Source organism: Hippocampus bargibanti, linkage group LG05, assembly GCF_051943395.1.
Source record: "Hippocampus bargibanti isolate YZ-2025 linkage group LG05, ASM5194339v1, whole genome shotgun sequence".
Taxonomy (NCBI): domain Eukaryota; kingdom Metazoa; phylum Chordata; class Actinopteri; order Syngnathiformes; family Syngnathidae; genus Hippocampus; species Hippocampus bargibanti.
In genome coordinates, this window is record NC_142738.1 from 29,087,310 (window position 1) to 29,222,080 (window position 134,771).

At 43.3% G+C, this 134,771-nt stretch overlaps 6 protein-coding genes across 21 annotated transcripts in view; 3 read left to right on the plus strand and 3 right to left on the minus strand.

The window, feature by feature from the left end:
- Positions 1 to 495: 495 nt before the first annotated feature.
- On the minus strand, positions 496 to 17,174 carry herpud1 (homocysteine-inducible, endoplasmic reticulum stress-inducible, ubiquitin-like domain member 1). Of its 2 annotated transcripts, XM_088997629.1 has the most exons (8): positions 16,806 to 17,172; positions 14,577 to 14,654; positions 11,710 to 11,787; positions 8,630 to 8,805; positions 8,002 to 8,112; positions 5,869 to 6,243; positions 1,989 to 2,103; positions 496 to 1,906 (listed from the first exon to the last, which is right to left on the minus strand). In XM_088997629.1, the coding sequence occupies exons 1-8, from the start codon at positions 16,956 to 16,958 to the stop codon at positions 1,721 to 1,723; spliced, it is 1,272 nt and encodes a 423-aa protein (XP_088853755.1). In that variant the 5' UTR covers positions 16,959 to 17,172; the 3' UTR covers positions 496 to 1,720. The 2 variants fall into 2 exon arrangements, with proteins under 2 accessions (XP_088853755.1, XP_088853756.1); XM_088997630.1 differs by lacking the exon at positions 8,002 to 8,112 and having other exon boundaries at positions 16,806 to 17,174.
- A 4,249-nt stretch (positions 17,175 to 21,423) lies between these two features.
- Positions 21,424 to 42,443, minus strand: kiaa0513 (KIAA0513 ortholog). Of its 3 annotated transcripts, XM_088997639.1 has the most exons (14): positions 42,331 to 42,407; positions 41,609 to 41,687; positions 34,999 to 35,522; positions 34,062 to 34,161; positions 33,803 to 33,876; positions 32,455 to 32,525; positions 32,087 to 32,294; positions 31,959 to 31,999; positions 30,463 to 30,529; positions 30,025 to 30,102; positions 29,782 to 29,811; positions 25,971 to 26,051; positions 25,165 to 25,259; positions 21,424 to 24,639 (listed from the first exon to the last, which is right to left on the minus strand). In XM_088997639.1, the coding sequence occupies exons 3-14, from the start codon at positions 35,352 to 35,354 to the stop codon at positions 24,590 to 24,592; spliced, it is 1,251 nt and encodes a 416-aa protein (XP_088853765.1). In that variant the 5' UTR covers positions 35,355 to 35,522; positions 41,609 to 41,687; positions 42,331 to 42,407; the 3' UTR covers positions 21,424 to 24,589. The 3 variants fall into 3 exon arrangements, with proteins under 3 accessions (XP_088853765.1, XP_088853764.1, XP_088853766.1); XM_088997638.1 differs by lacking the exon at positions 41,609 to 41,687 and having other exon boundaries at positions 42,331 to 42,443; XM_088997640.1 differs by lacking the exons at positions 29,782 to 29,811; positions 41,609 to 41,687 and having other exon boundaries at positions 21,425 to 24,639; positions 42,331 to 42,443.
- On the plus strand, positions 41,958 to 73,830 carry LOC148898426 (5-hydroxyisourate hydrolase-like). 2 transcript variants are annotated; one of them, XM_088997643.1, is made up of 4 exons: positions 41,958 to 42,063; positions 64,335 to 64,492; positions 73,166 to 73,301; positions 73,563 to 73,830. In XM_088997643.1, the coding sequence occupies exons 2-4, from the start codon at positions 64,362 to 64,364 to the stop codon at positions 73,650 to 73,652; spliced, it is 357 nt and encodes a 118-aa protein (XP_088853769.1). In that variant the 5' UTR covers positions 41,958 to 42,063; positions 64,335 to 64,361; the 3' UTR covers positions 73,653 to 73,830. The 2 variants fall into 2 exon arrangements, with proteins under 2 accessions (XP_088853769.1, XP_088853767.1); XM_088997641.1 differs by lacking the exon at positions 41,958 to 42,063 and adding an exon at positions 63,019 to 63,088 and having other exon boundaries at positions 73,563 to 73,829.
- A 7,076-nt stretch (positions 73,831 to 80,906) lies between these two features.
- On the plus strand, positions 80,907 to 93,597 carry LOC148898427 (mitochondrial inner membrane m-AAA protease component AFG3L2-like). Of its 6 annotated transcripts, XM_088997633.1 has the most exons (16): positions 80,907 to 81,150; positions 82,857 to 82,941; positions 83,033 to 83,124; positions 86,568 to 86,717; positions 87,875 to 87,946; positions 88,046 to 88,170; positions 88,237 to 88,507; positions 88,569 to 88,706; positions 88,775 to 88,928; positions 88,992 to 89,099; positions 89,924 to 90,049; positions 90,136 to 90,246; positions 90,362 to 90,477; positions 90,541 to 90,741; positions 92,272 to 92,466; positions 92,538 to 93,597. In XM_088997633.1, exons 1-16 carry the CDS (start codon positions 81,022 to 81,024, stop codon positions 92,775 to 92,777), a joined length of 2,313 nt encoding a protein of 770 aa, XP_088853759.1. In that variant the 5' UTR covers positions 80,907 to 81,021; the 3' UTR covers positions 92,778 to 93,597. The 6 variants fall into 6 exon arrangements, with proteins under 6 accessions (XP_088853759.1, XP_088853757.1, XP_088853758.1 ...); XM_088997631.1 differs by having other exon boundaries at positions 88,046 to 88,507; XM_088997632.1 differs by having other exon boundaries at positions 80,907 to 81,144; positions 88,046 to 88,507.
- Positions 93,598 to 106,093: 12,496 nt separating this feature from the next.
- The window catches only part of LOC148898428 (voltage-dependent calcium channel subunit alpha-2/delta-4-like), a 60,859-nt gene continuing 32,181 nt past the window's right edge, over positions 106,094 to 134,771 (minus strand). The window contains exons 17-27 of the mRNA XM_088995967.1: positions 132,547 to 132,608; positions 127,682 to 127,779; positions 127,514 to 127,604; positions 127,347 to 127,439; positions 127,155 to 127,276; positions 126,953 to 127,058; positions 121,405 to 121,417; positions 121,256 to 121,318; positions 119,037 to 119,107; positions 115,277 to 115,332; positions 106,094 to 106,257 (exon numbers count right to left, since the gene is read on the minus strand). Coding sequence (XP_088852093.1) covers positions 106,094 to 106,257; positions 115,277 to 115,332; positions 119,037 to 119,107; positions 121,256 to 121,318; positions 121,405 to 121,417; positions 126,953 to 127,058; positions 127,155 to 127,276; positions 127,347 to 127,439; positions 127,514 to 127,604; positions 127,682 to 127,779; positions 132,547 to 132,608 — 939 coding nt within the window. The remainder of the gene's footprint in view (positions 106,258 to 115,276; positions 115,333 to 119,036; positions 119,108 to 121,255; positions 121,319 to 121,404; positions 121,418 to 126,952; positions 127,059 to 127,154; positions 127,277 to 127,346; positions 127,440 to 127,513; positions 127,605 to 127,681; positions 127,780 to 132,546; positions 132,609 to 134,771) is intronic.
- On the plus strand, positions 120,527 to 126,060 carry LOC148898429 (uncharacterized). 7 transcript variants are annotated; one of them, XM_088997653.1, is made up of 6 exons: positions 121,560 to 121,995; positions 122,832 to 123,057; positions 123,762 to 123,907; positions 123,978 to 124,050; positions 124,138 to 124,791; positions 124,986 to 126,060. In XM_088997653.1, the coding sequence occupies exons 4-6, from the start codon at positions 124,011 to 124,013 to the stop codon at positions 125,462 to 125,464; spliced, it is 1,173 nt and encodes a 390-aa protein (XP_088853779.1). In that variant the 5' UTR covers positions 121,560 to 121,995; positions 122,832 to 123,057; positions 123,762 to 123,907; positions 123,978 to 124,010; the 3' UTR covers positions 125,465 to 126,060. The 7 variants fall into 7 exon arrangements, with proteins under 7 accessions (XP_088853774.1, XP_088853775.1, XP_088853779.1 ...); XM_088997648.1 differs by adding an exon at positions 120,527 to 121,150 and having other exon boundaries at positions 121,844 to 121,995; positions 123,762 to 124,791; XM_088997649.1 differs by adding an exon at positions 120,527 to 121,113 and having other exon boundaries at positions 121,844 to 121,995; positions 123,762 to 124,791.

The window sequence follows — 134,771 nt, forward strand, 5'->3', positions numbered from 1 at the left end:
ATGCACAAGATGGCGCACAAGCGGCATTTTGTCCAGTATATGAAGCCGCTTATAAGAGCCGTAAAGCCGCCCGTGATTGGTTAAAATCCGTGGTAGAAGACAGAGGGGTAGGTTTTACGCACACACACACAAAAGGAGGGTGAGCGACAGCGGCATAATTTGAACAAGCACACGAACATCAGAGATGTGGTGACGAGAGAGAGCTCCGACAGCGCTACAGAGTAAAAAATGACACGGTGGAAAGTGGATGTTTGTCCAATAGGTTTAATCCACTAATATGGCGATTGCTCTCTTTCACCAGGTGAGGTGAAAGTTAGCATGCAGTGTGACTAAATGAGTAAACATGCATCAAACTTCCGCTATCCAAGCACTGAATCGCTAACGCCGGTTAGCTTCCTCATATGCCTCCGCTGGTGCTCGACTGCTCTGCTCCGTTGGAAATGGGGAAATCAAAAGTGTAATCACACTGTGGCGCTAAGAAAGAACAACCACAAATAAGTTAAGAAGTTTATTGCATCTTGTTGCAAGTATTCCCAACATACAAATTCAACTCAATCTAACATCATTGAGTAAATGTTCATTGATACTGTACATGGTGACCAAGGCCACAAAATTTTCTCCCTCACCAGGGTTATAAAGCCAGAGAATGGGGCTCACTGCCCCACATAGAAATCAATTACCGGGGACAAAAAGCACATTTCATCTGTAGACTAGTGAAAATGAACATTGGCGAGTGAACTATCAATTCTTGGAGCACTGATAGCACAACATCAACAATGATCACACATGATTAGCAACAATATCTGATGAGGAAATGTTGGAAAGAGTTGCAAGTCAATATGTAGGCCTTTAAAGTCATTTGAAAAGTAAAGAACATATAGTATTTCCTCCACCCCATATTCACAAGCATTGAAACAGATTTCAATCGACCTGCCGAATCTCAGTCTCGACCATTTCTATTATAAATAATTGTTTGAATAACAACTATGCAAATAAACCCCCTTGTGTGAAGATGCCTGCATATCATATTAAAGTGCGTTCTAAAGGTATATACACAGTATTCTCATCATGCCAACTGAGAATTTACACAGGGCAAAAAGAAGCAGTCTTCTGTACAACGTGATCTTCTGTGAATCTTACTGGATTAAAATTACACTTTTTCTTCTTGTTGTGTAAAATTAATTTATGCATAGCAATGTATATTGTATGTATCTAGTCAGGATTTTTAACTGTCACTTTACAGTTCTTGGTACTCATTGATGAACCTTATTTTTCTGCTTTACACACAGAACACAGTGTAGTCCCATCCACTTATTTTAACATGCAACAGAAGTACATGAAATAAAAAGTGACGCTTGGTTTTCAAAACCATCTCATTTTGACACATTGGGTCGATTTTTGGGATGAAGAGGCTACCAGGCTATAATCTCTGCACAGGCCGAGTTATTCATCAGCTTGGAGCTTCACAAGTGCCCAATCAGTCACACAATCAGTTGACAGACTCCCCAACCTCATATTCATCGCGGCATTTGTTTAGCAACATAAATGTCATTTTGTACGGCAAGATTTTGGTTAGAATTTAAATGACAATTTATGTCCTTACCTGTGCAGATGATGACTGTTTTTTGGTCAACTTGGAAGTTATGCTTCCATTGTGAATGAGAATAACTTAATGGCAAACTGCACCTCAAGTAGGTTGGGATGATCTTGTCTGAGCAGATCAGTTGGCCATACCCCGAGGAACCTCAGGTATCAGCGAGGCGAAGAAGGTTTTGAAAAAGACCCAGGCTGTCCACATGACTGATACCCTGTGCGGAGGCACCAGCACAGCCGGTATTGGTTCACGTTCATCTGGATCTTCAGCTTCAGCGGAAACTTCCCTCTGTTCTTCGGCAGGCTCAGCGTCCTGAGAACACATGATGGTTTTAAGAAGAAATGATTGAGTGAATTTATCATCAAGTCAACATGAACAGGAGAACTCTACATACGGGATTTGGGATTCTGTTCTCATTCTCCTGGTTGTGCTGGACTTCGGGCGGTTGCAGGTGGTTAGGGACTTGGAACGGCTGTCGTCTTCTAAGGATGAACCATCCTGTGGTATGGCTACACATCCAAGAAACAAAAAAATTCAAATGACTCCACTATGTGACATTCTTAAATTGAAGGTTGAACACCTGTTTAGAACTCTATGAAAGACTGAAAACCCATAAATTATATACAGGTAACATCTGAGTTACGACCGGGTTCCGTTCCGATAAAACGGTCGCCAGTCGAAATCTATTCAAAATGGCCGACGTAATGTTTACACGACGAGATAGTATACGATGTCAATCTGCTGTTTCTCAGCAATGTTTTCTATTGAATACTATTACATACCAAACTGTTAACAGTTCATTTATAAATTTTAGAACGTTTAGTGTAATTTTTAGAATTTTATACTTCGCATTATCAATTTTTATTACTGTACCTGTAATGTATACAAAACTGCTTACTGTACAGTTCATTTATAAATGTTATTCTTACCTTTTAGTGTTGTTTCATCATTTTATATTTCACATTATCGATTTTTATTACTGTATAACCATCCATGTAATGTATACAAAACTGTTTACTGTACAGTTCATTTATAAATGTTATCCTTACCTTTTAGTGTCGTTTTTATCATTTTATAATTCATATTATTGAATTTGTATTACTGTATAACTATCTGCTGACGGCCGGAAGAGGTTATCCGGCACACACGCTCGGACTCAGGCGGATGCCGAAGGAAAAAAAAGCTGTGTACAGTATGACAGGAGCTGTTGCCCAGATGGTACTGGCTGTGTACAGTACGACAGGAGATGTTGCCCAGATGGTATTGGCACTGTATAACCATTGTGTTGAGTGTAGTCATGCAGTAGATTGCTGTGCCTGTGTGTGACATGCTGGCTGGTCAAAATTGTAGTATGCGTTGCATACCGGCTGCTTGCGCGTTGCGATGCCAGGCGTAGAATTTAAAAAAAAAAAGGGTCTGGCGGTCGTGGTCGCAAGTACGGGTGATTGTAACTGGCGTCGGTCGCAACTCGGATGTTATCTGTATACTGTATATGAGCGACATGTGGGCATCCACGCTGTGGCCATGTTCTGCCTGCGTGGGTTTTCTGCTGGTACTCTGTTTTCCTTCCATTTCCCAAAAACATGCATGGCAGGCTGATTGAACACTAAATTGTCCCTAAGTGAGAGTGTATGCGCGGATGGTTGTTCGTCTCTTTGCGCTGTGATTGCCTGGAAATCTGTTCAGTGTGAGTCCCACCTACTGCCCGAAGACAGCTAGTATAGGCTCCTGCCGCCCCTGGGACCCTTGTGAGGATAGAGTAGATTGGAAAATGAAATACAAAATGAGCAAAATGTCTCATGATGTGATTTGTCCTTGAGAATTTGCGTGTATGCGGACACAAGTGGGTGTGGGTTACATAATACAAAACAAATGTTTGCAGGACATGGTCAAGCTGTTAAGAAGTGATGATAACCTTGGCAAAGCCAGATAAAGACACCTGGCCACACTGACTTTTTCCCAACTCAAACTCAATTACCATGGCAATGATAAGGTTGTTATTATCAGCCACCAATGACATGGCTCAAGCCTAAATGGAGCATGGGATAAAAGCATTCATTTCAGGGTCGTTTTATGCCAAGGTATTTTTTTTTTCAATCATGTGCATGCAGTTCAAACTGTATTTTTATATTTGTAAATGCATTTAAAAAGAGGAAAACTTAAATGTATGATAAAACCCTTTGTGTGATACTTGGATTTAAAGCAGCCATTTTTTTATTTGGTTCGTCGAGAGTCCATTATTTAATTAACTAGACAATATTAAAGCCTTCAATTGAAATGAGTGTGCCTTTTTAACTGATTTTTAACAAAGTATGTGATTTTTCTGTACATAAGCATCCTTTAAGCACATTCTAATTAGAGTCAAATTCAACACACATTTCAACACAATTCAATTGTGCATTTCAGCATTGCAACACAATTGTGCATTTCAACACAAAACGTACTTTGCTTTTAAAAAGCTCATGAGAGCTAATGCTAAACTCAACGAAGTATCCCATTCAAATGCTGATAGGACATAATCGACTTTTTCACACTCAAACGCTGTGGCAACACCTACGCACGGGTAAGATAACGGCACTCAAAGGCACACATTTTTCCCAATCTGCCCAAAAACCAATCACTTTAACTCATTCGCTGCCATTCCTAAATTTATTCGGGAATTGAAAAGTATGACGTAGAGCACCATTCCCGAATGTGTTCAGGTTTTGGTTTTTCTTGCGGGGGTGACGATAAAGCGTTGGTCAGACCTCTGGCAATGTTTTATCCCTTCCACGATGGGGCAGCATTTGCCTATTGTCCACGTTAGTGCTTTGTTACAGCTTCAGCTGTTCAAATGCAATATAAATCAGTATGTATCTATTGTATTTTGGACAGCCGCCGCCATTTATAGCTCAGATAATTTCAGACCCATATAACTTCGGAATTGACTCTTTCTTTCTGATGAAAGAAGAGTCTAAGGTTTCTTACACTGCATTGAATGTTTATGTAGTCCTAAAACTCAATGTTCTGTGGGACCTGCAATTTGAGTAAAAATGACAAAAACCCTGGTAGTGAACATATATTTGCACATCGCCTGGCAGTGAATGAGTTTAAATTGAACGAAATTGCAACTTTCTTCTGTTCTCATTGGAAACCTGGACTTCATTCATTCATAGCACCACACAGACCCCAAGAGGCCAAAAGGGTATTTGTTTTTCTTTTCCAATTGCTAATACAGTACTGTACTTAGGGGTAGGTTTATTTTTGTCTAATTCATTTGTTTGTCGGTCCGCTTGATCCTCATTTGGGTCACGGGGGTGTTGCTGGAGCCTATTCCAGTCGTCTTTCGGCAGTAGGCAGGGGACACCCTGAACCAGTTGCCAGCAGGGCACACAGAGACAAACAACGATTCGCTCTGACTCACACCGAGGGACAATTTAGAGTGTTCAGTCAGGCTGCCAGGCGTGTTTTTGGAATGTGGGATGAAACCAGAGTACCCGGAGAAACCCCACGTGTGCCCGAGGAGACCATGCAAACTTAACACAGTAGCTGAAACGAACCCACGGTGAAGTTGACGTGCTCACCACTCGACTACCGGGCCGTGTTACTTCGGTATGTTTTTGTCCAAATTTCTGACTTCATTATTCTCTCATAGTCTATTCAGGTTACACTTAAAATTGAACTTTCAAGGATTCAAGACATTTCCTTTGCACTAAATTCAACGATACAAAGAACCTTTGTTGTCCTCCTAACACACGTTTATTCATTACTTTACGTGAAAAGCAATCCCTGGTATCCCATACTAGCCCATTGATAAATATGATAAATTGATAACGGTGGTGCTTAATCAAAGCACCAATGTATTATTTTATTCTCAAATAAATCATGATCATGATTTTTTTCTAACATTGAAGCCTACTGAAATGCATTCAACACTTTTACTTATCTTGACTCGGTAAAAAAAAATGCAATCATTTATATTGATATCAACTGTTCACTCTTCAGTCCCAGAGCTCCAACACTTATCTGTTAAGATTAATTGCAAAGAAATGACCTGTGGAAAGACAACACAAAGCTTGGACACACCTGACATGATTGTTTGGCGCATTTTCAGCACTGAGTGCGACATTCAGGCATGGTACACTACTGAAAAGGAGTTTTTTTAAGCATGAGTAGACTTCCTTTACTCTCACATTACATGATGAAATTTAACGGACGTCACACAATTTGGGATTGCTGGAACATAATGTGTGTGTTGTGTCCCCGCAGAGGTAAGGTGATCAAAGTTCACTTACAGGTACATGAGGAAGAGGGTGCCCATCACCAGTAGGAAGCGACTCAGGTTGGAGTTGAAGTACACAATCATCAGCAGAACACCAAGCCTCGCCGCAGAGTATAACCAGTCCAACCAGTCGCGCTCGATGGCTTCCTCATCCTCCATTACGGGTCCCCCCTGAGCGTTCATTTGCATGTTCTGATTGGCGACGCCTGGGTCAATAAACGCACCATCCTGCGCTGGGTTCGGGTTTGCTGGTTGCAGGTTGTCGATGGGGTTCTGATTGGCGATGGGTGCCGGTACGGGTACCTGGTGGGCAGGTACGGGTGGGTGGTGGCCAACAGTTGCAGGGGCTATGGAGGGGCCGCTGCCGGCTGCTACCATGGCTGCTTGACTGTTGAGATTACACACAAATATCACTAAAACTTGACAGTTACCAAAAGTACTTTTACAATACAGTGATACCTCGGTTTACAAATGCTTTAGCTAACGAACGAACATTAAATTCGGCAATCTAATCTTGGCGTACGAACGAGTTTTTGGGAAACACACGGAGCGCCACAATGGCTGGTGGACTAGTTTTTGACGGAAGAACACCAAACCACACGGCCGAACAGCGCCACCATGGTAGCCGGACTACTTTTCCACACCCTCCTTCTCTGAGTGCATTGTGGTTTGCTATCAAGTGGATACTTTTGCTTTTTTGGGACCAAAAAAGACCCCACCACAGGCGAGTGTTCAGCCGACGAGGATAAAAAACAAAATTACGGTTGAGCAGAAGAAGGAGATCATCGAAAAACCCGAACGAGGTGTGCGTTTGTGTGACTTAACGTCCCAGTACCTGTATGCTAAGTCGACCATTGCTACATGTGGCTAAGGGTGTTTCTGTGTTGTCTAAGCAACGGTCTTAGGCAATAGAAGAGGTTGAAAAACTTCTGCTGATTTGGATTAATGAAAATCAGCTAGCAGGGGGCCGTGTGAGGAGGGTCTTATCACCGAGAAAGCACGGCAACTTCACTCGGATATCATCCAGAGGCAACTACATCAACAACCATCACAAAGGTAAATAAAACGACTTTATTATATAGTACAGTTTATTTCTTTAATTACAATACAATAGCACATTTATTATACATACAATAAGGTATATTTTGTGTAGTTTTAAGGCTTATTTAGTAGAAAATTATGGGAACCTGGTAATTTATTCTCATTTTTAATGATTTCCTATGGGAAATTAATGTTTGGCAGACAAACTTTTCGCCTCACACACACTTTCTGGGAACCAATTGAGTTTGTAAACTGTTGTAAACTTTTTAAGTAAAATTCCTAGAGAGTTATGAGGAAAAAAACACACTCAATTTAATTTAAATAAAAGGTAAATGTCTAAAAAAACAAGAGAAATATTATCGAAGGCTCTAGCAGACATTTTAATCATAAAGCCTTCTACTTCATTATTGCTTTAGTTTTCCTCCATTTTGCCATTGTGCATAGTTGAGGGCCAATAAATGCAATTGTGGTTTTGAGAACAAGAACATCATGTATGATTAATAAAACTTTTTACTCATTGCATTCTAAAAATCAAATTTAAGAGATATAAAATTGGAGAAAAAAAATTACATTTAAATGTTGCTTAGTTCATAAACAAACTTCATAGTCCTTATCGAGTGAAAAGGTGTAAAATGATTAAAAAAGGGGATGTCTTTGTTGTTGGGTTAAATATTGGAATGATGCAGCAAAATCAAAAATTAGTGATTCACTTTTGATTTTTAAAATACTAGTTTGCAAACATTTTTGAAGGTTGTCATTTTTAGTGATGTCTGTATATTTTTTTCTCATGTCTTTGGAGTTGTTTCCTTTTTGATTTTTTTCCCCGAGCTTACATTTTAAAGTATGATCTCGAGCAAATCTGTCAAGTAAGAGAACACAAAAATTGGCCAAATTTATTCATTTTCTTCTGTCGGTGCGACTGCGTCATCAATCAGCTTGACTGGATGTATTGTGAAATCAATGTTGACAGACACAAGAGACACCAGAGTAAGGCAGTGGTGAACTTCTCAAGGTTTTATCCCACTGAATTTAGAGAAGTAAACTGCTGGGATTGTACCACAAATATCTGAAAAGTCCCTTTCAAGTAATGAGGAAATAAACTCACTATTGCATGTAATATTGTCGAGCATAGACATGTTGAAGCCACAGAAGTTGTTGGGGGCTGTACAGAGAATAGCCCGGAAATGCCGGTCGAGCCATTTGGGGTGTTCCACTCCTGCATTGACGAAATGAGGGGGTCAATTACATTATCAAGTCAAAACCATCTGGCCAACACCGCCACATATGTGTTTAGCTTTAACCACACAGGCAGAAGTATTCGAAGCTACATGAATTGAGCGTTGTGTAATACACACAAGACTCAAGGCATCAAGTGTTGTAAAGATGATGGTGGCACACCTTCCAGAATGCAAATTGGGTCAGCAGTATGTTTCAACACCTGCTTTCCTTTCCGGCTTCTAAATATAGACTCTTGATCTCAATTTTCAAAAAGATCTTGCTGCAAGTCGCATGATCGTCTTTAAAAAAATCCTTTAATTATTTGGTAAAAACTATAATATTGGTCAACAAAGGCAAGATGAAGATGTTCAATGGCTCAATATTAAAATAATGAAGGGAAACTTTCAAATCCACTCAGACAATGTAAACAATTGAAAGCCTGGACATTTAACTCAAAGGTGCATCTAAAAATACTGACCGGCGCAATAGCGTTTGTATTACAATTTTTTTCTTACGCGTTAGCATCCGACCATGCGGCAACTCCTGCGGGTGAAGACGGCATGTGTGTGTTGACTGGAGTGGCGGATGAACTTGAAGATGTCGGCCTCCTCTGTCTCAGCTCGGCAGTGTTACTTGAAGAGACAGAGGATGGCTCTGGCCTGGGACTAGAGAGATGGCCTTGTTCCTGAACCTAAAGAACGCGAACAAAAAAGGCATCTTCTAACAAAAGGACAATCATCTGATATCAAACGGTTTATCAAATGCACTGTGGCGATGAAATACTGGATTTGCACACTTCCTGAATGACGTGTTTGAATATTTACAGCATTTATATTTCAGGTCAGGTTTTGTTTTCACATCATGTTGAGTGATTTATTATTATTGTTTTTTAATCTGGAGAAAATGTTGCCTGGGTGTGGCCATCACCTAACTTGATTAAAAGAAAAATAAAAAAGGACGGCAATTACTTTTTTGGATGAAAAATACTTTTCGCCCCATTGCCGAAAGGCTTTTCAGAATTTTTTGTGTTGCCTTGAAATAACTACTAAAGACACCTAAATGAAAGAATGACAAATATGCATTATCCATCCATCCCACCCATTATTATTATTTGTTATTTAGGTTTTTTTTTTGTTCTTTTGACTTCAAGACGGCGCCGCGAGAGTGGCTGCCTTTCCAGCAGTTCATGTATTTTGTTTTTCTACTTTCATTCGTTTCATCACTTTGCTGCTGTGAAATGTAAATTTCTCCACTGTGAGACTAATAAAGGCATATCCAATCCAATCCACCCACCCATTTATCTACGTATCTATCTACGTGTAAAATACGCTCAGTAGAACTCATTCGAAGCCATTTTATAAATTATGAACACAACTTGTCCAGAGACGTCGGTTGTCCTTTAACCTTCCAGTCTACACTCTGCTTTTGAACTATCAAAGTTGAAATGTGTCCAAATTTCACTCTTTTCTATCCATTTCCTCACCATTTTACTTGGTTTTATCCCCCTTTTCTTTTTTTTGTTTCAAGCTCTGTACTCTCCCTTTCGTGTGTGTGTGTGTGTGTGTTTTCTCTCTCTCTCTCTGTCTGCCTGTCTCTTTAATGTTTGGGGTTAAACTGCTGGGTTCTTGACCAATCACATGGCTTTAACCGACGACTGGGGGCGGGCGAGGACAAAAAAAAAGTCCGCTGCCATTTCCTAGTTTGGAGAATGGGCTCGTTCACGAACGACACATCACTCATTGTGGCAGCTCCGTGTGTATCCCGAAAAAAAGTTCGTAAACCGAAAAGTACGTAAGCCAAGGGTTTCGTAAACCGAGGTCCCACTGTAGCTACCTATCTATGTACATATCTAGCTACCGACCTATCTACGTATCAGAATACCTTTATTCGTCCCGCAATGGGGAATACGACCTATCTACGTATATACTAACCTATCTACGTATCTACCTACGTGTCTATCTACGTATCTACGTACGTATCTACCTACGGATCTACCTACGTATCTACCTACGGATCTACGTGTCTACCTACGTATCTACCTACTGAAGGAAATAGATACATTTATTTAGCTATATTAAACATTGCTCAAGATATAACATTAAAATAGTAAGTTTGATCAGTATAAATATAGCTTTGCTTGTAATCGGTAGATAACAGAACAAAGAGGTGGTGTTTGGTTGGAGACATATGTTTCAGGTGACAGAAGATCTAAGGGGAGCCGGCTGGCAGACACAAAGGAAGTGTGAAATGACTACATAACCAAATGCTGGACAAAGCAGATGAAAGGAACTGACCAAACACTAATTCGGCAGGACACAACTTTTGATCTACCTTGCCCGCCGCCTCGAAGTCGGGGAACTACCTTGGGAGCAGACACGTGAACAAGATCCCAGAAGGACCAAATGGGAACTTGATTTCTTTGTGTGGGCCAAATTTGAATATGCATGTGGTACACCTTTAAATATGGGCTCCTCAGTCTCAGTCTTTTGTCTCTCTTACTGATTTGGGGCGCAATAATATTTTCTGTGTCAGGGAGCTGAGACCCAGAATTCTGTATTAGATCAAATTGCTAGAATTAAATTATCTGTGAGTAACTTGGCGGTTTTTCAACGAATGCGGCAATTGTTAGGTTAAAACGTTGCACAATAAGTGCAACGTTTTGCAGAATATTTAATTCTGTTCAAAATTATTAAAAGATTAAATGTAACTGTTAACGCTAAGATTAGCTTGTAATATTCTAACCTAACACTATATATCTACCTACGTATCTACGTACCTACCTACGTATCTACGTACCAGTGACGTGCGGTGAGGTTCATGGCTGGTGAGGCACTGACGTCATCAATGACGTCACCGCTCGTCTCTACTTAGTATTTGAACGGTAAATTCAGCGATTTTGAAAAAAAATATAAAACGGTGAAGTTAAATGGACAAGAACTTTAAAGTACAAATCACTAAATACATATAACTGTTTAATTTATTTTTTCATTTGATATTTCCATGACAGCTTTCCATGATGACAGGTGAGGCACTGCCTCACCTGCCTCCACTGACTGCACGTCACTGCTACGTACCTACCTACGTATCTACGTACCTATGTATCTACGTACCCACCTACGTACCTATGTATCTACGTACCCACCTACGTACCTATGTATCTACGTACCCACCTACGTATCTACATACCTACCTATGCATCTATTTACCCATCTACCTACCGAGGTGTGTGTGTGTGTGTGTGTGTGTGTGTGTGTGTGTGTGTGTGTGTATATATATATATATATATATATATATATATATATATATATATATATATATATGAGAGAGAGAGAGAGAGAAAGAGGGAGAGAGGGGGGGAGAGAGAGAGAGAGAGAGAGAGTGAGCGAGAGAGTGAGAGTGATAGGCAGAGAGAGTGAGAGACAGACAGAGACAGATATAGAGAAAAAGAGTGAGAGTGAGAGAGAAAGAGACAGATATAGAGAAAAAGAGAGAGAGTGAGAGTGAGACTGAGAGAGACAGACACAGAGCGAGAGATATATACCTGTGCCACATTAGCTTAGCAATTCAATACCATGTGCAATGATTCTCTTCTCACCTTTGGTCTTGCTCCTAGATGTGCGTTTTGTTGCATCTTAACGGCAAAGACAAGATGCAGTGTGGGAATTGTATCTGTCTGAGAAAGCAAAGAGAGGCATTAGATAATTCCGCCCCCTCAAAATAGTCTCAGTTTTTCATCACAATATGTTGACCCGAGTTCTAAAATACAATGGGGTACCTGAACAAAAGCAAATCATCTCAGTTATCTTCCCACTTTCTCTCAACGTCTCAATTTCTCGTGACGTGCCTTTGAGCATAGATTAAGTTCTGACAAAGACGTTCTCACAAGTCAATTTATTGTCTGCTGAAGCATGGCATCCCACTCTTCTTGAAGGGTAGCTTTCGGGTCATTGAGGTTGCACGGTGCAGAGTTTCAAGCCTCTACGCCAGGGGTGCTCATTACGTCGATTGTGATCTACTGGTCGATCGCAGCGTGACAGTAAAAAAACATTTGTCAGCCTATCAAACGTCCCGTCACTTGATTGACATACAGGGCAACCATTCAGATGACAACTGAATTTTTACCTTTAGGTCGCCATGCATGCGTAAACAACGGCGCACATATGGTGACCAAGTAAGGGGGCAAAACATATTACTTTCATACGGAATGGGAAAATGTGGAGGGCCATTTTCGGACTGTTCATCGAAAATACGACATTGCCTTCACGCCGAAAAGCTATCTGAGAAAGAGAACGGTGGACGAACTAAGATCCCAGTTGTCCAGACAGCAGTCGTTTTTCACTCAACATACTTCAAAAGCGAAAGTCGCCACCGAAGCATGTTGCGGGTGAGTCACGCCATTGTTAAAAACAGTAAGTCCTTCCAAGACGGAGAGATGGTAAAAGAAGCATTCGTTGAAGAAGCTGACTCCTTGTTCAGAGTTGGACAGTTCTGTAACTTACTCACACAGGAAAAGTACCCCAACTTGACTGCATTATTCGGCTCCACTGATTTATGTGACTCAGCCTTTTCCAACATGAAGATCATTAAGTCCAAATACCGTTCCACCATGAATGATGAACATTTGGAAATGTGCTTGAGGCTGGCTGTCAGCAGCTACGGTCCGGACTATGCATCCCTGGCTGATTCAATTCAGTGCAAGTCATCAAAGTAAACTCAGGCAATTACAAAAAAATGTTAATAGTTATTTATTATGTTATTTATATGTAGTTATTATCTGTGTTGTGCAATATTGGCTTATTCAGTTATGCAAGTTACATCAACATATACATCAACAACACATTTCTACGTGTGGCTAAGGGTGTTTCTGTGTTGTCTAAGCAACGGTCTCAGGCAATAGAAGAGGTTGACAAACTTCTGTTGATTTGGTAAAGCAGCAAGCAGGGGACCGTGTTAATGAAGATACAGTAAAGTCTCGTTATATCGATATTCTCGGGAGTTAGAAAAATATGTTGATACTACTGTCGATATATCCGTCCTGCGCCGAACTGCATTAACAAAAGCCGCCAAAAGAGGGCATCCAAGCGCCATATAAGAAACGGAGCTGGCCATATGAGCTCGCCATTTTGTGCCTCTTTTTTTTGGGAGGGCGAGAGATGTTCCCCCAATGTTGCCTCAAAATGGCACATATAATTCTTTAATCGATTGCAAACATGTATGCTTTCCTCTTCAGAACTACAGTGTATTTGAATCATATTCATAACTGGATGTGTAACAAGAAAGCATATTATCCGAATCTGAAGCCATTGTTTGGATTCACAAGCAATGCAAGACGTCTTGGCGTTAAGTCATTTTTATTGGTGTTTTGCATTTGAATAAAAAGTGACATTGGTTGTCCTTTTATACACAGTGTGGAATGTACAGTAATTTTCAAAATCACCACGCTTCAGCAGACAAAACGATAAACATTGTTGCAAAAAACGATTGTATTCATATACACAACAGGGAAACTGCAACGCTTACATCTTACTGTATTATGTATGTAATTTAAAAAAAGTCATCAATCTTCTTCTGCTTCCCATTTTTACCTTTTAACACAAACACTTCAATCTCGTCTGCTACACACGAGCTGGCGTCTGAAAATGACAATGGCGTCTGCTACACGGGAGCTGGTCACATAACAAACTCAAGTGAACACGTCACGTGACCAAGTCGACCAATGGCGCGACCGATGGCGCGACCGATACAGATTTCGATAATGGTGGTACTGTATAGAAACCCCTAAGCAAATATCAAATTATCTTAAATATCTTTTGTATCGATACAAACATAGCAAAATGGACGGCGGGAGATGAAAAAGAGCACAGTAGTAACCGGATTATCGTAAAAACCACGAATCGTACTAAACGGAACTAATTATACATAAGAAGACTAGAAATGTACACGGGAAATGAAAATAGTGTCGTAATAAGCAGTATTATCAATATAAACGATATCGATATAACGAGACTTTACTGTATTATCGGCAAGAAAGCACGGCAACTTCACTCGGATATCATCAAGAGGCAACTACATCAACAACAATCACAAAGGTAAATAAAACGACTTTATTATACGGTACAGTTTATTTATGTAATTACAATCCAATAGCACATTTATTATACGTAAACATTTGGTATATTTTCTTTAGTTTTAAGGCTTGTTTAGTAGAAAATTATGTTTTATGGGGACCTGGGCACGGATTATTCTCATTTTTAATGGTTTCCTGTGTGAAATTAATGTTTGGAAGACACACTTTCCAGCCATATCGGCCAATGTTAAATGATCCACTTGAAAGTAAATTCTGTGTGAGATTGTTCACTGAATTTTCCATAGTTCCCCATGTGTTGTTTACTTTCCACATTGGTGAACTATACCTTGAAGCAGCAGGGGCAGAATCACAAATACTAACTCAGATATCTATACCTGTTTGAAGACGTCTCTCATGTGAAGATGGTCGGGTAGAAGTTTGCCTGCATAGATGAGCCTCTGGTCGCTCTCAGCCTGATGAGAACAAATAAAAAGAAAAGAATGACACAGACAAATTACCGTATTTTCTGGTGTACAAGGCGCAACCAAAAATGTCATTTTCTTTAAAAGATGACGACCCTGCATCTTATACGCCAGTGCACCTCATATGTGAAGTAATATTGAGGCACAACAGGTCTCACAACTACTGTCAGCAACCACCACTCCATTTCCCCCTGTATATGAAGTTGTGCGTAACCTCAGCCTCTACTGAAGCGCCTTATAGTCCGGTGCGCTTAATATATGGAAAAAGTTTGAGAATACACTATTCATTGGGGGTGCACCTTATACTCCCGTGTGCCATATACACCGGAAAATATGGTAGACTTTACAGAACAGCTAAGTAGAAGTTTGAAGTAATCTGAAATCACATAACCCCCAACGCAATGTTAAAATGTGATGTTGTTTCTTCATTCAATTCATTTTGTTGACATATCACTAATCTCCAGGCACTTTTCAGACGGAGCGAGACCTCTCTTCAGGGTGGTTCTGTCCATTAATTTTCAGTACATCTTTAGGATTATGCAGGGCTTGGATCATATTTTTGCTCACTGGATTTCTTGCTAGTCAAGTCAATTTCAGCAAAAATAAAATATTCATAATCATGTCTGGACAATTCACGATTTTTACAATATTTTTTTTTCCTCGAATGTGAAGAAGCCGTAGTATCCACAAAACACAGGCCCGAGTGGTAAGTGAAATCAAGAAACTCAATCCTGTGAGACATACTTGGTATCCACTGTTGTGCTATACTGCCTGTTCCATGAATTTGAAATAATCTTCAAGAATTGTGATACGTGATATGTTTTGCCCGAATATCAACTTTTGAAGCAACCAACCTCCCACGATTGCCCTAATCACACATGTGCAAGCATACAAGTGCGCATGCAAGCGCTTCAAAATAAGATACACGGCAAATACCACTGTGGGACTATTAAAGTCTTTCTGATTCTCATCCAACTCACCATCACCGCATATGATGGAGCGCCTGGGTTTCATTTTAGGAGTAAACCTGTCACATGACATAGAGGTGCACCTTGACATGCGTTCAGAGTCACATATTGTAGCGTAGACAGACAACTAGTAAGACAACTTGTCGTAGTAGTAGGTAACTTTTCAAAATAAAACTTTCGATTTTAAAATGAATAATACAGAAGTAATGAAAATCATGTATTCTTTCTCTGCTTCCGGGTATCAAACGACCAATGGACCGGTACCGGTCCACAGCCCGGAGTTCGGGGATCGCTGATCCAGGACACTCCTGATTGAACATTCAAAATTGTCCCTCAAGTGTGAGCGTGAATGGCTCTTCGTTTCTTTGTGCCCTGTGATTAGGTGGCAGTCAGTTCAGGGTATCCCCAGCCTACTACCGAAGAAAGCGGGGATTGACTTCAACAATCATATGGTTAGACCTACATACCTGTATTCATCTGGGCAGAATTTGTTTTTGCAGTTGAGGAAAAAAAGACACAACAGTCTATTCCAAATACAGTGTTACGTCTGTGTAAGCTCTCAGTTGTACAGGAGTGGTCCATCGATGAGAAGGTTTCTTCAGCCGTCATCTGTACTTTTTTGAAGTCGGACGTTTCGCTTCTTATCCAAGAGGCTTCGTCAGCGAACTAAAGTCTTACTGGTAGTATCGGCCCTATATATATATATATATATATATATATATATATATATATATATATATATATATATATATATATATCCCTAATGTCCACCTAATGTCCAGACATGTCTGGGATATATATATATATATATATATATATATATATATATATATATATATATATATATATATATTTAGCCTCTTATATATATATATATATATATACCTTCAAAAAAGTACAGAGGACGGCTGAAGAAACCTTCTCATCGACAAATACAGTGTTGTGTTTATATGAATACACATTTAGGCTTGTTTGTTTTGTAGCAATGAACAATGGTCTTTATATGAAAGTAATTGAAGTACGCGAACTGGAACTACAGGAGAAACTGCAATAAAAGTAACAGTTGTTCAGAAGCGTCTGTCACGTGACCAAGCCAACCAGGCAGCTCGTCTTGACATTCCAACACCGGGCTAGCTGCTTCCGCTAACGTTAGCCAACGCCTCAAAACACTCACCACTTTAGTTGGATAGACTGCCGACAGATGTGTCTTGAGGTCTTTTACCGTCCAGTTCAGATGGACTCCTTCGATTGTTTGGTCTTTTACAGCCTGGCTGGGTGTTTTGATGAGAATAGCGATGGTCTCCGGTCGAGAGCCCTCCGTGTCCATTTTTCCACTTCTCACGTTTGCGGTCACGTTTGGTCGATAATTATCTCACAGCACAGTATGTGCAAAAAACAGTTTTACGTCATCAAAAATGAAACAAGGAGACAATATTTTTCACGATTGAACGAGCTAGCCTGTTTCAAATGCGTCTTATCATACGTTGTCTAAACTGCGCTCAGACGGAATGTTGTTTCCAAACAATGTGGCCGCTCCTGATTGGTCAACTCTTACTCGTGTTCCGACGTGGAGTCTGAGAAAAGCACGTGTACTGAGCATGCGCATATCGTACCTAAAAAAAAGATCGTCTATAGCTGGCAGAATTTAAAAGCAAATCGTGTTGTAATTGGATATGATGTATTAATGATCGCATTCAAGCCAGAGCTGATCGAAAAACGGATTTCTGAGATATTCTCATTTCTCTTAGAAACCAAAGTTTTACAGTAAAGGCTGGGTCTACAAGAATCCCGGAAATTGCTATTCATGTGGAAACTGAAAGAGTGAGTCCTGATAGTACTGAGGCAGTAGACGGCCATGATTGGTTGTTACGTAAATTATATTGCATCATTAGTGGAATCCTGGAAGATGTCATGAAAAAGATAATGAATAGCTTATCGCGATTAAAAACGACTTGTTGAACATTTTCAGAATAGTTTACTGCCAACAACATCCTCAAATTCTACAAAATTAAAAAAACAACAACAAAGTTAATCTATTTTGATTTAGACTCCTCGATCTCGTCAGTCGTTTTTGCTCTGGTTCCTCAATTGGAATTAAATTATTTTTACTTTTATTTGTGTCTTAGTTTCTTTCGTTTAATTTGAGTCTTGTATTTTCATTTATTTTCTCGACTCTACTTAAGACTGATTAATAATTTGCAAGAAATAACAGCCAAGTGCGTGGACTGAACAAGTAGAGGTTTTGTATAAAGCAGTGGCGGACTGTCAAAGCCTGAATCCCTTCTCTGCTGGCCTAAAAATATCTGAATCACGGACTAATGCTAATTATATTTTGTCCATGAATTCTTATTACATAATTCAAAATTGTCTTTCAGCTTCCTTTCATTACTTTTCCCCTGTTGCGCTGCTTCCAGATGTGAGTTTTCCTATACTGAGCATTTAACCAATCACATTTCAGCCATAATTTGTTACCAGGGTCAAAAATCCACCTGGACGCCTTCACAATCAGTTCTGCTGGCCGGGCCGCAACAAATGTGTCAATCAAACCGTTGTAGTTTGCGAAAACTGCTCTTATCACATCCGCTAGTGACAAGAGCATAATGGCCAGAGCTAGAACACTGAATTGGTTGCGAGCTGCATAAGCAAACGGATTGTGTTGATTTAGTCAGTTCGGAAAGTATTCAGAAAGCTTCACTCCTCCATTTTCGTATGTTACAGCCCTATTCAAAAAATACATTTTTCCTCAGAATTCTACACAAAACGCCCATGATGCCCAGTTGACAGTGCACATAGGAACACAAACCAAGCATAAAGTCAAAAGAATTATCTGTAGACCTCCAAAACAGGATCTTTCAATGCACAAATCTGGGAAAAGATACAGAAAAAAATATTCCACACGTAAGTTCCCCGTGAGTTCTGTGGCCTGCGTCATCCTTAAATGGAAAATATTTAGAACCACCAGGAATCTCCCGAGATCTGGTTGCCCACCGAAACTGAGCTGTCGGGGGAGAAGGGCCTTAGTCAGAGAGACCCGATGGTCACTCTGTCAGAGCTCCAGCGTTTCTCTATGGAGAGAGCAGAAACTTCCAGAAGGACAACCATCTGTGCAGCAATCCACCAATCAGGCCTGTATGGAAGAGTGGCCAGGCGGAAGCCACTTCGGAGTAAAAGGCAGTCCGACTGGAGTTAGCCAAAAGGCAACTGAAGGACTCTCAGACCATGAGAAGCAAAATTCTCTGGCCTGATGAGACAAAGATCGAACTATACAGTACATGGCCGTCAGGCACCACTCATCACCCGGAGAACACCATCCCTACAGTGAAGCATGGTGGTGGAAGCATCATGCTCTGGGGTTGATTTTCAGCAGCAGGAACTGGGAGATTAGTCAGGATTGAGGGAAAGAACTTGTCTCCCGGTACAACGCGGACCTCACGAACACCCTCAACGCCCTTGCTCCTGTAAAGTCCCGGTCTGTTCAATTTACCCGACCTGCACCCTGGTTCACCCCCCATCTCCGCTCCATCAAGACAAAGACTCGCCAACTTGAAAGACTTTACAGAAAGTCCGGGCTCACTATCCACAAGGACATGTATGCAACTCACCTTACCCTTTATAAGGACTCTATCTCACGCGCAAAATCGCTTTATTACTCTGGACTCATTGATTCAAATTCTGGTAACTCACGGGCCCTCTTTTCCCTCTATCACAAAATCACACAATCTCCTATCTCTCTCCCCTCACACTTTTATTCCTCTGAGACATGCAACACTCTGCTGATGTTTTTTAGCGAAAAGATCAACAAAATCCATCAGCACCTCGGGTCCTCTGTCCGCCCCCCTTCTCCCAGCCTTTCTACTCCTTCCAAACTTTTTTCCGCTTTTGCACTCCCCCATCCCTCTATAATCTCAGACATTATCACTAAATCCAAGAACTCCTCCTGTCAACTCGACCCCCTCCCCACTATCCTTATCAAGTCCTGCCTACCCTCTCTTCTCCCATTTATTTCTACTATTATTCACTCCTCATTATCAACTGGAATTGTTCCTATCCCACTCAAAACCGCAGCTGTCACTCCAATCTTGAAAAAACCTGGCTCAGACCCAAACGATTTCAATAACCTACGTCCAATTTCCCACCTTCCATTCATCGCCAAAATTCTTGAAAAGACAGTTGTTTCCCAGCTTCACTCACACCTCACTCACAATAACCTCTACGAACAATTCCAGTCTGGTTTCCGCCCCCGCCACAGTACTGAATCGGCTCTCATAAAAATCACGAATGATCTTTTTATGGCAGCCGATGCCGGTTCACTCTCCATCCTCATTCTTCTCGACCTGACCTCAGCTTTTGACACCATTTCCCACCCTATCCTTCTCGACAGACTTTCCACCCTAGGCATCACCCACATCCCACTCCGCTGGTTTCACTCCTATCTCTCTGATCGCGCACAATTCATCCAAATCAACTCGTTCACCTCACGGTCCTCTCCGGTGTCCTCTGGTGTGCCTCAAGGGTCTGTCCTGGGGCCACTTCTCTTTATTATCTACCTACTTCCTCTTGGCAATATTTTCCGTAAGTTTGGCATTCACTTTCACTGCTTCGCGGATGACACCCAACTCTACCTCTCCAGCAAACCCGACGCTTCTCTTCCACCTTCATCCCTCTCATGTTGCCTCTCAGAAATTAAATCCTGGCTTTCCCATAACTTTCTCAAGCTCAACAGTGAAAAAACTGAACTTCTTCTTGTCGGTACCAAATCCACCCTCCACAAAACTAACAGTTTCTCCCTCACCATTGACAGTTCTACCGTGTCCCCCTCCCCTCAGGTCAAGAGTCTGGGTGTCATCCTCGATAGCTCACTTTCCTTTCACTCCCATATTAATAACATTACTCGGTCTGCTTATTTCCACCTCCGTAATATTAACCGTCTCCGTCCCTCGCTCACCCCTCACTCCGCTGCTATCCTTATCCACAGTCTTGTCACCTCCCGCATCGATTATTGCAACGCACTTCTCTTCGGTGTCAATCAGAAATTTCTCCATAAACTCCAACTCGTCCAAAATTCTTCAGCCCGGATCATCACCAAAACCCCCTCCTTTCACCACATCACCCCTGTACTCCAGCAACTCCACTGGCTACCGGTTAAACATCGTATCGAATTCAAAATACTTCTGTTTACTTTCAAAGCCATCCATAACCTTGCTCCTCCCTATCTTTCTGACCTGCTTCAAATCTCTATTCCCTCTCGGTCCCTCAGATCCTCATCCTCCCTTCACCTCTATGTGCCCTCTGCCCGTCTCACCACGATGGGATGCAGAGCTTTCAGCCGCTCTGCTCCCAAACTCTGGAATTCACTCCCACCCAACATCCGTAATATTGACTCCCTCCCTATTTTCAAGGCTCATCTCAAAACCCATTTGTTTAAAATTGCTTTCAATGTCTAATTCTCTCTGCTATTTTATTATTTATCATTTTACTTATGGTTTTATTGTTATGTGCTGTGTTCTATTGTTTTTATTGTGAAGTGTCCTTGGGTGTTTTGAAAGGCGCTTGAAATATAATGTATTATTATTATTAAAGATGAATGCAGCAATGTACAGAGACATCCTGGATGAAAACCTGTTCCTGAGCGCTGTTGACCTCAGACTGGGACGGCGTTTCATCTTTCATAAGGACAATGAGCCTGTCACGGTTTGCGAGGTGGTGATGGCGGGTGCGGATCCCAAGAAGCAGGCAGGAGGGAGCAGGAGGTTGTTTGACAAATTGTATTAAAATAAAGGTCAGCAGGAACAAAACGTAAAACATCAAAATCATCTGAATAGAAAAAATACAAAGTAGCAAAAGAAGACCAAGAGTAAAAGTCCGCCAAGGTTAAACAAACACATACACAATGCATGCAGCAAACAAGCAGCAAACAAGCAGCAAACAAACAATGAACCGGCACCGGATGGTCGCGCCGGGTGTCCTTTTAAGTGTCAATGATTAAACGACCAGCACCTGCAAGGCTGCAGGCAGGGCTGACGTCGCTACCCGCCAATCTGATCGGGACGACCAGCACCTGTGCAGGTGGGGCCGACAGCGCCCCCCGTTGGTCGCCAACCAGATCATGACAGAGCCAAAGCACACAGCCAAAATATCAAAGGAGTGGCTTCTGAACAACTATGTCAATGTCCTTGAGTGATCCAGCTGGAGTCCAGTTTTCAATCCCATTGAACATCTCTGGAGGCATTTGAAAATGGCTGTGCACCAACGCTCCCCATCCAACCTGATGGAGCTTGAGAGATGCTGTAAAGAGGAATGGGAAAAACTGTCCAAAAATAGGTGTGCCAACTTGTAGCAACCTATTCAAAAAGACTTGAGGCTGTAATTACTGCCAAAGGTGCTTCGACAAAGCATTAAGTGTTCTGAATACGTAGGCACAGGTGATTTCTATTTAAAAAAAAATAGAAGACTGTAAGCAAAACTTTCATGTTGTCATCATGGGGCATTTGGTGTAAAATTCTGAGGAAAAACATGAATGTATTCCTTTTTTCAAAAGGGCTGCAAGATAAGAAAATGCGGGAAAAGTGAAATTATCTGAATACTTTCAGAACTGACTGTAATAGCAGTTTTGTCAACCCACAATGGCTGAAGGAGAAGAAGAAATGGATTTGGTTGGAGATTTACTGTTAGTCATTTTCAAGATGAACTTTAAGAAAAAATGGACATGCTTAAGAAAGGTCGATCAGTTATTTCCTGGCTAATGGTACCCTCAGGTGGACTGTAGTAAATCACACCACACTTTTTTTCAGTCTGGATTGATTCAGATGTAGCACTAATGAAGGCCTAGAGATGAAATCCACGGCCCGCCATTGCTATAAAGTCAAGAAAAATATGACATTTACCAAAATGTGACATTGGAGCTTTTGGCCGGATGGCAGCAATATGTACAGTACTGTATATGAATATACATTCAGTAACTGCAAATAATTTTAGACATCTGTTGTTTTGAATTGCGCATGTGCAACAAAACCACACATTTTAGAGCGTTCTTTTGATGTTGCAGTTTAAGACACACCAGTGCAATAATCCTATCTAATAATATAACACACCTGCGAGGTGGGTATTTTATCCCAGCAAAGGGGAAGGGATCACTTTGAGAAATTGGTGAGCAATATTTGAGAGAAGTGGGACTTTTCTCTCTGTAGTAAATGTCCTGATTATCTCAGGTCATCTAAAAAAGAAGGTGTACATATATTTTGTTTCTGAGATTTGAATGGATATCCTACAAAAAAACAAAACTTTGCCATACAAAACATTTATTACAGCATCTTGATTTAACATTGACTTGTCCATGTTTTGAAATTATACATTCAGCAAACAATATTCACATGTTAACACATTTCTGAAAGCTGTCAATTGAAATATTAACTTTGCATTCTTTGCTATAAGTGCTCAGTTCATGAATTCCTGCTAGTTGAAATGCATAGGTACTTGTTTTGATATCGTAATTATTTCTATGACCTCAAAATATTAAGTGTCGCTACAAGTGGCAGCGCCTCGTTATAATCACCTGTACACATTATTTTATTCACAATCCACCAGCAAGTAGTATCGGTGCACTGCTATAAATCGAACAAAGGCATTATTATCCAGAGGGAACTGGCTGGATACCAGAAGCAGGTATTAAAAGTAAAGCAGAGTATGATTTTCTGTACAGATAAAGACTACGCTATACAGATAAATATTTCAAACACGATATCAACATTCATTTTGTGTACAACAGTAAAATAGAAATCCTAAAGCTGCCACATGGTCAACCTCACACCAGGACAAAATGAAACAAACACAAATGAACAACAGGTTATTAAAAAACGATATTCTAGTCTTAAAGTGGCCAATATTTGCGCACAGTGAGAGTTGAAAAGCATTGAAAAATACTGCAATTTGGCAAAAAAAGATGAGGGATATTCTGGAGAGGATGGTCAACATCTTGTAAAGACTGGTTTAGTCATGAATACACAATTGTTTGAAGTGAGGATGTGTGAGAGATTTGTGTTGTTTTCAGTACACAGGTTCATCAAAGCATCACCAGTACATTCATTGTTTACACATGTACAAATATCGACAAATACATAGACAAATATAGACAGAATGTATTGTTGGATTTGTTAATCTGCTGAAGGACTTAATTTTAACTGCTTTAAATCACTGCAACACTCAAATAAAACCTAACAAGCATTTCAAAGCACGGATTGTGCTGCAAGTGAAGATGAATGCAATATAGTAGTTGGGTTGGCAAAGAATTAGTCAATTACTCTTCCTAAATCAATCCTGAGCGAATTCAAGGCATACATAAGAAAAATATATACATATATTCAATTAAATAGATGTACATATTTCTGTTCACAAAAATATTTAGGTGATCATTTTTGGTGATGGAATCATCAATAATTTACACTCAGCCCTTATCTTACTCATCAAGTTAACATGTTTGACTTTGACAAGACAAAGATGGAGTGAAAGGCTTGTTTTCTGGACCAAGCTTTGTTCAATTTTAAATGTTATTTATAGACAGTTGGATCGACTACTAGTTTTTTTATTAAACCAGTTTTTGAGGAAGTACAGTATTATGCGCTATCAAGAGAGGAAAAAGATACTCAGTCATTATTAGTAGCAGATGAACCCAGTTACGAGATGTAATTTCTCCGTATACTATGGAAATCGGCACAGTTGCAACACAGAGGCAGATAGAACATAGAGGTGACACAAACATTAGTTTTGCTACCAAACGTAGCAACAGCTGATGATGATGATGTATTATTGCTGAATGAAGGGTGTGCTATTGAAGAGCACACCCAAAATGGACGGATAGACTTTGCTACAGCTATGATAGTTATGTCTTCTTGACATTGATTAGGCGAGGCTCATGTGATGCAAAAACAGGAGGCTTTGAACTTTAGTATGTCGTCCGGACCTTCACACTGTCGCCGTTTTCTCAATATGGTCACTTAGCAACTTGTACTGTTCTGAAAAGATTTAAAGGGTGTCACTTTGGCATTCATGGGGGGACATCAACATAAGACATTTTAACTATTCGAGGGACAGCGGTCGCTGCAGTGGACAGCTTATCATGTTATCAGGTTACAGTTTGTCACGATTGGTGCATTTAACGTAAGATGCTCGAGTACTCCGTAGCTAGCAACGTGTTGGTGGTACCAATGGCTTATCCATAGTGCATATTTTAGAACACAGGTGTCAAAATCAAGGCAAAATCTGGCCCGCCACATCATTTTATTCGGCCCACGAAAGCTAATCAAGCGTGAAATTTCTAATTGTCCTATTTAAACCACAATAGAAGTCATTATTCTTGACTTCAAATTTGAAAACTAGTTATTACTTTGTTGCATGGTCGAGATCTAATATGTGGAGGAGATGAAACATTCTAATGGTTTTCCCAAATTCATAATGGCCCTCGAGAGGTAACCGTAACTACAATGCAGCCCGCGGCAAAAAGTGAGTTTGACACCCCTGTTTTACATTGTCTTACTTACCTTTATTCAAGTTTCCAATGACAGCCTGCTTTTTTAGAAAATCGTTGCACAGTTTTTTACTGAGCCCAAAAGCCAGCATGTTGTGAGTAAATGTCCTGAAAATCAAACACATAAAAGAGAACCTTAGAGCACAAATGACCATTTTTAGGTGTAGCTCTGGATCACTATCAAGCTTCTGCAAAGTTTGCTGAGAAGCTGATTGTTTGAATCAGGTGTTGATGGGGGGGTTCACGGGGACCGCAAGTGAGGAGTGCAACAACCTCAACATTGGTGCAAGCACGCAAATGTGACACAAGAACATGGCACAACTGTAGCATGGCACAACTGTAGCTTTTTTTTGGTCCAGTGTTGGTAGTTTATTTGCATGGCATTAGACAAGGGGCACCTCCTTGAGGATGACACCAAAAATGTTAGAATAGGGAAGGTAAAATTATATATATATATATATATATATATATATATATATATATATATATATATATATATATACAGTAAAGTCTCGTTATATCGATATTCAAGGGAGTCCGAAAAAATATCGATATAACCGGGACTATCGATATATCCGATATCGATATAACGAGACTTTACTGTGTGTGTGTGTGTGTGTATATATATATTAATTATGTCAAACAGAGGTGGGAGAAAATGAAAAAATCCCAACAATGTCATTGTGTTACATTATTTGTTGTTGTGCTCTTTATATGTTGCAGAGGCCATATTTGATGGACACATCCTAACTGGTCAGGGACAGACAAGAAAGATGTGCAATGATATGTAAAAAAATTCCACGTCAGTAGATTCCTCACCCCAGCTGACCAAAGGCAATGTTCTCGTCAATTTTGGAGGTGTTGTCTCTTTCCTCTTGGGTCATGTGACACCATTTCTCCCTGTTGGCAGAAAAAAATGCTGTAATTTCCACCCCCCACCCCAAAAAAAGGCCAAATACACCTTTGAAAAGGAAAGTTCGTATATACTGTATACAGTGATACCTTGGTTTAAGAACGCTTTAGCAAATGAACTTTTTGCCTTACGAACATAAATTCGCGAGAATATAATCTAGGCATACAAACTAGTTTTCGGGAAACACACGGAGGGCCACAATGGCTAGCGGACGAGCATACGTGGTTTGCTATCGAGTGGATACTTTTGCTTTTTTGGAACAGAAAAAGACCCCACCGCAGGCAAGTGTTCAGACGAAGTGGACACAAAACAAAATTATGGTTGAGCAGGAGATCAACGAGAAACATCAATGAGGTTTGAGTGACTTGGCGTTCCAGTAGAAGTATGCTGAGTCGACCATTGCTACGTGTGGCTAAGGGTGTTACTGTGTTGTCTAAGCTACGGTCTCAGGCAATAGGAGAGGTTGAAAACCTTTTTCTGTTGATTTGCATTAATGAAAAACAGCTACCAGGGGACAGTTTGAGTGAGGGTATTATTGCCGAGAAAGCACGGCAACGTCACTCGTATATCATCAATAGGCAACATAAAACAACTTTATTATACAGTACGGTTTATTTCTTTAATTACAATACAATCGCACATTTATTGTACATCAAATAAGTAGGCTTATTTAGTAGAAAAGTATGTTTTATGAGGACCTGGAAATGGATTATTCTCATTTTTAACGGTTTCCTATGGGAAATTAATGTTTGGAAGACACACTTTTCGCCTGACACACAATTTCTGGGAACCAATTAAATTCGTAAGATGAGGTACCACTGTATTCCAAATTATTGGTTATATTGATATTAAAAATAAGATTGGCGAGTTTACACCTTGAAGCGGTTATCTTTAAGAAAATATATGGACAGGCCAAGTTCATCAACCGTCAAGAATGACGAACAACACGCAGCCTTGACACCAACATTGTTAGCAGGTGGGTGGGTTTTCATTTAACGCAATCATTTAACAATATGACTGACAACAAAACATAGACTTTTGGTAAACTGAGTCTGATTAATGTGTCCAGTGGTTACATTTTATACTACACGACTACGATGTGGTACTTCAAAAAAATGATTGGGCTACACCATGATGTACTCTCACCTTTACAGCTGATCTTCATTTGACTTTCTCAACAAAGATCACAATGTTTCAGTACATTTTCGGCTCGCCACGAACAAGGAGTTGAACGGCAAAATGATTTCTTTGATGAATAAAGTCCTTTCTGTTAATCTTTGGTTGTGGAAATCGTTTTTAGCATTGCACGCTGAGAATTCAATTGTCGGACTGTTCCCATCTTACTTTTGTGTATACTTGTATCAAAACCAACTATCCAATATTTTCGTTTTTAGTGTCATTTTTTTAGTCTGTTTAAATAAACAGAAAAAACATCCAGTTTGCGTAGTGTTACAATGTCGCGGTACTATTCATCAATGGCTAGGTTTTGTTGTGGGCTAGTGATGTCACAATGTGAACAGTGTGAGAAAGAGGACTGTTGAAAAAGCAATTACAAGTCAACTAGGAAACAGTAGCCCAGTCCTGGATCATACACCAACTTTTAGTGCTACAACATGTCCCTGCCGTTGATACCACACGTGAAGTTGAGTATGTCCACATCAGCATTTTGGAACATTAACCGTTTCAGAGAAACAGTTCCGACATTGGACAGCTTATTGTTACATTGTGCAGGAAAGGGTTAAATAAACACACACAAGAAGCTACATTGAAACATTTTGGGTGCTTGTACTATTTTTTTTCCTCGAAATATGTTGCTGTAAAATGCCAAAATAGCAACAGAATGATTTGTGACTTTCGATCCCCTCAGGCCCCAAAATAATTACAGGAAAGGAAAGGATAACACGACAGTGAGGCGTGACGTATGAAGAGTGAGCAGTGGATCTATTTTTTTTCCAGAAATACAGCAAATGTATTTTCAGAAAAGGTCTCAGCAGCGCATTCATGACATAAATTGCAAGTTATGGAAACATCGCGACTAAAGATGCTGCCCCAGCAACCTGACCCTGGATAAGTGGTTGAAAATGGCTGGATGTAGGGAAGCGTCACTTGAAAAATGAACGGGAAGCAAAAGGTTCTTACAACAGCACCTTAATGACATGCATTTTAAATCACACAGACTATGAGAAGACTGAACCACAATAACATGCCAAGCCAATACCAAATAAAGATAGAAGAATAAATCGGAGGATGAGTAAAAATTATTTTCCAGAGCAAAAAAACAAAAGGAAACGCAATGAAAATATCCGTATGCATTACAATAAGCATTAGTGTTCGTTGTACTAAGTTCATCCTGTCTACTTGATATCTAATATTAATTTATTAATATTAATATTATTTTATTGGACGAAGGCGGAAGTAGTCGCCGAAACATGTCAGCTAATTGAACACCCACAATGTCTGTAAGTAAAAAATCTGCTTAATATTAAGCATTAGTGTTGTTTTTCTTTATTTTGCATTACTTTGAGCAGCAGCAGTTTTAGCAGTATCGTTTCTATTCCCTTTTGAGATGATTCTCTTTTATACTCTGACACAATGAAGATAGGAAAACTGAACCCACAATAACTTGCAGTTAGAAAAAAACACATTCAGCAGCCTTCAGCCATACTTTTGGATCGGGGCGATTTGATTTTCATTTATCTTTCAAGCATCTTTAAACAATTACACCCATGGCCAAAACTTTTCTCGGCAAAACAGTTTTCGAGGTGATGATACACGATGCCTGCACATGGTTTAGATGAGCAGATTTTGTTGGAAATTCCTCCAAATTAACGGAAATGAATAGCAGACAAAAGTGCAAAATGTAAATAGGGTCATTCTACAATTGGAAGGACATTTCCACCAACCCATTACATTTTAAATAATCCTCATACGAAATACTAAAATACACAGTTTTGGAGTACATGTACTGATGAATTGATCAAATCTAAAAAACAAAGGAAAAAAAAGCAAATGAATCCCTGAAATTCATTTGAAAAATAGAAATAAGTCAAGACTTGTGGATAGCTGGTGCGGCACAAGGAGCACCGTGCTACTGAAATGTTTTGATGTGCCACAAAACGGCGAATTTTCTTGGTGCGAAAATGATTATTTCAAGTCTTGACACACAGAAAAACGATTGGGGTCAGAAAGCGGAACCAAGTGCTCGCCTTATAGCATCCAACTTTTTCATCTGCATGCGTAGATGACAGAGAATTCTTATGAACATACTTTGTGTGCATGCATTCCAGTGAGTGAATATGCCTGCACCAATGCTGACCATGAATCGCACTTGCATTGAATTTAAAGAGAATAAAAGGTTTCATTTTGATTGACTGTACTCACTCCCTCAATGGCGCAAAAGCCCATGTCTAACTGCAGCTGTATACAAAACCACTGGAAGAAAGGAAACTCCACCCATGCACACAGTTAGATGAATCTACACTTGTATTGGGCATGAAAATAGGACCGGAGACCTCAAATGCACCAAACTAAAAATCACACACCAGCATTTGAAATAACCAAAAAATCATTCCATTACGAGGAACCTCATATATCACACAAAGCCATGCGAATAAAGGACAGCCACAATTACACTAAATTTTCCTGCAAAATGTCAAGTCTTCCTGTTCTTTTTTGTTGTTGACCATTTCGAGAGCAGCAGACAAATTGAAAACAGACCTCTTATCTTTATGCCCATCTTGCGTTCCCCTGCTCGGCAGCAAGGCACAAGAAGAAAAGGGTTAAGTCGACATGCAGGAAGACAGTGAGTCGAAAAAAAGAGGAGCACACTTTTCCCAGACACACAAAAGCACACATGAAATATTTTTTGGGGCGTAATTTCTCAACCAATTCAATGGCACGTAATGGAGGAAATCACAGTTGACAATCAAAGGAATTGTTTCCTCTGACTTTTGGACTCACCTTGTTGTTGGTGACCTCTTTTTCCTCTCGCAATGAACTGCGTCAAAGAATGCAGCATTCCAAAATCGCAACGTGTGCCTGACATGGAACGCGCATGAAAAACAAAAGAACAAAAAACAAAAAAGAACTATTGAGAATATGTTTTTGTTAATTTGAAAGAAATTCTGGATGTATTAAAGTACTGCGCTTTGGGAAAGAAATGATGCATATTTTTAAAATATACAATATATATAACATATATTACATCAGTGTTTGAAATAATGTTATATTATGGTCACAAATGAATACTCCAATAGAGTGAAGCCACAAAACATGTAACAAGAAAAGTAGCAAGGGGACACTGTCGATATGAGATATAGATGGAGCCTAAAGTGATTTTTTTTGTGTTCTGCTTTTTAAAAAAAATAATTTCACCATGCAAACCAAGAAAAAAAATACCAGATGGGTTGTTGCTTCAGATGAGTGTACAAGTAAATCTTTTCTCCCTTCTTTTCCTCTGGTGTCTCTGAAACGACATTGAAAATAACATGTTGAATGTTAATTTCTAAGAAAGTGGTACAAGAGAAAGCTTTTTCTTAAAAGAAAAAAACACACACAATTTAACTAATTCACTGCCAGACAATGTGCAAAAATGTGTCCACTCCAGTGCCAGGATTTTTGTCATTTTCACTCAAATTGCGGGACCCACACAATATTGAGTTTTAGGACTACATTAACATTCAGCTCAGCGTAAGAAACATTAGACACTCTTCTTTCATTAGAAGAAAAGAGTTAATTCCTAATTTACATGGGTTGGAGTTGTATGAGCTTGAACAACAGCGGAAGCTGCAACAAAGCACATGGATAATAGGCAAATGCCGCCCCCTTGTGGAAGGGAAAAACAAGGCTGGAGGTCTTTATCGGCACCCCCGCAAGATAAACCAGAACTCGAACAAATTCGGGAATGACGCTCCACGTCATACTTTTCAATTCTCGAATAAATTCGGCAGCAAATGAGTTAAGTTTAAAGGACAGCCAACATCACTTTTTTTGTTTCCTAGCTGACATCAGAAAAATGTTTTATAGCATTGAAAATACCCAAAACACGCAGGATGATATTTTTAGTCAAATGCAAAACACCAATAAAAATGACTAAGTGTCTAAAAACTACTTCAATTTGAAACCGGAAGTGGCCAGTTTCTTGTTCGTGGTGTCACGCCAAGACGTCTTGCCTTGCTCGAGAATAAAAACAATGGCTTCGGAGTCGGAGAAAATGCTTTCTTGTTATTCATCCAGTTATGCATATGATTCAAATAGTTCTGAAGAGGAAAGCATACATGTTTGGAATTGATTAAAGAATTTATTTTGTGTCATTTTGAGGCATCTGGAGAGAAATGTAGCACCCACAAGATGGCGACAAAGCTCCGTGGAAAGGGGCTGATTTTTCTCCTTTGCATTTTTGTCAGCAAATATCATAACTGTTCGGTGTAACACACAATGATTCACCATCGCGTTATTTATGTGTTTTCCTTCTAATTTGGCAATCAACACGGATCAACATGAAGTTTTTCAGACCAAACAAAGTACAGCAAAATGCATTGAGGTGATGAAAGGACTGCGACAGTATGTCCTTTTTCGGTCAGGGGTGTTCCTTCCGTGACGTGACGTCGCCATCAACACGGATCAACATGAAGTTTTCAGACCAAAGTACCCAAAATGCATTGTGTGTCGCTTTCTCGGTCCGTGACGATACCTACCGTGACGTCACAGTAGGTATCGTCACCAACTCAAAAACAAGACTTCCTGAATATTCAGCATGAGTCTTAAAACGTAAAATATAGCTATATGCTGAGGAATCTTTGTAAAATACGCTCAGTAGAAGTCATTTGAAGCGATTTTACAAATTATGGACACAACGTGTCCGAAGGCGTCGGTTGTCCTTGAAGGCCCTTTACCTGTTGATTTGTGTTTTGGCTCAACTGGATTTTCACCATCCCTGTATTGGATGTAAGAGGACAGGGTGCATTTAATGCCAAACAAATGTTATGTTTATGAGAATATCCAAAAGAACCAATTTTCTTACTCTGTCTTTGGAGTGATTGAGCATCTCAGTTTACTTTCTAAGCCTCCAAAAAAGCTTTTGACATCAGTCTTCGATGAGTTCTTCAGGAGGCGCTCAGCAGCGTCCTTCTTATCAGAGAGCCAGGAGTTGGCCTTGTTTAAATATGAGTCAAGAGCAGCTGGAGGACCACCTCGATCAAAGAGTTCTGCAGGAGACAGCTGGGACTTTCCTTACAGGGGAAAAATAGGTCAATAGGAAGGCAATTCCACTTCAGCCCCAGTTATACTTTACAAATAATTAAATGAGCTTCCATTCTATGCGATGTTATTCTTCTCAATATTAGAAAAAAAATCTATTTACATTTTTGTGTGAAAGAAACACGAATTTACCAACATAGTAGTATGTAAAGCACATAGTCATGAGATTTTTGGCTGGGCTGTAGTCATCCACTTGATAACATCTGAAAAAAAATCAGAACCAAAAGATAACACTTTCACTTGATGTCAACAGCAGCGGTCATGCGTTTCATTCTTTTGACAGTTCTCATGCTAAAAATAGTAATTCTAGCTCAAGGTGCACGATAACCTGTCTGACGGATAAAAAGAAAGAATTACATCGGGTTCAAAATGAAAAATGATTGACAAAAAGAGCCATTTGAAATACACTGTTGCATGTTATTACTCATCAAAACTTGACGACATTCTTAGAATTTTGACACGGGCAGCGGCTTCAAGTGAAATGTAATTGCCAGAATATTTGGTCCAATTGGCATGGACAACAACTGAAAACAGTTTTATTGCACATATCAGATCCTGGTGCAATAACATGGTTTTAAAAATACATAGATGGACAGCTATGACACCGCACAGTGTTCTGCTGTAAACGAAAGGTCATGGCTCAGTGAAATGCAGCTAGGGCTAGGTGATACTTTTTAATCTTTTTTGGGAGGGTGTCATTGAAAATGTCGTCACGTGAAAATAGCCAGTAGCATTAATATGTTTTGGCTCTTGCCTTTAAAGATATGTGTGATAGTGTATATGTGTAATTTTTGAAAGGTCAGCGCGAAGTACAAAATCATTTTGAGTGATTTATTCTATGAAGCATCCATATTAAATATATTTGAAACAATCTGATAATGAAACGTGACCGACATGACTTTATAAAATGGTACGAAAATTAATCAATGCTTTTGAGATCCCTCATCGATACACAATTTAAAGAACAAGAGTTCAGAAAGTTTCAAAGTAAGCGCTATGTCGTCAGTGACTCGTACTCTGTGGAAATAACTTGGGATAATATAAAATAAAAAAGCCAAAAGGAAAAGAAGAAGCTGTCTAGCTAGCTAGCTAGCTATTAACGATCTAGCTATCTATCTATCTATCTATCAGCTAGCTAGCTTTCTATCTATTTGAGTTACGACCAGGTTGAGTGAACGCTGGCGCGTGTGACTGCCGCTGCTCAGCCACAGAAAAACACATCTTGTGACTGTAAAGTGACCTTGAGAGTTTTGAAAGGCGCTTATAAATGAAATGTATTGTTTTTTTATGTCATCCTCTGAACCCACTACATTAGTAGGGAGTGGGATTGCACACAAAAACTGTTGTGTTTCATAATTATCAGTTTGGAGAAGCAAACATTTTATGATTGTCATTGTTGGAAAATAACAGCTTTCGTGCATCCCTTCTATGGCCATTATTTTTTTTTTTGACACTCATAGTGACTCCAAAACTGACTTACTCAAATAGCACGACCGCAAATGACTGCACCAGTCGATAGAAGGTAGCTTCAGTCACACATTTAGAGTGGCAGCGCTGAAAGAGAATTTATAATTCAAGATTATAATTTTCAATCGAGAGGCACAATTTGTCAGTCAACAACACAAAATATAAATGATGACACAACGCAGGGAAAAAAGTAACACTACCGTCAGTTGGGATCTAGTAAATAGTCAGCCAAAACCATGTCGTTCTAGATTACGAAATGTTTCCCATTTCACCTGTGCACTGACGTATTTCGCAAACCATTCTCTGCCTTTGCCATTCTCGCCAGTGCAAAGCTCTCCGAAACGAGCTTTCTCTTCTTGATCCAAGTCCTGCCTGAGAAAAGATTGCAAAAATTAAATGAAGGCAATGCGAAAAACAAAAGCCTACAGTTGAAAAACATGTAGAACGATTTTTACGATCCACTTTATTCTCACAAAGGTAAGGTCGCAGGTGTGCTCACACCTATTGGAGCCATCATTGGACAGTAGGTGGGGGACACCCTGAACCGGTTGCCAAACAATTGCAGGGCGAAAAGCCACTTGCATTCACACTATTTAGAGCAAGGTGGTAAACTCATTTTTTTGCTGCAGACCTGTTATTGTAGTTTACATAGGACAATTTGAAATTTTGGTGCAGATTTTAGCAAGTATCATGGAACTTGGACACCTGTGATTCAGAGTTTTCAATCAACCTTCCATTCATGTTTTTGGAATGTGAGAGGAAATCTGGAGAACTCAGAGAAAACCCACACAGGCCCAGGGAGAACATGCAAACTCCACACAAGGAGGCAAGAATGGGGATTGCACCTGTAATGCGGTAACCACTGGACTGTTATGTAGAACACAAGAGTCACAAATCATCTTAAAACTATTGAAACATCTAAAAATGTCCAAATCACAGTTGCTCAAGCCTAAAATGTGAACTGTACAAACTTGTGTCACAGATCCGTCTGTTGGAATCACTGCTTCACTTGGCTCAATGCTGATGGATGTAACAATGAACAAAATAACAGGCTCTTGAGGCTTCAGTCAGAACAATCTTGTATTGTGGCACTTCAAATGTCTTGGCTGTTTGGTGTCATTCCTCAAACAAACAAATGAACGACTCAAGTATCTACCAGACTAAACTCACATGATTCACAATTGGCCGTGGTACGAGCATGTGCCTTACCTTCCATGAAACACTTTCTCCACATACATCTTCATAAACGCCCTTCTGTCTAAGGCCTCTGGGTCAACGTCCTCACTACTGTGAACAGAGGAGGATGACGACCGCCTCAGTTCCCACATGGTGGAGGGGGGATCCATGTCATTCTCACTGTCGGCAGACCCTGTTGCATCACTTTCGTTTTCTTCTTCGCCGTCATGATGGTGATGTGAACTGGTTTTGGTGGGTGCAATTGGCTCGTATAATGAGGTGGACAGGTGCTGTGAGGAGAGTAAGTCTGAATGGCCCTGACGTTTGTCTCGCGCCTCATGAAGAGTCGACGCCTCAGACGGTACATCAAAGTCTATGAGGTTGTCCATTGCAATCGAATCTATGCTGGTTCGTGTCTTTCAGGTTTCAGACTGCGCCATTAAGTGCTCTGCCGGAACAGAACGCCCAGCTTCAAGTGAGGCCGCATGAGGTTTCATTTGTCTTGACTCCGTTAAACTGAAGTCTCGGCTAACCTGGGCATCAAAAACACTCTGCATCTGTAAACAAAGGAAAGAAAACATTCAAACTGTATGACAGGATTGTTCTTTGCTTTCAGCAGAAAAGCTTGAGTTTGGGTCTTCAGCAACAACGAGTTACCACAATTTGGTTTGGCAAATTTAAAGCAGCACTCACTCCTAATAACAACAAGGATTTACAGTTGTGGTCAAAAGTTTACATACACTAGTGAAGAACATACTGTCATGGCTCTCTCGAGTTTCCAGTTATTTCTACAACTCTGATTTTTCTCTGATAGAGTGATTGGAACAGATACGTCTTTGTCACAAAAACATTCATGAAGTTTGGTTCTTTTATTAATTTATTATGGGTTAACAGAAAAAGTTAATAAATCTGCTAGGTCAAAAATATACATACAGCAACACAAATTAGCAATGTTGGTGAATTAGAAAGTTGCAATAATAATAATAATAATAATAATAATAATAATAATAATAAATTTAATTTCAAGCGCCTTTCAGAACACCCAAGGACACTTTTCAATAAAAACAAAGCGCACAACAATAAAACACTAAGTAACATGATAAATAATAAAATAGCAGATTGAACTAGACATTGAAAGCAATTTTAAACAGATGGGTTTTGAGGTGGGATTTGAAAATAGGGAGGGAGTCAATATTACGGATGTTGGGTGGAAGTGAATTCCAGAGTTTGGGCGCAGAGTGGCTGAAAGATCTGCATCCCAATGTGGTGAGACGGGCAGAGGGCACATAGAGGTGAAGGTAGGATGAGTATCTGAGCGACCGAGAGGGAATGGAGATTTGAAGCAGGTCAGATAGGGAGGGGCAAGGTTATGGATGGCTTTGAATGTAAACAGAAGTACGTATTTTGAATTTGATCCAATGTTTGACAGGGAGCCAGTGGAGCTGCTGGAGGACAGGGGTGATGTGGTGAAAGGAGGGGGTTTTCGTGATAATCCGGGCTGAAGAATTTTAGACTAGTTGGAGTTTATGGAGAAATTTCTGATTGACACCGAAGAGAAGTTAGTTAAAATAATCGATGCGGGAGGGGACGAGACTGTGGATAAGGTAGCAGCGGCGTGAGGGGTGAGAGAGGGACGGAGACGATTGATATTACGGAGATGGAAATATGCAGACCGAGTTATGTTATTTATATGGGAGTGAAAAGATAGTGAGCTATCGAGGATGACACCCAGACTCTTGACCTGAAGGGAGGGGGACACTGTTGAACTGTCAATGGTGAGAGAGAAGCTGTTTGCTTTGTGTAGGGTGGATTTGGTGCCGACAAGGAGAAGTTCAGTTTTTTCACTGTTAAACTTGAGAAAGTTATGGGAAAGCCAGCATCTAATTTCTGAGAGGCAAAGTGAAAGGGGTGAAGGTGGAAGAGAGGCATCGGGTTTGCTAGAGAGGTAGAGTTGGGTGTCATCTGCAAAGCAGTGAAAGTGAATGTCAAATTTGCGGAAATATTGCCAAGAGGAAGAAGGTAGGTAATAAAGAGAAGGGGCCCCAGGACAGACCCTTGGGGTACACCGGACGACACGGGACAGGACTGTGAGGTGAAGGAGTTGATTTGGCTAAACTGTGAGCGATCAGAGAGATAGGAGTGAAACCAGCGAAGTGGCGTGTGTGTGATGCCTACGGTGGAAAGTCTGTCCAGCAAAATGTGTCAGCAAAATGAGCTTCATAGCACGGCCTCTTAACTTGTGAGCGATTATGAGTCACTATAGCTGGTGACTTATTTTAAATAGGGTTCATTGGATGCAAACACCCACAAACGCTACAATGGGAAAGTCAGAGGAGCTCAGCATTGATCTGAAAAAGCGAGTCATTGACTTGAACAGGTCAGGAAAGTCGCTTGGAGCCATTTCAAAACAGCTGCAGGTCCCATGAGCAACAGTGCAAACAATTGTTTTTTAAGTATCAAGTGCATGGCACTGTTATGTCACTGTCACGATCAGGAAGAAAACGTAAGCTATCACCTGCTGCTGAAAGAAAATTGGTCAGGAGGGTGAAGATTCAACCGAGAATCACCAAATAGCAGATCTGCTTAGAATTAGAAGCTGCTGGAACACAGGTGTCAATGTCCACAGTCAAGCGTGTTTTACATCTCCATGGACTGAGAGGCTGCCGTGCAAGAAAGAGGCCCTTGCCCCAAAAGCGGCACCCTAAGCTTCGACTGAAGTTTGCTGCTGATCACATGGACAAAGATAAGACCTTCCAGAGGAAGGTTCTGTGGTCAGACGAAACAAAAATCGAGCTGTTTGGCCACAATGCCCAGCAATGTTTGGAGAAACAAAGGTGAGGCCTTTAACCCCAAGTACACCATGCCCACCGTCAAGCACGGTGGTGGTAGTATTATGCTGTGGGGCTGTTTTGCTGCCAATGGAACTGGTGCTTTACAGAGATTAAATGGAATCATGAAGAAGGAGGATTACCTTCAAATTCTTCAAGATAACCTAAAGTCATCAGCCCGAAGATTGGGTCTTGGGCGCAGTTGGGTGTTCCAACAGGACAATGACCCAAAACACACATCAAAAGTGGTAATCAAATGGCTAAATCAGGCTAGAATTACGGTTTTCAAATGGCTTTCCCAAAGTCCTGACTTTAATGTTGAAGAAACAAGTCCATGTCAGAAAGCCATCAAATTTAACTTCAAGAGGAGTGGTCAAAGATTCAACCAGAAGCTTGCTAAAAGCTTGTAGATGACTCCCAAAAGCGCCTAATTGAAGTGAAAATAGCCAACAGACATGTTTCCAAATACTAGCGCTGCTGTATGTATATTTTTGACCCAGCAGATTTAATCACTTTTTTCTGTTCACCCATAGTAAAGTCATAAAGGAACCAAACTTTATGAATGTTTTTATGACAAATAAGGATCTGTTCCAATCAAAATCAGAGTTTTATAAATAACTGGAAACTCAAGAGAGCCATGACTTTATGTTCTTCACAAGGGGATGTAAACTTTTGACCACGACTGTAGTTTGGTAATTAGCAACTGGCTCGACATGGGTTACTGCGGACCCCTCTGGAGGCAGGCCTAAAGGTGGAGCTTGGTGCGAGTGCCTGGTGGTAGGCTGGACAACCACGGGGTCCCGGGCGCAATTAGCCCCCACAGCCTGACTCCGGATAAGTGGTAAAAGATAGATGGATGGAAGAAAAGATTGCTACACAACACATTCTGAGAAACAAGTAGCCATTGCAGAAATTGTTTGATTCATGCAGTCATGTTGTCTGCAATGTGCTTTAAAATGAATTAGACATTAAATCTGATGACTTTCATTGTTTAATAATATGTAAGAAGGGAATCAATCACTTAAGTATGTCAGCCTCTGCTATAGCCGACAACGTGAGCTGTTATTAATTTATTTTGTGGTTTTTCTTTCACATTTGATTAAAAATGTCATTGTGGTGGTGAATAAATACGTTTAAGTAAAGACAATGAATTGTGGTGTTTATGGAGCAGTATGTCCATACCAACCAAAAACAATCGTGAGCATCATACTTTCTGTAATCACTGCATTACACTTTGATACGATGTAAAAAAAAACAGCAGTGTACATTCCATGGTTGCACTGCCAGGTATGTTTCATGTTACTATTCCACCAGATTTCCGTGTTTTTGTGCATTTTTATGTATTTTATTCCTGTTATCGTTTTTTTCTACATGTGTTTTGTGAAGAAATAAAAAAAGAAGAGCACATTTTGTATAATTCTAAGGATTACTACTATATCAAAATATCCTGTGAATACTTTATGGCTAGAGATATTGGTTTGAAGAAAGTAAAATACAGTAAAGTCTCGTTATATCGATATTCAAGGGAGCCCGAAAAAATATTGATATAACCGGGACTATCGATATATCCGACCCTGTTTGCATGTAATTTTCTCCGTGTGTGCATAGAAATAGTATCGATATAACCGGGACTATCGATATATCCGATATCGATATAACGAGACTTTACTGTATGTCTAGGAGTGGTTCTCCCATCTCTCAAAGAAGCACTGCAATCAGGATTGGAGACAATTTAACAGCATCAAATGCTGCAATAAATGTATGACAAGCAGAAGTAGCTGACAAGATATGGGAGGTGAGAGTGAGATTGGCCAATGAGTCCCACCAAGGACCGATAAGGAGAGAATATTTTATGTGATGTGTCATTTCATGTCGTAACGTCTGGCTTATTTACAACGAGACAGCAAACATACACTCAGTAGACACATGATAGCAATATAGCCTGGGACCTCAGGTATCGTACAACAAACAGCATACATACATGCATGCATACATGCATACATATTGATTTATGTATGTGTGTTGTTACAAAAAAATATTTAATTCAACCAGAAGTTGCTTATTACAGGAGGCTGCCATTGGAAACTTGAATAAAGGTAAAACATACTAAAACTGGGTGTCAAACTCATTTTTTTGCCACGGGGACATTGTCGTCTCGAGGGCCGTTATGAATTTGGAGAAACCATTCGAATGTTTCATCTCCTCCACAGATTAGATACAGAATGCACAACAAATTAATGAGTTAGTAGTTTTCAAATCAGAAGTCAAGTAAAATGACTTTTATTGTGCTTTTCATATGACAATTTGAAATTTTGGTTCACAACAATTTAGTAAGTATCATGGCACTTGACATGCTTGATTTGCTTTCACGGTCAGAATACAATAAAATGGCGGACATTGACTTTGACACCTATGTGTTACAGCATCTCCATAAGCCTCATAACCTGTGGGGAATTCGGAATTCCCCATAGGCTCTATGGGGAATTCCTCACAGGTTAAGAACCACTGCTGTAGACCGAGTGTAGACCAAGAAGCACTTGTCAACGCACCATTAGCCATGCGTGTTGGTTACTTATTTCCTGGTTATTACTCTGTTTTATATAATGGTTGAAAAAGAAATTTATCAAAGCACCGCATTTTTGACTGTTAGGTTTTCTTTCCAGGAGAAAAATGCCTTTGTTTGAATGTAGGCCATCTTGGTCAGTATTATTTTGCATTGTCTGTCACAAATCTTTTTTTTTTTTTTCAATTTTCCTCTCTTACTACAGTACAACTAAACAAACATTTCATACCCTACAGACAAATAGGTACACAATTCACACCAACTATATTGTGATTAGCTTTGCTATTCAGCAATGATATCTTTTTAGTAAATGTAAGATGTTGTATGTCTAAATTTTAGTTCTGTGGTGTGTTGCTGTGGAATCACCATATGATATGAAGTCTTACATCCAATCAATGGGAAGCATAACTAAAATAACTACAATCAAAAACAAGAAATTCTAAATATGTGCTATTGTCCAGCAACACACTCTGGGCCAGTCTCACCCTCCTGCCCAAAGAGGGTGGGAATAGGCTTCAGAATGCCCACAACACTCATGAAGCTAATTGGTTCAATGATGAATGGATGGAAATACTGTACAAGCTAGAGCTGTATTCCTTATTTGCCTCTTAAGGACACGGTGGTGTCGTGTGTGGATAGAACTCACACACTTAAAATGTGATAAAAAAAAGTAAAGAAAGTTGTGAAAGAGGTCTCTTAATATTGGCTTTGACAGATTAAGAAGAATATGTCCCTTTGAGTATTGTTATACTACCTACAGTATATTTGTGTTTCTCCAGTATTTGTTGGTGTGTGCATGAATATTTATTTTTTGAAGAAATACTGTACCACTCTCGGAAGCAGATGCTAATAATGCTTGCAAGCCAACATAATTTCACATTGACTTTTGAATTAGTACTGGAAATGTTTTCTTTCTTTCTTTCTATTTCATGAGCCAAGCACATCTTGTATTTAAACATATTTCTATCATTGAGTTTTACAATGAACCCCAACTGCTATCTGTCTGTCCCTCTCCCTGTCTGTGTCCCTCTTCGTCTGTGTCTGACTCTACCTCTCCGTCTTCCTTCACTCCCTCCCTGACGATATTCAATTTATCGTGAAGCCCTATATAAAAACATACACCGTAGCAATAGCTGTCTTTGTTAAAAGATCTCATACGGAAACAAGTAATTACAATTAATCAAGATACATTAAAGCAATATTAAGACACCCACTTGAATTAATAACCCTCCCAGCCATGCATATCACTCACCACACTGTGACAGAAACATGACTTGCTTCCTGCGGGAGAGGCAGCGACGACGAATGGAACAACACGGAAGATACGCCGACTGTCAATCACCGCATCGAAGACATCGATTGAGAAAATATGACCAAGAAATCACAATAGAACAAGGTTTACCACACAGAAATAAAACGTAGGGGGCGTGGTAGAAGACGTTAGTGCTTTCATTCCAAATCGAACAATATGAAGCACGAACATCATCAAACAGCGTCAATAAATTATTTTTCCATTCCATATTCTACGTTTTTAAGGTTGTTTTAGCACTGAATGTTAAATAAAAACGTCATTCTTGCTCATCGCCGTAGAACTGTAATTTGAACCTGAGAGCTATACGCAGAGTTGTTGAGGAAGGAAGCAGCACTGAATAAATAGCAAAAGGGCTGGCTGGCCGACGTTTCCTGAAGGTTGCACGCTGCAATGTGGTAAGTGTCACTGCGTAGCCATGTTTTGCGGAATACGGCGACAAATCAGATTCGTTCACAGGCCAAACACTGGCGAAATAATTATGGTTAAACGTCCATAACGGTTTCGGAAAAATAAAGGGCTGGCAAACAGCACAGGGCAGAGAACTCTGACATCGTTCAAATAAACAGACAATCATTGCTTTCACATATTAAACAATGGCAAAGTCTGAGGCGTTTATAATGTATTTGTGAATGTCACGAAACATACAGTAGAGATGTACGTACAGGATAGCAGCTTCGCTGACAGGATGAGCTGCTCCTCTCTGCTGTTCAATGTTGTCGCGTTTGCAGTTGGTGGCTCTTGTCTGCAGCGGTGCGCATGTGCAAGAACAGAATGACGGGGGAACCCACATGACGTTAAAGGCAGTACAGCCAATCACCAGCGCCATGTGGAATCCAGGGTGGATCATAAAAGTGAACATTGTAGTTTATTGAGAAAATGGTTAATCTTCATTCATTCATTTGGGGAACTTCTTTTAGGGTCCCAGGGGGTGCTGGAGCCTATCCCAGCTGTCTTCGGCAGTAGGCAGGGGACCACCTTAACAGGTTGACAGCAAATCGCAGTAACTAGAATATATATCATTACACATTTGCCGTACAAAGTACGTTTATTATGCATTTTAAGACGTGTACGACGTAAAAGAAAATCTGTACGGAAATACGCAAATTTCTCAATTATGGGTACCATCCGGTGTACACCGACTATCACGAAACAGCAAATCAATCAAGTCAAATGAGTTCGCCGCGGTAGCCACTATCTCGGTATCGTTTTTTTTTTTCGTTGCAAGCGAAGCGAGCGGTTTGATGCTACTGTGCGAATGCGTCTGCCGCCAGGGAATTTCCCATTGCTTCATTCTTCATGTAATTTCATCATTTATTAAGAATATCTACAGAATTATACAACGAAACACATGTACAATATAACATGTTAAACTACATAAATAAACACGCTTGAAAAAAATATGGTGTACGATTATTTTGTATTTCGTAATGGAAAATACGAGTTTGTAAGGGCATGGAGCCGTGGAGGTTGACAGGCAGTGACGTGCGGTGATGTTCATGGCTGGTGAGGCACTGACGTCATCACAGTCAGATTTACAAACATGAACTCTACAGCAGTGACGTGCCTTCAGGGGAGGCAGGTGAGGCCGTGCCTCACCTGTCATCATGGAAACATCAAATGACAAAATAAATTAAAGTTATATTTCTTTAGTGATTTGTACTTCAACGTTTTTTTTCCATTTAACTTCACAATTTTTGAATTCTTTTTCAAAATCGCTGAATTTTCACATTTACCGTTCAAATACTAAGTAGAGACGAGCGACACTGAAGCAGTACAAAAGACTGAAAACATACAGTCGGAACATGACTGATCAAGGACAACTTTCTTCACTGGCAGTGATCTCCATTGAGACAGAGAGACTTGGACTTCATTTATAAGTAAAGGTAACACAATAAGCACATTTTTTTAAATTCTTTTTTTTCTATGCTACAGTTTGTATACAGCAGGGGTCGGGAACCTTTTTGACTAAGAGAGCCATAAAAGTAAAATATTTAGAAATGTTTTTCAAAGAGAGCCACACGCAGGCGCGCACACATATAAACGCTCGCGTGCGCACGCATACATACAAACGCACACGCGGACACTTTAACAAAATATCAGAATGCATTATTTAAAATAACTTTGTGATAGTACTCACCGTTAACATGAATGGTTTTCCGTTCCTCGTGTTTGGTAAAATTGCAGGAAAACGATCAGAATGAAATTCAATTTGCCGGTCCAGAGGCGAAGTTACTGCTAGTTAGCCTGCACACGGCTCATAAGCTTCCACACTTGCTATCTGCAATCTACTTCTTGCAGAAGTATGTCGATGCTAACGTTAACATGGGGATTGTTAAAATGTCACTGACATCCGACTGTTTCATCGATGGTATTGTTTCATTGCAAATTAGACTCAGAACATTTTCTCTCCTCGCCGTCTTGCTGGAGCTCAAACACTTTGAAAATATTTCAAAAGGAACAGGCTGAGATTCCCCCGTGCACGCCCGCATTCGATGATCGAAAGCCGGCTTGAAGACCTCCGCAGACGCCCGCTGTCACACTTCCAGGGAGGCTGCGTCACCCCCCCAGCTCACTCCCACCCGATGCGGTTCCCCGCACACACACCGGTGTATTCACGCTGAAGTGCACTCGTTGGGCTCAGTTAAAGGGGCGTTTACCTGTTTCAACATGACGGCCACTATCATCCAATTAACATGGCGCTTTTGGCCATTCTCGGTCAGTGTCATCCAATCAAAATTGCGCTTTCCGCCAACTGCAGCCCCAACGGGAAATGAACGGCGAAAAAAAACAACGAAACGAAAAAGTAAATACATATTTTAGTTTTATCTGCGAGCCATATGCAATCATCAAAAGAGCCATATATGCCTCGCGAGCCATAGGTTCCCGACCCCTGGTATACAGTATATAACGAATGCGGACATGACATTTTAAACAAAACACGTTAACTATTGCCAATCAAATGGTGAATAAGCTACTCTTTGGAGTTCATATGTTTGTAAATCTGACTGTGATGACGTCAGTGCCTCACCAGCCATGAACCTCACCACACGTCACTGCTCTACAGAGTAGCTTATTCAGCATTTGATTGGCAACAGTTAACATGTTTTGTTTAAAATGTCATGTCAGCATTCTTTATATATATATATACTGTGATATCATGAGAGGCTAGCTCTCATCGGGACAGGACAAGAAGTGCAATGGACGACAGGTTTGGATACAAGGTTTTAATCAAGGGTTCCAGGGGGAATTCACAAGCAACAAAGGTTTGAATAGTGTCTCTTCCAATACTTATCAAAATAAAGTCTCTTCTGATACTTAAATCCAAATAAAGTCTCTTCTGAGGTAAAACTGAAGACGGAGTTCTTTTCCAAGAGTCTCTAGGCCTCACCCCTCTTGACGTCCTCGTCATGTAGCCTAGCCACCTTAGCTAGGTTCAAATCCAGTGTCCAGTCGTGTGGTCCCAACCGGCAATGAGTTCTACGCAGCAATCAACTTCTTCACAGAGCACAGCAATCGAGCTTGTCTTTCCCCAAGCTCCACACTCAGAGGCTCTCTGCCTTAAGAGCCTTGCTTGCCAATCAATCCCTGATCAGCTGCAGGTGTGTGGTTTTAATTGCTGCCTTCCACCAGATGGGGCCAAGACTCTCTCTGGGTGGAGCCATCTTAGGGGGATGTATTTGCCCTCCAGGACACAGCCTCTCGTGACATCACAATACATACAACATATACAAACTGCAGTATAGAAAAAATAATTAAAAAACGTGATTATTGTGTTACGTTTACTTGTAAATGAAGTCCATGCGCCGCTCCTTCTGAAGAAAGGCATCGCTAACTTCTTTGTAGAAGCCTTCCTTATCTCTCTTTAGTTTTAAAGGACAACCGACGTCACTTTTTTGTTTTTTAACTCACACCAGAAAAACGTTTTATAGCATCTAAAATACCCAAAACACACAGTATGATATTTTTAGTCAAATGCAAAACACCAATAAAAATGACTTTAAGTGTCCAAAATCTGCAAAAAATTGAGCTGTGAATTGGGCATTTTCAGAAAGTCCCCCAGTTCGTGACGTCACGCCAAGACGTCTAGCATTGCTGGTGAATCAAAACAATTGCTTCAGATTCAGACAATATGCTTTCTTGTTACACATCCAGTTATGAATATGATTCAAATAGTTCTGAAGAGGAAAGCATACATGTTTGCAATCGATTAAAGAATTTATTTGTGCCAGTTTGAGGCAACATTGGGGGTAAATCTCTCAACCAAAAAAAAGAGGCACAAAATGGTGACCTCCTGTGGCCACCTCCGTTTCCACAGGCTGAAAAATTCCTTATATGGCGCTTGGACACCCTCTTCTGGCCTTCTGGCGGCTTTTGGTTGCAACACGTGGTCCCCAGACCAAACAAAGTACAGCAAAATACATTGATGTGATGGAAGGCCCGCGAGAATGCGTCTTTTTTAACGGTCCTTTAGTGACGTCACGTACGGACTCGTCACCAACTCAAAAACAAGACTTCCGGAGTATTCAGCACGAGTCTTAAAACGTAAAATATAGCTATATGCGGTGGAATCTTTGTAAAATACGCTCAGTAGAAGCCATTTTACAAATTCTGGACACAACCTGTCCGGAGACGTCGGTTGTCCTTTAAAAGTCTCTCTGTCTCAGGAGGCAGAGAGACAAGGCAGAAAAGGCGGTTTCTTGCTGGACATCCACACAGCCAGCCTTTTCGTGTGTACCAGTCCGTCTTCTGTCCCGTTGTCTGAAGCAAACCTTTTAGCTCCGGTGTTGGTCTTCCTTTAATTATTATCTTCTGCTTCGATTGAAAGTCCAGTTTAGAAAATTCTTTCAATTTAGATATGTAATCCTCCATTCTGAAAATAAGGCCAAGCAACACGAAAAAATGACTGGATGGTTGCACTGAACTTGCGAACTGTTTCCTTTCGGCTTTTCCCCTCAGGGGTCGCCACAGCGAATCAATGTCCTCCATCTATCCCGGTTTTGTGCATCCTCTTCTCTCACACCAGCTGCCTTCATGTCCTCTTTGACCACATCCATAAACCTCCTCTTCGGTCTTCCTCTCGGTCTTCTGCCTGGCAGTTCAAGGCTCAGCATTCTTCTCCCGATATAGTCACCCTCTCTCCTCTGGACATGTCCAAACCATGTCAGTCTGGCCTCTCTGACTTTCTCTCCAAAGCCTCTAATATGAGTTGTCCCTCTAATGTACTCATTCCTGATCCTATCCAATCTGGTCACTCCCAAAGAAAACCTCAACATCTTCAGCTCTACTACCTTCAGCTCTGCTTCCTGTCTTTTCTTCACTGGCACTGTCTCCAGTCCAAACATCATGGCTGGCCTCACCACTGTTTTATACACTTTTCCTTTCATCCTAGCTGAAACCCTTCTATCACACATCACACCTGACATTACTGACTAACAAGACTTTACTGTATATATATATATATATATATATATATATATATATATATATATATATATATATATATATATATATATGAGGTGCTGGAAGAGGGACAATCATGGGAGGAAAAGCCCCTACACGGGATGTACCACCGAACCATAGCAGAAGTGGCTGATCTCAAGAAGTCCTATCAGTGGCTAGAGAGGGCTGGCCTAAAGGACAGCACAGAGGCACTCATCCTGGCTGCCCAAGAGCAGGCCCTGAACACCAGAGCCATAGAGGCAGGGATATAACACAAGACCCAAGGTGTAGGTTGTGCAAAGAGGCACCTGAGACAATCCAACACGTAACTGCAGGGTGTAAGATGCTGGCAGGGAAAGCCTACATGGAGCGCCATAACCAGGTGGCTGGCATAGTCTACCGAAACATCTGTGCGGAGTATGGACTGGAAACCCCAAGGTCAAAATGGGAAACACCTCCCAAGGTGGTGGAGAATGACCGAGCAAAAATCCTGTGGGACTTCCAGATACAGACTGACAAGATGGTAATGGCCAACCAACCAGATATCGTGGTCATAGATAAAGGGGAAAGGAAAGCCGTTGTCGTGGATGTAGCGGTCCCGAGTGATGGGAACATCAGAAAGAAGGAACATGAGAAAATCGAGAAATACCAAGGGCTCAGAGAGGAGCTGGAGAGAGCCTGGAAGGTAAAGGTGACAGTCGTGCCTGTGGTGGTCGGAGCACTTGGGGCAGTGACCCCCAAACTCGACGAGTGGTTGCAACAGATCCCGGGAACAACATCGGATATCTCGGTCCAGAAAAGCGCAGTGCTGGGAACAGCACGGATACTGCGCAGAACCCTCAAGCTTCCTGGCCTCTGGTAGAGGACCCGAGCTGAAATGAGGACAGACACCACCCATGGTGGGTGAGACGAGGATTTTTTTTTTTTTTTTATATATATATACAGTACAGTCTCGTTATATCGATAGCGTTTATATTGATAATACTGCTTATTACGACACTATTTTCATTTCCCGTGCACATTTCTAGTCTTTTAATGTATAATTAGTTCCGTTTAGTACGATTCGTGGTTTTTACGATAATCCGGTTACTACGGTGCTCTTTTTCATCTCCCGCCGGCCATTTTGCTATGTTTATATCGATACAAAAGATATTTAAGGTGAATCGATATTTTCTTAGGCTTTAGGGCAGGGGTGCTCACACTTTTTCAGCATACGAGGTACTTATAAAAACAACCAAGTCAAAATGATCTACCCACTACAAAAATGCAAAACATAATTATTTTCAAATGTATTAAGGATTCTTTGTATGTACAATGTATGTTGATGTACCTTGCATAACCGAATAAGCCAATATTGCACTACACACAATAACTACATATACATAACATAATAAATAACTATTAACATTTCTTTGTAATTACCCGAGTTTACTTTGATGACTTGCTCTGAATTGAATCAGCCAGGGATGCATAGTCCGGACAGTAACCAGACTCAAGCACATTTCCAAATGTTCATCAGTCATGGTGGAACGGTATTATGATTTCATGATCTTCATGTAGGAAAAGGCTGACTCACATAAATAAGTGGAGCCGAATAATGCAGTCAAGGAGGTAGCACATTTCCTCATGTTGGGGTACTTTTCCTGTGTGAGTAAGTTACAGAACTGCCCATGAGCCCTGGACTTCAGCAGTGAGAACACTCACAATCTCCGATGTCTTTCCACATTTGCTGGGTTAAATCCTCAGCCATGGCTTCACAGCGCAGACAGCTGCAGAGCTTTGATTGAAGATAATATCTCTGCTTTATTTTTAAAGTCTCTGAACCAGGAGTCAGCTGCTTCAACGAATGCTTCTTTTACCATCTCTCCGTCTTGGAAGGACTTATTGTTTTTAACGATGGCGTGACTCATCCGGAACAATGCTTCGGTTGGCGGCTTTCGCTTTTGAAGTATGTTGAGTGAAAAATGACTGCTGTCCGGACAACTGGGATTTTAGTTCGTCCAGCGTTCTCTTTCTCAGCTGGCTTTTCGGCGGGAAGTCAATGTCGTATTTTCCATGAACAGTCCGAAAATGCCGCTCCACTTTTTCCCATTCCGTATGAAAGTAATATGTTTTGCCCCCTTACTTGTTCCAGCTTTCACACTCATTTTGATCACCATATGTTTTAGCAAGGGCTTAAAATCTGAGGGAATTCACTGAGTAGCTTGTAAATTTTACTGCGTTTAGCGCCATTGTTTACGCATGGACGGCGTCAAAATTCAGTTGTCATCTGAATGGTTGCCCTGTATGTCAATCAGGTGATGGGACGTTTGATAGGCTGACAAATGTTTTTTTTTTTACTGTCACGCTGCGATCGACCAGTACTACCTCCACGATCGACCAGTAGATCGCGATCGACGTAATGAGCATCCCTGCCTTAGGGGTTTCTACACAGAACCACCATTATCGAAATCTGTATCGGTCGCGCCATTGGTCGACTTGGTCACATGAGTTTGTTACGTGACCAACTCCCGTGTAGCAGACGCCATATTCATTTTCAGACGCCAGCTCGTGTGTAGCAGACGACATTTTCTACCATCTTCAACAATGGCGACAACAATGGCATACATGTTTGCAATAGATTAAAGAATGTGATGTCACGAGAGGCTGTGTGCTGGAGGGGAAATACATCCCCCTAAGATGGCTCCACCCAGAGAGAGTCTTGGCCCCAGCTGGTGGAAGACAGCAATTCAAACCACACACCTGCGGCTGATCAGGGCTTGATTGGAAAGCAGGGCTCTTAAGGCAGAGAGACTCTGAGTGTGGAGCTTGGGGAAAGACAAGCTCGATTTCTGTGCTCTGTGGAGAAGTTGATTGCTGCGTGGAACTCATTGCCAGTTGGGACCACACGACTGGACACTGGATTTGAACCTAGCTAAGGTGGCTAGGCTACATGACAAGGACGTCAAGAGGGGTGAGGCCTAGAGACTCTTGTAAAGAACCCCGTCTTCAGTTTTTACCTCAGAAGAGACTTTATTTGGATTTAAGGAGCAGAAGAGACTTTAGTTGGATTTAAGTATCAGAAGAGACTTTATTTTGATAAGTATTGGAAGAGACACTATTCAAACCTTTGTTGCTTATGAATTCCCCCTGGAACCCTTGATTAAAACCTTTTGTTTGTATCCAAACCTGTCGTCCATTGCACTTCTTGTCCCATCCCGCTGAGAGCTAGCCTCTCATGATATCACAAGAATTATATGTGCCATTTTGAGGCAACATTGGGGGAACATCTCTCACCCCAAAAAAAAGAGGCACAAAGGCCACCTCCGTTTCTTATATGGCGCTTGGATGCCGTCTAATGGCGGCTTTTGGACACAACACGGTTCTCAGACTAAACATACTTCATCAACGTAAGTAATGTAAACGTTGCAGTTTTGGTTTTTCATGCATGTAGAGTATTTAATTGTGTAGCATTCAGATATCTTTATCGCTTGCAACAATCACTGTTTTTGTCCGTGGTTTTGTGTGAATAGAACGTGAGGATTTTGCATTGGTGGCATTTTTGAAAGGAAATAGTCATTAAAAAAGTGTAAAGACGTTTTTATTTCATGCACAAATTTTTCACTTCACTACTGTACAAAAAGCATGTTAGATACGCAATCCATGAACCCAATGATAAAATGACATGCCATATCAAAGCCCCCCCCCCCTTTTAATGCAGTTCGGCGCAGGACGGATATATTGACAGTACGGTTATATCAACATTTTTTCTAACTCCCGAGAATATCGATATAACGAGACTTTACTATATATATATATATATATATATATATATAACCTTCTCCGGGTCCTCCGGTTTCCTCCCACACTCCAAAAACATGCATGGCAGGCAGATTGACCACTCCGAATTGTCCCTAAGTGTGAGTGTGAGAGTGACTGTTGTATGTCTTTGTGTGCCCTGCGATTGGCACGCAACCAATTCAGGGTGTCCCCCGCCTCGTGCCCGAAGACAGCTGAGATAGGCTCCAGCAACCCCCGCGACCCTAATGAGGAATAAGCGGTATGGAAAATGAGATGAGATATATAAAATTAAAAAAAATCCTCGTCTCACCCCCATGGGTGGTGTCAGACCCCCATTTTAGCTTGGGCCCTCTACCACAGGCCAGGAACCTTGAGGGTTCTGCGCAGTATCCGTGCTGTTCCCAGCACTGTGCATTTCTGGACTGAGATGTCCGATGTTGTTCCCGGGATCTGTTGCAACCACTCGTCGAGTTTGGGGGTCACTGCCCCGAGTGCTCCGACCACCACAGGCACGACTGTCACCTTTACCTTCCAGGCTCTCTCCAGCTCCTCTCTGAGCCCTTGGTATTTCTCTATTTTCCCATGTTCCTTCTTTCTGATGTTTCCATCACTTGGGACCGCTACATCCACGACAACGGCTTTCCTTTGCCCTTTATCTATGACCACGATATCTGGTTGGTTGGCCATTACCATCTTGTCAGTCTGTATCTGGAAGTCCCACAGGATCTTTGCTCGGTCATTCTCTACTACCTTGGGAGGCGTTTCCCATTTTGTCCTTGGGGTTTCCAGTCCATACTCCTCACAGATGTTTCAGTAGACTATGCCAGCCACCTGGTTATGGCTCTCCATGTAGGCTTTCCCTACCAGCATCTTACACCCTGCAGTTATGTGTTGGATTGTCAAAGAGATGGACGAGATTGGATTGGATTGGATATGCCTTTATTAGTCTCACAGTGGAGAAATTTACATTTCACAGCAGCAAAGTGATGAAAGGATATATATATAAGATGCGATATATGCAATATATATATATATATATATATATATATATATACTTGTGATAGGGTTACCCCCCTGGGCCTCCTGAACCTTCTTTCTCTACCTCCCACCTCAGGGCGCCCAGGATGTGTTGCGCCGGCAGGATGTTGGCGATGACCTCCTCCTTCTCTGCCGGCTCGTGAATGTGAGATAGGGCATCAGGCTTGGTGTTCTGCGAACCTGGGCAGTAGGTGAGAGTAAAGTTGAAGCGTGTAAGAAACAGTGCCCATCGGGCCTGCCGCGAATTGAGTCACTTGGCGGACCGAAAGGCGGCCAGGTTCAGGGGTGTTTGGCCCCTTCGAGCCAGTGTCTCCACTCCTGCAGCACCAGGATGACCGCCAGCAGTTCCCGGTTCCCCACATCATAGTTGGCTTCCGCAGGGCTGAGCCGGCGGGAGAAGAAGGCGCATGGGTAGAGTTTCTGGTCAACCGAGGAGCGCTGGGATAATACCGCCCCCAGCCCGGACTCCGTCGAACTCTACAGCAAACGCCTGGTCTGGGTGGGGGTGGCGTAAGACAGGAGGCTTGGTGAAGGCGTGTCGGAGGCGGTTAAACGCCCCCTCCGCGTCCAGTGTCCACCTAAAGTGGACCTTGGTGGAGGTTAGATTTGTTAGGGGGAGTGCCTTCTGACTATGACCGCGGATGAAGCGTCGGTAGAAGTTGACAAACCCGAAAAATCGCTGGAGTTGTTTGCGTGTCTTCGGAGTTGACCACTCTAACACCGCTTTGGTCTTGGCGGGATCGGCCCGAAGTGGCCTCTGCTCCACGACGAACCCCAGAAAAGACAGACAGCGGACGTGGAACTCACACTTCTCTGCCTTCACGTCGAGGAGTTTTGCAGGAGCCGCGCCAGGACCCGTCGGAAATGCTGTCGGTGTTCTTCTGTGGATTTAGAGAAAATGAGGATGTCGTCTAAATTTACAAACACAAAAACATTGAGAAAGTCCCTGAGCACATCGTTGATGAGGTTTTGGAATACGGCGGGAGCGTTGGTGAGTCCGAACGGCATCACCATGTATTCAAAATGCCCCAAGGGCGTCTTGAATGCAGTCTTCCACTCGTCCCTCTCTCTGATGCGAACCAGGTGGTATGCGCTACGCAAATCCAATTTTGTGAAGATGGTAGCCTGTATCATAAGTAAGACATCTAGTAAGACATCTGTAAGACATGTATCATGACTGTAAGACAGTTGTGAGGTGTGCTGTCGGTGTGACTGAGGAATTCAAGGTGGAGGTGGGACTCCACCAGGGGTCAGCTCTGAGCCCCTTCTTGTTTGCTGTGGTGATGGACAGGCTGACAGACGATGTTAGACAAGAATCTCCTTGGACCATGATGTTTGCAGATGACATTGTGATCTGTAGCGAGAACAGGGAACAGGTGGCGGAGAAACTAGAGATATGGAGATATGCCCTGGAAAGGAGAGGAATGAAGATCAGTCGCAGCAAGACGGAATATATGTGTGTGAATGAGAGGGATCCAAGTGCAACAGTGATGCTACAGGGAGAAGAGATAAAGAAGGTGGAGGATTTTAAGTACTTGGGGTCAACTGTCCAGAGCAATGGAGAGTGTGGAAAAGAGGTGAAATAGCATATCCAGGCAGGCTGGAGCGGCTGGAGAAAAATTTCAGGTGTGATGTGTGATGGGAGGATTTCAGCTAGGATGAAAGGAAAAGTGTAAAAAACAGTGGTGACCAGCTATGATGTTTGGACTGTAGACGATGCCACTGAAGAAAAGACAGGAAGCAGAGCTGGAGGTAGCAGAGCTGAAGATGTTGAGGTTTTCTTAGGGAGTGACCAGGTTGGATAGGATCAGGAATGAGTACATTAGAGGGACAACTCATATTAGAGGCTTTGGAGAGAAAGTCAGAGAAGCCAGACTGAGATGGTTTGGACATGTCCAGACGAGAGAGACCGACTATATCGGGAGAAGGATGCTGAATCTTGAACTGCCAGGCAGGAGACCGACAGGAAGACTGAAGAGGAGGTTTATGGATGTGGTCAGAGGGGACATGAAGGTAGCTGGTGTGAGAGAAGAGGATGTACAAAACCGGGAACGATGGAGGACAATGATTCGCTGTGGCGACCCCTGAGGGGAAAAGCCGAAAGGAAAAGAAGAAGAAGGTACCCGATTGGAGGGGCGCGAAGGCCGAATACATGAGGGGGAGAGGGTATTTGTTACGAATGGTGATCTTGTTCAGACCCCGATAGTCGACACACGGGCGCAGGGATCTATCTTTCTTTTAGATAAAGAAGAACTCTGCGCCAAGCGGGGAACGCGAGGGTTGGATGAGTCCCGCCGCAAGGGAAGAGTCAATGTATGTGCTCAGGGCTTCTTGCTCTGGGTGTGAAATATGGTAAAGTCGGGAGTCCGGAAGTGGAGCCCCCGGCTGCAGTTCTATGGTGCAGTCATACGGTCGGTGGGGTGGCAGGGATTGCGCGCTGTCCTTACTGAATGCCTCCCGCAGATCATGATAACAACGCGGCACGCCCTGGAGGCAGATCTATTTGGGCAAGCCACCACGGGAGGGGTCTCGTCCTGCCGTAGCCGACCATAGACAATTAGTGTAGCAGTAGGGGCTCCAACCCTGTATGGTGGGGCCCTCCCACGACATGGAAGGGTCATGGGTGCTGAGCCAAGGGAGGTCCAGCACGAGTGGCACGTTGCGGGAGGGCATGAGCAGAAACCGGCGGTGTTCGACATGGTTACCCAACAGCCGGAGTTTAAGAGGTGCGGTGATGCGAGTAACCCTGGCTAACAGTCGGCCGTCAAGGTCAAGAATCTCCTCAGGGATTTTGAGTTTCTCGATGTCGCAGCCCAATGTCACTGCCAGTTGGGAGTCGATGAAGCACCCATCCGCCCCCGAATCCACTAGCGCCCATATCCGTAAAGGAGGCCAAGATGCCCGAGTAGGCAGCCGTCAGCAAGTGCCTTGCTTTTTTTGTTTTTGTCTTGTTTTTGTGTTTTCTTTTGTCACTTTGTGTTGTTGTGCGTCGTGTGGAACGGATACGGATTGTTTTTCAGCATTTTTGACCACGACATTCATCAAGGAGGAGACTGTGCTGTGCGGTTGCGCATTTTCGGCAGCATGAATATGCCAGTACTGTTTTTGAATGGGAGGAATGTCGGTGCCATTCGACTGTCATCGCTGGACAGCTCTGGAGCCATTGTGTTTTTTTGCGCTTGTAATGGGCAGCATCTTCACAGCCCCGCTTTGTTCAGTGGAAGGTCGGTGCTGTTGGACAGTCTGCAGCTGGATGGATACATGGCTTGAGAAGCCCGCGATAAGAAGGAAGGAGCGTCAGCGCAGAGCGGCGATGCGTATATGGAATTGTCGCGGGATGGAATTGAAGCTGATTTATGGCGGACAGGAGATGTGAGACAATCTCTTTTCGTCAATGGATGCTACAGCTGCATGTTTGCTTTCAACATTTAGCTTGTAGTCGACGTGCACATTCGACCATGATGTCCCTGATCCACTGGTGAAGAGACACTTTGATCCTCTCCTCTTTCATCTGGAAGTGCTTTATGTAACAAAGAGGGTACAGAAAGGGCTTAAGAATGAATGTCTCTCTGTCTTTGTGTTGTCATGTTATTTGTTATTTATTTATTTATTTATTTATTTTGTTCTTTTGACTTCAAGACGGCGACGCGAGAGTGGCTGCCTTTCCAGCAACTCCTGTGTTTTTCTTTTCTACTTTCATTTCTTTCATAACTTTGCTGCTGTGAAATGTAAATTTCTCCACTGCGAGACTAATAAAGGCATATCCAATCAAATCCAATCCCCTGGGAGTTGAACGGGCCAATTAATTCGACGTCCAACTCCAACCACGTAACGGGCTCCGTGCTCGCCGCCTCCAATGATCGCCGCGGTCGCCGTTTGCACGGGGACTTACTGGTGCTGGAGGGCCGTCGCACTCAGGGGAGGGCCTTGAGTGCGACGAACCCCGGGGTTGGCACGATCGCTCCCACTCCCCATCCGTATCGGCTTTGGGGACCCTCCTGGCGTCGTGACCGCTCATTGCCGCCGGGTGTGGTCGTCCGCTGCTTGCTTCCGGGGTCGCTGGGCCGCTGGGTACCTTGCTCCCACTGCCTCTCCCGGAGGCGATGGTCCAGGCAGATGACGACATCGATCATCACTTTCATCACTTTGCTGCTGTGAAATGTAAATTTCTCCACTGTGAGACTAATAAAGGCATATCCAATCCAATCCAATCCAATCCAATCCAATCTCGCTGAGGGTGGTGCCACCGTCGCGGGTGGTCAACTCATCTTTGAGAGCGGCGCACAGTCCACGACGAAACACTGCTCTCAGCGCTCGATCATTGTAGCCACTCCGGGCAGCCAGGATGCGGAAGGCGATGGAGTATTCAGCGGCTGAACGCGTTCCTTGCACGCAGTCGTGGAGGAGTCCCTCCGCCTCGCACTCTGTGAGCGGGTGGTGGAAACTTGGCGCAGCTCGGCCACAAAGTCCAGGTCGGAGAAGCATAGCTCAGGCTGGGACTCCCGGACGGCCAACACCTCTGACTCGGTCTGGCCCGTGAGCAGGCTGGTTATGAAGGCTACCTTGGCCTCATCGCCAACGTAGGTGGAGGTTTGTTGTTCGAAAACCAGCGAGCACTGCATCAGGAATTGAGCACAGCGCCCGGGTTCGCCTGCGTAGCGTGAGGGGTGCGGTAGGGGAAGCTCGCGCCTACTCACGGGAGGGGAGGAAGGGGCCGTCAGGGTGGCGAGGCGTGTCTCAACCTCCTGTAGGCGTTGAGCCAGTGTGGACATGGTATGGCGGACCTCTGCAACCGCTTGCGCCAGCTTGCTCGAACGCTCCGCCTGATGGGCTAAGGCGGATATGAACTTGTCTCCACCGGCGAGATCCATGGTTGGCCGGTGGTTGTACTATGTCACGTCCGTTCGAGGAGTGGTGGCAGGACTCGAGGGACGAAGAAAAATAGGAAGGGGTTGGATCCGAAATACACGATGGAGATAATAAGTTCAAGAAAGGTTTTTACTGGGACACGCAGGGCAAAACAGGAGGTAAGACAATCGAATGGACAATCGGGACCAACCTGCATACTGCTGGGAGACAGGGTAACAGCAGAGAATACTACGGCGAGGACCGACCGGGAACTTTTGTAGCCAGAAGGCACAATCAAGGAAATGGGAATCAGGTGAATGAGTCCGGAGAGCAGGGAGGGGAGGGTCGCGCTCCTGGCGCTCAGGAGGATGTGACACCTTGACAGACTTTCCTGCATAGGGATCACCGACACGCCCCTACGCTGGGTCCACTCTTTTCTCTCTGGCCGCTCTCAGTTCATGCAAATTAACTCCCTCACTTCAAAGTGCTCTCCTGCATCTACTGGTCTGCCCCAAGGCTGGGACCCCTCCTCTTTATCACCTAACTTTTTCCCATTGGCAATATTCTCCGTAAATTTGGTATACAATTTCATTGCTTTGCGGATGACACCCAGCTCTATTTTTCCAGCAAACCTAACACCTCTCTTCCACTTTCTTCCCTTTCACTCTGCCGCGATGAAATTAAATCCTGGTTTACTCATAACTTCCTCAAACTTAACAGTGGAAAAACTGAAATTCTCCTTGTTGGTACCAAATCCACCTTGAGCAAAGCTGACAGTTTCTCTCTCACTATTGACAATTTGACCGTTTCTCCCTCCCATCAGGTCAAAAGCCTAGGTGTCATCTTTGACAGCACACTATCTTTCCACTCTCATATAAATAACTTAACCCGATCTGCATACTTCCATCTACACGATATCAATCGTCTTCGCCCGTCTCTCATCCCTCATACCACTATCCTTGTTCATAGTCTTGTCACCTCCCGGATTGACTCTTGCAATTCACTTCTCCTTGGTGTCCCTCAGAAACCTCTCCACAAACTTCAACTATTCCAGAAATCTTCAGCTTGGATTATCACCAGAACCTCATCTTTTCACCACATCACCCCCGTCCTCCAAGAGCTCCACTGGTTCCTGGTCAAATATAGAATCAACTTTTAAATTATTTTTTTTTACATTTAAAACTATCCATAACCTTGCCCCCCCCATACCTATCTGACCTTCAAATTTATATCCACTCTCGTTCCCTCAGATCCTGTTCCTCCCTCCACCTCTGTGTGCCCCCCCCCCCCCATGCCCGTCTCAGCACAATCGTGGACAGAGCTATCAGCTGCTCTGCTCCCAAACTCTGGAACTCACTTCCTGCCAACATTTGTAACATTGATTCTCTTCCCACCTTCAAATCCCATCTCAAAACCCACCGATTTAAAATTGCAATTTCTTTGTAGCTCTATCTCTTGTTTCTATTTATAATTGTATTTTATTTATTGTATTCTATGTATAATTGTATTTTATTTATTATTGTATCTATGCTCGTCTGTGACTGTAAAGTGTCCTTGAGAGTTTTGAAAGGCGCTTGAAATAAAATGTATTATTATTATTATTATTATTATTATTATTATTATTATTATTATTAACCAATCTGATAACCTCTCCACTCTGATTACCTCGATATTACTACCCCTGGCTCTGGATTCGCCTCATTAGCCAATCAGATTACCTCTATTGTACTATCCCTGGCTCTGATTTCACCTCATCAAGTCAAGTCAAAGTCAGCTTTAGTGTCAAATATGCTAATATGCATGACATACAGCACAGATTAAATTAATGTCATCTCGGACCGAGCGTGCAAGGCACTAATAACGTGGCTAAAAAAAGTGTCACGTCCACTCAAGGCGTAGTGACGATACTCGAGGGACGACGGAAGGCGGAAAGGGTTGGATCCAAAATGCACGGTGAGACAGAGTTCCAAAAGAGTCTATTACTGAGACACGCCACAATCAACAAACATACGAGGTAACAGTGAGGGAGAATAAATGATCAGACCTGGTAGTAGCGGGGAACTTCCTGAATACTCTGACAAAGATAGAAAGGAAGGAGTGGCTTTCATAGCCAGAAGGCACAATCAAGGCGATTGGAAACAGGTGCGGGAGCCCGGGTGAGTCAGGAAGGGAGGGGCCGTCTCTAAGGAGGACCGGAGGAGGCGACAGGAGGGGAGGGGCGCGCTCTGGCCTGCGACGACGATGTGACAAAAAGACATACAATTGACAACAGACAATACATGTAATTTCTGAATGTAAAGTGAGGTAGTGTCGTATGTAAAGTGAGGTAGTTACGTACGTAAAGTGAAGTAGTGACATATGTAAAGTGAGGTAGTGACGTATGTAAAGTGAGGTAGTGACGTATATAAAGTGACGTAATGTAGTAATGCAAAAACAACAAAGAAAGGGTTGAAGTGGTTGAAGTGAGGTCTTGCAGAAAAAAATGAGAAAAAAACAAAGTCCAGCAGCCAGTTGCACAGGGAGGTGCTGATCCCCAGTTTGCTCAGTTTATCGGTGATCTTAGAATATCTTGTTTTATATCCTTTCACCCCCACCCCAACCCCATCCCTTTTCAATTGCTGCTGTGGACTGCAAATTTCCCGATTGTGCGACGAACAAAGGTTTTCTGATTCTGATTCTGATCTGTTGGGGGATGATGATGTTGAATGCTGAGCTGAAGTCGATGAACAGCATTCTAACGTAAGACTCTCTGGTTTCCAGGTGGGTGAGCGCTGTGTGGAGAGCAGTGGAGATGGCATCATCGGTCGAGCGGTTGGGCCGATATGCAAACTGGAAAAGGTCATGGTTGGGGCGGACGGCAGCCTTGGTGTGGTTCATAACTAGCCGCTTGAAGAGAAGGTTTCTTCAGCCGTCATCTGTACAAAAGTGAAGGTTTCGGACGTTTCGCCTCCTATCCAAGAGGCTTCGTCAGCGAACTAAAGTCTGACTGGTCGTATCGGCCCCATTTATATATCCCTAATGTCCAGACATGGTGGCGCCGGACACAGCTATGATAGGTCCCTACTCTCAGGTTGGGAGGGGCGGGGGACCCCTCCCTGTGGCCCCACTGATTGTTCCTACATTCCTGACTAACAATTGGCCTATTACCCCCACTGCCCCCGGTATCACCTCATCAGCATAACGACCCTCATCAGCATTGCGAAAGTTGCCTAACCTGTTTTGCCTAAGCAGGCTATTGTATGAACGATCCAAATTGAACCTCACCCCACCAGACCGATTTAACGAAGGATTTTGTTGTTTTATAAGAATCGCTTCTTTTACGCCCCTTTCAAACCATCTATGTTCTTTCGCTAAGATTTTAACCTCATTGTCGTCAAATGAGTGGTTGCTAGCTTTTAGGTGCAAATGTACTGCCGATTGAGGCCCACTAGTATTATCCCTGCGATGTTGATAAAGTCTTTTTTTTGAGAATTTGTTGAGTCTCCCCAATGTACTGCTCTTTACAATTTTCATTCTTACAATGTATGGAATAAACTACATTACTTTGTTTTTCATTTGGTAGCCTATCTTTTGGATGCACTAATTTTTGCCTTAACGTGTTTATCGGTTTGAAATAAGTAGGAATTTTATGTTGCCAAAGGACTCTTTGTAATTTTTCAGAAACTCCTGCAATGTACGGTACTGCTACTCCTCTCCTTTTTGAATCTTGAGAATTATTGGTTTCGTTCGCTATTCTTTCTTTCTGACATTTGTTGAATGACCACTGAGGGTACCCACAGTTAGTGAGTGCTCTCCTGATATGTTTTGACTCCTTTTCTCTACCTTCAGTGCTAGTTGGTATTAGTTTAGCCCTATGCTGGAGGGTTCTGATAACTCCTAGTTTATGTTGTAAAGGGTGGTTAGAGTCAAAAAGTAAGTATTGGTCAGTGTGCGTAGCCTTCCTGAAGACTTCTGTTTTTAGCGCTCTGTCCTCTTTTATAATTACTTTACAATCCAAGAAGGCTAGTTGGTTCTCTTGAATGTCCTCACGAGTAAATTTAATGTTGAAGTCTACAGAGTTGAGGTGATCTGTGAAGGATTGAATTTCTTGTTTCTTAATTATGACAAAAGTATCGTCCACATATCTAAACCAGTGTCTAGGTTTTGTCCCTGGGAAGGATGTGAGGGCCTGTTTCTCCATCTCTTCCATGTAAAGATTAGCCACTATGGGACCACTCCTGTACGACTGAGAGCTTACACAGACGTAGCCGCTTGAAGCACTTCATGAGGATGGGAGTGAGTGCGCCTGGGTGGTAGTCGTTGTGGCAGGTGGAGGACGACTTCTTTGGGACCGGTATCATGGTGGCGTCTTTGAGGCACATGGGCACAACAGCCTGGCTTAGAGAGGTGTTGAAGATGTCTGTGAAGACATCTGTGAGCTCATCTGCACAGTCTCTCAGGACACGGCCAGGAATGCCGTCGGGACCCGGGGCTTTGCGTGTGTTGGTCCCTCTGAGGGATCGCCTCACGCTGTCCTGGGACAGTGTCAGCACCCGGTTGCCGGGAAGTGGCGGGGTCTTCTATGCTGGAGTGCTGTTGTCTGCCTCGAAGCGGGCGAAGATGTCATTCAGCTGGTGCAGCAGAGTGGTGGAGTTCTCGCAGATCTGTGGAGGGCTTGTAGTCTGTGATGGTCTGTATCCCACGCCACAGGTTCCTGGTGTCTCTGCTGTCTCTGAAGTGGTTGGCGATCCTCCTGAAGTGCTGTCTCTTGGCCATCCTGATGCCACGTGACAGGTTGGCCCTGGCTGTCCTCAGGCCCAGCTCATCGCCAGCTTTGTAGGCAGCGTTCCTAGCCCTAAAGAGCCTGTGGACTTCAGCCGGCCCGGATGGTGACAGACCGGGTGAGAGTCACGTCATCCATGCACTTCCTCATGTAGGAGGTAACAGAGTCTGTGTACTCTTGGAGGTCTGTGGTGTTGTTGTAGGTGGCCGCTTGTCTGAACATGTTCCAGTCAGTGTTGGAGAAGCAGTCTTTGAGTGCCTCTGACGACCCATCAGACGACGCCCTTATCTGCTTCTTGACTGGTTTGACGACTTTGACAAGTGGCCTGTATGCGGGCATCAACATGATAGTGGAGTGGTCCGAAGGTCCTAGGTGGGGGAGGGGGTATGCTTCGTAGGCTCCTTTGTGTGTGGTGAAAACATTGTCCAGAATGTTGTTACCTCTAGTCGGAAAGTGAATGTGTCCATGGAGTTGTGGAAACACGCTTTTCGGGTTGGCATGGTTGAAATCGCCAGCCAGGATAAGGAAAGCATCTAGGTGGGCTGTCTGTTGCTCGCTGATGTGCTGGTAGAGTTCATTTAATGCCGTGCTCCTGTTGTTAACCAATCTGATTATCTCTCCACTCTGATTACCTCTATAGGTCTATCCCTGGCTCGGTTTTCACCCCATTAGCCAATCTGATCACCTCGATTGTTCTATCCCTGGCCCTGGTTTACCTCATGAGCATGACTAAGCCTACGTGGTATTGGCCTAAGAGGTCTGTTGTAAGCACGGTCTAAATTAAACCTGAGACCACCATAGCGATTTAGTGAAGGGGTTTGCTGTTTTACCAAGATGGCTCCTTTTCCTCCTCTTTCATCTATTTTCTTTAGCAAAGATTTGAACCTCACTTTTGTGAAATGAGTGGTGGCTAGCTTTTAGCTGCAGATATACTGCAGATTGAGGCTCACTAGCATTGTCCCCGCCATGTTGATCAATTCTTTTTTTGGGCCACCTCTGTCCATTATGGATATAAGGACAGGATTACCAGCACAACTTTAGTCCGCTGACGAAGCTCTTCAGATAAAGAGCGAAATGCCCGACACCTTCAAAGAAATACAGATGATGGCTGAAGAAAGCGTTTCCTCGATGGGCCAACTCCCGCAAAAAAGAGAGCCTCACTTGAAGACGTTCAGACATGAACCATCAAAAATTTGTATACAAGTCAGTGATTAATGTGTTAGGGTTGCCTCAAAATCGCCCAACAACATCATGACAGGATTTGAATCCCACTGGGGAAATCCTGATTTAATCTTGACTGAATGAATCTGCTTGAACAGTACGGGAAATAATTTTCTTCCAGTCAAATTGATTGAAAAACAATCGGTTGTCAGTCAGCGCCTGAAATGAGCTGGCCATGATGATCCTTATCGCAGCTGAGTGGTCCCTTGTTTGTTGACTTTTTTTTATTTAATGATTCATTCTAGAAACAACGACCTTTGACAGCAAGCTTATTCGTAGTGCACGTTAGGTCGTCCGTCACACACCAACATAAGATCTTGAGGAGCAAGCAGGTAAGCAGCAGATAGTTGTTCTCCACATATTTTTGCGTTCTTATTCTTTTTGGTATTCTTGACGTGTCAATGACTTTTGCTTTTTCATGATCAAAACCAGATTTGGGTTTTTACGACTCTCCGAACGCAACAAAATGACAATTTTTTTAGCGGTCTCCCCTATAGGGCATGTCTCATAGGGATTACAGTGATACCTCAGTTTACAAGCTTAAATGGTTCCCAGAAAATGTATGTAATGTGAAAAGTTCGTCTTCCAAACATTTATTTCCCACAATAAACCATTAAAAATGAGAATAAGCCGTTCCCAGGTCCTCATAAAACATAATTTTTCTACTAAATAAGCCTTAAAATGACACAAAATAGACCTTATTTTATGTATAATAAATGTGTTATTGTATTGTCATTAAAGAAACAAACTGTACTGTGTAATCAAGTCATTTTTTTTACCTTTGTGATGGTTGTTGATGGCGTTGCCTCTTGATGATATCCGAGTGAAGTTGCCGTGCTTTCTCGGCGATACTTTCACTCACACGGTCCCCAGCTATCTGCTTTTCGTTCATCCAAATCAACAGAAGTTTTTCAACCTCGTTGATTGACTGTTGCTTAGACAATACAGAAACACCCTTAATAGCTTCCTTGTTCTTAAGGATGGTAGCAATGGTTCGACTTAGCATAGTGGTACTGGGACGCTAAGTCACACAAACGCACACATCGTTGGTGTTTTTCAATGATCTCCTTCTTCTGCTCGATAGCCTGTGGTGGGGGTCTTTTTAGGTCCCATAATAGCAAAAGTACTCCACTCGATAGCAAACCACGTCTGCACTCAAAGAAAGGGGATGTGAAAAACTAGTCCGCCAACCACCGTCGCGCATTTCGACCGCGTGGTTTGGTGTTTATCCGCCAAAAACTAGTCCTCCATCCACCGTGGCGCTGTTCAACCGTGTGGTTCGGTGTTCATCCGCCAAAAAGTAGTTCGATTGCCAAGATTAAATTCTCATGAATTTAATGTTCGTATGGTGAAAAGTTCGTGAGCTACAGTGTTCGTAAGCCGATGTATCACTGTATTTTTTTAGGCTAGTGCGGATGCAAATTTGGTTTCAAAAAAATAACTTGTCCACTCTTCAAAAATACAAATTTCCCAATGTGGGACTATTAAAGGCTTTCTGATTCTGAAGAAGCAATCGTCAGCCATTGGTTGTTTTTGATGATCAGAACGGAGCGGTTGTATCTTTCCTTTTTTTCCCAGGAAACTGTTGTTGTTTCATCTTGGACGATGATGTCGGAGCCTAGCCCGCTCACCACCCACGTGCTCAACACCAGTGACGGCGTTCCCGCCGCACGGGTGTCCCTAAGCCTGCATCGCCTGGACTCACAGCTCAAGATGTGGAACATGCTCAACATGGGGTAAGATAGATGCGGATGAATGTAACCTGTACGCAAGCAATAACTGCAACATTAACTTTGTTTTGAAAAAGTTTGGAATGAGGGCAAAGGGCAAAGTCGATTTGAGGTCTCTTGATAATTTATTGCATCAATGAACACCAAGGGGCTTTCTTTGCCCTGTGCTGATATGTTATAATTTATCTTTATTCTTCCTATGACACACTTTTCACCCCTGTTAAATTGTATTTATTTATTTGTCTGTATATTTATTTATTTATTCATGTATTTATATACAGTAAAGTCTCGTTATATCGATATCGGATATATTATATCGATACTATTTCTATGCACGCACGGAGAAAATTACATGCAAACAGGGTCGGATATATCGATAGTCCCGGTTATATCGATATTTTTTCGGACTCCCTTGGATATCGATATAACGAGACTTTACTGTAACTAAAGAAATACAGTGTGTGCATAGAAATAGTATCGATATAACCGGGACTATCGATATATCCGATATCGATATAACGAGACTTTACTGTAGTTAGTTAATTATTTATTCGCGTAGGTTATGTATCAATGTATGTATGTATGTATGTATGTATGTATGTATGTATGTATGTATGTATGTATGTATGTATTTATTTATTTATTTATTTATTCATTCATCTATGTTATTTATCCAACTATGTTATTTATCTATTTATTAAATGTATTTTTGTATGTATGTGTAACCTGAGTATAGGTTGCATATGTATGTATGTATGTATGTATGTAGCCGAGATTCGCCGGGTGTTTCACCATCCAGTGACGGAGGTCGAGGCGGAAGGGAAGATCCTCGACTGCGTCCAAGGGGCCCGTTCGGCCGCAGAATACTCCGTCGCTTTCCGGATCCAGGCCGCTGGCAGCGGCTACGGCGACCGAGCGTTGAGGGGGGTGTTTCGTCGCGGCTTGAATTCCGACCTAAAGGATGAGTTGGCTACCCGCGACGCCGGCACCACCTTCGACGACCTCGTCGGGATTGTCATCGGCTTGGATCAGCGTCTTCGAGAGCGGCGAAAGGAGCTGAGCGACCGACGGCCCGAGGTACCCCGAAGCCGACCTCGGTCGACCACACCCGGCAGCGACCGCGCGCAGCCCCCAGGAGGGACTCTTCGAACCGATGGTGATAGGGGGGGGAGACGACCGCGCCAACCCGAGGGCTCGTCGCACCCGAGGCCCCCAGCCTAGGACCCACGGCCAATGTAAGTCCCCGCCGAAACGGAATCCGTTGGGGGCTAAGTCCACTACACGAGCCACACGGTTGGAGCTGGAGAGTGAACTATTTGGCCCCTCCAGCTCCCAAAGAGTGCGGGCACTAGTGGACTCGGGGGCCGACGGGTGCATCATCGACCCCCACCTGGCCGACCTGCTGGGCTGCCGACTTTTAGATCTCCTTCCCCCTAAGGAGATCGTCGACCTGGATGGCCGATTATTAGCCCGGGTCACCCACCTCACGGCCCCACTTAAGCTCCGAGTGGCAGGCAACCATGTGGAGCACCGCCAATTTCTTGTTATGCCCTCCCGGAACGCGCCATTGGTCTTGGGTCTCCCCTGGCTCAAGGCCCATGACCCATCCATTTCTTGGGAGGGCCCCACCATTCAGGGCTGGAGCCCCTACTGCTACGCTAACTGCCTGCGGTCGGCTACGGCAGGGCGTAACCCCTCCCGCGGTGGCCCGCCCGAGGCCATCTGCCTCAAAGGCGTGCCACATTGCTACCACGACCTGCGGGAGGTGTTCAGCAAAGACAACGCCCAATCCCTGCCGCCCCACCGACCGTATGACTGTGCTATAGACTTGCAGCCAGGGGCTCCATTACCGGACTCCAGACTTTACCATATTTCACAACCGGAACGGGAAGCCCTGAGCACTTACATAGACTCCTCTCTAGCGGCAGGACTCATTCGCCCGCGCGTCGCGTTCCCCGCTGGGCGCAGGGTTTTTCTTTATCGACAAGAAGGACGGATCCCTGCGCCCATGCGTTGACTACCGGGGCCTGAACGACATCACCATCCGCAACAAATACCCTCTCCCCCTCATGGATTCGGCCTTTGCGCCCCTTCAGTCCGCCACCATTTTTTCTAAATTGGATCTTCGCAGCGCCTACCATTTGGTCCGAATCCGTGAGGGGGATGAATGGAAAACAGCCTTCAAGACGCCTTTAGGGCACTTTGAATACCTGGTGATGCCGTTCGGGCTCACGAACGCGCCGGCCGTATTCCAGAATTTTATTAATGATGTGCTCAGGGACTTCCTCAATGTTTTTGTTTTTGTTTTACCTCGATGACATTCTTATTTTTTCTCGCTCTGCAGAAGAACACCGGCAACACGTCCGACGGGTCCTGGCGCGGCTCCTGCAAAACCGGCTCTATGTGAAGGCAGAGAAGTGTGACTTCCATGTCCGCTCTCTGTCGTTCCTGGGGTTTGTGGTGGAGCAGGGGCAGCTCAGGGCCGACCCCGCCAAAACCAAGGCGGTGGTGGAATGGCCGATCCCAAAGACGCGCAAGCAGCTTCAGCGGTTTTTGGGGTTTGCCAACTTCTACCGCCGCTTCATTCGCGGGTATAGTCAGAAGGCACTCCCCCTCACTAACCTCACGTCCACCAAGCTCCCTTTCAGGTGGACTCCCGATGCTGAGGGGGCTTTCAACCGCCTCCGTCGTGCCTTCACCACCCCCCCGTTCTGCGTCATCCCGACCCGGATCTCCCGTTCACGGTCGAGGTTGACGCATCCGAGTCCGGAGTAGGGGCCGTCCTTTCCCAGCGCTCTCCCACCGACCAGAAGCTACGCCCATGCGCCTTCTTCTCCCGCCGGCTCAGCCCCGCCGAAGCCAATTACGACGTCGGCAATCGGGAACTGCTGGCGGTCGTCCTGGCCCTGCAGGAATGGAGACACTGGCTTGAGGGAGCTAAACACCCCCTTCACCGTCTACACGGATCACAAGAACCTGGCGGCCATCCGGTCGGCCAAGAGACTTAACTCACGGCAGGCCCGATGGTCACTCTTCCTCACCCGTTTTGACTTTTCTCTCACCTACTGCCCAGGGTCACAGAACACCAAGCCCGACGCCCTATCCCGTATCCATGAGCCGGCAGAAAGGGAGGAGACTACCGCCAACATCCTGCCGGCCCAGCGCATCCTGGGCGCCCTGAGGTGGGAGGTTGAGAGAAAAGTCCAACAAGTCCAGGGAACCACCACCATCCCCAGGGGCTGTCCCAAGGATCGCCTGTTCGTCCCCCCCCCCCTACGCACTGAGGTGCTCATCTGGGGCACACATCTAAAATAGCTTGCCACCCGGGGGTCAACAGGACGATCCAACTCATCGCCCAACGGTTCTGGTGGCCGGGGTTTAGGAGGGACATCACCCTCTTCGTGAAGGCCTGCCCGACCTGCGCCCGTGGAAAGGCCTCCCACCAGCCCCCGGCCGGACTCCTCCAGCCCCTACCGGTTCCGTCCAGACCCTGGTCCCCACATCTCCGTCGACTTCGTGACAGGCCTCCCCCCCTCCCGTGGCAAGACGGTCGTCCTCACCACCGTAGTGGACCGATTCTCCAAGTCGGCCCACTTCGTTCCGTTAACCAGGTTGCCGTCTGCCACCGAGACGGCTCAACTCCTGGTTAACCATGTCGTCCGTCTCCACGGGATTCCGACTAACATCGTGTCGGATCGGGGACCGCAGTTCTTGTCCAAGGTATGGAAGCGTTTCTGTCGGTCCCTAGGGGCATCGGCGAGCCTGTCGTCTGGGTACCACCCCCAGACCAACGGACAGACGGGGGAGAGGAAGAACCAGGACCTGGAGGCGGCCCTCCGGTGCGTGTGCCTCCACAACCCGGCGTCGTGGGCCCTGCACCTACCCTGGGTGGAGTACGCCCACAACTCCCTGGTCTCCGCAGCCACAGGTCGGTCCCCATTCATGTCCGCCTGTGGCTATCAGCCGCCCTTATTTCCCACACAGGAAGGCCAAGTGGAGGTCCCGTCTATCGATCATCACCTCAGACGGGCCCACAGAGTCTGGAAGGAGACCAGGGACGCCCTGTCACGCACCGCATCCCGGAACCGGCGGGTGGCAGACCGCCATCGACGGCAAGCACCCAGCTACCAGGTCGGGCAGGAGGTCTGGCTATCTACGAAGGACCTTCGGCTGGCAGGGTCCTCGGCCAAGCTGGGCCCACGCTTCACGGGTCCCTTCCCCATCGAGGCCATCCTCAGCCCGGTCTCGGTGAGGCTCCGGCTACCACATGTATGTATGTATGTATGTATGTATGTATGTATGTATGTATGTATGTATGTATGTATGTATGTATGTATGTATGTATTCACCTAGGTTGTTTATCAATCTATGTTATTTATTCATTTATTTATTTATTCACCTATTATTTAACCATCTGTGATTTATTTTTTTGCCTGTGTTATCTATCTATCTATGCCATTTATTTATTTTTTATTTATTCATTTATTTATTTATTCACCCATGTTATTTCTTCATTTTATCAATCTATGTCATGTATTTATTTATTTATTTATTTGTTGTTGTTTTTTTAGAACAATTAGAAAAGGAAGACATCGTCACGTTGAGCATCATCTAATCCAGACATCAAAACAAAACATGGATCACATAGCCATCTCATGAAAACGTTTTACATTTCTTTTCAATTCTGCTGGTGCAATGGCCTGTTCACTGTGCCATATACAAAAGAAAAGTTAACAAATAAATAGTGAAAAAATAAGACAAAAAATAATAATACAAATAAAAATAATAATAATTAAAGTAGCAATAATTAACAATTTTGATCTTGAGTGGATTGGGGTTCATTGGTTAACTTAAATATGTTTATAAGCACTTAGGTTGCTGTAAATTTTTCCCAGGTATCCCATAGTCTCTCAAATTTCTCTCGCTTGCCTCGGACTATGAAAGTAATCTTTTCCATTTCATAAATTTCACCCATCTCCTTAATCCAGTCTTTGACCGTTGAAGGTTGTTTGGTTATCCATCACCTCGTGATTGCTTTCTTGCTTGCTAAAAGCATGATGTTGTGTGTTGTGTTCTGAGTAAAGTTAACAATTAAATCAGGTTCCAGTCGCAGATACAGGGCTTCAAGGGTTGGAGGAACCACTTTTCCCACAATCCTACCCATTGTTATACTTGTCTCTTTCCAGTACAGTGAGACCTCAATTTACGAACTTAATTGGTTCCCAGACAGAGTGTGTAAGGTGAAAAGTGTGTATCTCAAAAAAAAAAAATTCCCATAGGAAACCATTAAAATGGGAATAATCCGTTCCCGGGTTTCCATAAAGTATACTTTTCAACTAAATAAGCCTTAAAACTACACACAACATACCTTATTCTATGTATAATAAATGTGCTATTGTATTGTAATGTAGGAATTACACTGCATTGTATCATAAAGTCACTTTATTTACATTTGTGATGGTCATTTATGGCTTGATGGAATGGCGTTGGAGGTCAAAGGGAATTGCTGTTTGGAAAGAGAGGCGCATTACATGACGAATGTAATTAAAGAAATAAACTGTGCTGTGCTGATGGTCGTTGATGGCTTATGGAAGGACAGTCACCTTCCATAAGAACTGTTGGTAACTTAACCTCTGGTGCTGTTCGGTCGTGTGCTTCCGCCGAAGATCACTCCGCCAGCCGTGGTGGGTGTGTATTATGAAAATAGTGCTTATTATAAGGTTTAATTTTCATAAATTTGACGTTTGTAAGACAAAAAGTTTGTAAGTTGAGGTGTTTGTAAGTTGAGGTCTCACGGTATTTGAAAATGACCGGGCATTCCCAAAACTCATGAAAGTGTGACGCTTTGTTATTGCCACAGGATCTTCAGCAAGCTGTATTCGATCCTTGTGCCGGAACTCTAAAAAATCTGACAATGTTCTTCCACCCAAATTCTTTCCAAGAGTAAGCAGATATACAATTCCATTGCTGTGCTATTATTCTTTCCCATGCTTCCTGTTGGATTGTAATGCCTCCCTCCTCCGACCACTAGCTCTTTATATACGTTATTTCTCCTCCTTCCAATTCCTGCAATTCTTTGTATATTTTTGATATAATTCCTCTTCCAGGTTTTGACATATTGGTTAATAGAAATACAGTAAAGTCTCGTTATATCGATATTCAAGGGAGTCCGAAAAAATATCGATATAACCGGGACTATCGATATATCCGACCCTGTTTGCATGTAATTTTCTCCGTGCGTGCATAGAAATAGTATCGATATAACCGGGACTATCGATATATCCGATATCGATATAACGAGACTTTACTGTATCTTAATTAAGCCAAAACCACTTTGTTGGACCCATCCTTAATTTGTGTAGGTTTCTCTCTAAATAGTGTCTTAGTTGAAGGTATCTATAGAAGTCGTGATTACTCAGTCCATAGTTGATTCTCAGGTTTTGGAATTGTCGTATCCCTCCCTCCTCAAGGAGGTCTCTGTAAATCTTTAACCCTTTTCCAACCCATTTTTGAAACCCTTCATCCGTTCTACATGGTAAAAATTCGGAGTCAAATCCAATCCATTTTAGAAGTAGATATGGGCTATTATCTTTATCTTGTTTTAATATTCCATGCCACACCTTGATTGAAGTTTTGATCCAAGGTTTGACACTTTTAAGATAATTGGTTAATCCGGGGTCTCCAATAATTGCTTGCAATGGAATTTCACTTGATATCTGGCATTCTATGTCTTTCCACTTCGCCCTATATGATGGGTTACAGATATTGACCAAAATATTTATCTGGGTTGCCTTATAATAATTCATCATCTTTGGTAGGGAGAGGGCTCCCTTACTTTTCATCAATTGCAGAGTCTTGTATCTAATTCTAGGTCTCTTCCCCTTCCAAATAAATCGTGATATTACTTTGTCCAACTCTTGGAATATATGCTTGGGTATGTCAATTGCTAAAGTTTGAAATAGAAAAAGTAGTCTGGGCAACACGTTCATTTTGATTGCTTCCACTCATTGTAATATTCCAAGGAATGGAACCATATTCCATCTGATGAAGTCCACTTTTATTTGTGCAAGGAAAGGGTAGTAATTTACAGTCAAAATTTTTTATCTAAGGCTTTTGGAATATTCACGCCCAAATATCTGATCCTCTCTGAGTCCCATTTCAGGTCGACTTCATCTCTTGTCACCTTGCTCGAAGAAAAATTAAATGACAATATTTGAGTTTTATAGGTGTTAAGTTTGTATCCTGAGAATCCTCCATATACCCTGATGGTCGAGAACCGTTCCGGGAGAGAGGTAGATGGTTTTCCCAAATATATTAATATATCATCCGCAAATAGGGCTACTTTGTAGGTATCTTGTCCAACGGTTATACCCTCGATCTCTTCTTTTTGTCTTATCCATTATCTTATCCATATTTGCTTTTTTATGTATTCATCTATGCTATTTATTTATTTATGTATTAATTCATTTATGTATTTATTTATTTGGCTTTGTTATCTATCCACCTATGATATTTATTTATTTATTTATTTACAGTGGTACCTCGGTTCTCGACCATAATTCATTCCAGGACCCTGTTCGAAAAGCGATTTTTTTTCGAACAACTTGCGAGTTGACAGCAGAGGGGGGGCTGCCTCTCCCGGCCATTCTCCACCCGCTGTCATTCTCTGATCACGGACACGGGGCATATATACGGTTCGCGATCACCTCGCCAATGACGGATGATTGACTCAACTCGCCACCGTACCTGGACTCTTCCTTCGATGCGCGAGTGTATCCAGTCCGTGGTATTTTCCCTGCGTCCCGTAAATTGATGTCATCTTCCGGGATTGCGTCATTTTGCCCCCTCGTGTGCCATTTGCTTTTTGGTGTAGTAAGCGGGTCGGATCACCCCCTGCCTTCTTACTCGCTGTGGTTTCTTTTATTTGTGAATAAACATCCTGCTTGGTTAGTACGTGTCTGCTTTGGGATCCCAAACATTCCACTACGTTCCGACGAGTCAGCTGCCATCACTCTCGCTCGGAACGTGACAGCTACGGATGACTCGGCTACAGGATGTTCTTTTCTCTTAAAATATCTATCCAATGACACTTGCTCTCACTCCCACAGCAACATTACTAGATTTCACAGCCTCCTTATTCTTTAATATCGTACTGATCGTAGATTTCGCCATGCTGTATTCCCTCGCCAGATCAGACACTCGCACACCTCCTTCATATTTTGCGATTATTTCTTTCTTAAATGCAATAGTTGTACGCACTACTTTTCTTTTGTCACTTTAAGCATCACTTACTTTCTTTGGAGGCATGATTAGGGGCTAAAACTCTTCGTACACCTATATTAAACGCTAGAGCAAAACGCAGCACGTCCGCTAGCGACAACAGTTGGTCACGAACAGAGCGATACACCCGTGCGCCGCTCAGCTCCCCACCCTCGCGTACGCACTCACGCGTATTGGCGTTCGAACACCGATTGATGTTCGAACGCCGAAGCAAGAATATCTCGAATATTTTGTTCGAACACCGATTTGTTCGAACAGTGAGACGTTCGAGAACCGAGGTACCACTGTATTTATTTATTTATTTATTTATTTATTTATTTATTCACCTATGTTACTCATCCATTTATTTGTTTGTCTGTTTGTTTGTTTGTTTGTTTATGGGCGATGTTGCATCTTCAGGATGACCGACGAAGATGGCAGCTGCCTAGGTCTAATCAGCCGGGAAGCCTTCCTGCCAGGAATGTACAAGTTGCGGTTTGAGACCGGCTCGTACTGGACCAGCCTAGAACGCGACTCCTTCTATCCCTACGCTGAGGTCACTTTTTCCACACGCTCCTAATTTTCCATTTTGAATAATGTTAGATATTAAGGAGAGACTTTCCATATTGTCCTATTTTGGTGAGCTAAGGGTGAGCTAAGGTCAAATATGTGTTTATCAAATGAATATTGTATCTATGCTTGTCTGTGACTGTGAAGTGTCATTGAGAGCTTTGGAAGGCGCTTGAAAGAAAAGGTATTATTATTAAAATTATTATTATTAATCATAAATCTTTGCTTTCATGTGTGTGAACTATAGGTGGTCTTCACCGTCACGGATTCAACACAAACCATCCACCTTCCGCTGCTCATGAGCTGCTTCTCCTACAGCACCTACATGGGAAGTTGAGGATTACTTTTAAAATAAACAGGCGCTTTGCATCATTCACAAATGAAGTTTATAAAATGTAAATTTAAATTATGATCTTATTTTCTTGCATAATTATTAACAGTACCTTACATTGCAGGGATGAGAAGGTTTCTTCAGCTGTCATCTGTACTTTTTTGAAGGTGTCGGACGTTTTGCCTCCTATCCAAGAGGCTTCGTCAGCGAACGAAGCCTCTTGGATAGGAGGCGAAACGTCCGACACCTTCAAAAAAGTACAGATGACGGCTGAAGAAACCTTCTCATCGATGGACCACTCCTGTACGACTGAGAGCTTACACAGACTTACATTGCAGGAGTTTCTGAAAAATTACAAAGAGTACTTTGGCAACACAAAATTCCTACTTATTTCAAACCGATAAACACTTTAAGGCAAAAATTAGTGCATCCAAAGAGTAATGTAGTTTATTCAATACATTGTAAGAATGAAAATTCTAAAGACCAATACAATGGGGACACTAAACAAATTATCAAAAAAAGACTTTATCAACATCGCAGGGATAATACTAGTGGGCCTCAATCGGCAGTACATATGCACCTGCTTAGGCAACATAGGGTAGGCGACATTAGTAATGCTGATGAGGTGATACCGGAGGGAGTGGGGCAATCAGGGCAGTCGTTAGTCAGGAATGTAGGAACAATCGGTGGGGCCGCAGGGAGTGGTCACCTGCTCCCCCCAACCTGAGAGTATATATGGCGCCCGAGTAGGCACCCGTCAGCAAGTGCTCTCATGAGCCTTGCTTTTTTTGGTTGTTTTTGTCTTGTTTTGTGTTTTCTTTTGTCACTTTGTGCACAAAGTGACAAATGGATAAGGATTGTTTTTCAGCATTTTTGACCAGGACATTCATCGAGGAGGAGACTGCTGAGCGTTTGCGCCTTTTCGGCAGCATGAATATGCCAGTACTGTTTTTGAATGGGAGGAATGTCGGTGCCATTCGACTGCCATCGCTGGACAGCTTTGGGGCGATCGTGCTTTTTTTGCGCCTGTAATGGGCAGCATCTTCACAGCCCCGCTTTGTTCAGTGGAAAGGTCGGTGCTGTTGGACAGTATGCGGCTGAATGGATGCATGGCTTGAGGAGCCCGCGATAAGAAGAAAGGAGTGTCAGCGCAGAGCGCCGATGCGTATGTGGAACTGTTGCGGCTTGGAATGGAAGCAGATTTATGTGGGACAGGCGATGTGAGACAATCTCTTTTCGTCAATGGATGCTATAGCTGCGTGTTTGCTTTCAACATTTAGCTTGTAGTCGACGTGCACGTTCCACCATGATGTCCCTGATCCACTGGTGGAAAGACGCTTTGATCCTCTCCTCTTTCATGTAGAACTGCTTCATGTCATCACAAAGAGGGTACAGCAAGTCCTGAAGAATGAATCTCTGTGTCTTTGTTTTGTCATATTGTATTTGTGCTGTCACATATTTGTTTTGTTTTTTTGACTTCAAGACGGCGCCGCGAGAGTGGCTGCCTTTCCAGCAGCTCATGTATTTTGTTTTTCTACTTTCATTCCTTTCATCACTTTGCTGCTGTGAAATGTAAATTTATCCACTGTGAGACTAATAAAGGCAAATCCGAATCCAATAATACAGTAAGATGTAAACGTTGCAGTTTCCCTGTTGTGTTATGTACATGCCCACTGTACTGTATATGAATGCAATCGTTTTTTTGCAACAATGTTTCTTGTTTTGTAAGGTTACAACGTTGAAGCTGAGCGTGATGATTTTGAAAATTACTGTACATTCCATACTGTGTATTAAAGGACAACCGATGTCACTTTTTATTCAAATGCAAAACACCACTAAAAATTACTTCACGCCAAGACGTCTTTCTTGTTACACATCCAGTTATGAATATGATTCAAATACACTGTAGGTCTGAAGAGGAAAGCATACATGTTTGCAAACGATTAAAGAATTATATGTGCCATGAGGCAACATTGGGGGAACATCTCTCACCCCAAAAAAAAGCCACACAAAATGGCGAGCTCATATGGCCAGCTCCGTTTCTTATATGCCGCTTGGATGCCCTCTTTTGGCGTTATATCGATATCGGATATATCGATAGTCCCGGTTATATCGATATTTTTTCGGACTCCCTTGAATGAGACTTTACTGTATATATATCTCATCTCATCTCATCTCATTTTCCGTACCGCTTATTCCTCATTAGGGTCGCGGGGGTTGCTGGAGCCTATCTCAGCTGTCTTCAGGCACGAGGCGGGGGACACCCTGAATTGGTTGCCAGCCAATCGCAGGGCACACAAAGACCTACAACAGTCACTCTCACACTCACACCTAGGGACAATTTGGAGTGGTCAATCTGCCTGCCATGCATGTTTTTGGAGTGTGGGAGGAAACCGGAGGACCCGGAGAAATCCCACGCGGGTCCGGGGAGAACATGCAAACTCCACACAGGGAGGCCGGACCGGGACGCGAACCGGCGACCTCTGCAGCCGGTGTGCTAACCACTCGACTACCGGGCCGCCTGTATATATATATATATATATATATAGTAAAGTCTCGTTATATCGATATTCAAGGGAGTCCGAAAAAATATCGATATAACCGGGACTATCGATATATCCGACCCTGTTTGCATGTAATTTTCTCTGTGCGTGCATAGAAATAGTATCGATATAACCGGGACTATCGATATATCCGATATCGATATAACGAGACTTTACTGTATATATATATATATATATATATATATACAGTTAAGACACTTAGATTGTATCCTCATTTTGTGTAATGCTGTAATACTGAGCTGACCTGGCAACCCAGCCACTACGCGACATCATGCGACTTGACACCGATAAAGGCCAGTTTATGTGTATGTTTTTGACTTCTCGTACGACGATGAGCGCAGCGGCTGCCCTCTGTGCTCTGGCACATAAATATCCTAATTGTATGATCTAAACAAGAGGACCATCTCGACTCTATTCTCCCAAATGCATTGCGAAAGCGCTGAAGATCTCAACAGGTTATGGGCCCAGGAGACGTTTGGGAGATAAAGTGAAGCCAGAAGTGTATCCAGACTTGAAAGAGCGGTGAGCAAACGAGGCTATCGCTAACCGGCTAAACAGCAGTCAAGATGGATCAAGGAAGGGCAAGCAGGCACCTTTGACTGGCATTCGACGGAGATGAAGATAAGTACGAGATATGGGAAACAAAAATGCTCGGACATTTTCATTTATTGGGACTAAAGAAGACCGTGCTAAGCGAGCCGGCGACAAGTTCCGAAATGGCTACGGATGCAGAGTAAAATGCAGATGCGTACGCCGAATTGATAAATATGCTTGATGACAAGAGCCTCTCACTAATAATGAGAGATGCACCTGATGATGGAAGAAAGTCTTTGAAGATATTGAGAGAATATTATGCCGAGAAAGGAAAACCACGGATAATAAATCTGTACACCACGCTCACGTCGCTTAAAAAGAGGAACGAGGAAAGTGTTACAGACTGTATCATCAAAGCCGAAACCGCCATCACAGCACTCCGAAATGCAGGTGAAACTTTGGGAGATGGACTACTTGTTGCCATGGTATTAAAAGGACTACCAGCAAGTTTCAAGCCATTTGCAATCCATGGAGCGCATTCAAATGATGAAATCAAGTTTGCAGATTACAAGACGAAGCTACGGAGTTTTGAAGCCACTGAGAAAATGAACACTGAGTCAGGGGACAGTGTGATGAAGACACAAGGTCAGAGTGGACGACAAACCACCAAAACCAACACCCGTGACCAGTACAGTGATGACACAAGCATAGTGTGTTTCAAGTGTGGGATCAGAATCAGAATCAGAAAAACCTTTATTCGTCCCACAATGGGGAAATTTGCAGAGGCCACAAAGCAAAAGAATGTCGATAGAAGACATGGTGCAGTCATTGAAAAAGCAAGACACACAAAGACGCAACGTGCAGGCGTAAGAACAAGGACAGACGAGATGATGCCAGTAAATCGTCAGAAGATGGCGACACCGACAACATGCTCAAGATGAGGGACAGCAAGACCAGATCCAGGGAGCAGTTGGGTCGCAACATCCGAGAAAGAGGATTGATGGTGGACACGGGAGCCACTTCGCATATCATCACCGACGTGACCATGTTCAAGGATTTAGACAGCATGTTCAGATTGGAAAGACAACGAGTGGAGTTGGCGGACGGCACACAAAGCGGCGGAGTCGCACAGAAAAGGGGAGATGCTGGGGTCTCTTTGATTGACATCAAAGGACAAAGACATAAAGCAACGCTGAAAGACGCTTTATACATTCCTTCATACCCCCAAGACATTTTGTCTGTAAAGAAGGCGACCTTTAACGTAGCAACAGTGTTATTTAAAGAAGGCAAAAATGCACTGATTACAAAAGGTGGGACAAAATATGAAATACATGTGTATGGAAAGTTGTACTATTTACATATTGAGAAAGAGACGCAGACAAATGAAACAGATGAAAACACATATTATGGCATGAGATTAAGGCCTAAGACTAGTGAGGTATTTCAGAAGCCTAATAAGAGAGCCCAAGAGTCATGTATACAAGACATGGATGCACGCGAAAGTGCAGTCACAGAGATTAGGCCAAATGAACATAACCTCACACAACAAAGTGACACAAATGATGAACCTGAAAATAGAAGGTATCTACTAGAGAAAGAAAGAAACCTAGTCACTTTGATGATTTTGTGATTGAGTATAGCGATAATAATGAGGCACACATCACAGTGGACTACTGTTACAGAGCTGTGTGTGGTGTTCCGCGAACATATACAGAGGCTATGAGATCAACTTATTCACAAGAATGGGCAAAAGCCATGGATGAGGAAATGCCACCATTAAATGAGAACAACACATTTACTGTAACAACCCTACCAGCGGGCAAGAAAACTGGGGGGGGGGGGGGGTAAATGGGTATATGTTATCAAACGTGATGTAGATGGTAGAGATAAATACAAAGCACGATTTGTAGCAAAGGGCAAGAGCCAGGTGGAAAACATAGACGATGGAGAGACGTTTTCACCAACAGCCAATCAAACAAGTATAAGAGTGGTGCTTCAAAAAGCAGCTCTGGAAAATGGAGAAAAGGATGATGGTCTAGTTTACAAACTAGAAAAATCACTTTACGGTTTAAAACAATCTGGCCTAAACGGGAACACGGTCTTACATGATTATTTAACCGATAATGAGTATAAGCAAAACCCAGGTGATTATTGTATGTATGCCAAAGAGTCAAGAAGTGATAAGGTGATCAAAATCATACGGGACGGTGATGTCATTATTGATGACTACCAATATGCAAAAACAATTGTATTTGCGAGTTTACACCCATTGTTTTTGGAAGTGGAAATGTGTAAGACAGAGGTCACATTGTTCTATGTATCTTGGTTTACATTACAGCAAACTGAGTATAAGTGGGGGTGTTAAGAAACTCATTTTGTGTAATGCTGTAATACTGAGCTGATCTGGCAACCCAGCCACTACGCGACATCACGTGACTTGACAGCGATAAAAGCCAGTTTATGTGTATGTTTTTGACTTCTCGTACGACGATGACCGCAGCGGCTGCTCTCTGTGGTCTGGCAAATAAATATCCTACTTGTATGATCTAAACAAGAGGACCAACTCGACTCTTTATTCTCCCAAATGCATCGCGAAAACGCTGAAGATCTCAACACACACACACACACACATATATATATATATATATATATATATATATATATATATATAGTTTATATCGATATATCGGTCACGCCATTGGTCGACTTGGTCACCTGTCTTGGTTACGTGAGCAGCTCTCCCGAGCAGACGCCATTTTCAGACGGCAGCTCGTGTGTATCAGACGGCTGCTCGTGTGTCTTCAACAATGGACTGTTTTGGATGCCATCAGAGCATTTTCCAAAGCGTGGAGCACGGTGTCCGAAAACACCATCAAGAACTGCTTCCGTCACTGCAAATTTGAAAATCCAGGGTGCAGTGAGGAAACATCTGCAGCTAACGAAGAGGATGACGACAACATTCCTCTTGCAGTGTTGGCTGAAAAGCTAAAAGTCGCCGACATTGCATCGTATGTCGCAGTCGACAAAGACATTGCGACATTCCCAAGCTCATCAGATGCGGATATCGCAGCGGAGGTCAAAGCCAAGTTTGCCACAGGAGATTCCCGTAATGATGCTGATGACGATGAAGAAGAAGCGACTGAATGCACACCTTTTGCAACTTCGACAAAAGCGTTGCAAGGGGTTGCGGACACGCGATCTTTCTTTGAATCCGTAGAAAATGCATCCGTTTTTTTAGAAACGTTAAACAAGATGCAAGTGTTCATATTAAAATATAAAAATGGGAAGCAGAAGAAGATTGATGACTTTTTTAAATAGCTTACATACATACTAATTGCAGTGTTATGTACATGTACTGTTACATGAATGCAAGCGTTTTTTGCAACAATGTTTGTTGTGTTGTCTGCTGAAGCGTCATGATTTTGAAAATGACTGTACATTCCATACTGTGCATTAAAGGGCAACCAACATCACTTTTTGTGTTTCTTGAGTCAGTCAAAAAGCTGTTGTAACGTCACAGCTGCGCGCCGGCATTCTATTCAGGCACTCTCGAACGTCACGTAAGTTATGTAAACGTTGCAGTTTTGGTTTTTCATCCATGTACAGTATTTAATTGTGTTGCATCCAGATATCTTTATTGTTTGCAACAATCACTGTTTTTCATATGATTGTGCTAACCATATATATATATATATATATATATATATATATATATATATATATATATATATATATATATATATATATATATATATATATATATATATATATATATATATATATATATATATATATATATATATATATATATATATTGTTATAGGATGTAGTGTATTTTGTCATGTGAAAAACTAAATAAATAAATAAAAATAAAAAAAAGCACAGTCACGCTTTATTCCGTTATTGGGACGGACATTATTTCGCTCCCACCAATCATCGTTTTCATGGTGCTCTCATAACGCCTGGTTTAAATCAAGTCAATAGAAAACAGAATAAACCGTGTATATACTTTACCAACAAAAATCCATGTTAAGAATAACCATTAATTAGTTCCGATGCATTGAAATATCCTAATACGAGTGCTTTTATGTTTATTTTTCTTCGCCTCTTTACGATCAGGCGCTGCAAGATCCTATGGGTCTTTGCATAATCCCGATTGACATTTGACGTTGGTCCTTGTTCAATAACAGCACAACGATGAGGTAGAGAAAACGAGTTGGATTTGAAATCGTTGGATTTTTTGGGGGGCTCCCCTTTGGTTGGCCGGCACAGGGAGGATGTCGCATCTTTTGAGGCTTCTCTCCTCGGCTGCTCGGCCTCAGTGCTACTGGGCACTCACGACTCGGCTGTCCGCTGTCCCCGCAAGACGTCGTTTCATTGGCGGATGCACGCGCCTCCCGGTGCCGGTGATTCACTCTGATTTAAAAGTTATTTTTTTGTATTTAATAACGCACCTTTCTGTTTATAACGGATGTGATTTATGTTAATTGTTGACCTAAATATTCCATTTGGAGAACCGAGGCTATGTTTACAGGGGAATGGAACTTCTGTCAAACTCGTGGACGGACTCATTATTTTGCTGTTAATTCCTTCACAACAAACGAAATGCAAACCATTTAAAGGGCAATCGACACCATTTTTGTTTCCTAACTGACATCAGAAAAACGTTTTATATCATTTTTAGTCAAATGCAAAACGCCAATAAAGACGACTTGAAGTCATTTTTTTGTCAAATACAAAACACCAATAAAATGACTTAAAGTATGCTGAAAATGCAAAAAAAATGTTTGTTACTCATCCAGTTATGAATAGGATTCAAATAGTTCTGAAGAGAAAAGCATAAATGTTTGCAATTGATTAAAGAAGTTCTTGCGGGTCATTTTGACGCATCAGGACTGATGTGTAGCGTCCCAGAAAATGCAGAAGATGGCGCCCAAGCTCCGTTGGAAATGGGCTGATTGGTCTGCTGGGAATTTGTAGAACAATTTGGTCAAAAACGGAAACAGTTCCCATTACAATCGATGTAGTTAATGTCTGTTTTTTTTCATCAATATTGAACAATACCAACACTCCTGCTCCCAATTGAACTCTACATGAGGATAATGCGTCAATCACAATGAGGAAGAAGGAGGGGAGTTGAGTGGTGCATTAATGTGCGCTCGGTTTGGTCCAGAACCCATTTTCGATTGTAAACTGAGGCATGAACACCCACCCCCTAAAAAAATGGTTGAAAAATGAATTGGTCGAAAGCCAAACACAACATTTCCCATTATAATCAATGTAAAAATTGTTAATCCTTCCCGTATGTGTGTTTTTTTTTTTTAATTGGAATTGAAAAACACAATCCGCCTCCTCACAATGAAACGCTACACAAGGATAATGCGTCTGTCGCAACGAGGCTTGACACGAGGACGTGACGTATAAGGAAGCAGGGGGCTGTCGAGTGGTGTGTTCAGGTGCGCTCAGTTTAGTCGAAAACCAATTTTCAGTTGTAAACCAAGGCCTAAAAAAACTGAAATTTATGATCAAAAACCAAATTGGTCAAGAACCAAGACGTTCGAAAACCAAAACAACATTTACCATTATAATCGATGTAAAAATTGTTAATCTTTTCTGTCTGTGTTTTTTCATAATAATAATAATAATAATAATAATCCCTTTGATTTCTAAGCGCCTTTCAAAACTCTCAAGGTCACTTTACAATCACCTTTTCTGTGGGTGAGCAGCCACAGATAAAAAGCTAGCTAGCTAATAGATAGCTTACAGATAGCTATCTATGCCTTCGTATTGAACAATACAAACACGCCTGCTCATATTGGAATTGTACACGAGGATAATGCGTTGGTCACAAGAACACGCAACACCAGGAAGTGACGTAGAAGGAAGCAGAGGGGAGTTGAGTGGTGCATTCAGGTGCTCTTAGGTTGGTCCAGAACCCATTTTTGGTGTAAACCCAGACATAAAAAAACGAAAATTCTTTGGTCGAAAACGAGACGTTCGAAAACCCAGGTTTAACTGTCCTATTAAAAGATATGACGATATATATTTTCATTTGCATCTTGCATCAAGAAAAATTTGTCTTAAATAAACGGTGGTTCCGGTTTCTTTACAGAGTGCCTGTCCGACCGCTACCGACTTTGTGTCCGTGCGCGACTTGCGGGTGGCCCGTCGACGCCTTTATTCCAACGAGGCCAAAGGTGAACGCCCACCCGGATGCTAGCTGACACCAGCGAGCAAAAAACAATAGCGGTTTTTGATGAAAAGGGGGTCATCGTCTGTGTTTTCCAGATGGAAAAGGAGAAGGCGCAGGAGGACGAGGAGGACGCGCAGGAGGCGGGAAGAGAGGAGGGAAAAAAGACTGGTGGAGTCGAATGCAGAAGGTTTGGCTTCCGAAATTTGGCATGCTCTTGTCGCATGGGTGTGTCCAACATCATCCTCCGCGCCGTGCCCACCACCTTTTCCAGCGACTCCCTTTAGGCAGGCGCAACCGATCCATGTGCACCAAATCCAGCAGACATTTAACTATACTGACCTCATACAAACTTCTTCCCCTGTCGCCATTAACTCGAAACAAGTGCTGTAACAATCAATAGCTAGCTAGCTATTTAATGTAGCCACAAGGGGGCACAAGCCAGTGTCTTATTGTGCCGGTCCCAAGCCCGGATAAATACAGAGGGTTGTGTCAGGAAGGGCTTCCGACGTAATTTTTTTTGTCAAAACAAATGTGCGAAACAAACCTCTGAATCCCATACCAGATCGGTCGAGGCCCGGGTTAACAACAGCCGCCATTGGTACTGTTGACCTTCAGGGTGCCAGTGGAAAATGGACTACTGTTAGTCGAAGAAGCAGAGGAGGGAGGTGTGCCCGGAAGAAAACAGAGAAATGGAAAGCCAAGAGTATAGAATTAAGAGTCTGAACTTTGAATGTAGGAACAATGACAGGTAAAGGTAGAGAGTTGGTTGACATGATGCAGAGAAGGAAAATGGACATACTGTGTGTCCAGGAGACCAGGTGGAAAGGAAGCAAGGCTAGAAGCTTAGGGTCAGGGTTTAAGTTGTTCTATCATGGCGAAGACAGGAAGAGAAATGGAATTGGAGTGATCTTAAAAGAGGAGTTTGTTAGGAATGTCTTAGAAGTAAAAAGAGTATCAGATAGAATGATGAGTCTGAAGCTAGAAATTGAAGGCATCACATCTTCAATTTCTTCAATGTTGTTTGTGGGTATGCCCCACAAGTCGGATGTGAGCTGGCGGAGAAGGAGAAATTTTGGTTGGACTTTGATGATGTCATAAAGAACATCCCGAGAAGTGAGAGGATTGTAATTGGTGGAGACTTCAATGGATATGTTGGCGCAGGAAACAAAGATGATGATGAGGAGGTGATGGGCAGGTTTGGACTCCAGATGAGGAACGCTGAAGGACAGATGGTGGTTGACTATGCTAAGTGAATGGAAATGGCTATTGTGAATACTTTCTTTCAGAAGAGACAGGAACATAGGGTGACCTATAAGAGTGGAGGAAGAAGTACACAGGTAGAATACATTTTGTGTCAACGGCGCCATCTAAAGGAAATCAGTGACTGCAAAGTAGTGGTTGGTGAGAGTGTAGCCAGACAGCATAGGTTGGTGGTGTGTGGGATGACGCTGGCAGTGAGGAAGATGAAGAAACAAAAGGCTGAAGTGAGGACAAAATGGTGGAAGTTGAAAAAGGAAGAGTGTTGAATGACAATTAGGAAGGAGGTAAGACAAGCACTGGGTGGGAAAGAGGTCCTTCCAGATGACTGGCAAACTACAGCGAACATAATCAGAGACACAGGTCGGAAAGTACTTGGTGTATCGAGTGGAAGAAAGGTAGATAAGGAGACTTGGTGGTGGAATGGGGAGGTGCAGGAGTGTATACAGAGAAAGAGGATAGCAAAGAAGAAGTGGGACACTGAGAGGACGGACAAGAGTCGACAGCAGTACAAGGAGATGCAGCGCACGGTTAAAGTAAAGGTGGCAAAAGCCAAACAAGAGGCTTATTATGACTTGTATGCTAGGCTGGACAGCAAGGAAGGCGTGACTGATCTTTACAGGCTGGCGAGACAGAGAGACAAAGATGGTAAGGACTTGCAGCAGGTTTGGGTGATTAAGGATAGAGATGGCAATGTATTAACAGGTGCCAGTAGTGTGATGGCAAGATGGAATGAGTACTTTGAAGAATTGATGAATGAGGAAAATGAGAAGGAACAAAGAGTAGAAGACGTGACTGTTGTGGTCCCAGACGTAGCAAACATTAGCAAGGAGGAAGTGAGGAGATGTGAACATTTGTGGGCAGCAGTATGGCTTCATGCCAAAAAAAGAGTACGACAGATGCAGTATTTGCTTTAAGAATGTTGATAGAGAAGTACATAGAAGGTCAGAAGGAATTGCATTGTGTCTTTGTAGATCTGGAGAAAGCATATGACAAAGTGCCCAGAGAAGAGCTGTGGTATTGCATGAGGAAGTCTGGAGTGACCGAAAAGTATGTCAGAGCGGTGGAAGACATGTATCATGACTATAAGACAGTTGTGAGGTGTGCTGTCGGTGTGACGGAGGAATTCAAGGTGAAGGTGGGACTCCACCAGGGGTCAGCTCTGAGCCCCTTCTTATTTGCTATGGTGATGGACAGGTTAACAGACGATGACAAGAATCTCCTTGGAGCATGATGTTTGCAGATGACATTGTGATCTGTAGCGAGAGCGGGCAACAGGTGGCGGAGAAACTACAGAGGTGGAGATATGCCCTCGAAAGGAGAGGAAGGAGGATTTTAAGTCCTTAGGGTCAACTGTCCAGAGCAATGGAGAGTGTGGAAAAGAGGTGAAGTGTCCAGGCAGGCTGGAGAAAAATGTCAGGTGTGATGTGTGATAGAAGGGTTTCACCTAAGATGAAAGGAAAAGTGTATAAAATGGTGGTGAGACCAGGCACGATGTTTGGACTGGAGACAATGCCACTGAAGAAAGGACAGGACGCAGAGCTGGAGGTAGCTGAGCTGAAGATGTTGAGGTTTTCTTTGGGAGTGACCAGATTGGATAGGATCCGGAATGAGTACATTAGAGGGACAACTCATATTGGAGGCTTTGGAGAGAAAGTCAGAGAGGCCAGACTGAGATGGTTTGGACATGTCCAGAGGAGAGAGAGTGACTATATCGGGAGAAGGATTCTGAGCCTTGAACTGCCAGGCAGGAGACCGAGAGGAAGACCGAAGAGGAGGTTTATGGATATGGTCCAAGATGACATGAAGGTAGCTGGTGTGAGAGAAGAGGATGCACAAAACCGGGATAGATGGAGGACATTGATTCGCTGTTGCGACCCCTGAAGGGAAAAGCCGAAAGGAAACGAAGAAGAAGAAGCTAGCTAGCTATTTGCTATCTATTAGCTGTCTACCTGGCTGGCTAGCTAGCTTTACATCTGAGTTACTTCTGGGTTGAGTGAACGCTTGCGCGTGTGGCTGCCGCTGCTCACCCACAGAAAAAGTTATCCTGTGACTGTAAAGTGACCTTGAGAGTTTTGAAAGGCGCTTATAAATGAACATTATAATAATAATAATAATAATTATTATTATTATTATATTATTATTATAACCTAAACTGTATAGTGCCTCCTCCATAGAACTGTATAGTGCCTCCATTTTTCTTATGATAATACTAGTGCAGCGTCTTCTACTGGAGACAAATTCCTTGTGTGTTCTACATACTTGATGATTCTGATTTTGATTCTGATTCTGCCCAACAAAAACAAGGAAGAAAAAGAGTGATGGAATTCGCGTTCATGATAGCATCTGAATTTTTTTGCCGCTTGTCCTCAGGGCGACTTCCCGTGGGACGAGAAGGACTTCCGCTACCTTGCCGTCACGGCGACCGGCGTCGGCGCCACACTGCTCTACTTGTACTTCCGCGACAACGGCCGCGAAATCAGCTGGAAGGACTTTGTGCAACGCTACCTGGGCCGTGGCATGGTGGGACTCGCTCAGCACGTGATCGGACGTTTGCATTCCAATTTTCAGGGTGCGCCTTTAGGTCACGGGTGTCCAAGTCAAGGCCAAGGGGCCAAATCTGGCCAGCCACATCATTTTATTCGGCCCGCAAAAGCAAATCAAACTTGTGCAATTGGAATTTTTTATATCAAGCTAGCTAGCGAGCAGAATAGCTAGCTCTCTTTCTCTTCAGTTAGTTGTCTCATCCCTTATATCTCAGGTGTCCAAGTCAAGGCCCGGGGGCCAAATCTGTTTATTTTGCCCGCAAACGCAAATCAAACCTGTGCAATTCAAATTTTTTCTATCAGGCTAGCTAATAAGCGGACTAGCTACCTCTCTTTCTTTTCAAATAGCTGGATAATCCCTTACATCACAGGTGTTAAAGTGAAGGTCCGGGGGCCAAATCTGGCCCACCACATCATTTTATTTGGCCCGCGAACGCAAATCAAACTTGTGCAATTTTAATTGTATCTATCAAGCCAGCTAGTAAGCAGAATATCTAGCTATCTTTCTCTTCAGCTAGCTCAGTGTTTTTCATCCTCTTTTTAACCAGGGCACGTTACTTTACATTGTAATTTTTTCGCGGCAGACCACGAACCATCTCGGAGGAAAGAGGCAATCAGTGACGTGTTGCCACACGGACGAATATTAACTTTCCCTCCCACGGGACAATGACATAATATTGGCAGAAAATGATTAATGAATGTTTGTAAAATTTAAAATTTGAAAAGGAGGCATTGGATAGTTTCTCACAGCATACATGACGATCTCTCACGGCACACTGAGCTAGCTGGCTAATCCCTTCGATCACAGGTTTCCAAGTCAAGGCCCGGGTGCCAAATCTGGCCCACCTCACTATTTGATTCGGCTCGTGAAAGCAAATCAACCATGTCAAGATGCTTGCCAAAGTCCAAAGCAAAATTTCAAATTGTCGTATCAAAACTACAATAAATATTTTTTTTTTTACGTCAAATTTGAAAACCAGTTATTCATTCCTTTTTTTGTGGGTTCTTGATGGAATATGTGGAGGGGATTAAACATTCTAATGGCTTCCCTAAATTCATAACAGAGGAAACCATGACGGTAATGTGGCCCAACCGCGGCGCCCAAAAAAATGACCTTTGACCCCCTGGCTTCAGGTGGATCGTCTGGAAGTGGTTAACAAGCAGTACGTGCGCGTCATCCTGATGCCCGGCGCAGACGCCGAAGGGGTGAGCTGTTGCCACTTGCGGGCCAGGTTACGGCGTTGTTGGGCCGCGTGTTGTTCGTAACCCGGCTTTGTCCAAAACGTCTCCCGCCGGCATGCACAGAGCTACGTGTGGTTCAACATCGGCAGCGTGGACACCTTTGAGAGGAACCTGGAGACTGCCCACTTGGAGCTCGGCATGGAGACGTCGCGCCGGCCCGCCGTGATCTACAGCTCCGAGAGCGACGGGTCAGCGCTGTGGCGCCAGCGCCCACCGACAGGCTCCTCGCCGTATCTGACGGTTTTTGTGCACAGGTCTTTCCTGATGAGCATGATCCCCACGCTGCTCCTCATCGGCTTCCTGCTGTTCACGTTACGCCGGGGTCCCATGGGGGCGGGGCCCAGAGGCGGCAGGGGCGGACCCTTCGGCATGAGCGAATCCACCGCCAAGATGATGAAGGACAACATCGAGGTCAAGTTCAAAGACGTGGCGGGTTGCGAAGAGGCCAAGCTGGAGATCCTGGAGTTCGTCAACTTCCTCAAGAACCCGCAGCAGTACCAGGACCTGGGAGCCAAGATCCCCAAGGTACCTATCCCCTTGGAGTCCAATTGCCGTCGCCGAGTCAGGTTCCGACCCCTTTTGGTAGGGCGCCGTGCTGTCGGGCCCCCCCGGTACCGGCAAGACGCTTCTGGCCAAAGCCACCGCCGGTGAGGCCGACGTCCCCTTCATCACCGTCAACGGTTCGGAATTCCTGGAGATGTTTGTGGGCGTCGGTCCCGCCAGGGTGAGAAACCGTCTGGATGAAAGGCGGCCATCTTGGGAGAATATTCAATTTTAAAAAACGATTGACAGGTGAGGGACATGTTCGCCATGGCGAGGAAAAACGCCCCCTGCATCCTTTTCATTGACGAGATCGACGCGGTGGGCCGCAAGCGAGGTGGCGGCAACTTTGGCGGCCAGAGCGAGCAGGAGAACACGCTCAACCAGCTCCTGGTGGAGATGGACGGTGGGCGGTGCTGGCGACGTCCGACCGCCGCCGCACACCCTTTTAAAGTTTTTTTTTCATCAGGCTTCAACACGGCCACCAATGTGGTGGTCCTGGCCGGCACCAACAGACCCGACGTCCTCGACCCGGCGCTCATGAGGCCCGGACGCTTCGACAGGCAGATTTACATCGGTAACAAAAAAAAATAAAATAAAAAATAACGACCTTTGCGCAACACTTGCCTTTGTGTTTGGCTCTCTGGCTCTGTCTCTTTCTCTGACTCAACTCTGACTCTCTGACTCTCTCATAGTCACATTTCACTCTTTTTCATTCCCTCTCTCTCTTTCTCTCTCTCTGACTCTGTCTGACTCTCTCTCTCTCTTTCTCTGTGGCTCTCTCTGTTTCGCTGACTCAAGTCTGACTCTGACTCTGCTCTCTCTGGCTCTCTTTTACTGAATCAACTCTGACTCTGACTCTTTTTTTCTCTATCTCATTTCGCTCTTTCATTCTCTCTCTCTGACTTTCTGACTCTCTCTAGCTAGTGAATAGCTAGCTCGCTAGATAGCTCGTATATTTCTCCCTCTTTCGCTGACTCAAGTCTGACTCTCTGACTCTCACTCTGACACTCTTACTCTGACTCTCTCACTCTCGCTTTCTCTCATATCTGTCTTTCATTCTCTTCTTGCATCTCTCTCTTTTCTCTCTTTTATTCTCTCTCTCTTTCTCTGACTCTGACTCTCTTTCTCTCAATATCGCTCTCTTTTATTCTCTCTGTCTCTGACTCAACTCTGACTCTGACTCTCTTTCTCTCAATATCGCTCTCTTTCATTCTCTCTCTCTTTCTCTATCTTTCGCTTTCTTTCTCTGGCTCTCTCTCTTTTGCTGACTCAACTCTGACTCTCCTACTCTGACACTCTCTCTGACTCTGACACTGTCTTACTCTGACTCTCTCAATCTCGCTATCTCTCATTTATCTCTTTAATTCTCTGTCTCTGACTGTGTGGGGCTCCCATCAGGTCCTCCGGATATCAAAGGACGGGCGTCCATCTTTCGAGTGCACCTCCGACCCATCAAGTTGGACCCCAAGATGGACAAGGACATGCTGGCCCGGAAGATGGCCGCTGCCACGCCCGGATTCACCGGCACGTGACCGACGCCTGGAAATTGCGCCAGCGACCGTCCCCAAAAGTCAAACGTGATAATGACGTCCGTTTTTGTGTTAATGCAGGGGCCGACATCGCCAATGTCTGCAACGAGGCGGCGCTGATCGCCGCCAGGCACCTCCACCCGCACGTCCGTCACAAAGACTTTGAACAGGCCATCGACAGGGTCATCGGAGGTCAGCGCGGGATGCCGCTCGCCGTCCTGGCCAATTTCCTCAATTCCTCATCCCCAACCCAGCGGTGAAGCGGCTCGGGAAAGTACTTTGTGCTACCACCGCGGTTTCATTTCAGGTCTGGAGAAGAAGACGCAGGTCCTGCAGCCGATGGAGAAAAAGACGGTGGCCTACCACGAGGCGGGCCACGCCGTCACGGGCTGGTTCCTGCGCCACGCCGACCCGCTGCTCAAGGTTGGGCCACGTCATCAAAGCACGGCGGCTGGCCCAGATCTGACTTTGTGGTTTTGTGAACAGGTGTCCATCATCCCCCGCGGGAAGGGGCTGGGCTACGCGCAGTACCTCCCCCGTGAGCAGTTCCTGTACAGCCGCGAGCAGCTCTTTGACCGTATGTGCATGATGCTGGGGGGCCGTGTGGCCGAGAGCGTCTTCTTCGGACGCGTCACCACCGGCGCGCAGGATGACCTCAAGAAGGTCACGCAGTCGGCGTACGCGCAGGTTAGCCACTCGCCGACGCATTTTAGCACCGCTTTTCAAGTACAGTGATACGTCAGCTCACGAACTTAATTGGTTCCCAGAAAGTGTGTGAAAGGCGAAATGTTTTGTCTGCCAAACATTTATTTCCCATAAGAAACCATTAAAATGAGAATAATAAAACATAACATAACAACAAAACATTACAAACATAATTTTTGACTAAATAAGCCTTAAAACTACACAAAATATACCTTATTTTATGTATAATAAATGTGATATGATATTGTAATGAAAGAAATAGACTACTGTATAATCCAGTGGTTTTATTGACCTTTGTGATGGTTGTTGATGTAGTTGCCTCTTGATGATATCTGAGTGAAGTTGCCGTGCTTTATCGGCGGTAATACCCTCACTCACACTGTACCCTGCTAGCTAGTTATTCAACCTCTTCTATTGCCTGAGACCGTTGCTTAGACAATACAGAAATACCCTTAGCCACACCTAGCAATGGTCGACTTAGTGTACTGGTACTGGGACGCTAAGTCACACAAACGCACACCTTGTTGGTGTTTTTCGATGATCTTCTACTCGACCGTCATTTTCTTTTGTGTCCTCTTCGGCTTAACACTAGCCAGCGGTGTTTTTTTTTTTCACTCCCATAATAGCGAAAGTACTCCACTCGATAACAAACCATGTCTGCACTCAAAGAAAAGGGGTGTGGAGAACTAGTCTACCAGTCACCGTGATCTCCTTCTCCTCGATTGTAATTTTCTTTTGTGTCCTCTTCGGCTTAACACTAGCCTGCGGTGGAGTCTTCTTCGGTCCCATAATGGTAAAAGTACTTCACTCGATAACAAACCACGTCTGCACTCAAAGAAAGTGGGCGTGGAAAACTATTTCGCCAGCCACCGTGGCGCTGTTCGACCATGTGGTTTGTTGTTCTTCCGCCGGAAACTAGTACGCCAGCCACCGTGGTGCTGTGTGGTTTGTTTCATCTGCCGAAAACTAGTTCATATGCCAAGTAATTCCATCTCGGAATATTATTATTATCAGTATATTATTTTTTATCTTATTAGTATGTTGTTATTATTACTGATATTATTATTATGGTTATTGTGATTATTATTATAACGGTTATTATGATTATTATGATTGCTACCTGGCTGGCTATCTAGGTAGCTACCTAGGTGGCTATCTATTTGCTATCTATTAGCTATCTGGCTGGCTCGCGAGCTATCTGTCTGGCTATCTATTAGTTATACAGCTATCTAGCTACCTAGCTAGGTGTCTATCTATTGGCTATCTAATATCTAGCTAGCTTTCTATCTATTTAAGTTACTTCCGGTTTGAGTGAACGCTGACGCATGTGGCTGCCGCTGCTCACCCACAGAAAAACCTATCCTGTGACTGTAAAGTGACCTTGAGAGTTTTGAAAGGCGCTTATAAATGAAATGTGTTATTGTTATTAAGATTATATTCTTGTGAATTTAATGTAATGTAAGGCGAAACGTTTGTGAGCTAAAGCGTTTGTAAGTGTCGCTGTGGCGGCAGGTGGTCCAGTTCGGGATGAGCGACAAAGTGGGCCAGGTGTCGTTTGAGCTGCCGCGCCAAGGCGAGACGGTCCTGGAGAAGCCCTACAGTGAAGCCACGGCCGAGCTGATCGACGACGAGGTCCGGGCGCTGGTGGAGCAGGCGTACGCCAGCACCCTGCAGCTGGTCCAGGACAAAAAGGACCTGGTGGAGCTGGTACGTAACCCCCCCCCCCCCCCCCCGGTCGCTCTCGGCCCTCCCAAGTTCTTATCCATCTCGCGCTTTAGGTGGGCAAGCGGCTGCTGGAGAAGGAAGTCCTGGACAAGGCGGACATGGTGGAGCTGTTGGGCCCGCGGCCCTTTCAGGAGAAGTCCACCTACGAGGAGTTTGTGGAGGGGACGGGGGGCTTGGACGAGGACACCACCCTGCCCGACGGACTGCGACATTGGAACCGAGAGCGGGCCGGCGACAAGTACGACGACGACGGTGCTGACGACGATTCTCGTAACAAGCAGCAAGCCGGGTAGAAGACCCGCCCCCTTCAGACCCCCGCGGCGAATGATTGACACGTCCTTCCCATGGACTATTTATTAACTGCAAAGGTCAATGTTTGACCTCCTTTGGCGCTAAGTGCCCTCGGGTGGATGGCGATGGTCCGTCGCTTCGGCTTTTGAAGGTAACAAACCAAGTCACTGGCTGGGAGTCTGATGACGAACAATTGATTTTTTTGGATCAAATCTCGCTTTTATTTAAATGCAGTATTTTTTTTTCATGCCATTTTGAAGCTTGGCATCACAGGAACTTTTTGGCCCGTTCAAACTTTTTTTAAGAATGGTATCAGAGTGACAAACCATCTTGTATTTTTTTTCAACGATTCAGGACAATAAAATGGCCACTGAGCCCACAAACAGTTTTGAAAATGGACATTGGGAATTGAAATGGAAATTTGAAATTAGAAATTGAAAAAAATTTCAAATTGAAAATGGCTGCTGGTGCCGCAAACTGTTTTGAAAATGGAAATTTGGAATTAAAATTGAAATTGAAAAATTGAAGTTGAAATCGAAATTTGAAATTGAATGGCCGCTCGGCCCGCAAACGGTGATGTCACAGGAACATTATTTTTTTTTAGGAATGATGTCAGAGTGAAAAAGTATCTTATATTTTTTCAACGATGGACAATACAATGTCTAAGAACTTTGTCTTTATGGAACATTTGAGACAATCTGAAATCGTTCTTATCAAAGAAAAAACACATTTTTAAAAAGAAGCCTTTGCAAGATCACATTTTTTTACATCCCTCTGCTATGAATAATTTGTTCATAAAAAAAATAAAAACAAAAATGGCTTTATTTTCTTTTCTTGGGACATTTTTCGCATTTTTTTTCCTTCAAAAAAATCCTTCACATCCGATTCTCTCCCGAAGGAAAGCAAATTGACTTGAATGACGAGGAACCTTTTTATTAAAAAAATCATTCATTTTATTTGATCACATCGATATATTTTTTATTCTGATAATTTTTCTAGAGAGTCACAAAATAATTTGCCCCAATCTCTCTCTATATATATATATATATATATATATCAGTGTTCCACAAACGGCAATTGCTATCACAACTTGAGATTGATGAGGTACAACACAAATTCCGAGGTGAAGGGCCCCAGGCTGCCACATCAGAGGAAGAGGTTCAACCAGAGATTGGGAGGCAAGCCCCAATGAATGATGAGATTGGGAAGCCATCCCCAATGAATGAAATGCTGAGCGAAGCAGCAACTGACCTGAGAGATAAGATCATGGCAAGATTGAAAACTGGGCAACTAACGGATGTTAAGACCCAAAAACTCTTCACCATGCATGGAGGGTTCCATCCCAAGTCCAGCACCCTGAGACTGTACACAAGCCGTAAGGAAGGAGGCCGGGGACTAGTGAGTGTGAGAGCCATTGTCCAGGATGAAACATCCAAGCTCAATGAATACATCAAAGAGAAGGCTCCAACGGATGATGTACTCAGAGAATGTCTCAGACAATGGGGAACAGAGAATGAGGTGCTGGAAGAGGGACAATCATGGGAGGAAAAGCCCCTACACTGGATGTACCACCGAACCATAGCAGAAGTGGCTGATCTCAAGAAGTCCTATCAGTGGCTCGAAAGGGCTGGCCTAAAGGACAGCACAGAGGCACTCATCCTGGCTGCCCAAGAGCAGGCCCTGAACACCAGAGCCATAGAGGCAGGGATATACCACACCAGACAAGACCCAAGGTGTAGGTTGTGCAAAGAGGCACCTGAGACAATCCAACACATAACTGCAGGGTGTAAGATGCTGGCAGGGAAAGCCTACATGGAGCGCCATAACCAGGTGGCTGGCATAGTCTACCGAAACATCTGTGCGGAGTATGGACTGGAAACCCCAAGGTCAAAATGGGAAACACCTCCCAAGGTGGTAGAGAATGACCGAGCAAAGATCCCGTGGGACTTCCAGATACAGACTGACAAGATGGTAATGGCTAACCAACCAGATATCGTGGTCATAGATAAAGGGGAAAGGAAAGCCGTTGTCGTGGATGTAGTGGTCCCGAGTGATGGAAACATCAGAAAGAAGGAACATGAGAAACTCGAGAAATACCAAGGGCTCAGAGAGGAGCTGGAGAGAGCCTGGAAGGTAAAGGTGACAGTTGTGCCTGTGGTGGTCGGAGCACTCGGGGCAGTGACCCCCAAACTCGACGAGTGGTTGCAACAGATCCCGGGAACAACATCGGATATCTCGGTCCAGAAAAGCGCAGTGCTGGGAACAGCACGGATACTGTGCAAAACCCTCAAGCTTCCTGGCCTCTGGTAGAGGACCCAAGATGGGGGACAGACCCAAGCGAGGATTTATATAAAAAAAAAAATTCAAGGGAGTCCAAAAAAATATCGGGGACAGACACCACTCATGATCGATATAACCGGGTGAGGCGAGGATATATATATATATAGCGTGTTCTATTCCTTGTGTGTTCTACATACTTGGCAAAAAAATTCTGATTCCTGATATATATATACATATATATATATATATATATATATATATATATATATATATATATATATATATATATATATATATATATATATATATATATATATTGATTGGGGTAAATTATTTTGTGAGGCTAGAAAAATTATCTGAATAAAAAATACAGTAAAGTCTCGTTATATCGATATCGGATATATCGATAGTCCCGGTTATATCGATACTATTTCTATGCACGCACTGAGAAAATTACATGCAAACAGGGTCGGATATATCGATAGTCCCGGTTATATCGATATTTTTTCGGACTCCCTTGAATATCGATATAACGAGACTTTACTGTATATATACAGTGAGACCTCAACTTACAAACACCTTATCTTACAAACTTTTCGTCTTAAGATCGGCAAATTTATGAAAATTAAACCTTATAATAAGCACTATTTTCATAATACACACCCACCACGGCTGGCGGAGTAATCTTCAGCGGAAGCACACGACCGAACAGCGCTCCAGCTGGCGCTACTTTCCACACCCCCTCTCATTGAATGCACACGTCGATCGCCTACTTGGAGCTTTTTGCTGATAATTTTACTATGATGGGACCGAAAAACCACCACATGCTCGTGTTCAGTCCAAGAAGACAAAATAAAATCACCGTCGCTGAGAAGAAGGAGATAATTGAAATAGTGGCCGAGCAGGGCTATTAACAGATGTTGAAAAACTTCTGTTAATTTGCATTCACGAAATGCAGCTATCCGGCGACAGCGTGAGTAAAGCTATTTTATGTGAGAAAGCACGGCTAATTCACGCCGATATCGGCATGCACCAACCTGGAAGTTCGGCACTTATTGAGGATTTTAAAGCCAGTAACGGATGGTTCGAGAACATCTGAGGCCGAGGAGGAGAAGGCAATGTTGACAAAGTGGAATGATGTGCAGGCTTTTACCGAGCAGTTCCATCCAGAAAAGACTAGCGATGACGATCATCAACATTCTTCTTCTTTTCCTTTCGGCTTTTCCCCTCAGGGGTCGCCACAGCGAATCAATGTCCTTCATCTAACCTGGTTTTGTGCATCCTCTTCTCTCACACCAGCTACCTTCATGTCCTCTTTGACCACATCCATAAACCTCCTCTTCGGTCTTCCTCTCGGTCTCCTGCCTGGCAGTTCAAGACTCAGCATCCTTCTCCCGATGTAGTCACTCTTTCTCCTCTGGACATGTCCAAACCATCTCAGTCTGGCCTCTCTGACTTTCTCTCCAAAGCCTCTAATATGAGTTGTCCCTCTAATGTACTCATTCCTGATCCTATCCAACCTGGTCACTCCCAAAGAAAACCTCAACATCTTCAACTCTGCTACCTCCAGCTCTGCTTCCTGTCTTTTCTTCAGTGGCACTGTCTCCAGTCCAAACATCATGGCTGGTCTCACCACGGTTTTATACACTTTTCCTTTCATCCTAGCTGAAACCCTTCTATCACACATCACACCTGACATTTTTCTCCAACCGCTCCAGCCTGCCTGGACACGCTTCTTCACCTTCTTTCATTCCTCTCCTTTCCAGGGCATATCTCCACATCTCTAGTTTCTCCGCCACCTGTTCCCTGTTCTCGCTACAGATCACAATGTCATCTGCAAACATCATGGTCCAAGGAGATTCTTGTCTAACATCGTCTGTCAGCCTGTCCATCACCAGAGCAAACAAGAAGGGACTCAGAGCTGACCCCTGGTGGAGTCCCACCTCCACCTTGAATTCCTCTGTCATACCGACAGCACACCTCACAACTGTCTTACAGTCATGATACATGTCTTACACCGCTCTGACATACTTTTCCGTCACTCCAGACTTCCTCATGCAATGCCACAGCTCTTCTCTGGGCACCCTGTCATACGCTTTCTCCAGATCTACAAAGACACAATGCAATTCCTTCTGACCTTCTCTGTACTTCTCTATCAGCATTCTTAAAGCAAACACTGCATCTGTCATACTCTTTTTTTGGCATGAAGCCATACTGCTGCTCACAAATGTGCACTTCTGCTCTTAGTCTAGCTTCAACTACTCTTTCCCAGAGTTTCATTGTATGGCTCATCAACTTTATTTTGATGTAATTAGTACAACTCTGCACATCTCCTTTGTTCTTAAAAATGGGCACGAGTACACTTTGTCTCCATTCTTCAGGCATCTGTTCACCATCTAAGATGTTGTTGAATAACCCAGTCAGGAACACCACCGCCACCTCTCCAAGACACTTCCGTACCTCGATTGGTAAATCATCAGGCCCAAATGCCTTTCCCCCCTTCATCCTCTTCAGCGCCCTCCTCACTTCATCCTTGCTAATGTTTGCTACGTCTTGGTCCACAACAGTCACGTCTTCTACGCTTTGTTCCTTCTCATTTTCCTCATTCATCAATTCTTCAAAGTACTCTTTCCATCTTGCCATCACACTACTGGCACCTGTTAATACATTGCCATCTCTATCCTTAACATCCGAACCTGCTGCAGGTCCTTACCATCTTTGTCTCTCTGTCTCGCCAGCCTGTAAAGATCTGTCTCACCTTCCTTGCTGTCCAGCCGAGCATACAAGTCATCATAGGCCTCTTGTTTGGCCTTTGCCACCTTTACTTTAACCGTGCGCTGCATCTCCTTGTACTGCTGTCTACTCTCGTCCGTCCTCTCAGTGTCCCACTTCTTCTTTGCTGCCCTCTTTCTCTGTATACACTCCTGCACCTCCCCATTCCACCACCAAGTCTCCTTATCTACCTTTCTTCCACTCGATACACCAAGTACTTTCCGACCTGTGTCTCTGATTATGTTCGCTGTAGTTTGCCAGTCATCTGGAAGGACCTCTTTCCCACCCAGTGCTTTTCTCTCCTCCTTCCTAAATGTCATGCAACACTCTTCCTTTTTCAACTTGCACCATTTTGTCCTCACTTCAGCCTTTGGTTTCTTCATCTTCCTCACTGACAGCGTCATCCTACACACCACCAACCTATGCTGTCTGGCTACACTCTCACCAACCACTACTTTGCAGTCACTGATTTCCTTTAGATGACGCTGTTGACATAAAATGTAGTCTACCTGTGTACTTCTGCCTCCACTCTTATCGGTCACCCTATGTTCCTGTCTCTTCTGAAAGAAAGTATTCACAATAGCCATTTGCATTCTCTTAGCAAAGTCAACCACCATCTGTCCTTCAGCGTTCCTCATCTGGAGTCCAAACTTGCATCACCTCCTCATCATCTTTGTTTCATGCGCCAACATGTCCATTGAAGTCTCCACCAATTACAACCCTCTCACTTCTCGGGATGTTCTGTATGACTTCATCAAAGTCCAACCAAAATTTCTCCTTCTCCGCCAGCTCACATCCGACTTGTGGAACATACCCACAAACAACATTGAACATCACGCCTTCAATTTCTAGCTTCAGACTCATCATTCTATCTGATACTCTTTTTACTTCTAAGACATTCCTAACAAACTCCTCTTTTAAGATAACCCCAACTCCATTTCTCTTTCTGTCTTCACCATGATAGAACAACTTCAACCCTGACCCTAAGCTTCTAGTCTTGCTCCCTTTCCACCTGGTCTCCTGGACACACAGTATGTCTACCTTCCTTCTCTGCATCATGTCAACCAAATCTCTACCTTTACCTGTCATTGTAACTACATTCAAAGTTCCTACTCTTAGTTCTATACTCTTGACGTTCCATTTCTATTTTCCTCCGGGCACACCTCCCTCCTCTCCTTCGAACAACAGTAGTCCATTTTCCACTGGCACCCTGAAGGTCAACAGTACCAATGGCGGCCGTTGTTAACCCGGGCCTCGACCGATCCGGTATGGGATTCATAGGTTGATTCGCATATTTGTTTTGGCATTTTTTTTTACGTTGGATGCCCTTCCTGACACAACCCTCTGTATTTATCCCGGCTTGGGACCGGCACAATAAGACACTGGCTTGTGCCCCTTGTGGCTACATTTATGACGATCATCAACATGATGAACGATAATGTGATGCCTCAGCTTCACGTCTGTGTAAGCTCTCAGTCGTACAGGAGTGGTCCATCGATGAGAAGGTTTCTTCAGCCGTCATCTGTACAATTTTGAATGTTTCGGACGTTTCGCCTCCTTTCCAAGAGGCTTCGTCAGCGAACTAAAGTCTGACTGGTCGTATCGGCCCTATTTATATGTCCAAGCATGGCGGCGCCGGACACAGCTATGATAGGTCACTACTCTCAGGTTGGGGGGAGGAGAGGACCCCTCCCTGTGGCCCCACTGATTGTTTCCACATTCCTGACTAACGACTGGCCTATTTCCCCCACTCCCACCGGTATCACCTCATCAGCATAACGAATGTTGCCTAACCTGTTTTGCCTCAGCAGGCTATTGTATGAACGATCCAAATTGAACCTCACCCCACCAGACCGGTTTAAAGAAGGATTTTGTTGTTTTATAAGAATCGCTTCTTTTACCCCCCTTTCAAACCATCTATGTTCTTTCGCTAAGATTTTAACCTCATTGTCGTCAAATGAGTGGTTGCTAGCTTTTAGGTGCAAATGTACTGCCGATTGAGGCCCACTTGTATTATCCCTGCAATGTTGATAATGCCTCAGCTTCCTAAGACCTTACAAGTCAGAAAGCAACAGTTGTCAATTAAGAGGTTTTTAATCAGCAAACATGATGAGTCCAAAGAAAAAAGAAGAGAAGCCACACCAGAGGTTAAGTTACCAACAGTCATTATGGAAGGTCACTGTCCTTCCATAAGCCATCAACGACCATCAAAAAGGTAAATAAAACTTTATTTTACAGCACAGTTTATTTCTTTAATTACAGTCCTCATGTAATGTGCCTCTCTTTGTGACTTTATGATACAATGCAGTGTATTTCTTTCATTACAATACAATATCACATTTATTATACATAGAATAAGGTATGTTGTGTGTAGTTTTAAGGCTTATTTAGTTAAAAACTATACTTTATGGAAACCCGGGAACGGATTATTCCCATTTTAATGGGTAACTATAGGATTTTTTTTTCGAGACACTTTTCGCCTTACACACTGTCTGGGAACCAATTAAGTTCATAAGTTGAGGTCTCACTGTATATATATATATATATAGTAAAGTCTTGTTATATTGATCTCGTTTATATTGATAATACTGCTTATTACGACACTATTTTCATTTCCCGTGCACATTTCTAGTCTTTTTTTGTATAATTAGTTCCGTTTAGTATGATTCGTGGTTTCTACGATAATCCGGCTACTACGGTGCTCTTTTTCATCTCCCGCTGGCCATTATGCTTTGTTTATATCGATACAACAGATGCTTAAGGTGAATCGCTATTTGCTTAGGGGTTTCTATACAGTACCACCACTATCGAAATCTGTATCGGTCGCTGTATCGGTCGCACCGTTGGTCGACTTGGTCACGTGACGTGGTTACGTGACTTGGTTACGTGACCAGCTTCTGTGTAGCAGACGCAATTTTCATTTTCAGACGCCAGCTCGCGTGTAGCAGACGCTGATAAATTCCTTAGATGGAGCTTGGATGCCCGCTTATTACGACACTATTTTCATTTCCCGTGCACATTTCTAGTCTTTTTTTGTATAATTAGTTCCGTTTAGTATGATTCGTGGTTTCTACGATAATCCGGCTACTACGGTGCTCTTTTTCATCTCCCGCTGGCCATTATGCTTTGTTTATATCGATACAACAGATGCTTAAGGTGAATCGCTATTTGCTTTGGGGTTTCTATACAGTACCACCACTATCGAAATCTGTATCGGTCGCTGTATCGGTCGCACCGTTGGTCGACTTGGTCACGTGACGTGGTTACGTGACTTGGTTACGTGACCAGCTCCTGTGTAGCAGACGCAATTTTCATTTTCAGACGCCAGCTCGCGTGTAGCAGACGCTGATAAATTCCTTAGATGGAGCTTGGATGCCCTCTTTTGGCGGCTTTTGTGTGCAACACGGTTCTCAGACCAAACATGTACAGTCATTCTAGTCAGGCACTCTCTCGAACCACGTTGTCTGGTCCTCCCAAGCCCAGTCACGTCACCAGCTTCCGTGTTGTGACCTGTCTTACCGAGCACAATAAAAAAAGTGTAGCAGAGCTAAAATACTGTACTGTTGCTTGACACCAATTTCAACCATGGGGAAACGTAAGAATTGTGATATCCGAACAACGTACAATGCAATCATGGCTGTGGAGGACAATCCAACAAGCAAATCCTTCATCGCGAAAGAGTTTGACGTGACGTGAAGCAGAATACTTCATCAACGCAAGTAATGTAAACGTTGCAGTTTTGGTTTTTCATCCATGTATTTAATTGTGTGGCATTCAGATATCTTTATCGCTTGCAACAATCACTGTTTTTTCTTGGTTTCGTGTGAATAGAACGTGAGGCTTTTGCATTGGTTGCATTTTTGAAAGGAAATGGTCATTAAAAAACTGTAAAGACGTTTTTATTTTATGCACAAGTTTATTTTTCACTTCACTACTGTACAAAATGCATACGCAATCCATGTACCCAATGATAAAATGACATGCCATATCAAAGATACCCCGTTTACGTGTCCGCCCCCCCCCCCTCTAATGCAGTTCGGCGCAGGACGGATATATCAACAGTACGGTTATATCGACATTTTTTCTAACTCCTGAGAATATCGATATAACGAGACTTTACTATATATATATATATATATATATATATATATATATATATATATACACACACAGTGGGGTATAAGTTTACGAACACCTTGCCTTACGAACGTTCGATTTATGAAAATTCAACCTTGGATTAAGCACTACATTTCCGAGGTGATTGTTAGCCGCGATCGCGTAAGTTTGTTGCTTTCCCGGATCGCAAGTTTTGTTCACCCCCGCGTGGCATTTTATTTTGCCTAGCTTGATATGCTGGACGGATCTCCCCCACCCGCCTTCTTTTGTCGCCTCAATCCGGGTCCGTGGAATCACCGGACTCGCACCTTTTGTTGTAATAAAACCTCTGCCAGCACCTACGTCTCTGCCGCCTGCTTAGTGATCCAACCCCTTTTATTAACGTTCCAACAAGTCAGCTATACCAGACACGCTCGGAACGTGACAGTATCATTGTGTTCAGCTGATAGAAAAGGCTTGATGATGTTACCCTTCGATCCTTGAAAGCAGCATGGAAGAATTTGTGATGTGCAGGCTTTTATTGAACAGTTCCATCCAGAAAAGCCTGTGGCTATGAGAATCATCAACATGATGAATGATAATGTGATGCCTCAGTTTCGGAAGACCTTACAAGTCAGAAAGCAACGGGTGTCCATTAAGAGCCATCAACGACCATCACAAATGTAAATAAAGTGATTTTGTTATACAGTGCAGTGTATTTCTTTCATTACAATACAACAGCACATTTATTATGCATAGAATAAGGTTTATTGTGTGTAGTTTTAAGGCTTATTTAGTTGATTATATTTTATGGAGACCTGGGAATTGATTATTCTCATTTTAATGGTTTCCTCTGGGAAATTAATTTTTGGGATACACCTTGGGATACACCTTGGGATACACCTTACGCACTCTGTCTGTGAACCAATTAAGTTCGTAAGCCAAGGCCCCACTGTACATACATATATATACAGTGATACCTCAGCTTACAAACTTAATTGGTTCCCAGAAAGCAGTGACGTGCAGTCAGTGGAGGCAGGGGAGGCAGTGCCTCACCTGTCATCATGGAAAGCTGTCATGGAAATATCAAATGAAAAAATAAATTAAACAGTTATATGTATTTAGTGATTTGTACTTTAAAGTTCTTGTCCATTTAACTTCACCGTTTTTGGATTTTTTTCAAAATCGCTGAATTTTCACATTTACCGTTCAAATACTAAGTAGAGACGAGCGGTGAGGCAGCAGCCGGCTGAGCCTCAACATGGATTGCGCAATCACTATGCTTACTGTGCCGGCTTGCTCTGCAGTGAGACCGCATTGCTGTCCTTCTGCATATCGCTATTAAAGCGTTCAAACACGTTTAGTATATGAACTAAATTTCTACAGTTTAGCTGGTAATGTAGTCATTGTACATATACATATACAAAGCCGAATAAAAAAACACACTGGCTTTGAACAGCTCATGGAGCATTCTGCTTGAATAGGCGCAGCAGCAAAATATTGTTTTACAAGATAACACTTTAAACTATTAAAAAAGAGGTTTTATTTTTTGTTTCATTCTGCAGTATGTACAGTATGCATTGTAAAAAAAAAAAAAAAGCTGGCTACATTGTACTTCGCGGATTTCACCTAGCGCGGGCCACTTTTGGAACGTATTTCTCGCGATAAACGAGGGTTCACTGTGTATATGTATATATGTACACATGAATGTCTGGATGTTGTTGTCACGTCACGAAGAGGAGCAGGCAGGTGCCCAAAAGCCTGATTGACAGGGAGATGCTGCACGCCCCCCCGCAGTCCTTGGCGTTTTCCTAACACACACAAACACACACACAAACGAGATTTATTAGAAGAATAATACATTTAATTTCTAAACGCCTTTCAAAACTCTCAAAGACACTTTACAGTCATGGGATTTTTTTTGTGCGGGTGAGCAGCGGCAGCCATTCGCGCCAGCGTTCACTCTACCTAGAAGTAACACACCGGCAAAGTTATGAAAGGAAGAAGAAAGGAAAGAGAAGTAGAAAAACAAAATACAGGAGCTGCTGGAAAGGCAGCCATTTTCACGGTGCCATCTTGAAGTCAAGCAGAAAAACGTGTGACGTTTGAATGTTTTGCTTTCAAATCGAGCCGCGACACCTTCTCCTTGAGTCGACATGTTTGTATTGATCATTATCGATTTAAAAAAAAAAAGCAAACAGAATGGATTAACAATTTTTACATTGATTATAATGGGAGATGTTTCGGATTCTGGAAGGGACTATGGTCGAAAATCAAGGATTGACTGTATTTCCATTTTCTTTATTATTTTTTTCTTTTTTATAAACGGACTAAAATCTACCGATTGAGCACAAGATAACACTTTTCCCTTTCTTCAGCTAGCTAATATGCTAACAGTTACGACGCAGCCCTAAAGCTAACGTATGCATCTCGGGATCCAAAATATGTCCATTAGGAGTTGACACAGTTTAAATCTTCGGAATGCATTTTGGACAAGCTGAATGATACGAAAGGTTAACGAGGTCATCCGAAAAAACATTAATGGTCAAAGCCGACCAATATTTGCCTGACCTTTGGGTGGTAGGCGTGGCAAGACTCTGGGCGCCGGCGGACTTTCTGCGATTTCATCCGGTTGCACTTGACGGTGGCGTTATGTTGGAGGTGGTCAAGGAAAAGGTGGTGCCCTCTAGGTGTCGCAACACGTGGGTAAAAAGGATATATTTGATTTCTTTGGGCTGCAGCGGGATGGCGGCGTACTGACGCGAACAGTCGCAGTTGGCCTCCGTCACCACTACTAGCAAGTTGCTGTCCGGCACCCGTTGCACCACAAACATCCTGCAAAAATAAAAAATAAAAAAATAAACACCTGCAAAATACCTGTAGCGCAAAGCAATGTTTATATTGATTGAACTTACTATTTTAATGTCTATCTTGAGCGATGTTTAATATGGCTAAATACAGGTAACATCCGGCTTACGAACGGCTCGACTTACAATTCAACCACATTATTATTATTATTATTATTATTATTATTATTATTTTATTATTACAGTAAAGTCTCGTTATATCGATATCGGATATATCGATAGTCCCGGTTATATCGATACTATTTCTATGCACGCACGGAGAAAATTACATGCAAACAGGGTCGGATAGATCGATAGTCCCGGTTATATCGATATTTTTTCGGACTCCCTTGAATATCGATATAACGAGACTTTACTGTATTATTATTATTATTATTATTATTATTATTATTATTATTGTTATTACCATCATCTCAGGAGTATTTGCGAACACTGCCTAAACCCACCCGTACTTACGACCACGACCTCCAGACCCTATTTTAAAAATTGTAATTCTACACCTGGCACCGCAACGAGCTAGCAGGCCGGCAACATGTACGACAATTTTGGCCAGTCAGCCAGCCAGCATCTCACTCTCGCACAGCAATCGACCGTGTGATGGCAACAGAGGGGGGAGTTTGTTTGAGTCATTTAGACTCCGAGTCTCTATTCAACATTTTGAATGGATTTTGACTTACGACCATTTTTACTTACGACCGTTTGGTCGGAACGGAACTCGGAAGTCGGATGTTACCTGTAAATGTATTCACAGTGATAACTCAGCTTACGAACGCTTTAGCTAACAAACATTTCGCTTCACAAACATTAAATTCGCGAGGATATGGTCTCGGCTAACAAACTAGTTTTCGGTGGGCGAACCAAACCACACAGCGCCACGGTCCACTTTCTGTTGATTTGTATTAACGAAAAGCAGCTAGCAGGGGACATTGTGATTGAGGCTATTATCGCTGAGAAAGCACAGCAACTTTACTCGGATATCATTAAGAGGCAACTATATCAACGACCATCACAAAAGTCAATAAAACCACTTGATTATACAGTACAGTTTATTTTTTTTCATTACAATACAATAGCATTGTACATAAAATAAGATCTATTTCGTGTAGTTTTAAGGCTTATCTAGTAGAAAATTCTGTTTTATGGGGCCCTGGAAACAGATTATTCTCATTTTAATGGGTTCTTATGGGAAATAAATGACAAACTTTTCGCCTTACACACACTTTCTGGGAACCAATTAAGTTTGTGAGCTGAGGTATCACTGTACTCCCCTTTATTACTTTATTCTTTTCCGGTCACGTACACGCCTAGTAGAGTGTGACTGGTGTGAGCGTGATTTGGTGGGTGATGTACTTTTGGCAACGTCCACATTTGATGATGCTGTTGGCCTCCTTGACGGACGGCTCGGACGTGAAGCCCGGATAGGCCGTCTCGCATGGAACCAGGGCCTCCACCTTCTTTTGCTTGTGAGCTGCACGCACCCGTACACACACCCATACAATCAAAATCCCGCAGGTGCAGTGTGCTGATGTCAACGGTGAACTCACTGGTGTGATAGCCGGCCTTGGCTTCCATGATGATGATGATGATGATGATGATGATGATGATGATGATGATGATGGAAACATGGAGGATGATGATGGTGATGACGCCATAGGAGTACAAAAATAAAAACATAATGATGACACGAAGCACACAATGACAGGCTGGGAGCGTTTTTTTCACTTTAACTTAAATTATTGACAGGATGTTTATAATAATAATAATAATAATGAATGGTGTTTGACATATAAATTGAGGTTTTATTATTTTTTTGGGGGGTTGGGTGTTGGATTTATTTTATGTCAATGGAAATGAATCCGAAAAAAAAAAAAAAATGATATTTTTTTCAAGATAACTCAAATTATTGACAGGATGTTTCATGACATTTTTGTTATTTTTTCACATCAATGGAAATAAATCCGAATTTTTCGCGACACACACCCCCCACCACGGCTGGCGATGAAATCTTCCGCGGAAGAACACCAAAGCACATGAGCGAAAAGCGCCCCAGCCAGCGAGAGAGAGAGAGAGAGAGAGAGAGAGAGAGAGAGAGAGAGAGAGACGTCGATCGCCTCCAAGGAGTTTTTTTTACAGATACGTTTGCTTTTTTGAGATCGAAAAAGACACCACAGGCTCGTTTTCAGCCTAAGAATACACAAAAGAAAATTACAGTCGAGGAGAAGAAGGAGATCATTGAGAAACACGAACGAGGTGTGCGTTTGTCTGATTTAGCCGCTTAGCGGATGTGCAAGTCCATTTCAATGTGTATCATTGTGTTCAGCTGATAGAAAAGGCTTGGCATGATGTTACCCTTTGATCCTTGAAAGCAGCATGGAAGAATTTGTGGCCGGCATGCATCCTTGAGAGGGACTTTGAAGGATTTGATCATCATGACTCTGTTGTTTTGAACGACATTGTTTCCATTGGACAGAACATGGGACGCGAAGTGGATGCAGATGACATCGAGGGGCTTGTTGCTGACCATAATGAGGTCCTCAACACACAGGATTTGATTTGCTAAGTGGAATGATGTGCCGGCTTTTATTGAACAGTTCCAACCTGGAGCTGAACACGCTCAAGACAGTTGAGATGATCGTGGACTTCAGGAAACATCCATCACCACAGCTACCCCTCACACTATCCAACTGCCTTGTGTCAACCGTTGAGACCTTCAAGTTCCTGGGAATCACAGTCTCCCAGGACATGAAGTGGGAGGTCAACACCAACTCTATCCTGAAAAAGGCCCAACAGAGAATGTACTTCCTGAGGCTGCTAAAGAAGCATGGCCTGCCACAGGAGGTGCTGCAACATTTCTACATGGCTGTCATCGAATCCATCCTGTGTTCTTCCATCACCGTTTGGTTCGGGGCCGCCACAAAAATGGACAAAATCCGACTTCAACGGACAGTTAGGACGGCGGAAAAAAATCATTGGCACCCCCCTACCCACTCTCGAGGACTTGCACACTGCAAGAATCCAAACTAGGGTGCGGAAAATCCTACTGGACCCTCCGCACCCTGCCCACCACCTTTTCCAGCTACTCCCCTCAGGCAGGCGCTACCGATCCATGCGCAACAAATCCAGCAGACATTTAAACAGCTTCTTCCCCCAAGCCATTAACTCTTTGAACTCTTTGAACTCTTTCAACAGTAGCCAAAATGGAACTGTATAGTGCCACTTAGCAGTTTTTTTTGACGACGATACTAGTGCAGCGTGTTCTACCGGAAACAAATTCCTTGTGTGTTCTACATACTTGGCAATAAAGATGATTCTGATTCTGATTCCAGAAAAGACTGGCTATGAAAATCATCAACATGATGAATGATAATGTGATGCCTCAATTTCGTAAGACCTTACAAGTCAGAAAGCAACAGGTGTCAATTAAGAGCCATCAACGACCATCACAAATGTAAATAAAGTGACTTTATTATATAGTGCAGTGTATTTCTTTCATTACAATACAATAGCACATTTATTATACATAGAATAAGGTATGTTGTGTGTAGTTTTAAGGCTTATTTAGTTGAAAATTATATTTTATGGAGACCTTGGAACAGATTATTCTCATTTTGATGGTTTCATATGGGAAACTTTTTTTGGGATACACACTTTTCGCCTTACACACTCTGTCTGGGAATCAATTAAGTTCGTGAGCCAAGGTCTCACTGTAGCTAGGGATCCCCCAACTGGCACTATGACAGATATCCAACTTGCTATCATAACTCACGACATTGCAGGATGCATGGACTTGAGGCTCTGTCCAGGGCTTCCTGAACATCACATTGGTTTTCCCGTAACTATATGCATTATGTCATCTGTGGCATCACCAATCGTGACGTCGCCTGTCCACCATAAACCACACATCAGACTGTCAGCCTGGGTGGAGGCAGCTGACAACACTGCCCAGAGCCCAGGTGTCATAGACATATTATATCAACCGTTTGCAGGAGAATGACATGACTGGCATCCGTTATTATCAAACACGTGGTACCGTTATGCTACTCTCATTGCGAAGCAAGATAGAAAAAGCAATTGTTTTGTATGCTCTTATATGCCTCATTCTGTGACACAACAACGTGTGCATTCGAATGTATTCGGAGAGAGAATGGCTAGAGCTTAATATCTGTTAATGTTAATATCTTTGCATAAATCCGATCAACATTTTCCGGTTCTTCGTAATGCTTCGAAAGGAGAGATAGTTCCAGGCTTAGACACTCTTTTGGAACCAGATAACCAAGTTATGACCGAGAGCGGGTTGTGATTACCATTTTGCGTTACAATGTACAGTACGGGTCAAAATTTGGGTTTTATAGATAAGTATAGATGTTTATATTTGCTACCGCTAAACACTAATGTCACCGTTTTGCCAGGGTATCTTCGTATCTCTGGTGGTTATGCGGTTGGAAAGTATATTCTTTTATTCCCCCGCGAGCCTACGGTCTGTGCGCACCTGTTACTGTGACCGACAATACTTTCATTGTCATCAGTCGTCCAGTACACCATCATCAAAGTCAAAGTCAGCTTTATTGTCAAATATGCTAATATGCATGACATACAGCACAGATGAAATTAATGTCCTCTCTGACCTAGCGTGCAAAGCACTAATAACGTGGCTAAAAAGACATACAATTGACAACAGACAATACATGTAATTTCTGAATGTAAAGTGAGGTAGTGTCGTATGTAAAGTGAGGTAGTGACGTATGTAAGGTCAGGTAGTGACCTATGTAAAGTGAGGTAGTGACGTATGTAAAGTGACGTAATGTAGTAATGCAAAAACAAACAACAAGAAAGGGTTGAAGTGGTGAAGTGAGGTCTTGCAGATAAAAAAATGAGAAAGAACAAAAAATAGAGTTCAGGATGATAGTACAGCGTATAGTGTGTCCTCAGAGTTCGGTGAGTGTGGCAGTGGGAAGGCAGGGTGGGCAGGGCTGGGAGGGAGTTGAGTGTCCGGACTGCCTGGTGGCAGAAACTGTCCTTGAGCCTGCTGTTCTTGGCTCGGAGACTCTGCAGTCTCCTACCCGATGGCAGCAGGGTGATTGTGGGAGGGGTGGGTGGGATCGCCAGCGATCCTGATGGCTCTGCGGGTGAGGCGGGTGTTGTAAATGTCCTGAAGGGGGGGAGAGAGACACCGATGATCTTCTCAGCTGTACTTACGATGCGCTGCAGTCTTACGGCAGGACACGGTGCTGGCGCCGTACCACACGGGTCAGGATGCTCTCGATGGTACAGCAGTAGAAGGAGGTCGTGATGAGGGTCGGGGCTCCAACTCTTTTGAGCTTGCGGAGGAAGTACAGGCGCTGGTGGGATTTCTTGGCATTTCTTAGCTCCAGGACAGGTTTTCGGGTATGTGCACTCACAGGAACTTGGCGCTGCTCACTCTCTCCACTGCATCACCGTCAATGGTTAGTGGAGCATGCTGGGGGCGCACTCTCCTGAAGTCCACGACAATCTCCTTTGTCTTCTCCACATTCAGACGGAGATTGTTGTCCTTGCACCGCGTGGCAAGGCGGCTGACTTTGTGCCTGTAGGCTGTCTCCTCATCGTTGTTGATGAGGCCCACCATAGTTGTGTCATCCGCAAACTTTACGAAGAGGGTGGAGCTGGGTGATGATGGTGAGCAGTCATGTGCGAGCAGAGTGAAGAGGAGGGGGCTCAGCAGACACACCTGGGGGGCCCATAATCGGTAGAGCGGTTGGGCCATTATGCAAACTGGAAAGGGTCATGGTTGGGGGGGAGGGCAGCCTTGATGTGGTTCATAACTAGCCGCTCGAAGCACTTCATGAGGATGGGAGTGAGTGTGACTGGGCGGAAGTCGTTGTGGCAGGTGGGGGACGACGTCTTTGGGACCGGGATGATGGTGGTGGCTTTGAGGCACGTGGGTGCAACAGCCTGGCTCAGAGAGGTGTTGAAGATGTCTGTGAAGACATCTGTGAGCTCATCCGCGCAGGACACGGCCAGGAATGCCGTCGGGACCCGGGGCTTTGCGTGTGTTTCCCTCTGAGGGATCGCCTCACGCTGTCCTGGGACAGTGTCAGCACCTGGTCGCCAGGTGGTTGGGTCTTCTGTGCTAGAGTGCTGTTGTCTGCCTCGAAGCGGGCGAAGAAGTCACTCAGCTGGTTCAGTTGAGTGGTGGAGTTCTCGCCGATTTGTGGAGAGGGCTTGTATTCTGTGATGGTCTTTATCCCACGCCATAGGTTCCTGGTGTCTCTGCTGTATCTGAAGTGGTTGGCGATCCTCCTGGAGTGCTGTCTCTTGGCCATCCTGATGCCACGTGACAGGTTGGCCCTGGCTGTCCTCAGGCCCAGCTCATCGCCAGCTTTGTAGGCAGCGTTCCTAGCCCCAAGGAGCCTGTGGACTTCACCTGTTAGCCATGGCTTCTGGTTGGCCCGGATGGTGACAGATCTGGTGACAGTAACGTCATCCATGAACTTCCTCATGTAGGAGGTAACAGAGTCTGTGTACTCTTGGAGGTCTGTGGTGTTGTTGTAGGTGGCCGTTTGTCTGAACATGTTCCAGTCAGTGTTGGAGAAGCAGTCGAGTGCCTCTGACGACCCATCAGGCCACACCCTTATCTGCTTCTTTACTGGTTTGACGACTTTGACAAGTGGCCTGTATGCGGGCATTAACATGATAGTGGAGTGGTCCGAAGCCCTTAGGTGGGGAGGGGGTATGCTTTGTAGGCTCCTTTGTGTGTGGTGAAAACATTGTCCAGAATGTTGTTACCTCTAGTCGGAAAGTTAATGTGTCCATGGAGTTGTGGAAACACGCTTTTCGGGTTGGCATGGTTGAAATCGCCAGCCAGGATAAGGAAAGCATCTGGGTGGGCTGTCTGTTGCACGCTGATGTGCTGGTAGAGTTCATTTAATACCACCCTCCTGTTGTTAATTGTGCTCTGGGAGATGTAAACTGCTACCATCAGTATGGCACTAAATTCCCTCGGCATGTAGAATGGCCAACATTTTATGACCATAAGGTCCATCAGTGGTGTGCAGTGTTTGCATACTACCACAGCGTTGCGGCACCAGGCATCACTGATGTAAACATTGAGTCCCCCGCCGCGAGTCCCCCCCCCCCCCCCTTGACGAGCGCGCTTTCTGCCCGGAAGCTAGTTAGCTGGGCTAGCTGGATGGCACTGTCCGGTATGCTGTCGTTCAGCCATGTTTCCACAAACACAAGGGCACAACACTCACCCACGGTCTTGGAAGTTGAGCGGAGAAGCCTGATGTAGTCCATTTTATTGTCCAGCGAGCGTACGTTAGCCAGCGTGATGGTGGGAATGGTCGGCCGGTGGGGGCTAGCCGTGAGCCTTTTGCGGATACCTCCACGCTTCCCCCTCCTCTGTTTCCTCATACAGCGCTTGTGGCGCCTCCACTCTGGGTTGGGTGCAGAAGTGGGGGTCGGTGGAGGAGTGGAGGTCAATGGACGAGCCGACTCCCTGAGCAATCCATACGGGAGTACGTATGCCTCGGTTGTAGCGAGGAAGACGGAGACGAACATTTACACGAGTGAGACAAACATAATAAACCTGATAAAACCAATTTGCCGGCAGAGAGAGGAACCGCTGCGTGTGCACGCGGCGCCATCTTGGAAAAAAAATGTTAAGAGAACAGCATCGTTTACGCCCCATGACTTGATCTGGGGGACTGATGTTGCAGAACAGTTCAAACATCATAGCACCAGCAGTAAGATAATGTTAGCTCTTTATCCGCAACTTGGAGTGGCTAAAAACATGCTCCGAATTGTAACTATTGATTACAGATTTCAAGTGTTTGTAAATGCCAGCTTGAAAGTGGATGAAATGCAGAACACCGAAATCGCAGCAATTAGGCGTTGCAAAATAGAATGGTTTTAGACCTTTTGACAGCCCCACAAGGGGGCGTCTGTGCTATGGTGGGTGACATATATACCTGAAGAAGCAAATTCCATGAACATGACTCATGCTTTCTCTGTTATCAGGGATCTCAGAGATGCTATCGCCAAAGATCGACGGCCTGATCACCCGTGGAGCTTTGCCATGCTCTTTGAAGGACCGTGGTACATGACGTTGCTGAGACTGTTTATGCCTGTCGTGATCGTGATTATACTTTTTTTCTTCGTCATTGGTTGTATTATTTCTTGTTTATGCACGATGGTGGTCTCTATGATCACCAATTCCCATGTTAATTAGGCAAAAATTTTGTACCAACAAATGCGTGAAGGGAACCCTGTGTTGTGATTTGGATTTGTACACCATGGCCAGAGTGTGCTTGCTCCCGACAAATATATATATATATATATATATATATATATATATATATATATATATATATATATATATATATATATATATATATATATATATATATATACACATGCTAAAAACATCCTATGTTATTTCATTTCTACTTATTCTTATCAATTAGTAAGTCCATATATGTATGTAGTTTAGTTATTTGATTATGTTAATTAGTATACATGTACTCAGCTTGTACTTAGTATACAAATCTAGCTATCATGTTTCAGTCTAATAATAAATATTCATGATTGTATCTAGCAGTTGATAGGTCCTTTCCAAAGTGACATCACTCCTGTTGTTTATAAATGTCTGAGACGCGCTCTCGCGCGCGCTCTTGTCTGTCCCTTGGCTTTGTTTCTCCCCTCGAGAACATCCTCTAGCTGCCTGATGAATAAATATTCCTTTTTTGTATATCACCTTGCTTCCTGCTGATTTAATATTTAGACTACACAAATGGAGAACTGAACCAGGAAGAACAACATTTAACGCAACAATAAATCTAAAATTATTGACAGGATGTTTCATGACATTATTTTCTTTTTTGGTGGGTGGGTGTATTTATTTCATGTCAATGGAAATTAATCTGAAAAATTTGGTATTTTTTTCAAAATAACCCAAATTATTTACAGGATGTTTCATGATGTTTTTATTGTTTTTTGGGGGGGGATTTATTTCATGTCAATGGAAATAAATCAGAAAAATCAAAAATGTTATTTCTTCTTCAAGATAACTCTTAAATTATTGGAAGGATGTTTCATGACGTTTTTTTGTTTTTTTTTTGAGGCGGGGTTAATTGAATGTCAATTGAAATTAATCTGAAAAAAATATTGAAGTCAACTTAAAGGACAACCGACACCATTTTTTTTGTTTCCTAACTGACATCAGAAAAACGTTTTATAGCATCTAAAATACCCAAAACATGCAGGCTGATATTTTCAGTCAAACGCAAAACACCAATAAAAATGATTTAAAGTTGCCCAAAACTTCCACTAATGAGCTCAAAACTGGACAGATTCAGAAAATCCCGCCCCCAGTTTGTGATGTCACGTCAGGAAACTCGTTCACAAACTGCCTTGCTCCAGAATCAAAACAATGGCTTCAGAGAGTTCAGATTCGCAAAAAAATCCTTTCTTGTTACTCATAGAGTTATGAATATGATTCAAAAAGTTCTGAAGAGGAAAGCATAAGTGTTTGCGATCGATTAAAGAAGTCCCTCCGTATCAATTCGAGCCGTAAGACATATGAAGCATATATGAAGCTCCGTGAATGAGCAATAGAGCATCAATTGGGTGATATGTGACAAATAATGACATGCATAACAAATAATAAGCTACAAGATCTCAACATCAATGCAGATTGTTTACTGGTCGTGCATGCAAAACGTTAAAACTTTCAAAAATGAAGAGTTCCGAACTAACGTATGAATGACATCGTTAACTCCGGTTAGCTCCTATCCATCGCTAACTCCGGTTAGCTCCTCGTTCCAGCAGTTGATGAATGTTTGTCCGATAGGTTTGCTCCACTAGTGACGATTGCTCTCTTTCACCACTGGAAGCAACTTTGTAACGATTGTCAGGCGGATAGGATGACAGCGGTTATTGTCTGTCCGCTGGAAATTTGTGTAAACTTACACCTTCTTTATGCGTGCTACCACAATTGGCTGCCACACGATTCACCCTTGCGTTATTTATGTAGTTTTCCTTCTAATTTCGTGATCAACACTGTGTTTTCAGGTGAAACAAAGTACCCAAAATGCATTTGTGTGTCGCTTTCTCTATCAAGGGCGCTTGAAAACAAGACTTCATGAATATTCAGCGTGAGTCTTAAAATGTAAAATATAGCTATATGTGGTGGAATCTTTGTAAAATGCGGTCAGTAGAAGTCATTTGAAGTGATTTTACAAATTATGGACGCACTTTGGCCGGAGGTGTCATTTGTCCTTTAAATTATGGACAGACTGTTTCATGATGTTTTTATTGTTTATTTATTTATTTATTTATTTATTTATTTATTTATTTATTGTTTGGGGGGGTGGTCGGATTAATTTCATGTCAATGGAAAATTAGGAGGGGGGTTCTATTATTTTTTTAACATAATCATGAAACAAGCTGAATTCATCTGACAAGGCACGGCTGTAATATTGTTGATATAATAACAAGTGATTGATTACCATCCACCAAATAATCCGAGTGCCACAAACTGCACAGGTTGAAGTCCAACACCAACCTGTGGGAGACACACAGAAAAAAAATACTACATTTACACGGGTTTAGTTTTTTCATGCTTGTTTGCCGATAAAAGCGCTGGTCAGACCTCAGGAAATGTTTTTTCTTTTCCACAAGGGGGCACCATTTCCCTTTTTGTCCATGTTAGCGCTTCGTTGCAGCTTCTGTTGTTGTTCAAGCAGTATATGAATCGATATGTATTGCACTGTATTTTGTGCAGCCGTCCCCATTTCAAGCTCAGATAACTCCAGACCCATTTAACTGAGGAATTAACTATTTTTTTGATGAAAGAAGAGCATCTAAGGTTTGTTACGCGGCATTGAATGTTGATGTCATCCTAAAATGTATGTATTGCATTGTATTTTGTACAGCTGCCCCATTTCAAGCTCATATAACTCCAGACCCGAAAAACTGAGGAATTAACTCTTTTTTCTGATGAAAGAAGAGCGTCTAAGGTTTCTTACGCTGCATCGAATGTCGATGTCGTCCTAAAATGTATGTATTGCATTGTATTTTGTACAGCTGCCCTCATTTCAAGCTCAGATAACTCCAGACCCGTATAAATTTGGAATTCACTATTTTTTCCTGATGAAAGAAGAGAGTCTAAGGTTTCTTACGCCACATTGCATTTTTACGTCATCTTAAATGTATGTATTGCATTGTATTTTGTACATTTGCCCCCATTTCAAGGTCAGTCAAAATTCTGTGGGTCCTGGAATTCAATGAAAAAAAACCCGGTCACTGGAGTGGACACCTTGAGAGTTTTGAAAGGCACTTATGAATGAAATGTATTATTATTTTTGCACATCACCTGGCAGTCAATGAGTTTAATGCACCAATGATCAGGCTGTCATGAAATAGAGAGTGAGAAGAGAGTTTTGGTTCCTCACATGAGCATGTTGGAAAATATCCATCGAAGAATTGCCGCCAGGGTGTAAAAAGGCTGCAGGTACACACACGAAAAAAAAGTCAATCACAAGTGCACAAAAGGTCAACAATTATCCTATCATAAATTTGGAAACCCACTCCCCAATTGCAGGACAATCGATCTCCCCCATTGAGAGACAAATAAATCTTATCTGATCATATCTGTTTTTGAATGGGAGGATTGTCGGTGCCATTCGACTGTCATCGCTGGACAGCTCTGGGGTCATTTTGCTTTTTTGCGCCTGTAATGAGCAGCATCTTCACAGCCCCGCTTTGTTCAGCGGAATGGTCGGTGCTTTTGGACAGTCTGCGGCTGGATGCATGGCTTGAGGAGCCCACGATAAGAAGAAAGGAGCGTCAGCGCAAGAACGCCGATGCGTATGTGGAACTGTTGCGGCTTGGAATTGAAGGATTTATGTGGCACAGGATATGTGCCACATAAATCCTTTTTCATTTAAAACAGCTTCATGTAACAAAGCGGGTACAGAAAGTGCTTAAGAATTAATGACTCTCTGTGTCTTTGTGTTGTCATATTGTCTTTGTTTTGTCATTTTAGTTGTTATTTAGTTTTTTTTTTGTTCTTTTGACTTCAACAGTGGCTGACTTTCCAGCATGTACAGTAAAGTCTCGTTATATCGATATCGGTTATATCGATAGTACCGCTTATTACAATACTATTTTCATTTCCCTTGCACATTTCTAGTCTTTTTATGTATAATTAGTACCGTTTAGTACGATACCCGGTTATTACGATAATCCGGTTATTACGGTGCTCCTTTTCATCCCCCGCCGGCCATTTTTGTTGTTTATATCGATATATCAGTCGCGCCATTGGTCAACTTGGTCACGTGTCTTGTTACGTGAGCCGCCATCGGTCGCGCCATTGATCGACTTGGTCACATGAGCCGCCATCGGTCGCGCTATTGGTCGACTTGGCCGTGTGACTTTGTCACGTGACACGCCATCGGTCGCGCCATTGGTCAACTTGGTCACGTGTCTTGGTTACGTGTCACGCCATCAGTCGCGCCATTGGTCGACTTGGTCAGGTGACTTGGTTACGTGCCCAGCACCCATGTAGCAGAGCCATTTTCCTTTTCAGACGCTAGCTCGTGTGTAGCAGACGAGATTGAAGTGTTTGTGTTAAAAGGTAAAAATGGGAAGCTGAAGAAGATTGATGACTTTTTTAAATTGTATACATAATACAGTAAGATGTAAGCGTTGCAGTTTCCCTGTTGTGTTATGTACATGCCCACTGTACTGTATATGAATGCAATCGTTTTTTGCAACAATGTTTCTTGTTTTGTCTGCTGAAGCGCGATGATTTTGAAAATTAACATTCCATACTGTGTATTAAAGGACAGCCGATGTCACTTTTTATTCAAATGCAAATAAAAATGACTTCACGCCAAGACGTCTTGCATTGCTTGTGAATCCAAACAATGGCTTCAGATTCGGATAATATGCTTTCTTGTTACACATCCAGTTTTGAATATGTTTCAAATACACTGTAGTTCTGAAGATTAAAGCATACATGTTTACAATCATTAAAGAATTATATGTGCCATTTTGAGGCAACATTGGGGGAACATCTCTCACCCAAAAAAAAAAGGGAGCTAATGGCCAGCTCCGTTTCTTATATGGCGCTTGGCTGCCCTCTTTTGGCGGCTTTTGTTTAATGCAGTTCGGCGCAGGATCGGATATATCGATAGTCCCGGTTATATCGATATTTTTTCGGACTCCCTTGAATATCGATATAACGAGACTTTACTGTATTTTGATTTTCTTCTTTCATTTCTTTCATCACTTTGCTGCTGTGAAATTTAAATTTCACCACTACGAGACTAATTAAGGCAAATCCAATCCAATCACGTTCAAGTTAACAGGCTAAAAGGTGAAATTGGGCTTGCAAGGCCATGGGCGGAGAGTTACAGGGTGGCCAGGCGGGGCCATCCGGCACCCCTTTGTCACTGTGGTGTGTCTGGTGTGTTTTTTTTTGCAGGTTGCGGGGGGGTCACTGACGCTGAGAAGAGGCCTGGGAGCGGCGCTGGCGTGGTGATGGCTGTTCTTGCACATGGCCTGGTAGTCGAATAGCGAAACTCTGCCAATGAAACACACAATTGTACTTTTTTTGGGGGGTGAGGGTGGAAAACCAAAAGTCTAGTAAAAGATCATTTGTGGCATTGATAATAAATAAATACATACAGTAAAGTCTCTTTATATCGATATCGGATATATAGATAGTCCCGGTTATATCGATACTACAGTAAAGTCTCGTTATATCGATATTCAAGGGAGTCCGAAAAAATATCGATATAACCAGGACTATCGATATATCCAACCCTGTTTGCATGTAATTTTCTCTGTGCGTGCATAGAAATAGTATCGATATAACCTGGACTATCGATATATCCGATATCGTTATAACGAGACTTTACTGTATTTCTATGCACGCACGGAGAAAATTACATGCAAACAGGGCCGGATATATCGATAGTCCCGGTTATATCGATATTTTTTCGGACTCCCTTGGATATCGATATAACGAGGCTTTACTGTACTTGGAACACCAAAATGGTTTTTTTTCTCATTACTAAGACTTTGTCATTGTGGGAAAATATTTTTTGGGAGGGGGTAAAAAAAAGTCCCCCCTGTTAATAAATGTAAAATGTTGAGATGTGTGATGCGGGTTGAATGTGTATGCGGGTTATGAATCAAAATTCCATCTAGAGTGCGAATTCCAGCCAGTGTGTGCGAATAGACGTTTCCACGGAAACTGACTTTTTGTACATTCCCATCTTGATCAGCATGGCCATGACGGCACCGTCCACCTCGCCCATGAAGCGACCAACCTATGTGGGGGAGAAAAAAAAAGCCTCATGGTGTGAATAATAATAATAACACATTTCATTTATAAGCACCTTTCAAAACTCTCAAGGTCACTTTACAGTCACAAACATAGGTACCATCATTAATAAAATACAATCACTTATAGAATGCAATAAATAAAATACAATTATAAATAGAAACGAGTGAGAGCCACAGAAAATGCAATTTTAAATAGGTGGGTTTTGAGATGGGACTTGAAGGTGGGAAGAGAATCGATGTTACGATTGTTGGCATTTATGTATTTATTGATATGTTTGTTTGTTTGTTTATGTACCGGTGTGTGTATTTATTTAAATATGTACTGGTGATTTTTTTTGTTTATTCGTCTATTTATTTATGAACAGTTGTACAGTGGGACCTTGGCTTACAAACGCAATTGGTTCCCAGACAGAGTGTGTAAGGCGAAAAGTGTGTATCCCAAAAATTAATTTCCCAGAGGAAACCATTAAAATGAGAATAATGCGTTCCCAGGTCCACATAAAATATAATTTTCTACTTTCTAATTTTCTAAGCCTTAAAACTACACAAAATATACCTTACTTTATGTATGATAAATGTGCTACAGTATTATGATTAAAGAAATAAACTGTACTTTATAATAAAGTCATTTTATTAACCCTTGTGATGGTCGTTAATGGGTTGATGGAATGGAGTGTCCAGTTTCCTCAGCATTAAACACTTGATGAGGAACATAGGCTTCATTCACCATCTTGAGGAATGATTCCTTGTAGGTGCTTTCTCTGTGATAATTGCATCTAGTTCTTCATCAATGATGATCTGTTTGGCTGGGTTGATAGCTTTTTGCATCAAGTGTACAGATGACTTGTGCGGGTTATTTGTGGAGCGTGATTGATAGGATATTTTAACATTCCAGTCTACACTCTGCTTTTAAATTTTCAAAGTTGAAACTAGTCTAAATATCACTTTTTTCTATCCATTTTCTAACCTTTTTTATGTTTTTTATTTTATATTTCACTTTTGTTTTTTGGTTTAAAACTCTGTCATCTCCCTTTCGTGTGTGTGTGTTCTCTCTCTCGCTCTCTGTCTGCCTGTCTCTTTAATGTTTAACTCCCCCAGACCCCCCCACGCCTGGGTTCTTGACCAATCACGTGGCTTTAACCGAAGACGCCATTTTGTTTTTGGGAGAACGGCCTCACTCTCTCTGTCTGTAACCCCATCCCCACTGCTGCATTCTTGACCAATCACGTGGCTTTAACCGAAGCCTGTGGGCGGGGAATAGAGAAATAAATGCAGCCAGCTGCCATTTTGTTGTTAGAAGAACGGGCTCGTTCGTGAACGACACATCACTCATTGTGGCAGCTCCGTGTGTATCCCGAAAAATAGTTTGTATGCCAAGGTAAAATGTTCATAAATGTAACGTTTGTAAACCGAAAAGTTTGTAAGCCAAGGGGTTTGTAAACCGAGGTCTCACTGTATTTATTGATTCCTTTATAGATTTATTTATATATGATTTTATTTCTGTACTGGTCTTTTTTTTATGTATTCAATTATTTTTGTTTATTTATGTACTGGTGTATGTATTTATTCTGTGTGTGTGTTTATTTATTTATTTATGTGCTGGTGTATATATTTATATTTATGTATTTATTTATGTATTTATTTATCTATTTGTGTGTGTATTTATTTATGCACTGGTGTATTTATTTATTTATATGTATTTATTTGTGTGTTTATTTAATTATGTACTGGTGAATTTATTTATTTATGTGTGTGTATATTTATTTATGTACTGGTGTATTTATTTATTTATCCGTTTATGTATTTATTTGTATGTTTGTTTGTTTATGCACTGCTGTATATTTTATTATTTTCTTGTATTTTATGTTTGTGTTTGTTTATTTATGTTGTAGTGTATTTATTCTATGTATTTCTAACCAATCAACTGATGACACCAGAATGTCATATTCCACGGGTGCGAACGTTCCCGTGGGTGCGCCCTGCGTTGAAGGTGAACGTGATAGGCTGATCCGGCGGCAAAGATTAAGGTATTAAAAACCAGCCTCATCACCCACATGTTGTTTTTTTGCCCTTGGAAAATAATCCTCCCCCTTTCCCCTTTGAATGGTGACCTGCGACCTCTGAACTCTGACCTCTTTGGTCTCCTTGGACAGCAAGATGAATCCGTGATTGTCCACCAGCAGACACCTCAGATCCTGAAATGAATGACACGTCATGTGACCCATTGTCACGTGACGACGGGTCATGTGACAATGGGTCACGGCCAATGACGCCAACTTACGTCACTTTCGCAGCTGAGGGGACACAAGCCTTCCACGTTGGAACACTGAGGCGCGTTCCAACCCGCACGTGTGCGTGCGACCGCCACACAAAAAATGTCAATTAGAGAAACAGTTCGTCGCAAAAAAAAAACAACAATCCAAAACATGAAAAAAAAAACACTCACGTCTGTGTCGCTTGCCTGATCGCAAAAAAAGATGAGAAATTGTCAGAAATTGTTGATCATGTTTTCGGACATTATTTGACGTGTTTAGAGGCAATGAATGGAAAAGGTAGTACAAGATGGCGGGCGAATAGGTGAGCCTTGCTTGTTGTTTGTTCTTTTTGTGTTGTTTTTTTTGACACTTTGAGTTGTTGTGCGTCGTTTGAAATGGATAGGGATTGTTTGTCACCATTTTTTAGCCACCGCATTCGTCAAAGAGGTTGCGCCTTTTCTCCAGGATGAATATGCCAGCACCGTTTTTGATTTGCGCGGGATATCGGTGCCATTTGAGCGCCAATGCGTATGAGGAACTGCCGCGGCTTGGAATTGAAGCGGATCGATTTTGGACCGGACATGAGAGACGATTTCGTCACTGGATGCTAACAGCTGGTAACAGCTTCGTATTTTGCTTGTGTGTGTGTATTTGTGTGTGTGTGTGTTGTCACCTGTTTGGTGATGGCCCAAAAAGTCTTTTCCAGAAAGTTCAAGGACATCTGCAGGCCCACGGCTAAAAATAGAACACACACACTCACACGCACACACACGCGCGCGCGCGCACACACACACACACACACACACACACACACACACACACACACACACACACACACACACACACACACACACACACACACACACAAGCCTTTAGAATGAAAAACTTGAGTACCGACCAAACAGTCCTCACTTGTCAAAAATGTCCTCGCTACGTATGGTATACAATCCTAGTGGTCCTCACAAAACTAGCCATACAAATTCACACACACACACACACACACACACACACACACACACACACACACACACACACACACACACACACACACACACACACACACACACACACACACACGAGCCTTTAGAATGAAAAACTTGAGTACCGACCAAACAGTCCTCATTTGTCAAAAATGTCCTCGCTACGTATGGTATACAATCCTAGTGGTCCTCACAAAACTAGCCATACAAATTCACACACACACACACACACACACACACACACACACACACACACACACACACACACACACACACGCACGCACACACACACACACACACAGGCACATTAACAGCAGCTGTGTGGCAGCACATGGCCGTCACATCAGCTGTGTGGTGCAGATGGTGTCACTTGTGTGTGTGTGTGTGTGTGTGTGTGTGTGTGTGTGTGTGTGTGTGTGTGTGTGTGTGTGTGTGTGTGTGTGTGTGTGTGTGTGTGTGTGTGTGTGTGAAAGGCATCCGAGAGAGTGATGATGATGTTGATGAAGGTGAGTATGAAGAAGATGACGAGGAAGAGGAGGAGCATCCAGGACAAAAATCCAGGACAAAATGCATTTGTATTGAAGCTTGGGACCGTTTGGGGTGAGCAAGCCACCGCTCGGCTCCAAGCGCCTCAATGGATTAAAACGGCGAAGCAGCAACATGGATACTTACATGGAAACTCCAGTTCTTCACAGCACGGTGAGTTAATGTTTATAATATTATATTACATTATAATTTCATCTCTAAGCGCCTTTCAAAACTCTCAAGGTCACTTTACATTCGCAGGATAAGTTTTTCTGTGGTTGAGCAGCGACAGCCACATGCGCCAGCGTTTCACACAACCCAGAAGTCACTCAAATAGATTAGACATCAAATAGATAGCCAGCTAGTCAGTTAGATAGCTAATAGACAGCAAATAGCTAGCTAGCTCGATAGCCAGCTAGCTAGTTAGATAGCTTATAGACAGAAAATAGATATCAAAATAATAATAATAATAATAATAATAATAATAATAATAATAATAATAATAATAATAATAATAATACATTTCATTTCTAAGTGCCTTTCAAAACTCTCAATGTCACGTTTCAGATAGTCAGATAGTCAATTAGATAGCTAATAGACAGCAAATAGATAGCTATCTACATCGTCAGATAGCTAGTTAGATAGCTAATACACAGCAAATAGATGGGTAGCTAGATCGCCAGCTAGATAGCTAGCTAATAGATAGTGTTTCATCAATATCTAGTTCATCAAACTCAGGTGCTAGCTAGATCGCGAGCTAGATAGAGCACGTTAGGAGTGAAAGCAAGAAAGACCGGCGTGAGTTTTCTTGATCTTTTTGTCCTACACCCTGTAATCTGATGCTTTTAATCGTCCGTCTGTGCGTCTGTCCCTCGCAGACTTTTGTCCAGCGACTTTATCCCCACTCAGATGGTCCACACAGTCAAAATAAAGCCGCCCAGGGATTATCCCATTTAATTCAGGATTACCGCCGCCAATTTGGTATCTCCTCTCACTGAAAGGGCAAAGATGTTAGCATTAGCAGGTAGCGTTTGGTCCAAAGACAAGCATGTGCCATGCAGCGTTCTTCAAGTCTCTTAATGTGTGCTCCACAGGATGTTCTGCTCAACTGGACCCTGGTGTGATCCATGTGGCAGGTCGACCAGCACCGACAAAACCTCCTTCTTGGTGCATCTTCTAAAATTTTGAATCCAAAAGTCTTCATCGCCTCTTTACCGCTTTCAGCTTGGAACGTTTTATTTTTCCCCTTCTCAGATGCAGCCATCATGCCCACGCTCGCTCTGGTTCTGGCGGTCCTGCTGGGTTCGGCCCGTTGCTGTCCCAGGGCGTGCACCTGCGATGGGAACACCAGCGACTGCTCGGGTCTGGACCAGATCGACTTAATGCACCTCCTGTCTCTGCTGGATCAGGACTGCGTAACGTTGCGCCTACTCCGGAACAACATCTCCACCCTGGCATCCGTTGACTTGTCCAACCTCACCGCCCTGGAGGTCCTTGATATTTCCCAGAACCGGTTCTCCAGTCTGCCCCCGGGAGCCTTCTCAAATCTGGCTCGCCTGCGTTGGCTTAACCTGTCCACGAACCTTCTCGGAGCGCAAATGACCGCTGCGTACCACGTGAGCGGGGAAGTGGAGTGGGGGCTGAATGGGGCGGTCTTCAGGGGTTTATGGTGGCTCAGAGGTCTGGACCTGTCTTCTAATGGCCTCCCGTGGCTACCTACGGGCCTGCTGGACGGCCTCCGGAGGCTTTCGTGGTTGTCGTTGGCCAAGAACCATCTGGCCGTCTTGGAGAGGGTCACCTTTGAGCCTCTGATGGGACTCAAGCAGCTTCTTCTGGTCGAGAACTCCTGGGAATGCGACTGCAAGATGAGGGGCTTCAAACACTGGATGGAGTGGTTTGTCTACCGAGGTAGGCCTCAGGATCTTGTTAAGTCAAAACGTCACAAAAGGTCTCAAATGTTTTGTGTTAGTGGAGGAATTTTTCCAAGGACCTCCCCATTTATGAGAGAAGGGAACAAAAGTTCAGATGATAAAATCTCGAGTCAGGATTGTCAAGTTGGTATTTTGGAACGTGTCAATTCAAACCTTTCTTTGTATTCTCAGATGGTATGGTGGACGCCATGACTTGCAGTTTACCGAGGAACCTGTCGGGTCTGGATATCCGCAGGCTACCGGCCGAGATGTTCGCCCGCTGTACGCAGAGCGACACCGGGGACTCCAGCGACAGGGAGTCGGCATCGGGAGTCCAAGGCCGCCCCTTGTGTCCGCCAGGCCGACTTAGTGGCACAGACGACTGCGTCAGGCCACGCTACCGTCCGGTCAGCGTTCGACGAGCTCACGGTACGCAGATCGTGGCAGGGGTGGTGTGCGGGACCGTGTGCATCATGATGGTGGCGGCGGCCGCCTACGGCTGCGTCTACGCTTCGCTCATGGCGCGCTACCAAAGGCACCTGAAGAATCGCGGGCAGGCGCTCATGGCGCCATACGGACTGGACGGCGACCCGGAAGACGGGCCGCCGCTGGAGGAGGCGCCGCCCAAAGATGCCTGCCTGGTGTATGGGTACCGCATCAGTAGCTTCTGATTTCTTCGACATTGTCATTGTGACTAGACTAGACCGAGAGTTGGCTGAATAAAAACCCCTAAATACACCCCTGGATACATGGCTTGAGGAGCCCGCGATAAGAAAGAAGGAGCGTCAGCGCAGAGCGATGCGTATATGGAACTGTCGCGGGATGGAATTGAAGCTGATTTATGTGGGACTGGAGATGTGAGACAATCTCTTTTCGTCAATGGATGCTACAGCTGCGTGTTTGCTTTCAACATTTAGCTTGTAGTCGACGTGCACATTCCACCATGATGTCCCTGATCCACTGGTGAAGAGACGCTTTGATCCTCTCCTCTTTCATCATGAACTGCTTTATGTAACAAAGAGGGTACAGAAAGTGCTTAAGAATGAATGTCTCTCTGTGTCTTTGTGTTGTCATGTTATTTGTTATTTAGTTTTTTTTTTTGTGTTCTTTTGACTTCAAGACGGCGCCGCGAGAGTGGCTGCCTTTCCAGCAGCTCCTGTGTTTTGCTTTTCTACTTTCATTTCTTTCATAACTTTGCTGCTGTGAAATGTAAATTTCTCCACTGCAAGACTAATAAAGGCAAATCCAATCCAATCCAAATCGCGAATCAAGGAGTGTTTGAGTCATCACTACAGCCTTCTAGTAAACTTCATCGACCACAACCGAAAATCTTCGGTGATTCAGAAGATGAGTGAACCACTCCCAAATACTTGCTGGTACAAAGATGCTCTCAACCTATAGCAAGACTGCCACCTAAAGCCCTTGTTGAGCTACTACTGTACAGCTTCAACCAGCAATACAAGCAGTGACCACCAGCAAGAGTCTGACATAAATGGGGTCCTCTGTAAAACCGCTTCACCCCAACTGACTTTTCTACAACCGGTCAAGGTTTTGGATGAACCCAGAGCACAGAATGGATTGATGGGTCTCACAGTGGCCAAAATACCTGGTTGATGATTTCTGGATCCACTTGATGTCAGTGGCTTCCAACCGATCAGCGTGGGAATGAATTGGTACTGATTATTAATCAACGTCAATCGCTTGGAATTTGTTGGGTCGATGGTTTGGAAGGGTCAATATTCACAAAAGTCCGAAATGGTGGGGTGACACAGACAGCTCAATTTGTCAGGGAAGCTTTAGACCACCAGGCAAGTGACCTCATGGTCTACTGTAGTCTGTCTAGACTTCAAGTAATGCCATGTATGACTGAGCCAGAGTCTTTCCCCAGTTGACTTTGGGCCAACTCCGGACCACCAGATTGTAGTCAACCCCTCACCCATCGCCCCACCCCCCCAATAAAAAACAACAACAAAGGCAACAAACAGAGAATTGATCTCCAGCCATGGCCGTCTTGCCTTGGGTCGATACGGTTACCTACATTGTGCCCACTTCATCCAGTCTTTCCCCAGTTGACTTTGGGCCAAGTCTGGACCATTAGATCATAATCAACCACGACCCGGCCCCGCCCCCCACCCCAAAAATAGAAAATCACAACCTACGTGACATCCGAATGAACTTCGAAGAGGGAGAACTGACCTCCAACCAAGGCCGTCTTGCCTTGCGCATTTACGGTGACCGACGTGGTGCCCACTATGTACTTTGTGCCTGCAAACCACCAGAAAACAGCGTGTGAGACTTTGACAACCGGACAAGAACATGACAAAACATTGTGGGCCGAGAACCTCGTGGCCAAAAAGTGACCTTTGTCATTGACGGGGTAGTAGAAGAAGCTTCCCGGCGGGTTCTCCACCGCCAGTCGGTACCAGAGTGGGAAGTGGTCCACCGTGAACAGGTTTTCCTTGTCTGCGGGGGTCAGGAACTTTCTGGGGCGTAAAACACACGTGGGTCACAAACGCGCCAGACGCGAGCGGCCATCTGGATATCTGCTCTCACTTTGCCACGCGTGTCTCCACGCCGGCGTATCTCATGATCCTCATCAGGCCCGCACGCGTACCCAGGAAGGCAGTCTCCATGCCGGGCTCCACCCTGTCGGTAAAATCACGTGTTAGCATCTGGGCACCCGGCATTTCTTTTTCAAACCAAGGGTGATTATTGGCGACCTGTTGTCCAGCGCGAGGGCATTCCAGTAAGCCTCCATGGGCGCCGTCACCACCGCGTCAAACAAGGTCTGCTGCAGCAGCAGTTCGTCGCCTTGGCAGTTAGCGTCAAGGAACGTGACGATATTTCACAAGATGGTGAAGGAGACGCTGACGCGGTGGCCAACTTACACTCCAGGTCGGGTTCCTTTCCCAACAGGTAGCGAACGGCCGCCTGCAGCTGTGAATACTTGCGGTGAGCCGGGTCGATGTCCGTCTCGCAGTACGTCCTGCGACACGGGTTGGTGCCAAAAACGTCAGCCAACAACCGAGGATGTGATGTTCCCTATTGCGCTGATTAAAGCGACCACTGTTCCGTTTACGTTTTGCCCGCTAACAGTCAGAGCGCCCAAGCTAGCATGAAAGCTAACGGCACAAATTATATTTGATTCTTCTCAGAGAATGTTGAGTGACGGTAGAGAATAACAGATGTCATGATTTTGATCAACTCGACGTTAGCATCGAGCTCGGCTTCCGTGTAGACATTAGCGTCGAGCTAGTGCAGCTTTCGCATCAGTGTACACTAGTGTATGAATCAAACTTACTTACACAGTATAAGATAACACTATTCCATGACATACATTCATAAAATACATGAATAAATGATGGGATGAATTCCAGAAATACGGCAATCGTACCATTCGGACGCAATGCTGAGGTCTGGAGAGGTCAGGTCATGGAGCCCTGGGAGGGGCAAAGGTCAAAGTTCACCACGTGAGCAAAGTAAGCTGAGATCAACTGCTGCGGTGCATTTTGATTGGGCCAGACTACCTTCTTCCACTGAGACGTTTCCCACAAACGTGAGCTGCCCGTGACCTCGGGTCAACACCATACCAAAGCTAAACACACACACACACACACACACACACACACACACACACACACACACACACACACACACACACACACACACACACACACACACACACACACACACACACACACGCACGCACACGCACACACACACACACACACACACACACACACACACACACACACACAATTACATTACACCACAGTGCCCTCTGGTGGATCTCACTAAATCACAACACACTAAACACATTTTCAGTTATATATTTTACAGTGATACCTCAGCTTACAAACTTAATTGGTTGCCAGAAAGTGTGTAAGGCGAAAAGTTCGTCTTCCAAACATTTATTTCCACAAGAATCCCAAGTCCCCATAAAATATAATTTTCTATGAAATAAACTTGAAACTACACAAAATATACCTTATTTTATATACAATAAATGTGCAATTGTATTGTAATTAAAGAAATGAACTATACTGCATAATAAAGTGGTTTTATTGACCTTTGTGATGGTCGTTGATGTCGTTGCCTCTTGATTCCCACATACAGACAGAAACTCAAATGTGTAAAACTCTGGTAAAGTCAAGACAGTTAAAAATGGACAGATGAAAAAATGGACAGATGAAGCAAAGTTAGCGCTACAAGAATGCTTGGACTGCACTGATTGGAGCGTCTTTGGAGCGTCAACGGGCACATTGGATGAATACACAGACACTGTAAAATCATCCATTAGTTTCTGTGAGGACATGTGTGTACCAACAAAGTCCTTCCGCTCATTCAACAACAACAAGCCATGGTTCACTCCCAAACTCCCAAGCAGTTTAGGAAAGAGAAAGAGTCTGCATTTAGAAGCGGCTATCGAGCGCTTTACAAACTCACCCGAAACAGACTGACAAAGGAAATTAACATTGCAAAGAAAAGTTATGCAGAGAGGCTTAACAAACAGTTCTCCGCTAACGATTCTGCATCGATGTGGAATGGCCTGGAAGCAATAACAAATTATCGCTTACCATCACCCCAAGCAGAGCACAACAATGGTCTGGCTGATGATCTAAATACATACTTTTGCCGATTTGAAAAGGACACCCCCATTTCCCTGGTCTGCCCACCATTACCAGAAACTACCGTATCTCCGCCCTCTGCCCTACAAATCCACGAACTGGACGTTCTGCTCTTCAAGCAGCAGAAGATCAAGAAAGCTGCGGGACCTGACAGAGTGTCCCCCTCCTGCCTGAAAGTCTGCGCTGACCAGCTGGCTCCGGTCTTCACACAAATCTTCAACAGATCCCTGGAGCAGTGTGAAGTCCCATCCTGCTTCAAACAGTCTACTATCGTCCCAGTTCCAAAGAAACCAGCACCCTCGGGATTGAACGACTATAGACCTGTCGCTCTGACGTCTGTGGTCACGAAGTCCTTTGAACGCCTCGTGCTGAACCACCTAAAGAACATCACCAGACCTCTGCTAGATCCTCTTCAGTTTGCCTACCGGACAAACAGGTCTGTGGAGGATGCAGTCAACATCGGACTGCACTACATCCTGGAACACCTTGACAACACAGGAACCTACGCAAGGATCCTGTTTGTGGACTACAGCTCTGCGTTCAATACCATCATCCCAGAATTCCTCACCCCCAAACTTCTCCAGCTTGGTGTGTCCCCTACGATCTGCCAGTGGACCCTCAGCTTCCTGACAGGACGGACACAACAGGTCAGACTGGGAAATATGTCATCCACAACACGAACCACGAGTACTGGAGCCCCGCAGGGATGCGTCCTCTCTCCATTGCTCTTCTCTCTCTACACGAACGACTGCACCTCAACGCACCCAGCTGTCAAATTCATAAAGTTCGCAGACGACACCACGGTCATCGGTCTCATCAAAGACGGCGACGAGTCTGCGTACCGACAACAAGTGGAGCAGCTGGAGCTCTGGTGCAGCCGTCATAACCTGGAGCTGAACACGCTCAAGACAGTTGAGATGATCGTGGACTTCAGGAAACATCCATCACCACAGCTACCACTCACACTATCCAACTGCCTTGTGTCAACCGTTGAGACCTTCAAGTTCTTGGGAATCACAGTCTCCCAGGACATGAAGTGGGGGGTCAACACCAACTCTATCCTGAAAAAGGCCCAACAGAGAATGTACTTCCTGAGGCTGCTAAAGAAGCATGGCCTGCCACAGGAGGTGCTGCAACATTTCTACACGGCTGTCATCGAATCCATCCTGTGTTCTTCCATCACCGTTTGGTTCGGGGCCGCCACAAAAATGGACAAAATCCGACTTCAACGGACAGTTAGGACGGCGGAAAAAATCATTGGCACCGCCCTACCCACTCTCGAGGACTTGCACACTGCAAGAATCCAAACTAGGGTGCGGAAAGTCCTACTGGACCCTCCGCACCCGGCCCACTACCTTTTCCAGCTACTCCCCTCAGGCAGGTGCTACCGATCCATGCGCACCAAATCCAGCAGACATTTAACAGCTTCTTCCCCCAAGGCATTAACTCTTTGAACAGTAGCCCAAATGGAACTGCCTCTTTGCAATTTTTTGATGATGATACTAGTGCAGCGTGTTCGACCAGAAACAAATTCCTTGTGTGTTCTACATACTTGGCAATAAAGATGATTCTGATTCTGATTCTGATCGATGATATCCGAGTGAAGTTGCGGTGCTTTCTCGGCAATAATACCGTCACTCACATGGTCCCCTGCTAGCTGCTTTTCGTTAATCCAAATCTTCTATTGTCTGAGACCATTGCTTAGACAACACAGAAACACCCTTAGCCACACGTAGCAATGGTGGATTTGGCATACTGGTACTGGGACACTAAGTCTCACAAACGCACACCTCAGTGTTTTTCGATGATCTCCTTCTTCTGCTCGACCATCATTTTCTTTTGTGTCCTCTTCAGCTTAACACTAGCCTGTGGTGGGGTTTTTTTTTTGGTCATATAATAGAAAAAGTACTCCCCACAAAAACAAATCACATCTGCACTCAAAGAAATGGGGGTGACGAAAACTAGTCCGCCAGCCACCGTGGCGCTCAGTGTGTTTGATTCATCCGCCGAAAAGTAGTTCATCAGCAAGACTATATGCTCGCGAATTTAAGTTTGTGAGCTAAAGTGTTCGTAAAATGAGGTATCACTGTATGTGCTACTGTCAGTCTGCATGAGTTGCTTCATCTTTGGTGTTCTATAAAGAAGAGTTTACCCTTTAAAGGACAACCGACGTCCCTGGACAAGTTGTGTCCATAATTTGTAAAATCGCTTCAAATGACTTCTACTGAGCGTATTTTCCAGATCCAAGATTCCACCGCATATAGCTATATTTTACGTTTTAAGACTCGCACTGAATATTCAGGAAGTCTTGTTTTTGAGTTGGTGACGATTACTGACGTCACGTCACGGAAGGAACGCCCCTGACGGAGAAAGGACACACAATGCATTTTGCGGTACTTTGTTTGGTCTGAAAACTTTGTGTTGATCTGTGTTGATGGCGAAATTAGAAGGAAAACACATAAAAAACACAATGGTGAAACGTTGTGTGTTGCACCAAGACAACTATTTGATATTTGCTGACAAAAATCCACAGGAGACAAATAAGGCCATTTCCACTGAACTTTGTCGCCATCTTCTGTCTTTTTTTTGGGTGCTACATTTCCCCCCAGATGCCTCAAAATGACACGGAATGAATTATTTAATCGATTGCAAACATTTATGCTTTCCTCTTCAGAACTATTTGAATCATATTCATAACTGGATGAGTAACAATAAAGCATCTTCTCCGAATCTGAAACCATCGTTTTGATTCTGAAGCAAGGCAAGACGTCTTGGCGTGACATCACGAACAAGAGGATGTGACCTTCTGAAACTAGCCACTTCGGGTTCAATTTGAAGTAGTTTTTGGACATTTTAAGTTTTGGACATTTTATTGGTGTTTTTGCATTTGAATAAAAATATCACCCTGAGTGTTTTGGGTATTTTAGATGCTATAAAACGTTTTTCTGATGTCAGTTAGGAAACAAAAAAGTGGTGTCGGTTTTCCTTTAAGGTTTAAGAAACCGCACCGCCTCTGCGATTCGTTGCACTTGGCATGTTTGCTAACATAAAGCTAAAGTGGTCAATTTGTTTCCAGCCGTTCGGGCATGCAAACGTTAGCTCGCTTACTTGTGAAATGATCTTACCTGAAGGGAGTGTCGTCAATGTTTGTGTAGAAATATTCGTTGACCAGGAAAAGAGGTCTCCTCTGTTCATGTGGGACAAAACAACAAATCGGGGAGTTATGAGTCATCATTATTCATTTAGTCATTTATTTATTCATGTATTACATTTCATGTATTACCGTCTTGATTTATTAACGTATATACCGTAATTTCCGGACTATAAACCGTGACTGATAGGACTATTATTCTCCACTCATTTATGTGTCTTAGTTGTATATATATATATATATATATATATATATATATATATATATATATATATATATATATATATATATATATATATATATATATACATACAGTAAAGTCTCGTTATATCGATATCGGATATATCGATAGTCCCGGTTATATCGATATTTTTTCGGACTCCCTTGAATATCGATATAACGAGACTTTACTGTATATATATATATATATATATATATATATGACATCTACTGGTGCCCGTTTTTAAGAACAAGGGAGATGTGCACAGTTGTCCTAACTACAGAGGAATAAAGTTGATGAGCCATACAATGAAACAATTGGGAAGAGTAGTTGAAGCTAGACTAAGAGCAGAAGTCACCATTTGTGAGCAGCAGTGCCAAAAGAGTACGACAGATGCAGTGTTTGCTGGAGTGACAAAAAAGTATGTCAGGGCGTTGCAAGACATGTATCATGACTGAAGACAGTTGTGAGGTGTGCTGTCGGTGTGATGGAGGAATTCAAGGTGGAGGTGGGACTCCACCAGGGGTCAGCTCTGACCCCCTTCTTATTCGCTATGGTGATGGACAGGCTGACAGACGATGTTAGAAAATAATCTCCTTGGACCATGATGTTTGCAGATGACATTGTGATCTGTAGCGAGAATAGGGAGCAGGTGGCGGAGAAACTAGAGATGTGGAGATATGCCCTGGAAAGGAGAGGAATGAAGATCAGTCGCAGCAAGACAGAATATGTGTGTGAATGTGAGGGATCCAAGTGCAAGAGTGATGCTACAGGGAGAAGAGATAAAGAATGTGGAGGATTTTAAGTACTTGGGGTCAACTGTCCAGAGCAATGGAGAGTGTGGAGAAGAGGTGAAGTGTCCAGGCAGGCTGGAATGGCTGGAGAAAAATGTCAGGTGTAATGTGTGATAGAAGGGTTTGGAGAGAAAGTCAGAGAGGCCAGACAGAGAGTGACTATATCAGGAGAAGGATTTTATTGTATTGTTATTCATTTTCAATCTATTTAAATTTATTTACACGTATTTAGATTTATTGTAACTTATTTCAATGTATGGTTTATTTACTTTTCGAGGGTGGGGCCCTAGGTCCATTTTCGGGGGATCTCATTGGGTCATTCGTCCCAATAGCACCGGTGGTGGCAATTGGTGGCGATTGAGAACCTGGTAAAAAGGGCGACCGACTTGTAAAATAAAAATGGTAGAAGAATGAAACTCGGACTGGATCTCGCCGAATCATATCTTTTGTGTCATTGAGACATTGGGACATGAATCTTGGAGTCCGTTGGGTTTCCTAAACCCCTTCTTCCACCACTAAATGAAAGTGGCTTTTGGCCTTGTGCTTATGGATTGTCGGGGTGAGTGAGCTACTCCACGCCGGGTGACGAGGAAAGACGCCCGAAAGACGAGCCTATTTTTTTTTAATATGGAAAGCAAAAGTATATGTATAAGTGTACAAAGCAAATATCAAGAAATCGATGTATTCAAGTTGAGCATGCTTAGACTGGGGCAAAATAAGATGGCCGCCAGTGGCCAGCCATCTTATGTTACCACTGTCTTGTGACAGGAGTTCTTGTCAAATAAAGGAGGCGAGTTCAGGTGTGCATTTTGATGCAGTGGGGTTGGGAGGAGGGTATCCAGGGAGGGCACTTTTATTATTATTATTTATATTTTCTGCTAGACTAGAAAAATGTGTAATTACACATCAACAGCAGGAGGTGGCCGTGGCGTCATGAGCATAAACAATGATCATAAAGTAGCTTCCCTGCAGAAAACCTGTGACTGTAAAGTGTCCTTGAGATGTTTTGAAAGGCGCTTATGAATCGAAATTATTATTATTATTGTTGTTATTATTAGCAGTATTGGTAGAATTATTATTATTATTATTATTATTATTATTATTATTATTATTATTATTATTATTATTATTATTTCATTATTACTATTTTATTATTATTATTGTACTATAATTATTTTACGATTA

Coding starts and splice junctions, on each gene's coding strand:
- LOC148898426 (XM_088997643.1), top strand. CDS start 64,362: ATGATGTCGGAGCCTAGCCCGCTCACCACCCACGTGCTCAACACCAGT. Junction 64,493..73,165: donor TGGAACATGCTCAACATGGG/GTAAGATAGATG, acceptor TTGCATCTTCAG/GATGACCGACGAAGATGGCA. Junction 73,302..73,562: donor CCTTCTATCCCTACGCTGAG/GTCACTTTTTCC, acceptor TGTGAACTATAG/GTGGTCTTCACCGTCACGGA.
- LOC148898429 (XM_088997648.1), top strand. CDS start 124,011: ATGTGGCAGGTCGACCAGCACCGACAAAACCTCCTTCTTGGTGCATCT. Junction 124,792..124,985: donor GGAGTGGTTTGTCTACCGAG/GTAGGCCTCAGG, acceptor TTGTATTCTCAG/ATGGTATGGTGGACGCCATG.
- LOC148898427 (XM_088997631.1), top strand. CDS start 81,022: ATGTCGCATCTTTTGAGGCTTCTCTCCTCGGCTGCTCGGCCTCAGTGC. Junction 90,478..90,540: donor ACGCCGACCCGCTGCTCAAG/GTTGGGCCACGT, acceptor TTTTGTGAACAG/GTGTCCATCATCCCCCGCGG. Junction 92,467..92,537: donor AAAAGGACCTGGTGGAGCTG/GTACGTAACCCC, acceptor CTCGCGCTTTAG/GTGGGCAAGCGGCTGCTGGA.
- kiaa0513 (XM_088997638.1), bottom strand. CDS start 35,354: ATGGACAACCTCATAGACTTTGATGTACCGTCTGAGGCGTCGACTCTT. Junction 32,526..33,802: donor TTTGCGGTCGTGCTATTTGA/GTAAGTCAGTTT, acceptor ATTTTTTTTCAG/ATGTTATCAAGTGGATGACT. Junction 30,103..30,462: donor CTGAAGCAACAACCCATCTG/GTATTTTTTTTC, acceptor GTTCCATGTCAG/GCACACGTTGCGATTTTGGA.
- herpud1 (XM_088997629.1), bottom strand. CDS start 16,958: ATGGACACGGAGGGCTCTCGACCGGAGACCATCGCTATTCTCATCAAA. Junction 11,788..14,576: donor TGAGAGACGTCTTCAAACAG/GTATAGATATCT, acceptor TTGCTTTCTCAG/ACAGATACAATTCCCACACT. Junction 1,907..1,988: donor AGAACAGAATCCCAAATCCC/GTATGTAGAGTT, acceptor ATGTGTTCTCAG/GACGCTGAGCCTGCCGAAGA.